Consider the following 144179-nt stretch of genomic DNA (forward strand, 5'->3'; position numbering starts at 1 on the left):
GAAAGTTATGGATTAGCTACTATTCATTTCTTTGAATATTCAATTCCCAATATTCAGTCTTTCAATTCCCACAGTTTCAATTGCCAAATCTGCACATTTTTACAAAAAGGGAGAAGATGTGGTAAAAGATCCCCGGAAAATGGTTCGCAGAGAGGCTTTTATTCGGTCTCCTACATTTCAGTCAAACATCTCAGCACAAGGACAGCCCGGACATCCACTCTTGCTTCCTCGTTGCTGCTCTACCTGAGAGTTCTGCCAGGAAGCAGAGTCCTTTCCTAAAGGACGTTACTCCCGACAGGGCTCTGGAGGGTCTCTGCAGACCTTCAGCAGCGGGTAACGGGATCCCACCCGCCAGCCTGTCCCAGCCTGCCTGCCATTCCACGGGAAAGCCGCCTTCAACGGCACCCACGGGCGCTCGCTCTCCCGGCGCCGGGAAGAAGCCGCTGGGCTTCGGAATCACTTCCCGCTGGCTCCGGGAGCGCTATCCAGCAGGGCGGGAGAGAGTACACGGGGACAGAGGTCTTTAGGCGGCTCCGCAGCGGCTCGGAGCACGCGGGACGGACAGGGCGCTGTCGGAAGGCGCCGGCCGGGCAGGGCCGGGGCTGCGGCGGCCGCGATTACCTCGCACGCGGCACCGCCGTGACACCGGGCCCGCTGCCCCGCGAGCTCCCGGCGGGCCGCGCGAGACGGACGGTGCGTGCCGAGGAACAAACTGCCTCAGAGCGCGGTGCGTTGCTGAGCAACGCCAAAGCGGCCGTTGGAGGGCAGTGCGCGCATGGCCAAGTTCGTGGTGGCGGGTGAGGGGGGACCCGGGCAGGGCAGCCCCGGCGGCGGAGACACCTTGTACCGGGACCCGGGACCCGGGCACGGCAGCCCCGGCGGCGGCGACACCTTGTACCGGGACCCGGGCAGGGCAGGGCAGCCCCGGCGGCGGAGACACCTCTACCGGGGGCTGGGCAGGGCAGCTCGCAGTGCTTGCAGCAGTCGCCCCTCTCTGCGGGCTCATCCCCGTGCCCATCCCTGCGGCTCTCAGGGAGCCGGGTCCGCACGGCGGACATGTGCAGCCTCAGGCGGTCCCGGGTCACAGTTCCCCTCATCCCGTCGGTGAGGCGTCAGTCTCTCTGCTGGCGTCAGTCCCCCCAGGAGTGGCCTCCTCGGCCCTTTGGACGCTGGCTCGGGAGCGTGTTTCACCTGCAGAATTCCCTTCCTTAGCTGGCTCACATTAAACAAGGTTTGGTCTTTAAGCCCTTATCAGTGAATGACAAAATCATCCAATTTTGCTGCTGTTGCTATGTTCACAGGTAAGGCAAACTGCCCTTACTATGCCAAAGCTGAACTCCTGGCTGACTATCTCCAGACTAACTTGCCCAGCTTCAGGGTTCACAAGATTACTCAGCACCCTGACAAGTGGGAGGTAAGGGATAGTAAATCAAGTCGCTGGTAGGTGCCCCAGTGCTCTACAAACCAAGAAATGTGCTTTTCTGTAGTATGTTTCTTCTTCTCTTCTATTAGTGGTTTGTTATGTGGATAGAGGTGCTGCAGAAGCAGCTTTGGCTTTGAGAGCGAGCCAGAGGGAAGGTTACAAGGTTTTGAGCAACTGATATCTCTGAGTTTTACCGGAGAAGATGAGCACAGAGTGTGGACTAACCTAAAGCCGCGTTATGTAAAGAAAAATTCAAGGTGGTTTTGCTTGCTTGGTTGGTTTTCTGGGGGGTTTTGGTTTTGTTGTTTTGTTATTGTTGTTTTGGTTTTTTTTAAAGTATAAATGGCTGTTCAGCCTGTAAATCTTTTGTTCACTGTGATTACATATACTTTCTGAGTTGTTACTTGTCAAGAGCCTTTGTGGCACTCAAGGGCTTTAAATTACAGTGGAAATATGAAGTTAATATGGAAGTTAAATATCACATATTTACAGTGTGGATGGGCCTGTCTGAGTACTTATGCTGTAGATGTGCTGCCTGTAAGGCTCTGAAAAAAACTGCAGGCTTACTCCATGAGATAGAAGTACTATGGTGTTTATTACCTCGTGTATTTTGCTTGGCACCTTCACCAAGTAACTCAAACAGTTAAGTGAAAAGCAATTAACCTCTTTACCTCACTAACCTTCTGTGGATGAATAAGAATACTCAGATAACTTGCTTCTTCACAACATTGTTGTCTTCTGTACCACTAAGACCACTAAGTGAAATCAAGACCTTGAGGTGAGCTATCCCAGTTTATCACTGTACCTTGCTTTGTGTTATTCCCCCATTTTGTACCCACTGGTACATAAATTCTGAAGCACCTTGTAATTATATATTGAGAGGAAATAGTAAGAATGCTTGTAGCTGTAATGTTTAAATGTTATCAAATGTGATGTATTAAAATATCTGGTGGGGATATTTACATCAGCAGTGGCTTCATGACATTTGTGAAACAAATGGATGGGAACACAGACAATGTCCTATCATTTGGAGAGAGCTGTTGGATCGTGGAGGGAAGGGTCAGCTTCTGGGAGGACTTAATGATTTTCTGGAATATGTTCAGGTAATAAGCTGCCTGTAATACTGTAACGTTTTACAACATTGTTGTTCCTTTTTCCTCCTTCAAATGTAAAATAAAAATAAAGCTATTTTTAAAGTTACCTTGATGGGTTTGGGATGCCATTTGATTAGAGATAAGCCTTTTCGTTCTTAGCAGTATTATGGCATCACTTCAATGATGCTGAGTGAGGAAATGTTAGCCATTGCTGAGGAGAACCTGCAGACACACGCTGAAATTGAAAAAGAAGATGAAGAGATTAAAAGTCTTATCAAGCCTATGCAGATCTGGATCACCAGGTGAGAGTAAAGAGAGTATCTGTGAACTTTTGCACTGTTCAGAAAAGTGTACTTTTCCCTATCACATATAACAGCTGTAATCATCTGAAGTTAAACACAAATCCCTGTAATTTGATGATTTCACTTGGGTTCTGCACCCCTCACTATGAGCAATGAGTATATATCTTAGAAATAATTTATTCTTTTGTTACATTTTACACCAGTTCAATGAGGGATGTGAACAGGCATCACCTCAGATCAGTTTAGGGAAAAGCACGTATTTACAAAATAAGCTAGAAATTTTATGGTGCAACCATCTTGCATTAAATGTTGTTGGAAATATTAGAGTAAGTAAAAGTCCCTTGCAGCTTTACCTTTAGAAGTTCCTGTGTTTCTAGTAGTCCTCATAGAGCACCTTAAAAAATTGTGGTTCTATAAAGATCAATTTTTAAGTGACAGCATCAACTGAAATGCACAGCATGCAGAAGCCTTCAGATGAAAGGAGGACCCAACTGTTTTAGTTCTTAACATGTTAAAATAATGAAAAGAGCAGTAAAGGATCCAGGCTAATGGTATCTTTAAATGTAATCAAATACAAAATGAACACCTTTGTGTTTATGTAATACTTCCAAACAAGCAGTGGTTCGTTGTTAACTGCAAATTTTCTATATGCTCTCTTACCAGTGCATCAGTTCCAATCTGTTATCATCTGATCCCTCTGTTGGCAAATGGAGAAGTGTTTGGGATAACCACAGAAATCAGTATCCACTTGCTTGACACTGACCAGTTTAAGGAAATTCTTCATGGTATTGTAATGGAAGCTGAAGACATGGCATTCCCACTTCTCCGCAGTATTTCAGAGCACACAAACATAGATCAGGCTTTTATTGATGCTGATATTATCATTGTTCTTGATGATGTCCTCTTAAACCTTGAAGTCCAATCCCGTGAGAACTACATCAGAGAAGTGAGTGAGATCTGCCAAGTGTATGCTCCCTTGATTGAGAAGAATGCCAAGAGTGAGGTCAAAGTCATTTCATCAGGAAAAACCTTTGCAAACCTTAAGGCAACACTGTTAAGGACATATGGCCCATCCATTAGGCCTGAAAATATCATTGCCATCTCAACATCCTGGGAAAGTGCAGCTAAAGCCATGCTGGCCAGGAAGCTGAATATGAGTACAGCAGGTGAATGTTACTGTAGCTTTTGGGGAATTCAGCACACCTTTGGGAGTACATATTTCTTTCCAGAACACTATTGATGTACATGCATGTGCAGTGAATTTCTTGGCTGTACAGGAAGCCAGTGTCACTTGGTTGCTCTGAGATGTAGCCCTGCCACTCTGGTGTGTATTTCCTGCTGGAAGTATGCTAAGGAAGGCAATTGTTTTGCAGATTGGGAACTAGGACTTCAAGATTGCATTTGCACTATATAGTGCATTGTTATTTTGGAGCTGTGAATAAACATGACAACATACTGCTGTGCAGATTATGAGAGTAAAGTAGAACTGTGTTGTAGTATTTTGAGGTTAATTAACTTTCATTTTCAGGTCAATTTTTATAGCTTCATTATATTTGCACAGTTCTGCACTGGGTAGCAAAGGTGTGCTCTGACAGTCTGCTCAGCATCAGTATTCTGTAAGTGTTGCTTAGCTAGAACTGGTCATTGATGACAAATCTAGATATTTTGGAGCCTAATAAAATAGAAAAGCAAGTTAATAGGCTAAATAGACTATCAGAGGGTTATTTGAGAAAAACCTTTTGCAACAAAGCAGATAGTTTTAATTTTTTTTTTTATTGTTTATACATTTGTTTTTACAAGATTTTAAAAGGAATGTTGCAGTATGTTTGTAATATGATTTGTTACTGGTTTAAGAGTTAAATAGATGCTAGATTTTTGACTATTATTTACAGTGACATGATATAAATTAAAGCTCATTTTTCAGCTTGTGATGAGGTTTCATATGTTACAGAGAACTTGGTTGCATTTTTCAGATCAAATAATTTCTGCTAGCAGGGCAGGGCACAGATTTGAATAATTCATTTTGTAAAGGATTTCTGAAGCCCATTTTTCTGAAAGTATTTGTCTCTTCACTTTCCTTTGTTACAGGAGTTAAAGATGTGATTGTTTGGGGCAATATTTCTGGGTCTAACTACATTGATTTGTCACATGCAAAACTTTATGGATATGACTGTGCTATTTGGGGCCCTCCTAATTTTCAACGTCCTGTGTTGAATATGATTTATGATAGGTACAGTACAGATTTATTTCTTTCAGTAAAATTAAATAACTGCTTTTAATCCATGTTTATCTCAATTGTGTAATAAAACCAAGAAAGGTTTTTGTTTTCAAGATGTGTCTTTACTGAGTGGCATTGTACATAAAGGAAAACACAAGTTGTGGTATTCCATCTGCAAAAGAAGTTGGGTAGTTCCTAGTGCTGTGCATAGTTCTGACTCTTCTGCCAACTCTTTTAATAACTATACTTTTCCTACATTTTAAGTGAGTTTCTCTTATAGCATGAGCAATTTATAAGAAGTAATGGAAGTCCAGGTAGTGACTTAGATGCCTAATTTGCATGAAGGAACTTTGAAATTGTATTAAACAGATATTTGTACCTGAGTTACATGGAATAGGCTTGAGCAGACTAATGTTGTCAGTTTCCCAAAACAGATTATTAATATATGTGAAAAGGATATCTGGCAGCTAGAGAGCTTTCTGTGGAAAGAACAGTAGCAGAGAAAGTGTGGGTGCAGTGAGAGGACAGCAGATGTGACATACACTCAAGCCTGGCTATCTTGAACTCCCACTCTGGTCTAGACTTGGAATTTATTATTGGAGAGCAGATATTTCTATGTTCTAAGTTTGTATTGAGCCTCACACAGGCAGACTGGTTCATGGCTGGGTTCTCACATAAGACAGTAATATATGTATCACTTACAAAATATTAAATTACATATAAAATATGAATTACAATAATAATAGGTGTTATGGCTTGAGTAAATGAGCTAACTTTCATAGGCAAGTAAGGCTTGTTACTTTTTAAGCTAGTTTTTGTTACACCTTTTTTTCTCTGTCTGTAAAAACACCTTGCTTTCACCAGTGAAATTTGAGTAAATTTGGACTATTTTCTTTCCTCAGGTTTAGTTCTTTTTTCCTCTAGGAAACTACTCTTCCTGCAGTCATCTTAGTTTGTCATCCCTTTTTATCTCCTTTTTTTGTTGGTAGTGAATGGATCCATTCCGAACTGCAGTCTGCACAGTGTACACTGAGTTCCCGGGTGTCCCGTTGTGCAGGAATGTTACCTGCTCACGCGGTAGCCACGGTACTGCGATACTGGTACCATGGCTCTCCTTCTGAGGAGATCATTTCTGTGGGAATACTTAGTGAAGGTAAAGCTGGTTTTGCTTCACATATTCTCTTGTAGCTTTGTCCTGCATATAATAACTTTCCCCTATCTATAATGTTATTTTTAATCAACATTTTTCATTTAATATGAACTTGTAAAACAAATCATGTGAGGCTAAGAGTTTGTTTCATCGTAACAACTTCCAAATCTAACAGAGCTTGTGATTATGCTCACTTTTTACAGGCATCTCTTAGGTTAATATTGTCTTTTTGCAGATGATCTCTTAGTCTTTTAGTTTAAATGCATTTCTGATGTATGTGTTTTGTGCAAGAACTCTTTATGGTTCTTAGAGGTTAGGCTATGAAAGTGTGTTCTTCTTGTGTAGTTAAGTATACCAATAAATGGAATATGTCACAGCAGCCATTTAACCCTTAAGAAATAAATAATTTCCCCCCCTTTTTTAAGATGTACAACCAATACAGCAACTGTATTATTACAGCACAGGAAAGACAGCTGTTGGAGGTGGTCCAGAGGAGGGCCACAAAATGATCACAGGGCTGAAGGCCTCTCATATGAAAACAGGCTGAGAGAGTTGAGGCTGTTCAGCCTGGAGAAGAAAAGGCTCTGGAGAGATGCAGCACCTTCCAGTGCTTAAAAGTTCTTATAAGAAAGATGGGGACAAATGTTTTAGCAGGACTTGCTGCAATAGGACAAGGGTAATGGATTTAAAGTGAAGGAGGGTCAATTTAGATTAGATATAATGAAGTTTTTTACAATGAATGTGGTAAGACACTGGAACAGGCTGCCCAGAGAGGTGGGAGACTTCTCAACCATGGAAACATTCAAGGTCAAGTTGGATGGGGCTCAGACGCATTTGAAGATGTCCTTGCCCATGGCAGGAGGGTTGAACTAGAGACCTTTAAAGATCCCTTGCAGCCCAAACCCATCCGATGCTCAGATTCATGCACATCTAACTATAAGTACAAAGTTACAGTAAAAGGGACATTCTTTTTTGAAATTTAGATTGAAAAAGGCAGTCTCCATTTATAATCAGATCTTACAGTTGTAGACTTTTGCAAGTTTGTAGGACTTACTGTTGACACTGGTGAGGATGTAATCAGAAATAACATGTTTTATCATTGTTCCCTCTCTTCTTCAGGTCAGTTTTGCATTCCTGAAGAAATTATCTTCTCTATGCCAGTGAGGTTCCAGAATGGTAACTGGGAAGTCATGACAGAATTAGAAATTAACGAAACGACCCAAGAAGTTCTGGGACGCTTATCCCATGAGCTGGTTCAGGTGAGGATTTCTTGCGTCTCGTGTGTGCCCATTCTGCCACCTATGGGCCCATTGTGATACAGCTTTGAACGCTGAGACCTTTAGGTGTTAGATGTACAAACTGCTCACGTGCACTTATGCATGATAAAGATTGGTATTTATAAGTGTAAGGTAGTATTCGTGTACTGAAAGGAACAGATAACTGTTCTTCTGCCCAAAAAAGAGATGGTAAAATAAGTTTATCTATGTAAGTGTAGAATTCATACTCCAAAGTTCTGCAGGCTCTGTGCAAAACAGAAATATTGCCTTTTGTTTGATGTTTCTACTTTCTATGTTGATTTTGCTTATATGGTATTCAGAGTATTTCTATGCTAGAAGACATATCTTTTGGCATTTTTATGGCTGGGGCTCCTCAAGAATGAAGGCCAGACCTTACTAAAATTAGGTATTTTTCAGAAAATAGAAAATCATTGAACACTATTTTCATCATGAACTTCTTGTCACTTAGTAAGACAAAAAGAATTTATTTGTACTATTGAAATATTTTAAAAGACTGCTCCCAAACTCTATATTCTAGCTTTAATCAGATTTTGTGATCTTCAGTCATACTAGTAATGTGTAAGAATTATTTTCTTTTAACACATTTTAGGTTTGTGCTAGAAATTAGAGCAGATTAAAAGAAGGATAGTATTAAAAGTGCTTTTTCTCCCATTTAGGAAAAGCTCGTTGCACTAAAGGAAATAAATGAAATGCATCCATATGAAGCAGAAGAAAACTCCACATCTTCTCCCAAGTGTTTCTCTGATGCTTCTCCTATTTAATTTGCTTTTCAAATTCAAAAGTCTTTTTCTCTGTCCTCATTCATCAAAACAAGAACAGATGAACACTGAAGCATGTTTTTGTTTTGTTTTTTCACTTTTTTCTCTGTTTTCAGTTTGTGAAATTCCTACACTTTTCCAATGTTCTTGTCATTTCTTTCTAATTTTCATTGCTACAGACCTTTCCCCTAGTTTGTTTTCTTTCTCCCTTCCTTCAGATTCTTTCCAGTACTTTTATATCAGCCCTTTGTGTACTAAGAGCTGTTCTTCTCCATTAAGGGCAGGCTGAAGAATGGGGGAACTATTTGAAATTAGATGCCCAGAGCCTCTACTGAAGCACAAAACCTTTTGGTTATCCATGATTTTTTCTTGGGAAAGGGCTACAGACACAATCGAATATTCTTGATGAATGCAGAATTTAATTATTTGGCTAATCATGACCTTTAACCCAGACAGGGAATTCCCAATTAGATAAGAGTGTCCTTCCCTGTCTGCTCTCTTCTTGTATGGCACTGCTGTTCTGTAGAGCTGTGCTGTTCCTCTTGTGTCAGCATTAAGTGCTAAGCAGAGGCTTTCCCATTGCTAGCAGCAATGGGCTTAGTTATGGTCTTATCTTGTGATACCATATCAAGTGTTCAAGTATTCCCAAAGTGTCCTCCTTTATCTCCTTGCATGTGGAAATATTTTAAGAGGCTAGCAAAAATAGCTCATGTTTTTTGCTTTTTTTTTACAGAAATGGAAACCTTGCCTACTGGGTCACTTTAGCTAGAGTTGTCTGGAGGAAAAAATGCTGGAAATTCGTATATTAAAATAAGGTTTCCATTGCTCAAAAAAGCAAATCAGAAAGAAGGTCTAAGCATTGCTGTAGCTTTTGCAGTATTTTCCTCATTAAACCTCCCCCAGTAAATCTCTAGGTGGAAAAATATTTCAAATATTTCAGTGTGAAAGTAGCAGTTTTAACCTGTAGACCAAAGTAAAGTTCCTACTGATTTTAATAAGTCTAGGATCTAATTTACATCTAACCACGTGTTTCTTCAGACCAATAAACTATTGCAAAAACATAGTTTAATGCCTAAAATGTTCATATGAAAATTTTAGGCAGGACTGTCACATACAGAGTGGAAGTTTTATAATTCCAAATATTTTTTTCCAGAGGTACTGGAACACAGTACTTTTATAATAAAATATCTTCTTAGGCAAAATTGATTTTTAACATAAAAATATGTGTTTATACATCTCCTTCGTGGCAAGTTTATCTTTGTTTCCATGATTTTCCTATTTATTTTATGAGTTTCAAGAGAATACTCACGTGTTTTAAGTCAAACATAATTAAATTCTTGTTTAAATAGAATTGTTGAGGAACCACTTTTACTTGCATCTTTGGTGTCTTAAATGATGGAGACTATGTTAATGAAATGTTACTGTACTTGCACATTTTTTATCAGATATCTTTAAAACAAAATAGAAAGCTTCCTGGTTTTTTGAATCAGCTACATATAGTTGCAATAAACTAATTATTTCTGTTCAAATGGAGGTTCAAGCTTTGAATAAGGGAAGACTTCTTATATGAGGAAACCAAGGGAAGTTACTGGCTGATTAGGACAGGACTGGGAGGGATGTCTCACTGGTCTTAGAAGGAAGAGCTCAGAAAGCTGGGATATCACAAGGGATCTGGAAGAATGTGGGGTTCTATGTAAAGTGTATATGGGAGAAGCAACGTTTAGAGGAACTGAGATATTATTGTAAGTATCTTCGTGGAGGAGTTCACATGGAAATTGTGGAGGTGGGTGTTGGAAAAAGTCTTGAAGAGAGGGGTTAGGAACCATTCAATTCATGAGGAAGTGGTCTCCAGGGAATTAGTTTCCAGCAGTGTATGCACAAAAGATTGGCTGAGTTTCTGAGGAGCATCTGGAGGCAGATGTCTCAAGACAAAATAGCAGGGAGGGATGCTACAAGTAGTCTCTACAAACTACCTGTTTTTTCTATAATTCCTTCTCCAAGATAATGTGCGTTTATGTTTAGGCTTTTGCCATATGACTAGGCTTTAGCAATCTTACTCCTTGAATTCTTTTATTCTGCCCATGGAGATAGTTCAAACAAACTGCAGTTCAAGCACCAACACTGCACAGCTGTTAAGGTGAGGGAAATAACTCTTCCTGTAATATATAAGTAGGCTTATCCTACTTCTGAGTCACCTGCTGAAAACGTTTCTTCTCGGAGGATGGGTGCAGAAAGCAAAAGCTCTTTGGGATGTCTTGTGTATCCTAAATTATTCTAACTGGATTTGTCTAGTGGTCTGCAGGGAAATTCATGTCTTTCCTCATGGAAGCATAAGTGAATGGAAGAGCTTTTTTTCCTAGCTAGAAGAAAAAGAAAGAAAAATAATAATAGGAAAGCTAAAATATGGTAACATATTCAAAGTTGGTTACAGTTGTAAAACAGCAATTGACTTAATCATCAGCAAGTTTGGGTTTTCTGCAAGTAACAAGCAATTTCTGGGACACATTTTTTCACAAGTCTCTAAGTCATCTTATGTATGCAGGATTTTTATGGTATTGAGGACTCCTACTACCTGGATGTTATGGTAACTGTTGAAATATTTATGAAAAAGGGCTTTAAGTTGTATCTTACAAATGTTATATATAGGTTCCTCATAAACCCTAGCATTTGGGTGTACTGAAGGGCTTTGTGATTGGTCCTGAACAACTCTTGTTCCGGGACATTACCACTAGGGCTTACTATTTTTCTTCTTTCTGTAGCTGCCCCAACTCTTTGTTACAGCCCACTGTGCTTTCTGCATTACTATGTCAGCTTCTACCTCATTTTCAATCTCTATAGCAACAGTTTCTCAGCAACTGGGAGATGCTTAGTAAAGGCCTCTCAATTTAGAAATACTGCACTCCAACCATAAAAAAAAAAAAAGGCACTTTGAAACAAAGATCAAAGAAGTTGTATCTTTAATAATTCAGGATATTTATTACTAATTAATTAGTGTTCTCTGTTTGGACTGCTTAGACAATTACCTGGTACTTTGATCTGGGCCTTTGCTAGGCATTTGTTTTGAGCAGCTTTAATTTAAAAGCAAAACCTTTAGAACTGTGTCTTGAAGTCAACTTTTAAGTGCTGTAAAACTACTGGACTTCTCTACCAGTGTCGTCTGACTTCTGGACCTTTAGTAAGTAATGAGAGGAAGGTAAGCACAGTGACTTTATTTAAGAAGAGACAATAATTTTGGCCTTTGAACAAAACATATTTTCACCCGTCATAGGAAACAAAAGTAATTGTAGGTTCTTTTATGCATATTTAAGAGGTTGATCAAATGTTGTCTGATTTCAAAAGAAGAAAAGTCTCTGTGATCAAGTCAATTGATCTGCTGGGAGGTTTCTGTCTTGCTTCATGTGGCTTGTCTTTCTCTGTACTTTAATTATGTAGCATGCTTCAAAATGCATTTTCTTTGCTAAAGTACTTATTCTGAGAACTTGTAAGGCAAGCAAAGTACATATACATAATCAAGTGTTACTTTTCTTTCATGTTTCACTTAAGAGTCATGAAAAAGGCTATCCTTGTTCTGCACATAAGAGTATTTATGTTAATAGGACCAGGATTGTTAACTGTAACAACTTATTTCCTGCACATTTGTATATTGTTTTAATTTTTTTGTTTGTTTTCTTAAGTGTTTCTCACTATTAAACCAATAAGTAACTGAAATATAACACATGGGCTGAAATAGTGTATCAATGGGCAAACTTCAGATTTCATGGGCAGCAGGTACTGCTTCTGCTTTCATATTGTGTTCATGTGCTAACACTAAAGTAGATTCTCCTCATTTCACCCAGGCACTCCTACTGCAGGCAAGATCTGGACTGTCTGCAGAGTTTTGTATATGACAATGTAGACTGTACATACGTTAATAATGTCTTTTGCAACTTTTTGGAGGGAGGGTTTATAGATATGATGCTGTACAATGATGGCCAGTTTGGTAAAACACATAAGCACATGGTTAACTTTGAGACCATGAATACCCTAGTACAAGACTGTAGAGTGTTTTTCCATATGGGTAATTTAAATGCTAGATATTGTGCTGTACTGGATCTGGTCATCTTACAGTAAGTATCAAGCACTCATTGATTATGCATGCTTTATAACTCAGTAAGTCAGTGGATCTGTTCTTATTTAAGTGAGCAAATTCTAATGAGTTCTAATTTAAGTGAGTTTAACCTGGATAATATTACGTTCATCCCATCCACTTTTTTTATTTTCTGTACCTCTTGTACAGAGAAAAAAATAAAGGAGGTAAGGTGTGTGTTTGTAAATCTACCTTCTACATGTAGCTTTCATCAAACACTTATGTTTAATTCATTGCTCTGTGTCTTCTGATTTCATTGATTTCTGTACATGAACTTTTCTGTCAAGCTATGCAGAGGCTCCTACTACTGCAGCTATTTTAGGAACAGTTGTATCATATTTTCATATAAATTGTGTATGAATATATATCTGTAGGCAAACTTATGTGCCTGTGCAAATGCTGGGCAGAGCTGTAGTTTTGCAGAACCCTTAATAAGAAAGAAAATAGAATAGTGGAAAAGAAACACAGTGGTATTTCTTTCAAAGAAGGACTACAGTAAAAACTGTGGCATTATAGTCTTGAATGAAAAAGACTTAAAGCAAATCAGCATTTCAGTATTTTAAGTATCTAAATTTAAGTTATGACTAAAATTTAGGGCTAGAAACACAAAGTTTCAGCTTTCACCAATTAAAATTATGAGAAGCATGTTTATGGTAGACTCAATAATTTTTGATCATTGAATATTTATGCTTCATAACTGGCCAGTGTTCTCTTATGTTTATGACAAATGATCAATGATTCTCACCGAAAAAATGAAAAAAAAGAACATTTGTTGTTTAAGTTCAGAATTAACACCAAATTTATTATTTAAGTTTTAGATAATTTCCAACTAGTTTATTTTTATTTATGTTAGCAAACTTTCCCTTTGTTCTGCACAATAAGCCATATAGATGGCCTTTGGAATCTTGTGTGGCTTAGATCCATTTTACTTACTGTTTTGCAACTGCAGTGTTAGCTGAAAGATAGTTACTACAGTTAATTCATATTTATATTTCTGTGGTTGGAAATATAGTGTACTTTAGAGCTTTAGTGAAATAAATCCTGGGGGGAAACATTCAATTTCCATTATTACAGGGACATAACTACTTTTGCTTTCACGGTTGTTTAAATAAGTAGATTCATGGTTAAGCTTCTTTTGCCTTTCCATATCAGCTCAATAAAAATAATGTCAGCTCAGTCTAAAATTTTAGTTCTCCTTGAAAATTTTAGAAAATATTTTTGACTAATAGCGATCAATGAATCTTGGGAAGAGTCTGGTGTAGATATGCCCTCTATAGTGACGTGATATTGTACACTATGGACGGTGTAGTAATCCTGCATGTAAACATTGAGCTCTTAATAGTGAAGGATCTCATTTCCTGTACTTAAAACTGTTTTGAGGATTGGTTTTGCCCTGCCACGATTTTGCAGTTACTTGAATTACTCCTATTTTATGCTGAGCAGAGAGCTTGCAATTTGCTGGCATTTCTCTGCACGTGGCACCAAAACTCTTTTGTTTAATGTAATTCTGTTTAATTTAATTTCTGAAATGCATCCAGTGAATTGTTCAGATTAAAAGGTTTAATTTGAATGATTCGATACGTCTCTGTCAAGAATATGTGGTTTTACACTTTGGTTTGTTTTGTTATAGAATACCTAATGCCATCTGTTAATTTCAAATGGATCCAGACTTGCAGGGTAAGGATTTTTCTTATTTTTTCCCAACTTTTCTCAAAAGGCATTTCTGTGTCTTTTTGAGCAGAAACTGCTGAATTTTAATGAAATCATGCCACCTTCAGAATCTCGGTGCTGTAGCATGTAAATTACAAATTACACAGTGTGATGTCCTGCTTTTATTGTTGGATCTGTCCTGGCACCTTCCTTTCCATTATCACATTGGCGTGTGGAATGATCAGGCACACAGGGCCATGATCCCTAAATTATAATAGATGCTGGGGTTTTTTTTTCCCATACTTTGGAATAGGCATGAAGGGTGGCCATACACTCCCTTTTTGGGTGCAAAGTCTCAGTCGATGCCTCATCTGCCGCAGAGCAAATAGCTCAAAATACTGAATAGCAGGTAACCAGCTGAAGATGTCAGGAGCCAGCACACTTCTATGTGTGTAGGAGCTCCTTTGTCAGCTGCTCAGCAAAGGGCATATATACTTCTTGAGATGATATTTGACCCACAGCAGAATGAATGCAGAAAACATGCTGGTTTTCTGTCCAGAGGGGAAGTTCCCTTCCTATGAGAAATGAAAGATTTTAATGTCCCTAATAGCCTCTCATCAATAATAATTCTAAAATGCTTTGCTATTTTACTTATGTGTCCTCACAAGTTAATTCTGGAACTGTGCTTGACAGGCACAGAATGCCCTACTTTGAGGCCACATTTTGTCTGTAAGGGGTGACTTGAATTAAGTAGCAGATGGCTACTAAAACAGATTCCCTTCACTTTGAAAATCATCTTGTATATGGAAGGTGTTTGAGTCGAATCGTATATATTTCTAGCATTTGTATTTGAAAAGAAGCATTTGGAACTTAATCCATGTCCTACTGAAAACTGTGGGAGTTGTTCTATTGCTTTCAAAAGGGCTTTGGATCAGCTTATCAAGGAAAGAGAACTGATGATGCGTGGAAGTCAAAACTCATTTTTCCCGTTGTATGACATGCTACACTACATCTCCAAATAATATCACAAAACATAGTATGACAAGAGCAGGACTAAACAGATGGTATAGCAGTTATTGGCATCTTCCTATAGCTTAGACAGCATCTGGGAACCAGCAGAGCCCATAATTTGCTGACTATTAATATTAATCTGGTGCATTTCTTGGAAACCATTGCACACAGATTGGCTCCTTTCCACACTGAACAGGTGAAGTATTTTGTGAGTTATTTCTACTAGTTTATATATATTTACTGCTTATCTTTAACCTCAGTCAACTGTGTATAACTCTCTGAAGTACAGGGAGAAAAGAATCTCTGAGGACAGAGGTACAACTGATTAATCCCTTTCTAGTTTCTGAAGTTTAGTGAACAAGCCTTGTTTTTTGGTCTTGAAGTTCTAGGAATGTGTGTAAAGTATCTGATATAGGTCACGGTCAGCATTTCTTACTTTCCACTCAGAAAAACATCCTTTAGTGAGGAATAAGCTGCAATCACTTAAGGGTGTGTGATTTAGTCAAGCAGATTGAGTGGGTTTCCTAAACAGAGATGTCAAAAGTAATTTGCTCTAGTTTGTCTTCTTCAAGAATCCCACATGTTGATCTTGACGGAAGATTTTTTTACTGCTTGAAACAATATGCATTCAAAACAATAACCCTGCTGTGCAGGCTGATAAACTGTTTTTTGTAAAAAGACATCTCTGATCAAAAAGCCTATTTGCCTGAAAAAATGTTTTTTCATTATGATCTTGGCTAAAAGTATGTGCTGTGCGTAACCCTCATAGGCCTTATCCTGATCTAGGAATAAACTTGATTCCCAAAGAAGCAGCTGTGCTCTCTATGTTAAATTGTCACTGTTTACAAGAAGACTGTTCACCCCACAAAGTTATTTGAAAAAGAAGAAAATGTTTTCTTTTTGTTTTCTTTTCCCCCCACCAAGTTTTTCTTCTGAGTGTTGATCAGCTCAAAACTCCAGATTTGGTTGTTTTGATTTTTAGTTAGTTTTGAATGAACCACTCTATTCTAATGTGTGTTTGTTTTCTTTCACAGGGGCCTTCAATGATGTTCAGAGCTCCGTATACAGAACAGCCCTAAAACTACGCTCAGTACAAAGTCTTTGCCAGTGTTAGTAGCCAAAGACAACCCTGTACTTTTACAGGGAGGAGAATCTGTATAAAATTTGCATTGCTGTCACCATGAGTTATTATGCTAACTTGCTCTCTCATTTTCCACCTTAGAGTTTCAGAATGGATTATGAACACCTAGAAGATCTAGGCAGTGCTGCATATACAAATTGATTTTTTTTCCCTATTGAATGTCAATGGAAATACATTAGTGAAATTCTGAAGTTATGAGAAAATAAAATTATTTTTACAATCTGCAACATTGCTATGTAGACACCAATGACAATTATTAATTTATATCTAGGTATTATTATGCTCATGAAAAGTCAAATTTTAATGTGTTTCTTAGGAGCTGATTTATTGGAAATAATCATGGCTTACTGAAAATGCATTGACTGACTATAAAAAAAGATGAGAGCAAAATAGAATATGATAGACCAGAAAACTCCTGGTTAATATTCATTCTCCCTGTCTGAAGTGAGAGAGAATTCAGTGCAAGCAGAGGGTTGTGCAACATAGTCCTGGTCACCTAGCTCACTTTGAAATTACTGCATATAAATTCTATATTGAGCTAAATTTAGTGGAAATCTTGAATTTTCCATTTGAAACAGTCTATTACTAAAAATGCACAATATTGCAAGTGAGGTCTTCAGGGTAGCACAGAGAAGGTGACTAGTTTGTTGGCCTTGGACATATTTCTTCCATTTGGGGATACTCTTCTCTATTCAGTCTGGTCTCAGCCCTGACATGGTTTATCTGCCTGATGCTCTGTGTCATTGTGGAAGTACCAATTCACACAGGTACTGGTTTCCTTTTATGTGGTGTACTGTTCTAGGCTTCATTTAACAGACTTCTCCTAGCTAGGCATTTCTGATAAAAAATAGTCGTGTTTCCATTCATGAAAAGCAAGGGATCCTCATTCATTTCTTCCTTAATTTTCCCACAGTGGATTTGATTGATGTTTCTCTAATTCAGCACATCTTATTAAGTGAACAAAGCCAGAGGGAAGAGCAGATTTCTCTGAACATGCAGCAAATCTCTACAATGCTGATGAAACTGTTCCAAAGGGCAAGATTAGAAAAACCAGGCCAGATAGATCCAAGAGCTGTTGAATTCACATTGAGCCTGCTGATTGCCATGTATGACAGGTGAGAAGAAGAATAAATGTAGATCCATTGTGAAGTACCAGAGAACCAAAGAATGATTTTTGTACAGGATCTTAAAGATCATATAGCTACCACTCCAAGTATTGCTAAACTAAGTCTGTTTCTACCACTCACAAACCATTTCTGTGTGAAACTCTCACATTTTGATTGGTTTTGCTTTATATAAAAACTAGGAATAGTTCAGTTGTAGGAATATGAGGCATAAAACTGCATCAGAAAAACAGTGGTCAAATGTTCCCAAAATTATCTGTAAATCCAGACTTTTGCCAATCTATGCTGACATTTTCTCTGAATGACTTTAAAGAGTAGCTCTTCTAACTTCCAAGATTTTGATACACCCGTAAAAAAGAATCCATATTTGCCTCTGGAGAGCAGTACCCATGCACAGGTCAGGAATTTGCCAGTCGCTTTTTGTTATTCATTTTTCTCAAGCTTAAAAAGTTCATCTACCAATTGTGAAACAAAATAGATGTCTCATAACTAAGCTGAACAGCTTAGTGAATAGAAATGTTTCTGAAAACAGTAAGGAAATGGGTCACAGAGTGTATATTCTTACGTATTGTTTGTGAATAGTGAGTTAATTCACTAAAGGCAGGATTGCTTTATGATTGTATCTGATTTGAAAGACAAAGACTAAGTTCATTGTACAAGTTATTTACCACAGGTGAAATTTTTCCCTTCTACATCACAGCAACATTTTTACTGAAAGTAAATGAGATGTAAGTGGTCTGCAGGACTTTTTCTTGAATCATTATTCATTGCTCATATGATTACTACTGCTTAAGGTCTCATTTTATCTTGGTCTTTTAGTCTATTTTCTTAGGACTGTAATATTTTTTTGCTGTTATTTCTTGAAAAAAAATCACAGATTTCTTGACATATATATAAGATAGAAAAAGCTTCTTATAATTTTCTAATCATATTTTTCATCTAATCATGTTTTCTCTGTAGAGTGCTATTCTCCACTATTAACACTGGGAAGTATTTCATAGGAGGAGCACATAGGAATTTTCCATGTTTGTGTGGTAGTTTACTTGATAAGCTTACATAAACATCTTAAGGGAGTTTGATTGCGTACTTTAGCTTTAGTCTTGGAGTTTTTACTCTGAAATTTCTGGAAAAACAACAATTTCCCATGCAGTTCATACTTTAGAGACTATATTGCAGCTTTACAGTGTGGGTTTATCTAAAGACTCTTGTAAATTACATTACAACTTTATGTAATGATATTTTGAAGTTTTGCAAAAATAATATTTTAAATATATATTTCCAGATTTTGTGTTTTTTTGATTGTTAGTAAGTACTAAGGATGGTAATTTTTTGCGCCCCCCGATATTTACAGTTCAGACTCTGTGTCAGAAATAAACAGATCAACTCCTACCAAAATACCTTTTTTGTTCATTTATATGTATATGGTGGCTCACAGCATACCCTACTACACAAGAGTCAAATCAGACATCTGTTTCCTAAACAAGCATTAATTAATGCTTGGCGATTAATGCATGATTAATGTCTGCATTGTCTTCACAAAAAAATTAGTGTTTTCATTAGGTGCCTATGCCACAAAATTGGGTTCTAAATTAATCTACATTATTTGTTATCTAACCATCAAAACTAAATGTCCTGCTCCTGCATATATCTTTTTGATTAAATTGAGTTTCAGTGAAATTAAACATAATCACCCCAAGAGAAGCTCAGTGCAGGTCTAGACTCAGATTGTATCCCTTTTTCACTATTGTATTTGGGAAGGCTTTCCACAAAAAAAAAAAAAAAAAAAATTAGGAAATACATTGTAAATGTAAAATTGTATTTTACTTGGAATGTGAAGTCTTTGAAGGAGATGTTGTCTTTTTGTCTTTTTGCTTTATGATTGCATGGTATCTTGGAACAGTTAACTCTGCAGTTATGTTCATTGACAAAGACATAAATTATCACTGAAATAATACTTTGGTTACATTTATACATATAAAAGGATACTTGTTTTTGAGTTTTCTTCCTACATAGTTCCTCCCATTCTATTCTTTAAAGTTTGTCTTTATATTCTCAGTGGATGTAGTGTAACTTATTTAATTTTCCTAGATCTGGAACAGGGTATGTCAAAACTAGATCTGCTGCAGCTGCCTTAATTTCCCTTTCAGGAGACACTCTACTGGCTAAATACAGAGGTGGGGAATGTGTGATTTTCTACATTGTCTGAAATACTGAACATTGAGGAAAATTTCCATTGTAATTTTTTTTTATTTTAAAAGAAAATTCAACTCTGCCATGAAAAAGTCAATTATGTCAAGTGCTTAGTTATAGAGAAAGGCTGATGCAGAATAATGCTTTTCAATCAATATCTGTAGCCATCTTTGCAATAAAGAGCCTCAGAAGAGGTCATAGTAAAGTTTAAATAGAGCTTCTATTGGCCTAACAGAAAAGAACAGAAACCCCACAGTTTTAAACTAGCAATTCACAATTTAAACAGAGCACTTCTTGTGTAAACATATTTAAATATTTCTCCTATTGTTGTAAGAATGAGTTCATTGCTTTCTTCCTTGCTTGCCTTCTCTTTCCCTCACTGTAAGGGAGAATTATGGTCACAGCAGTCACTGAGAGCCTGTTAGGTACATAATAAAGTGAAACTTTCTTGAGGGGTTTATTTGTTGGACTGCAGTTATCATAGCAGCTTGAAGATAGCTTGAAGCCAAGCTGGCTTTGCCAGATTCCAAGGTTTTTTTCTTGTGTTCAGCCTTGTTCCAGTTTTATGCTGTCCCTGATGGGAAGGAGACCTTGATTACCCGTAGTGCCCTGAGAAGCCTGCTAACAGACTTAAATCAGGTAATGCCATTGCAGTGCTGTTAGACAACAGATTTTGTAGGAGTTTTCTAACCTAGGAGAAAAAAAAAAAAAAAAAAAAAAAAAAAAAGCCTTCCTGATTGATACCTTTCACATTTGATTACCTTATGGGACTGAAGTTAATAGGATACTGTGGACATTGGAACCTATCATGCAAAGTAGGTAAAAGAAACAAATTCTGTCCCTTCTCTCAAAATAACCACTTGCATTACTGAATGCCTCTGTGCATTTGTGTTGCCTGAGCTTACAGGTCCTGCAAGCAGCTGGATACAACTGTTCCTAAAGCAACTCCAAAATTCAGATGTCTGTACTCATAGAACAGCTTGCAGGTGCAGCAAGTTGCCTTAGCATACAGGTATTTCCAGCTGAACTAGTGCTGAAAATGGGATCTGAAAATGACCTCTGAGATTTAAACTCAGTGTCCTTCAGTGTTATAGTATGGATACATAATATGTAGATCCATTACAGTAAGTGAGTTGGAAACAAATCATTCTGACACACCCTGAACTGTGAAACTGCATACTGATGGTATGAATATGAACGGGTTTTCTTCAGAGCAGTGTGTAAAATGACATTGCTATAGATACTCCACCATCTGTGTGCTGTCACTATTGCAGCAGAGCATGATGGGAACATCTGTTTTTTATTGAGGTGTTTCTGAGCCTTTCTTCTTGATGTAGATCCCAGCCATTGTGGGAGAAGGCTGCACTCTGTCTTGTGTGGAAATTGCGATTCATGACTGTTTCCATGGGGTGAGTGAAATTCTGATGTCCTGGGAAATTATTCTGAATGTTCCTGATTGATTAAAACTTCAACTGTATCACCACATAACATTCCCAAGTATCTACTTTTCAGAAGCAGGGCTGATGATCAGTCTCACAGAATGGGAGGATTTGTATCTATAGAAAAGATGCTCAGTAAGATACTATTGAGGACTCTTGCATTTATTCCAAAACCTTTGGAACCCAGTAACATATTACAGGAATGGAAAATGTATGCCAGCAAAATCCAATATCAGATCTTTTATTAGAGATTTTAGATAAACCACCAGCGTTTTTCAAGTGAATGTATGGATTTGAGACATATTTTTTCTAGGTTCTGAGTGCAGCTGTTGTTGAAGAAAAATTCCTGTCTTGGCTGAGATCAGAGCCTGCTGTTCTCCTGTGGCTCCCTACATGTTACAGATTATCAGCCACGGAAATGGTTTCTCACCAAGCTAGATGCAGAGTCTGCAGAGTTTTCCCCATTACAGGCATCAGGTGTGTCAATGGTTTTTAGCATCCACATAATTAGTTCTTACCATTGTTTGCATACCTTATAGGTTGTAACTGATGTACTAAGTAACAAACTTTGGATGTAATCTAATATAACCAGGAAAAGAGGATAGAGAGAACCACTGCAGTCTAATGTTCAAGCCTTCATCCTACTTCTCTTTAGCTCACTAGCACAGACATGACTATGAAAACTTGCCAAAGGTAAACTGGCAGTCCAAAGGTAAAGCAAATTAAACCTGTGTATCTCATTTCTTAGTTATTTTTCCTGTAACCAATTGTATTAACTGGCACATTTAATTTTCCATCTTAGCATCTTGGTCATCTAAATAATGTTATAAAGGCTCACCCCATGTTCTGCAGCAGTCACCTGGGGCAGAATTTGTTTTTGTCCTCCAGTAATACAGCATAGTGGTATAAAAAGAACACTATCCATTACATTGTGACCAGAATGCTCAGAAAAGCATTTTACTGTTACTATATTCTCACTGATTGCAAGCTTGCAGGTTTAGTTTGTTGCATTTTTAGGTTTTTGTTTACAAATCCTATATCAATACTACAGTTCCATGGGAGCACCAAATAGAGGTAAGCTGGTGCATAAGTAGCATATGAAGTTGCAACTGCATTCTGAAAAATGGGAAATTATGCTAGAATAATGGTTTCTTCCATGGACTGCATTTCAGTGCAGCAAATAAATAAGATCAAAGCCACTGGTGGGTTCAGAGAAAAGTCCACAATCATTTGGATAAAAGAACTTGAATTTAGAGAATGCTGAGGAAAGTCATTATTCTAAGATGTTTCTTTGCACTTCAGAGCCCAGGGGTCTGGATTTCCAGTAATCAAGCTTACTTACACCAAGTTCTGTCTTGTGGAAGGTAAATAAATCCTTTTGTTTTCCCTCACAGGTATCGCTGTTTAAAGTGCCTCAATTTTGACCTTTGCCAAGCCTGCTTTTTCACTGGCCGTCTCTGCAAACCACATAAGAGATCACATCCTGTTGTGGAACACTGTGTGCAGGTACAGTCCTATTGTCCTGATTCATTTCCCTGTTGAGGTTCTTTGTGTAGACAAGTAGACAGCAGATTCTTGGACTACATGTATTAGAAAGTTATGTGTATATTAGCCATAATGGCCATGACACATTAGTATTATTAGTCTGGGAACAGGTAGTCAGGAAAAGGACAAAACAGGCTTCTAACTTTAGGATGAGTGTTTTGTCCTAAAGTAACGGAATAGAGCTATGAAATACCCCAGTGCAAGTCTTCTTCTTAAGGAATTTTATGGTAAGTTTTCTCTTAGCAGATAATCCTTAAACCTGTGAAAAGTCCCCTCAATGTCCCAATGTTCCTTCATCCCAATCCCAACACAGACTCATCCAGAAATTAATTAATCCTAAAGTTATACAAACTCCTGCATGTCTTGCTATTTCTCTCTTTTCTGAATGTCTTCAGTCTTTCCACTTTATTGTAAACCTTTCTGACTCATTTGTCTCTGTCAGTCAGGGGTACAGCACAAAGAGGCGGCTTGTGCCCAACTAAGATCACATACCTGGACTCTGTTACAGGGGCAGTTTGTGCTATTATCACACTAGTAGCAAAGTACAACACTGGGAATTTGTGTTTGGAAGACCTGATTCTCCTTTGAGCAGGAGATTCCAGATCTTGCATGCAGCAGCAGATGAGTTTTTTTTTGTGGATCCGTATAACAGTATCCTTCTGTTAAAGTAAATGAGCTGAAAAGCGCTTAAGAAAATTTCCCTAGAAATCTGTACCTCCTGGTCTCCCTCCCAGTCCTCTGCAGTTAATGTGCAAGATACCTGGGCAGCCAGAGTCTGCACTAAAACTAAAGACTGTTAGTTCTTACCAAGGGGTGCTTTTGTAGTCACCCTTTGTTTGGGGTAGCATTAAAATCTTGCCACTTCATTGCTCTCTTCCTGAAAACAAAACCCTATTGCTAACATTGTGGAAAACTATATCTGGATACTCAATATCTGTGTCAAAAAATAACAGTTCAGTCCTCCAAATATTCTTCCTCATATTCCATCTGTTAGGAAGTAAGAAAATCAAATGTTAACTGTTCTCCTCATGAAGATATTTATAAGTAGAGACATTAAAATTAGTGTGAATGGAGAGTGAATGGGAGTGTGTGTTTGTGGAAGCACCAGAAGGAAGGGCAAGAGAGATAAAGCAAGGCAGGAGATGTTGCAGCCTGGATTGCAGCGACATTGTTGCTGCGGAACTGCAATTGAGTCACTGAACTTAGGTTTTCTTTATGAAGCCCTACTCTAACACAAACCCTGTAAATATTACTTTATAGGCCAAATATTACAATGCAGGCTAAAATCTATACGAAAATATAAAAGATAAGCTGCTCACTATGACAGATACCATTTTTGTATCTGTTGTGTGGGACATAAAATAATCAGCAGTCAGTTGCTATCCCCATACCTTCCATTCTTTGCAGGTGCTGTTCTTGTCTGGGTAGGTTTCCACACTGTCTTTATCAGGAGTTGAGCTGCTGACTGAGGGTTTAAAATATCAGCAGAGTTTTTCCTTACCATGCTGACACCTTGTGGTAATGTTACTACCACGGTGATAAGCACTAGGAGGCATGTGGTATGTTTTCCTTGGTTTCCCATTCAGTCAGTCAGGGCTCACCACGTGTTCTGCAGGAGTCACCTGAGGCAGAGGTTTTTGTCCTCTAATAATACAGCTGCTAAGCTTAGTTGTTGTACATGAGCCTGACACTCCTATGATAAATGGATGTGTATTTTACTGTATTCTGTGAGAGGAGGATGTGAGCCATAGAAGACTGTACCTACAAATGCTTTATACAAGTATAAAAGTATTTCTTCCTTAGATACTAGTCAGCAGAATTATTGTGACTGTGAGCTTAATCACTGTAACTACCAAAATCCTGTGCTAGGCATTTCCAGGCTGCCTGACTTTGATCCAGGCAGTATTTTGCCTAAAAGAATTGGAGCTGCTCTTGTCTGTAGTCCTGCAACATTTCCCACCTCAGCTCCCCTTTTAGGGTTCAGATAGCAGCCGTGAGCCTCATCAGATGGTGAACAGGTGGACCTTTGCTTTGGAATATGTCTGTTTCTGGGCAGTACCTGTTTGAAAAGTCACTTTCTTCTTTATTATCCCTCATTCCAATAGATGACAGCAAAGGCGAATGCAAAACACTTTATCTGCACCATCAGGAACAACCTGTTTCAAGAGCGCTGTAGAAGAAAAGAGGCTCAGAGAAGGACAGCTCTGGAGTCAGTGGAGGATAGGCACTTCCTTCCTGACAAAAAGACTTTGTGAGTTTCAGATGAATTTATAATCTCTGAATGTCAGGCTGTGGAATATTGCTTGATTATATCCTTTGAGTAAGGAATTTTGTTATGACAGATGCCATGTCATGAGTTTTCTATTAAAAAGAGAAAGAATTGCTGAGAAGTTGCTGCACATTTTTCTGTAGCTTAACTATGATTGCCATGCTGATAAACCTAATGATCAGTTGTCTTATAAAATATAACAAGCTTGTGTCTTGCTTCTGTCCTTCCTTATATTGTCTCTTCCACTCTGTTCCATTTCTTATACTAGCATCAAGCATTGCAAATATTTACTACCTTTACAGCTGCATGGGTTTTTAAGCACCTCTGTGAAAAATCCAGTGGAAATTAACTGTGAATACTTTCCACATGTGATCCACAGTGCATTCAATGGTAGGCATCCTACTCAAGTCCCATTAAATTGCAGGCCTGTGGAATTACTCACAATAGCAAGTAGATGATCTCACCATTCCTCTTCTTTCAGACCAGTTGTTTTGTTTGCTTTGGTTAATATTTAAAGTCATTACTGTATTTCCAGTGATCACAGTGGTTAATAATGACAATTGGAGGTTACGTTGAGATTTTTCTCGATAGCTTCTCCTTCCTTGCTATGAGATTTTGGTTGATATTTAAGTATGGAAACTGAGGGGAATGATTACAGGCGATTAGTGCTAGAAACATACAAAGAGTGAGATTCCTTCCTATTTGTATAAAGATTTAGCAACTATCTTGCATCTCACATATGTTCTCCAAATGAGGCTTCAGTGAGGCTGAAATAGGAAAAAGATGGTCAGTCCTCTCTAAAATAATTAATTTTATCTTTATGTGAAGGAGGAGAAAAATCTGTTTATAAAACTGGATTGTGCTTCTCTGGTAAGTTTTCAAAAAAATTACATACTATAAGACCAATGGATGATAGTTACAGTGATACTCATGGAGAATATTATTTCAGTGTTTGTTTTTTAGAATGTAGTGAAATGCAAAATGCCTTTCATTGCTAATATTTCATCTCTTGTTTTTCGCAACAAAATAATATTTAATCATTTTGAATGTAATCAAATCTTTCTGGAAGCAATTGAGATTTCTCTTTAATCCTGTGGGGGTTTGCTTACCTACTGCTTGGGTAGCAATAAGACAAAGAATTTGAAGTTGCTGTTACAGTTGTCACTGTGGGTCTGATAAATATCTAGGCTTTTCCTAGGATATAATGGACAGAACAGCAGGAAACCTTGCTATTTTTTGTAGTTGAATTTCCGAATATACTTAACTCTTGGCTAAAGGAAGCAAGAAAGAGAAACAGCAAATTGCATTGAGAATAAATGAGTGGAAAGAAGAACCTCTTGCTGAGATTCTGTTGGGAGAGTGGAATTTGTTTTCAGGAATTTCATTTTTTCAACCAGAATATGCCAGCAGGCATAGTAAGTTTTACTTCTTGCTTAGTCAATAGCACATCTGTCTGTCTATTTACACTGCATTGTTCTCTGCATTTGGATCTTCCTGGGCAGCAAAATTGTATGAGTCCTGATCCTTTCCCTACTCATTACTTCCCTGTTGGTATACAGTCCTCCCATGGAATTCAGTGCTTCATCACTGCCTGGTCCTGAAAATATGTCTTTCCCAGTGGACAGTTGTGTCCCAGAGTCACCCAGGTTCATACTTGAAAACAGGACTGTAATGAAGAAGAGTGAGAATAACAAGAAGACATCAGAGCAAGACAAGACAATAGCTCAGGTGAGCAAAACACAAAGCAGTAATAGTTCTAAAGCTGTGAAGAAGACCTAGCAAGTTAATTATCTAATTGCCTTCTAATTCCAATGAAAATGTAATGGGCAGCTTCGCCTTTCTGTTAATTCCTCACTTACAGTGAAAAATGTGGAATCTGAAAACTTAGTGAGGTTTGGATTTGTTATCTTCCCAAGATCAGTGACTAACTCCTCGACTTCCATGACCTTCAGAAGCACCTGGAAGAATATTTGCTTTGGGGTTTTTTGGTTTGTTGTAGAGTAGCACACTAAAGTCTAAATGAGTCTAGAGTCCTCTTGCTATTCTGACAGTAAAATAGGCCATCATGTCTTCCTACTGCAAGCAAATGTCAAAGAGGAATGTCTGAATTCTTACTAGACTCAGGCCATTTTCGTTACCATGGAAATAGCAAGAGGACAGAATGGGCCCTCTTAGGATAAACCCAGAGCAGTGTCCACTCCAACTGAAATAGCTAATTCACAAAAGGCCTCCATTAATCTGTTCCCAGCTTCCCTCCAAAGAAACAATGCTGAAAGAGTGGGTAGGACAGTGTAGATAAAAATAAGTACATAGCAATTTTTTGTTTCTAAATTTTTTGAGAGGTTGGTAGCTCTGAACTTACTCAGAATACAGGGAACACTGGGTTGTGTTCAAACCAGTTTGGTCATCCACTCATCTTGCTCTTCCCAGGAGCCAAGGGGGTGCAGTAACACAGAACTAGCCTCTGTGTGTCAGGTCACTCCTTTGGCTGCTACTCCTGTGCTGCCCTTTGGAAGACCTGTCTTTTAGAACTCTGCTGCCCAGCTCAAGGCATAATGCCAGCTAGCAGATATCTGCAGGAGAAGTTGTGGGCAGACATTGCTTAAATATAGAATTTTGATGGCTGGCATTTGTCATTTTAGAAAACAGCAGGACAGAACTTGCATCACTGTGCTGGGATTCCGGCATTGCTATCTTGTTTATTTTTTTCTCTGGACTGAGAATTCCTTTTGAGCAGTTTTATACTATTTTCTAAAATCTTATAGTGCAGATTATTTCCACTTAGTGAAAAGATGTGGACAGTAAGTCCAACGATTGCTTTTAATAGAATCCATTAATATGGAGGTCGTGGGCAATCAGCTGTTAGTCATAATTTCCTGGCAGCTCTTATTCCTGCCCAACTTATATCATAGCTTAGCTGGAAAGTGTTTGACTCCCTGACTTCTGGGCTACTGTTCTCTGCATGGTTAAAAGAATGCTACTTCCATCTAAAGACTGGGAGTTTCTCTTCTCTCTTATACATACAGTCTCCATCTCCTTGTCTCAAAGCAATTGTGGGACTTGGGAGAGGTTGTTCGCAAATCAGAATATTCAATTTTGAAGAAATTTTTGGGAATGTGGATTTTGTTCTAATTTCCGACAAATTCTTATACACTAAAATTTGTCATAGATCAAAGAATTTGTTCTATAGAATAAATTTTCCGGCCATTATAAATACTTCAATGCACCAGTTGATTGTAATACATTAAATTAAAAATTAACTAGTAAATCTGTAAAACAGACCGAGTCCAAAATTTGACATGCACACCTATAATAAAACTTGCATAGAAGAATGATAATAAAACTTGCATATAAAAACGAAATGCTATTGCTAATAAAGTTATGAACAGATACTTCTTTTTCTTTTAGGCAATAGCCTCTTTTGAAATGGAGGTGTTAAAAATGCAGAAATCCATTAAAAGCATTCACAGTGACAGCAGGTAGGTAAATGCAGTAGTACACAGACTGAAGACTGGCAGGCAGTGCTGCTCCAGCTGGAGGGCTAGAAGACAGATGATTTTTCCATACTTTGGAAATTTTGAGATCTAAAAAAATCCTATCAAATGAGGATGAACAATGAAAACTCAGCAACAAGAATTTTAGATGGAGATCACTGGAAAAACAATGGCAAAGGAAAACATTTTGGTTTGCTTTCATCAGCATTTCTGCAATTGCTAGTTTACATTTCTAAAACTAATTTTTAGCCAAAAAGATGTTCATCCACGTAAAAATGTCAGAATAGCATACTTTTTCAAAATTTTCTCTGATTAAGACTTAATGAAAACAAATTTCATAATTTGCATGAAGCTTTTAAATCAAAGTAGAATTTTTTTCTAAAAAATATACTGTACATCAAATAGAGATTAATAGGCTGATTATAATAACTGTTGGTATAACAGTTTATCACAGAAGTTCCTTCCGATAGTCAAATCTTTGACACTGTAATATATTAATTCCTAAATTAAAAATCTTTCGGGAGGCTTGTTTGCTTGGGTGACATGGTAAGGGGGAAGTTGATGTTTGAACAACAATGCTTACCTTTTACTTGCATTTTTGCCTTCCTCTCCTTCATTTTTGTAGTTGTATATAAATGTATTCTCAATATAACCATGCCTATGATCTCTGGAAGTGATGGAATTACAGTGAAGTATAGAATTTGATTCTGAATCTACTCTCTTTATTTCCCTCAGTGTGTTCAGTTCCTTCTGTTCCTATTCTGTTTCATTCCAAGTACAATTGCTGCTCCAAGTTCACACAAGGGCACTCCAAGATTAGAGCTAAACAATTGCAGTTTCATTCTAAGTCTGTTCTCACTTGGGAAAATAAAGAGATATGGCAAAGATCTTCAGCTTTCTTTTAGATTAGCACTCGTTGAGAGGATATTTGGTATGCCTGCTTCTATAATGCTGCTCTGACCCAGAGCTTATCATAGAACTGGGTGAATGAATCACATTACTCATGGGAAACGCTTTATCCTTTTTTGTGGACAAGCATTCACCTGTCTGTTCAGAGAACTGGGCTCTGAGTTAGCTGAAGGAGGACAGCATTTTACAGTAAAGTGCCATTAAATGTTAGAAGGGTGCATTGTAGTATTAATTTTAATTTTGAATGGTCTGACTTGCTGTCTCATTCAGAGAAATCTTGCATAATTCAAGTGAAACTGATGGGGCTGTTGTCTCTAAGCCAAAGCATAACCAAGAGAAAGTGAATCAGGTGAACTTCTGAATGTAACTAAGCAAGGCTGATAACTATCTCAGATCTGTGATTTGAAGCAGTTGGTTTATTACTGTTGTGTTAACAAATTTTACCGTCTGCACCTCACCTATGAGGAAAGCAAAACTATTGCTACCCTGACTTCTTAGAAAAATCACAACTAGAACAGAATTATGAATAGTATTTCTGTCATACTGTGCTCTGAGTAGGTAATTTCTAAATCTCTGATGTGCATGAGAGGGTGGCACTTCTGATTGCAAAAAACAGAGTGTTTTTTCAAAGACAAGTGGCCTGTGCAGAAGCCATTGATTAAAGAAGCTGCAGAGAATACCACGAGAAAGAAGAAACTCTGTCAAAGGGGTAGAAGCTGCTTTTACTTAGTTGTTTCCCAGGCATATAATGGGAAACATGCATGTTTTGCAGATCAGGGAGGTGCTATAAGTAGTTTGCTTCTATACAGAGGGATTGCTATTGTCTTTCCTGTTGCAGCCACCTTTGTGGGAAAGGTAAAACCCCAGGTGCAAGGTCCAGTCCTGGCCACAGTTCTACTCAGCTCTTGTATTTCCTCATCTGGAATACTCGTGTTCTTGCTAATTCCATGGATACAGTCCAGCTTCTGAAATACTAGCCTCTAACCCCAAAGCTGACAAACATTTCCTGAACTGGTAAAGGGGATAAAGTTTGTGCTAAAGTGTTTGCTCATTTCCATGACTGCGTATATTTGTGTATGTCTGGTCTGGCAAAAATCCCAACCTCCTGTATCTCTGGTAGGTACATGAAGAAGCAGCTCAACAAATGGAAGGACGAAATGCAATTTCTTCATAATTGCCAGGAAGAAAAAAGCTGTAAAATAGAGGCAGAACTCCAGAAACTGAGAGTAAGCCATGAAAACCTGCAAATGACACTGCAGCACATGAAGGAAGATGTAAAGGTATAGTGATATATATATCAAGGGTTGTCACAGCTATGAGGCATTACTGAACACTAACAACTGCTTTTCTGATAGACCAGCACTCTTAATACCATTTCATGCACCTTCCATTTTTATTTTCAGCCACCTTAGGTTATTATCTTCAGAGAAAGCAGATAAGGTCTTTCCAGCAGGGATTTTCTTGTCATTCTGTGTATATCTGGCATCTAGAACAGATATCCATGTTAGCATTTAAATACTACTGCAATGAAAATAATGAATATTCCAATAAGAGTTTCCAACAAAAGTGTTAGATACTTCATTGCAGTCTGTTCTTCTGAAAAGAGTCAAAGGGCTGGCATTGAATAAAAAAAATGTTGTTCCTAATTGCTGTATTTTACTGGGATGTAATACAGACATCTTGTGCAAAATATTTTATTTGTTTTCAATTGCAGTGATTCTTATCATTACAATTATTCCTGAGATTCTTAAAAGGTCCTTTTTTCACAGAAAATGCTTACATATTTTCCCCTACAGCATTTTTGTAGCATTTTCTGCAATGCTGTTTTAGTATTACTGGCAAACTGAAATATCAATTACTTTTACAATGTATTTTCTGTTTTTTCTATTGTAGAACATGCTGCAGTCATCAGAGGATCCTTTTGCACAGTGTCATAATACAATGCCAAGAAATCCACATGTTCTGCCTGAAAGGAGAATGCAGAGTGAATTAAATCCTGCCCAAATAAGGCCTACTTCCAGAGAATATGCAGAATGGAAACCTTTGAATCCCCCGAAGTCTGTAAATAGAATGCAGCTTTTACAGACACCTGAGGATCCCACTGCAGTGGACTTTGTGTTCTCAGACGACCCACTGGAGTCAGTGTTCTTGCAGAGTGACAAACCCTTTATGGGGCAGCATAACAAAGCAAAAGAGAAACAAACATATCCACCTAAACTGACAGAAAACTCTCTTGGTGGAATGGGGAATACTGCTCTTATTCCCACTGCAATGCAGATACCACCTGATGAGAAGGAATTCAGAGAGGAATTGGAACTGCTAATGATGAAACTGAAGGATACACTGTCTCTCCAAACCCAATCAGGTATAAATTCTCCCATCATCTTGACAGTGTCTTCTTACCTTCATTGTGTTTATTCCACAATATTGTTCATATCATGTAACCCTCAAAGGAAATTCAGAATCTTGCTTTAGCCTTTGTAGTATTATTCTATATTGTAAGGTAGAGCATATTCCAAATATAGCCCCTACCATTGGACTGATTTGGAACTGGATGAGTCAAAGCTCCTAAGAGGTAGTCAGTCTTGGCAGTCAATTAAGGAGCAAATTTAAACTGATGAGGGCATGAGAGGTTTTTGCTCTTGCCACTTCTGTGACACTGTAACTATAACTCTAGTCCAAGAAGACTTCCAGCAGTACAAAATCCCACTGTAATCTATGGTCTTACACAGTAGAGGTTTAACACTCAGGATGCCTGACTTTTGGTAATGAGGATGTAATAAGGAATATGAGAGAAAAGGCTGATGTTTCTACAGAGTTATCTTAGAGATTTATAAAGTTTTCTAGTGCTCTGGCAGCATCCAAAAGCTTGGAAAGACTTAAAATCTGTCCTGCTTTTCAGCCCAACAAACTGCTTTGCACCAGGAGTTCTTCTCTGCAGCTGAGCATGTTTGCAGCTCCTTTTCTGACCTCATCAACCATGTAATTTTACCATCTTGTAAATGATGGAAACTACATTCACCTTACAATGTCACTGAACTATTAAGGTAACTAATGCCATGTCTCTTAAAAGAGCTTCTTTAAAGTGTCTCAGATGTTGCCTGTAATAACACAGCATGACAGATTTCTGCATTTACTGACTTCACTAGGAACATTTTGTAGAACTGTGTTCTTTATCTGTTGGTGATTTCCAGCTCCCGTGCTGTGACTTCCTCAGCAGTGCAAAAGATTGCTCATTTCTCTCTCTTTAGCTGTTGATATCCCATGCTCAAGTTACTTCCTTGGAATGGTTCTGTATTTCTTGTTGATGCCAGCAACAAGGAAAAGTTTTTTTTCCTGTAATGTACTGAAGAATTTTAAAGACCTAAGAAATGGAAATTATTCAGTACCACTTCAGAGAGAAAAAAACATACAGTCAGTTATTTACTATCACTCTTTATACAGTCAGTTATTTACTATCACTCTTTAGCAGGAAGTGCTAAATAAGTATGTTCGTATATGCTCAAAACCAGTAATGGTTCAAGAAAATTTGCATACTTTTAAGGATTTTAGTTATGTCACTGAAATGATACCAGCTTTCCAAGAAAGAAAATAGTCTTAGTTTTTACAGATTTTTTTCTGTGATTACAAATAAAATAAATATCACTCATGTGAAAACAAGATATTTTTTTGGAAACTCTGGAAGAAAGGTTAGGTAAATTTTATATTCTGAAGCTTTGTTTCATACATAATCAAACAGTGTTTAAGCTGATGTGATTCAAAAGGCTAATGAAGAGCATACAGATTAAGAAAAGCTTCATAGCAGAACTCTGCATGGATTTTCCATGTAGATTTTCCTTGTGTTGTATTTTCCAGAATGAGTTATAATCATCGAGATAAAGGAATTGGCTGACTCATTAAAGAGGCTAGAAATCTTATTTTTTATTGGCAGCACCCCAGCCATCTACTTGAAAGACCTTACACTGTGGTAGTGAGATTAATGAACATTCTTCATTCTTTCTGCTGGTTTTGGTCAAAGGAGGCCTGAATTACACATACTGCAAACACTCAAGAATTTACAGCAAGAAATAATGGTATGCTACTGGAAGCTAACAAGTGATCAAGTGGTTTGTCTCTAGCAAAGGAAGTGTTAAAAGGGTGAAAATTAAGAAAAGTAACTTATTGAGGGAGGACCCTAGAGAACAAATAATGATGACGTAATTGGAAAGTGGATACACCCATATCATAACACAAATAAATATACTGTGAGATAGAAGCTTAGTAGGTTTTGCAATACGCCAGTACCAAGAGACACACACAACAATCCAAGGATTCTTGATTATGGGAAGATACCCATCAGTTTCTGATGAGGCTTCAAACCTCCTTCTAGTGCATGAGTCTGAATTAAACTTGGTTGGAAACAGAAGCAACTGACAAATGCTGGTTTGGTCTGAAGCAACATTGAACAGACCTGGAGCACAAATTCTTACAGATAGATATTCCTGAACTACCATGAATTCTTCTTTTATGTCAGTATGTAAAGAATAAAGAAACTTTAGGAATTGTTTTTCCATGCTAAGAAGCAGTAGTTTAGTTCACAGATCCCTGTAAGATGAAAGGGACAAAATCACAAGATCTTTATTTTGTTATTCAGTTCAGCTGACAGTGAAGGAACTTCAGTCAGACATGTTCATCCCATCCTTCTTCTGACACACTCTGAAAAACAGTAAGCCAGGAACAGTATCTCAAAAATAATCCTAGCTCACTCAAAGACCTGCCATGAAGTTTATAAGGAACAGTGCTAGGAGGCAATATCCTGTCTTTGAACACAGTGACAGTTTTAAATGTTCCTGTATAGCAGATCTACTTTCATCTCATACTGAGAGCCCATGCTTTTTTTTTAATATAGACACTCTTTTATCACTTGCACTCTATCACTTGCAGGTTTACATGTAGTTAGTTGTATTCCCTTTTTTATTTCAGCACAATTAATAACACAGATTGTCTCTTTACATCAGCAATTTCCAGATGTTCTCCATAGTGTGATCTATCCTAGACATTCATCTGTTTTGTCAGTCTTGCCTCCATGTCCTTTCCTGTTTGTGCCTCAAAGGCTGAATTTTGCTACAGCCTATTAATTAAGAAGCTTATTGAAGCAGAAAAGTATTGCAAATTCATTTAAGCTAAACATCATCTCAGCCCATATTGGTATTTCTGTCTGAAGGGAGGAAGAAAGCTGCCATGAGCCATTTCCTAAGGGATCCTGTTGTTGCAGGTGGGACCTATCTAAAGTGGAAGCACTAACATCTGCCCAAAGGGCTTTGTGGAAAATCATCTCAGTTAAACAGAACCTGTTCAGATAATCTGATTTCACATTTGCTGGAGCTTGGGAGAGTATGGGAACAGGTAGCATCTGCTCTATGCCAATACCAATCCTCCTGGGCTGAGGCATCCAGCCCGTAAACACTCTTCATCAGGTGCTGGTCTTGCTAGCTGTAAGGGACTGTGAGTGAAGACTCTTCTATTGATACAAAGGTGCAACAATGAGGGTTTTTAAAGTTATATTACAATAATGCAAATAATTAACAGCATCAGGAGAGCAGAGAGTAAATCTGTTGTAACAGTGCTCCTACTGCCATCCCATGTAGGTAGCAAACCACTCTCATAGGCTGTGGCTGCAACTGGCTGTTGCTGAGTACAGTAAACTCTGTGTTCCTGTGTTTATCCTGCTTTAGTGTTCTCTCATCTCTTGAACATTTTTTAAATGGTTTGCTGCATGCTTAACTTGAAGCACAAATTCAGAAGCTGCTAGCCAGCCCTCTTACAGTTTTTGTTTGCTTCCTTAAATCAGAATTTCCCTCCATGGGACCATGATTAAACCTTATTTTGTTCAAGCCAGTAGCCATTTCAAGATTTCTTTATATATTTTGTTACTCGAACCTATTTCTGCAAGTTGATGAACAACCAGGAAGTCCATTTTACTGTGGGCATTTGGGAAAAAGAAAGAAACCCCACCAAATACTGCTACATGCTCAATGAAAGAAACTTTGAATGAACAACTAAATATAATAGCCCTGGAAAGATGAAATCCATAGTTTCATCCAGCCAGTCTGGCAATAGAAATCATTTATATTGTAACAGGAATCAAATGTTACCTGCCATAAGTTGTTTTGCATTAATTTAGTGTCACATTGCCTATTAGTGTTATCAATAAGGGTCAGAAGAAATTGATTTTTCTACAAAGAACTTGTGAACTAAAAAAGAAGCAAATGCAAGTTATGTATGAGAAATTCTGTGATTGAACATTTTAGATGTGAAAGCAGAGAAGCTGATAAAATCTATTAACCCTTCTACTGGAAAACTGAAAACATTCTTGGAAGGTATTTTCATGTAGAAATATGTACTATTTTTCTTTAGTAGCACGATGTCTGTGAGCAGGGGTTTCTCTGTACAAGTGTACCACTCTGCATACAACCAAAAATCACCAGCTCTTCTCTAATCCTGCCTTGGAACCAGTGGAGGTTTTTTGACAACTTCCTTCTCTGCTTGTCTGTTTTATTGAAGGATCAATTATTTCCTGTTTTGGCACCCAAAAGACAACAGTTTTAACAGATCACATGTATTACAAGAAGCCTGATGTATACACAGATTAAAGTAGGCAACTGCTTATAAATCATGCAGTTTAGTGGGGAGACTAAATTCAAAGGTAATTAAGAAAACCCATAAATCCAAGTTAATTAGAGGTATAGTGCTCGAAGTTACATGCCTTCTTCCACGACATAAATTGACATCAATGGGGATTGAAATGCAAATAATAAAGGGTAACAGTTAAAAATTATCTACAAATCAAAATCTTAGACTATATATGCCATTTCCTCTTTTTTCCTAGCACTCCAATGATTCTTCCAAGTAATATAGATCTACTCTTATGTATGTGGATACTTATTAAGTCTTCAAATGAGTCTTTCTTCTTCAGAACTGGTGACCTCTGAATATGAGAAAATGTCCCTGAAAAGTGACATAAAAATGCATATAAGTAAATAATTTCAAGACAGCAAAGAGCAGCTGAATACTCAGTTTCCCACATCTGTATTTCCTCTGCCTTTAGCTGGTCCTCATTTTATCAGCATTGGCCCCAAGCCTCTTGCTCTGGTGATAGCCATATCCCTCCATTTGCATGTTGCCTCTCAGTGTCAAGTCACTTTGATCTTTTCCCAGTATGGACCTTTTCCTTTAGTCTTCCTATAAAACTCTTCTATTTGTAATTAGCAGAACCAAAGTGCTTAATTCTGCTGAGAATACTACTAACTCACTGGCCTGTTATCAACCTCTCTGCACAGTAGGTGAGATCTCTCACGCTGTGTAGTAGCACATTTATATTTCCTTGAGGAACTATGGGGTATTTTCTTTGCAATGAGCTCTAAAAGGCAGTGGGTTGGTTTTCTTTCTTTTAGACATATTTGTCTTCTGAAAAATTAACTGATTGACACAGGACTTGCTTATTTACTTGCTCCGTTGTACAATAGCGTTTGCCCCACTACCCCCCTGGCGCCCTGCAGAGTTGGGACAGCAAATTACATGTGTCTTGGGCCAGGTGCAAGGGCTGGTCTGAGCCTTACCACCTGCACCTGTGAGAGAGGTATGCACAGCTGAGGCCACTGAGTGGTAAGGGGCACTGGGACTGCTGGGGCAGGGAGAAAAGACACAGAGGGGGTTTAGCTGTAGCTTTTAGAAGTTTCCAGAAAGGATGTGTTATGTTGCTTCTTGAAGAGGATCTTCTTGTACAACCGCTCGTCAGGAAGATTGCTGTGAGTAGAGAAATTATGTTTTCCTTGTGGTTCTAAAGTCTTTTTTTGGTTAAGGCTTGTTACAACTCTAGTGTAACTGCAGTGTTGTGATAGATTGGAAGTGCATTTATGAAATCTGCTTTTTAATATTGTCTGGATTTTGTTAGGGGAAAGGGTTGAGTTACTAAAGATAGCTTGGCCAGGTAACTGAAAAACTCTCCCTACTTGTCTCTACTTAAAGCTGCTTAACACTTCTCTGCAGAATATCTAGGGAAGTTGAAATGCTGCTGTTAAGTGTGATTTTAGGTGGATTGAGACAGTTTGTCAGATTATTCAACTGTTCCAATTTCGTAGTCAATTTCATGGATTGTGTACAGTTTAAGAGTATCTTTAGGCTGTAAATACAGTCAAAAGCCTGGAGAGACTAGACTGGTCCATAAAAATGTTTAAATCTGTAAGTCTAGAACTAGGCTACTCCTCCTGCTTCTTGGTGCACACTTGAAGAGAATTGTTTCCCAGGTGGACCAAGTATGGGTAACTGTGGAAGTGCCTCTAAGATGTGGCAAAATAGTTTTGTTTGGGGTTTTGGGGGTTTTTTTTGTTTGGTTGGTTTGTTTTGTTTTTGCTTGGAGGACTTTTTTTTTCTCCGTAAAAGTTCCTGATTCTCAATCTTTATGAGTAAGATTTATCCATTAGTTCTGAAATGTAATGCTAATAATAACACCTTAACATCCGCATTTCTGTGCCAAATTCAGGTTTCTGTCTTGCTTTTTCCAATTCAGTGGTATGTTTAAGGAACTACAGTGAATGCAGGTTACAGACTGCTCCTCATTCCTCATATGATCCTGTTTGCAGTTCAATATGTTTGGGATTTGTTTTATTTTTTAGTTTTAACTATTTAAGAGGAATAAGATTAAAACCTTGGGTATGAGGCAATAAAGTTACCAACTGTTGCAAAAGTAACAGTATAAAGCAAAAAAAAATTGTTTTATTTTTGGATTTTTGGAACAAGTCTACTGAAAGCTATTTATACCCACCCATGTAGATGTGAAGTACACAAGGTAATTTAAGTGCTGTTAGTGCTGCTCATGGCGCTGAGAAAACAGGCTTGTACCTCTCTTTATGCATAGCAAGTGGAAATTCTATTCCTCATCATTCACTATGTGATTTCTATCTGCAATTATTACCAGTTGATTTCTACTTTCACTGGTGAAATAAGGCAGTAGGATCACAGGTTACAGAGATTAAAACAGCTGGCTTTGTTAAGAGACTGTGAGGCTTGGATGAGAAGTTAAATAACTCCTCTGAAAAAAAAAAATCTGTCACTGCTGTAAGCTGCTACAGACAGATTGTTGTGTAGAGAAACTAGATTAACTGATTACAATTCACAAAACAAAGAGGGTGTCACTATTTAGTAGTACTTAAAATCTCCTTGTATTAGAGTGAAAAATAGTCAGCATTTATCATAAAACCCTTAATTTGATTCTTCAAAATCCATCAGACTGTTACTCTTTAACCTTGATTGGAACAAAAGCTCTTTGTTTAGGAAAATCACAGTGTGATATAGATATGTTGAGCTAGATGTAAACAAAAGGCTAAGTGGGAGTTTAGACAGTGATATTTGAAGGTGTAATCCCAAACAAAAATTAATCTGGTGCTTTAACCTGGCTGATTATGTCAGTTTTTGACAATTCTACTACCTCATGTGTCTAAAGCTGTGTTCTGTTTGCACCCAAAAGTGCATCAGTCTGGTAACGACTGAGCTACTTGTTGTCTGTGTGATGTCTAAGACCACTTGAAAACCAGAAAGGTGTTCTGTGCTGCATGACAACACAGTAAAGGTCCAGTCAGAACTCAGGCTCTTTGCAGAGCAGGATAGGATGCAGTCCTTGCTTTTAAAATGCAGGTAGTGGTTGTTTGACTCATAGTTTAGAAATTGACCCTGTGTGTGCATTTTTCAATCTGAAGGGATTGATTCAAACTCAACTCCTATCTCAAAGTTTGGGATACTGCTTGTAGGTAATAGGGTAAGGACTTCTCAGTCCTTCCTGTCCCAGAGTCTAGCTTTCAATACTTAAAAGTGTTTTCAGTTTGTGGGCAAGAGGGGGATGATCTGGTGATCTACTGTCCCTGGGATGCAAGAATCCTGAGTTGAAGTCCATTTTTTAGAGACACTCTAATGGGTTCTTGCTCAGAGGGGCTCTTCATTATTCCATGAACGTTCCCCCAAACATGTTAATAACTAAGACACTGCTCTAGGAAGTAGAGATAAGGCTCTCAATCTGTTGAAATGTAAAGGCAGTTCTGCCTTCTCACCGTGGGCCCATGCACTACACTGTTGGTGATGGCAACAGCACCTCTACCTCTCCATCAAATTATAGCACTTACCCCAATGTGAAAGTGGATATTCTGGATATATTTGTTGTAGTTGTAGTGGATGTATTTGTTGGTAGCAGGATCAGAGCTGAAGCCTTGGAAGGGACTGAGATTTAGGAAAAGCTATACTGTATCTCCCTTTTGGAAATGAGGATGGCAATTGACAATATGGAGTAGGGACAGGGAACCTGGAGACTAGGAGTTACAGCATTTAGTGTCACAGGTAGTGGTGTTCTCCCTGGAACTGTAGTTGTCTGAAAGTCTGCATGCATCTAAGTCCTAGGCCTGTTTCCTTTGTGTGTTGGGTGAAGTTACCAGTATGGAAATGGAAAATATCTAGTGGCTGAAAGCTAGATGGCAGGTAGACATATCCTTACCCTTCTGCCAAAAGGCTGCCACTCTCCCCAACAGCCCAGTCCAGTGCATTCCTCTCAGAATGGGGAGTTCAGAACTAGCCTATTCATAGTACAACTGTGGAAGAATGTATTGGTATATTCAGTTGCTGAGCTGCCTTCTTTGTTTGAATCCTTCTGTATTATACTTTCTGCTGCTTTTTCCTGCCCTATCAAACAGAAACTTAAAAGCTGTTGTTAGCGTTTAGATTGTTTAGAGGTCAAATTTTTACTGAGATCACATTGAACATAAACACAGCTCTACACTTCACTGGGAGGAGTAGGGGGTTTTTGCACAGCACTATCCTGTTTCTGTATTGTTACCACACAGCACAATAGGCCTCAATCTCTTTTCTTTCCCACTAAACTCTAATTATTGCCCATTAGATGCATATTAAAGGAGTAGTGACCTTGGTTTCTCCCTGTGAACTGAGAACGTAGAGTAGCTGTCTTCTGTTCAGCTTCTGCCAGCTGCCTTCTCCCCAGGCCATGGGTTCTGGAAAGCACACAGTCCACATAGATATCCCAGAAAAGTTGTGCCAGGTCCCAGAACAAAGCCCCATGTTTCAAGTTCTCTGAGGATTTCAGAAAGATCATGAAGTCCCAAAAGCCACTGACAGTGTCAGAAATGCGAGGCTTCCTCATCTCTAGTAAAACAGCCGAGGAGGATTCCCAGCACTGGGGGTCTGCCCGCCCCAGAGCCAGGGGATCAATTTGACTATGGCAGAGGAAAGGTGTCACACAGAACACTGCCATGAGTAAGAGAGAGCAGGTGAGTCTCATGCTGCAGTGGATTCTTCCTCTGCTTCCAAGATCCATTGTGTCACTGAAATATAAGAAAACCAAGAGAAGCTGAAAAAGTCTCACTCTTAGATGCAGGAATAAAGTCCTGTTACTTTGCATGATATACAAGGCACTCAGATATTGTCTCTGCTCCTTCAAGATTTGTGTATGCTTTTTGCATGTATATCAATACTAGAGGAGTTGCAATGTTCTGTGCAGTAGAAGCATGTGTCAAAATGTTAAATCATCCTCAGATCTGAATGATGAACTGTCCTATCTGGAAGTTCTTAATGTTGAAAGTTTTTTGCCATTTTTGCTTCACAAGTCCCTAATATTTTTCAGTAAAAATCCATCCCTCTTTACATAACTTAAGCTTTTAGGCAGTCTTGCTTTTCTCAAAATTTTATGAGCCCTTTAAAATAGTCTTTAGAATCACAAGGGTCAGTGAAGAGCAGGTGGAAAAATTTTGTTGAAAATGTGTCTTAATGGTTCTAATTATTGCAGGTTTCAGATTCATCCATTGACCAGGAATGGTTTAGGTGCTAAAAGGCAGAACAGTTCTGAAAAGAGGGTATAGCAAAACCATCACATAGCAGCTGTATTGTACAACATGTACCTATGCATACAGAATCGTGGAACAGTTCAGGTTGCAAGGGACTTTTAAAGGTCTCTAGTCCAACCCTTCTGTCATTGGCAGGAACATCTTTGACCACATCAGATTGCCCAGAGTCCTGTCCAATGTGACCTTGACTGTTTTCAGGGATAGGGCATCTTCCATCTCTCTGAACAACCTGTTCTAGTGTCTCACCACCCTCACTGTAAAAGGTTTTTTTCTTTAATCTAAATTGATCCTCCTTCAGTTTGAAACCATCACTCTTTGTCCTCTTGCAACAGGCCCTGTTAAATACCTGTCCCCATCTTTCTTATAGGGCCTCTGTAAGTACTGGAAGACTGCAACAAGATCTCCCTGGAGCCTCCTCTTCTCCAGGTGGATCAGCCCCAACTTTTCAGGCTATCTTTTCAGGACAGATGCTTCACCTCCTCATAAGTTTTGTGGCCCTTCTCTGGACTTGCTCTAGCAGGTCCATGTCTTTCCTGTGCTGAGAGGTATTTATGTATAGAAAGAAAGTACAGATGTGTACTTAAATCACTAAGAATTGACTGTTAAACTGTGAAATTTGCTAAGTAGTATCTATAATGGATGGGTAGATATTCTGAGAATGATAACCTTTTGTGGACAAAAAGGCCAGCTGTCTCCATCAGATTTCATTTCTAGTACATATTTCTGTTGTATTTTCTAACATGCTTCTGTCATTTTTGATATTGAACAAGTTTGGGGAGGTGTTTTAAGTGCAGCTCATGGCTTATGGAGAACTTCCCATTTGTGGAAATCAGCTGCATCTGAGATCAGCATTTAGGATGAAATTCTGTTTAATGTTTGTGCTGATCTGCTGAGTATTCACGCTTGTACATTTTCAGTCTGGTTGCTGGGGGTGGGAAAGCTACTTCTCTTAATGAGCTAGATAAGGCTTTTTGTGTAGAAAGTCTCTTCCATGAGTAATCCAGAAGAAGTGTTCTTTTGCTATGTGAAGAAAATGCCAAAGGCAGGGTATTGATCTGCAGAGGGATTATACGTGAAAAGTAGCCCAGCCACAGCCTGTGTGTGAGACTAGGGAAGTGTAGTCTGCTTTGTGGAATATATTTCATTGTAGAGCTAAAGGACTCTTCAGAGATTTTAGTCCTAGAAATGTTACTCTTACCTAGCCCCGTCTGGCTATCTGGTTGGGTTCTGGAAACATTTTTGAGGTTTTCAGACTTTACTCTTCCGCTTGTGACAGTCGCTTTTTAATCTGAGTTTGGGTGTTGTGAGGAGAGCTGGCTTGACAGCCCTGGACCTGAATATTGTATTTAAGGAATAAAAGAGGGACAGCTTCCTCTCCCACACCACTCTGTTGTGATAGAGAATATCACAACAGTGGTAGTAGTAATAGGGCTGTCCTCCTGCTGCTCCCAAGATCCCCAAGAAACATCATTCTTCTGTACCCTACTCCACAAGGCAGAGTTTGATTGCTTTCTCAGAAGCAAGCCAAAAACATCCTGTGAGTCACTACTTCATTCTTGTTTGTGCATCAGAACCCTTCCACTGGGCACAGACACCTATGTATATATAACATCAAGTATGCATGTCTGTTTACTGAGACTGTTTCAAGGGACATTGTTAACTTTATCAAGTTTCTGGCTTTCAGAGAAATTTAGCAGTCTCAGATGTGACCATGAGGGTGAGGAGACAGAAATGGGACAGTGGGCAGAGAGCCCCAACAACAGATTGTTCAAATAAAGGAATAATACCAGAAGAGGATAATAATACTAAATAACAATACTAAAAGCCTTTAAATGATGGTTCTGTGACTTTGACAGAGCCTTTTGTACGTGTCTCATTTGTACAGGTTAAAAACTGAACTGGTTGATTTGCATTTTCTGCTTCCCAGCACCTATTCTAAACTTTTAAGTTACAAAACTAGCTAAGACAAGGGTTTTGGATTTTTCAAAACAAGGGGACAGCCCTGGGCAGGGAGCTGGTAGGGCATAAATATGAGAATCAGTGCCCTTCAAAGTATGATGTGCATGGCATTAGTAAGGGCCAGTAGCTAAGGCCGCTGGTCCTTATGATCTGGTCAAACTCAGGCAGCACTGTGCTGTTAGTCTTCCACGAGGTTCAAGACTGTATTTTTTTAGATAGTTGAGAGCTGGAGAGGATGCCCAGGAAATGCCTGATTTCATTAATCTCTTACCTGTGCATGTGGTGAATGCTTCCATGCAATTCCTCCCCTATACCCTCCAATCTTGAGGTCTTTCTGTCCATATATTGAAGTTTGTGTGTGTGTATGTGAGTGCTCTTTACACTTCCTGATTCTGACTTTTCCCACTCTCCCCCCTATCCCTGCTTGTCCTTGCAGTTTAGTCTCCTGCTCCACTCCCCGTCATGGATAATGCCTTACAATAATAATTTAAAGTTTATCAGTTAATTTGTTATTATCATTTATCTTGGAGCTCTCGCTTACGGATAGTCCCTCGGCCGTGCGGCTGCGGCAGCCGGTCCCGGGCCGGGTTCCCGCTCCGGCGCGGCATCCCCGGGCAGTCCCGCGCGGCTCCCGAGGCTCCGGGCAGCGCCCGGCTCCGCTCCCGTCCCGCTCCGCCCCGCCCCGGCGCCGCCCGCAGCTCTCAGCGCTTACCTCGGCGCTCCGGCCAGGGCAATACTCTCCGAGCCCGCTGCCGCCGCCGCGCTCCTTAAGAAGCCGGAGCGGGCAGCCCCACTTAGTTTTTACGTCAGGGCTCGGGAGCTGCCCCCACCCCCCGGGCCCGGCCGCTGCTCCCGGGCACCCGGCGCTCCCTCTTTCTCTGTGTGGAGCTGTCCTTGCTGCAAGTCAGCTCCGCTTCTCTGCCCCGCCTGTCTTTCTCTGCTTGCGGACCCCGGCCCTCCCGGGGCAGCCTGGTGGCCATGCTGCCTCTGGCCGAGGGGAAGGGGTGCGCAGCGGGGTGGAAGAGTAACAGACCTGGAAATCTGCAGCCCTCTCCTTGCCCCTCTTTTCCCAGCGCTGTACCGGAAGGGCAGGAGGGGAAGAGTAGAAAGCAAGTTCACCCATGGAGCTCATGTTGTCCAGAGCTGGCTCAGACCTCAGGCATCTTACTTTATGTGCTTGGCTTTTGCAGATCCCTCCACCCCAGAGCAGGAGTCTATGTGGCTCGACTAGAGCTATTTGCTGGCTAGGGCTCAGCCCACATGCTGCAAGTCCAGCTCTCCTGGAAGTTGAAGCAGAGACCCAGAGAAGAGCCGCAGAAGGGCTTCACTTAAAGGCATTAGTTGAAGTAGCTGGACTGAGCTGCTCACTGCAGCTCAAGTTTACACTTTACCTGAAGAAGAGCTAACTTGGAGGGCTGTACATTCGCCAACAGAGGGGGTGGTCTGTGGTCTGGTTATATTTTCCCTCCCAAGAACAATAATGTGGTCTACCGTTGTTGCATTTTCTCTCTGTGAGGTTCTCAGCTGGATTGTGACCTCTGTAGCAGCTGAAAAACCTCTGTGTATTGGAGAAATTAGTTTAGCTAGTAGAGAAGTGAGAGGAAAACATTGATGAAAAGGCTGTCTCCTGTTACATGCAGCAAGGAGAGAAAAGGCTGAGCACAACTCTGCTTGTGCTCACTGTGCCTGCTGTGATCCCCTTGTCTACAGAAGACATACTTCTCAAAGAGCTGGGCTCTGTGACCATGCTGATAGAGAGTGTTGGGCTGAACTTGCTTAACACCAGCTATTTGAAGTAATAGGCAGGTGAGACCATTCTTTTTTCCTCCCTCTGTAGTTTATAGGCCAAATCATGTAGCACCTTGCTGCCTGTCTGAAGCCAGCACAGCTGCACCAGTCCATACCAGCTGGGTGGCAAACTGTTTTTCCAAGGCTTTCACTGGCAGTTCCCTTTTATCTCTCTGTGTGGAGTCATAATCCCTTTTCCAGAAAGCAACTGTGCTTCAGTAGCGTAAGGCTTATCTTGGTTGAAGTCAGTGGGTCCACACTGGTTCACATCAGCTGGAAAGCTGGCTTGAGATACTGATTTCTCTGATGTTCATCAATACCTTTATAATTCGCATTCTTTCTGTGCATTCTGTCCATGTAAATGGAGAAGCAACTTCCTTTCCAAAACCTTGATCTTTATGACAGTAAAGACTGCTTTTCTTTTCTTCTGATGCTTTATCTCCTCAATAAGCAATCCCTGTGAAAGTGTATTTTGTGCAAGTAATGCTACTGTTTAAGAAAAGTGCAAGGAACTTTTTGGGGCTGAGAGAACACTGGCTAGAACCCTTGTAAATAGCTGCACTGTAGGACTTTGGCCAACTTGCAAAGGTTTCATTTATTTGGCTAGAAGTGTGAGTTTGGGAGTGCCAGGAACAGTGGTCACCAACTGCTGAAACAGACTTCAGGATGAACTAAAGGGTGTGATACCTTGCAAGGGACCCTTGCAACGTGTTGGGGGAAACCTCTCATATGTAGGATCTCCAATATTTCTTTATGCAATTGAATATGGGCTATTCCAGTAGACTTCCTTCTCCTGAGTTCTAGGGCAAAAGCGATCCTTAAGGATCAGCTTTTGGTTTTGTTTCTTTTTAAAGTCTGCTCTGTACCTGATTCTGGTCTCATGTATGATCTGGAGCCCCATTGCCAAGTGAGCAGCCAGTGTGCTTCTCCTTGCCTCTGTATTTAGGGATTGAACCAGGCGAAGGAGAGAAGGAAAGTGTGCAGGTAAGACCTGTGTTGTGATGGAACCTGAAGGCAGTTCCTGGGTAGAAAAGGCTCTGGGGCTGCTTGTGTTCTTGGTTGGCCTGGCTGCAGGGGCCAGAGCAGACAAGATTAAAATGCCACAGAAGTGGTTTTTGCTGTTTCTGTATCTGTGGTGTGTCGCTCTAAGGGCTGTGCCTCATGTTGTTAAGGGTAGAGCCAAATGGAAAGGAAATGATAAAATGTTTCTTGTGAGTTGATGAATTTCTGTCAACCTGCAACCTTTGTGGATTCATTGTTAAGAAGCGAGTTTGAGTCTCCTTCTGGGGTGCGCTTTATCTGATTTTGGATCAAGAACTACATTAGTTTCATTCCACTCAGAATCCTGGCAGACCCAAGGGTATTGAACCAGAGGCTCTCACAGACACGAGAGTTGCTGCTCAAGGGAAATACTGCTGCAGATAGAATAGTTGGCTCTACAAATACTTCCTGAGCCTACTACACTCTGCTCCCTCTGAACCAGAGCATTATATTCCATTTCTGGGAAGGAGATTTTTGGTAATTAGATTGATCACCTCAGCCTCCTAGTGGAGAAGAAACATACCAGGATTGGCCATCTCATTCAGGTCCACACATTCCTCAGTAAAGCTTTCTGTGCCCTTCTTAAGCTATCAGTAATCTTTCTTTTGTTGCAGCACATGATATATTCCCCTGGCAGCCAGTGTTCATATCTTAACTTCATAACTTAAGCAGTTCTAACAGTGGAAAAATGTAGTTACCAATACAATTCTTGAGTGCTGTACACTATTGCTGGTGACCTGAAACATTTCCATGGAACTGTCAGACAAGACATGGGACAGGCAGGAGACCAAAGTATTTCTGTTCCAGGAGCTGGAGCCCTGTGGACACCATGGAATATCTCTGGCCTATGCTGAGAAGTGGCCTTCTGCTAGAAGGTTTGAGGAACTGCAGCTCCCCATTAGAAGAAACTTGTCTTTCTTTAATAATGTCCCTCTCTCTCTCTCTATCAGCTGTTGTATGTGAAAGCTCTGTCTCCAGGGTCATATCTGGAGTGTTTCCCTAAGAGTAAATTCAGGTGACATGTCAGAAATGTGAACTGGCTTCATTGTTGAAACCATTTATTTAAATTAATTTGTGGAAGAGGTAACACTTCTCCTGGCAAATGTATTTAATACAAGCTCTGAAAAGATGTGGGGAGCAGGTATTTTTACAAGTGCAAGCTAAGCGATGTTGGTTAAAAAATTAATATATACTTTTGAAAACCATAATCTGGTGATATGTGACACTATAAATGCAAATGACCTTCGTAAAGGATGTGGCCACATTTCTCTCTAGACTAAAACATTCCAAGAAAATAAGAAAGAACCCCAAACTGATAGTATAGTACATTAAAAGTTGTTTGTGCCTTTTGGGCAAGTTGTCTCACATTAACCATTAAGTTAGAAAGCTTTTGATTAATTTTAATGGCATTCTGAATATTTATAGCCAGACAACTATTGGGTTTTGAATTGAGGGATTCATTGCCATTTTGGTGCTGGACTGATATCAGCATGTTCCAGAATAAATTCATTGGTTCTTCCTGATTTAGCTCTCCTGCTTCCTCATGTTCCCACAGATAGCGGAGAAACCCTTCTCACCTTGAGCACTCCAGGCAGACAGGAGATTGGGTACGTCACAATTAGAAGGACAGTTCAGTGAAACATATTTTCATAAAACTGCTACTAACATCTAAGAAAGCAAGACTGTTATGGAATCTGTTTCTCCCGGGGAGTTACAGCCAAATTTTCTGGGGAAGAAAAGCACTTCCACAATGTGTTCTTTCCTGAAGCTGAGCAGGATTCCAGTGTGGAGTCTCCTACCTTTTCTTGCTCTGAGGGTGTTTCTTTCCTGCACATCTTGGGAGAAAAGGGTGTTTGAGCACACTTGCCTCAGGGCAGCTCCTGGGCCATGCCAGTGGGCCACCAAGGAGGAGTGCCAGCCCTGCCACTGTCACAGGCAGCAGCCACAATCTCACGCTGGGAGCCTGCACATTCCCACTAAATGTTGTTTGGGGAAAATAGTCTTCAAGAAGAAATTGGAGGGGGGGATAGCAAATTATTTGGGGCCAAGAAATAGGTCAGAGGAGAATCTGTAACGAGGATGGGTATTCTGTCTTGTGTGAAAGGGAATTGTGGGATCTTTGGCTCTCCTTGGTTGCCAGCTCATTCTCAAACTGTTTGCTGGACTCTGCTCTGTGTCCTGCTATACTAGTTCCTGCTGGGGTTCTTTGGCACTTATAAAGTACTTGCAACTCTTCAAACCACAGATGTGAAGTGTTATAGTACACTACTGCTGTCGTTAGAGAAGAAAATCGGGTTTTTTTGATGTGCAAGATCTGCCATAAATAATTTATCGGGAGAGAAATCTATCTTCTTGAATGAGTGAAGTTGTAGAAGCTCTGTCATTTAGATTACTTAGATGAGACAAAACCCCTACATTATCAGTAAGGAACCATGTGATAAAGGCAGATAGAACATTCGGGTTTTTAAAAAAAGTTGAGTATATATTTTATTTATTCTTAATAGGTCAGGCCACTCAGCCTTTGAAACTCCCATTTTTATTTCACAAGTGTACCCTTTGATACCTATTCTCAAAGGGGAAGTGACAAAGATGATGTTAGAATGGGTTTCTATGTAGTGAGTTTAATTTGAATCTTCTGAAAAAACTAAAGTTTGATTTAATAAGGTCCTTTCTTTCCTATCCTATTACTGATCAGGCATGGCTAAAAAGCTGCATATTTCATGAAGATTATAGGAGTTTTTTTAATAGCTGGGGAGGGAGGTTGTCTCAAACTTATCAGCCAGCCAGCTCTGCCTAAAACCAGGGATCCCTGGCCTAGGTGATAAAAGTCACCTTTGAGTACAACAGTTCCTGTCCTAGAGATCTTGTGTTTGAAGTAAAAAATGCTCAGCCACATCAGAGGAAGGAAAACTGAAGCAAAAATGTAATTTGGATCTGAATCTTTTACCAACCTGCCCAGCCCTCAGATCCAACAGCATTCAGATAGGATTCTGTAATGTACGGGAATTGTTTCTTTATTTCTGCAAGTGAGGCAATTTTCAGTCTTGTGTTTAGGGCCTCCTCATTACACAAAGCAGAAGTTAAAATTAATTTCCTGGAGCTTTTCAGTGAATGCTGGATGGCACTAGACTAGTTCAGTTTCTTGGAACTGCTTTCTCATTGCACAGAAATCCTGGTCAGGCATTCATGGTCTGTAAACTATGTTATTGTTAACAATATCTGTAAGAGTAACTTCATAATAGAGCAAGTCTTGAAATATCAATGCAGAGTTCAGATGTGCCTGAAAGGAAATAGAAGTGACTGACTCCAAAGAAAACAGGCTTGCTTGTGCACTTTGCTGCCATCTGATTTCATTGTTGTGCCACCCTCAGAGCAGGGCACATTGACAAGGGAAAAGGTCTGGGGAAGAAATGGATGGTCAGAATATGTCAAATCCCAACATAAACATATGAATAGAGTATGGAGGTTTAGCCTGTGGTCCTTGTACTTACTTTTAAAAGTAACTTGAACCTTCTCTTTGAAGGAACAGATTGAGACTGCTTAACAAAACCATGAGCACTGCTACTGCAAGTTCTGTACGTTTAGTCTCTAATTATAGTTATTGGTGTGCCTTAGAGCAAACCAGACTGCTATAAACCATGTTTTGGGAAGAGATCCTTAGGGAGATAAACATCTCTATTTACATAAGCTGAAGAGATGAGTGGAAGCATCTTTGTGTGACTGCACTAAGGCTGAAAGTCAGGCTTTTCTATGGACAGGTGGAGCTTGAGGTGTCCCCAGTGCTGCTGCCACAGCTTGGACGACTGACCAGTGGAAAATAGAGGTGTGTTGTGCCAGTAGGGTTTGGGCACTTAACAGCACAAGGTGCTGTTCAGCACAACTCCCATCAAGGGTCCTTAGGACATTTCCAAAGCTTCAGGCTCACAGGAGTATCAGTTGGTGCTGCTGTTGCCATTTTTGTCTGTAACCCTTGAGTACGGAAACTTCTGCCTCAGCTGGTCTGCAGGTCAGTAGCCAGCTGGGAGGGGAAAGGGGAGTTGTTTGTCTAAGCAAATAACTCTGCTGTTACAACTACTGTGAATTATTTGGTTGTGCTCAAGTTCCAAAAGGCAGCCAGGTGCCCCATCACCTGGATTAGAAACTAGGGATAGATCTGTTCAGTTTTCTGCAATACTAAATACTCCTTTCTTGGAACAGTAAAGCTTTTATGTACTCATTAGGAGCGTTCCACTGTGCTGTGAATCCACAGCATTCTGAATGATATGTATGTTGAGAAATCCCCCCTAAAGAGTGGGTAGATAGTAGATAATTAAAACCTCAACCTCAAAATAAACTAATCACCACTTCAGCCAGAGATAAGAAACCAGTCAAAAGTAGTTTGCCTGTGCCATTTTTTAGCTTGACAGTGTTCAGGTTAGACTGCAGTGAAGCAGTGGATGTTATGTGTAGGGACACTTAACTCTGCACAAGAGGCAAACCTGATGCTATCCCACAGCTTGTTATCAGTGTGTAATGTAAGGAGTGTGTCATGCTCATGCCTTTGTCACCACTTAAAATACAGCTGCAATAACCAGCCCTTCTCTCACCACCTCTGTGTAGTGCAGATGCAAACATTGCTTCAAGAGTCTCCAAAGCAAATTCAAAGCCTTCAGTAGTTGGACTGATGGCTGAGGAAATCTGTGCATGTATGACAGACAGTGGTGGAGTATTGTGCTTATGAAGTCTGACAACTGGACTTGGATTGTGTAAAATGCATTTAAGTTGCTCCATGCCATGAGTTACCAGCTTTGATGGGGGAAATTCTTATATTGGCTCAGAAAGTGCCACACTAAAGCATGGCCTGTTACAGTGTTAGTGGCAAAAATGAGGGCTATCCCACGACTTATTACAAAACCAAGCTTTTTTAGAAGAAAATTTTAATAAGAAAAAATCAACTGATGTTTGATTATGGGTTTTCTACAAATTAGAGCATTCATAATTATGCTGTTTGTGGTTGTTCAGAAATAACACGTTAAATGGCTGGTGATGCTGGTCTGACATAGTCCTTGTACTTACCTAGGGATTGTGTTGCCTCTTGTGTTGCCTGTCCCCACTAAATAACTTATTCCACAAACCTACAACAATGTGCTTGCTGAGTTGTGAACAATAAATCACTGAACTGAATTATAGTATGTGTAGCTTTAAGATAAGGGTTTTGTGACCTTTTGCTTTCAATAGTACTGGTTTGAGCATCTCTACTACTAAAATTCTTAGTTATTTTTTTTTTTAAATGTAAGCTTTCTGTGGGCACTTAAATAGTCTCTGTGGTATTACTGATGGGTAAGTTATGTTAAATTATTTAGCTTTTCAGCTCTTGTGGGTAGGAATCTATAGGAAGTGCATTTAGAACAAAACAGGTGGTTTTGGGTTTGTACAACATGGCTTGGTGTTGTGTTGGCTTTGTTCACAGCAGTAAGTGCTCCAGCAAGATTGCACTTCAGTGTTTTGTGCTGGAATTGAGAAAGTTTTCAGAAACAATTTTAAGAATTTTTTCTTGTAAAATCGAAAACAAGTATGCACCTGTGTCTATACTGCTTTTCTATTCATATGCTGCAGAAGACTTGACTCCTATTTTTAGGAATGGCTGTCTGTTCTAATGATAACCAAAATGTTCATGTTTATATTGAGTTTATAGATAAATCCTATATTCAAGTGACAGGAAATGGAAGAGGATAATAGTGGATCCATTAATGAGAGTGTTCCCTCACTCTCTTGTTCTAAATCAGAAACATGCTTTCATACAGAACCTTGGGAGATGACAACAAAGAAGTGTATTTTGTTTCCCTGTCTGAACTGGAGAAAGCAAAACAATATCAGTAGTTATCTGGTAACTGTGACATGCATGCATATAATTTTCCCAGGCTGGCTTCACTAGAGTTAATCTGGCAAAAAAAGAAAAGGGAAAAACTTTTTTTCAGTATTCCATTAAAGAGATGGCCATTGTATCTGATTGTTATGATGTAATATTTAAAGAATACTTCAAGAGCCTTATTTTGGACTTCTTTTAATTATGTAATTCAGATTTTTGAGCTGGAAAAGACTTCCCACAACTAACAAAAGGCTCCAGGTCTCACTGAACTCAGTGTAGCCAGCAGCTGGGACTGAAGCAGGCTGGGCCCATCCTGGGTGCCGAGGCGCTGGTTCCATGCACAGCAGAAAGGCTGCGTGCAATGTCCTCCCACAGACAGAGCTCACTGTGAGATTTGACAGTTTGAGATCTTTCATAAAAAACCCCTCCATTCAATTTCCACTAAACAAAGGTGATGATTCCTTGAACACAGAAATTAAATTAAACTGAGAGAATAAATAAGGAAAAAAAAAATTGAAAATTAAGAACTACTCCATTCCATGTTCAGGACATTTTTAATACTCATCTTGCTAAGATGCAGAACAAGAACTATTGAATTTCCATTCAGTAGCAGCCAACAGGATATGAATGAGTATTAACTTCAAACAAAAACTTGATTTATAACAACATCAAGTTGTGCACTTAAAAAAATAATTACAAATCATTTTTAAAAGGAAGAGTAACAGTGGAAGCAGTAATGAGTATAAAATATGACTGATTAGGCTTAAAACATAACTTCAAGTATTCTGTGGCATTTCCTCAGACATTTGTCTCATCAGTTTGTGCAATACCCATCTTTGCATAGTAAAGAAAAATTGGTTAGACTCCAGCCTTAAGTAATCTGTTTCTTGCACATGCACCTATACAGCTGTTAATTTGCCTGGCAGACATTTCTTTTAGCAGTATCAGATCAAATCAGTGAGATCATGCAGCAGACTGGAATGAGCTATACAATTACCACAGTTTCTTGTCCAGCTGAATAGGTAAATAATGGAACAAATGCAGAGTGGATGAAATGGAGGCAGAGTCAACCTGGTCTTCTTTTGGCGATGCTTTGCAATGAATAAGTTACTGCTAAATGGATATGCACTTCCCAAAGCACAGCAAGGGGGATGCACAAAATCAACACCTAGCAAATGCAGTTTTTTAACTGCCTACCAGCACAGGAAGCACTTCAGCCTGTACCTACTCTGGGCTGTGTTGTCACTTGTGTTGAGTACACACAGGGCAGAAAGTTGTTCTTCCCATACACACAATGGCTGAGAACTGGAGCATAAATTCAGTCAAGAAATCCTAATTGCTATGAAACTGCTGGTGTAAATAAAAAAGTTACTCCAGCACTGAACATATATACATAGTAGTTGGGGACCACTGTGGTCTGACTTAAAACATCACATCACACACTAACAATGTTGTTTGTGAAATGCTTCTCCAAGGTTTATTACACAGGTAGTTTATGTATATTCAGTTGACTTTCCTTATTGTAATTTTGAATACCACTGATGTTTCTGTTGTGGGTTATGCTTGCTTTGGATGCAGAACCTGAAAATAGTTAGACATGTTCCAAATCAAAGTATTTTAAAGAACTGTAATACAGTTGCAGGTATTTTTGGCTTGTCATCAGAGAAATGTCAATAATTTAATTCTGCTTAAAGCCAAGCAGGAATTTTCCAGAATAAGGTTTATAATTTCTATTAATGTCAACTACCTGTGTGCAGCACCTTTAACTTATAATGTAGTAAGTGTGATTATGTTAAAGCTGACTGAAAATATTTAATAATAACTGTGAATCAAAACCAATATATTGAGACTACTTAATTGAACACTATAATAATAAGAAAAATAACTGAAATGAGGTTTTCTAACTCACAGGAAAATGTTTGCAGCATTTTTTTAATGTTTTGGCTCTTAAAGCTGACTTGGGAAATAGATTTCCTCTGAACAAAGATGCAGGAAGTAGAGTAACTGGGCTTCTGTTGTTGCTAAACTACAACTTTTAAATTAGATCCAAAATGACAAAAGCCTTTAATTCCAATTATCAGACACAGCAATTAAATTTTCAGTTACTTCACTTATCAAATGATTAAAGTCAAGACTAAAAGGATGAGCCAGACTGTCCAGCTCTGTACGTTAAGGGAGCCCTAAACTAGACCTGGCCACAAACCTTTGTCAAGGCAGCTGCAGCCAGGTGAGCCTGGTTCCTAGGGACACAGGACTGCTCTGGAAAAGCCTGTGTTTGTACAGAAGGCGTCTCTAAAAGTAATGACAACACAACTGAAATCATCTGGGATCTTGCACATATTGTGATGGTCACTGGCTGCTAGTAGCCAAGGGTCAAAGTATTAATCTTGCAATAAACTTTGAAAATTTACATGCATCAAAGAGATACAGGGAGTGAGTTAAAAAGGTCTGTCACCTTTGCAAGCTGCTTTGAGTGGATGGGCAGAAGGCAAGACAAGAATAACTCATTCCAAGCTTTAACATCTTTTCAGTATTTTAAGGCTTATTTAAGTTTTTCTTTTACAGGATCTAGGCAGGAAAAAAAAGTAGCTTTTTAAAAAAAAAAAAAAAAAAGAGCTTGGCACTTCTGTGATTAGTTTGAGAGTGTGTTACTTATATAATGGAAAAGTCTGTATAACAGCCAAAAAAAGTAATTCAGACTTATAGTCAATACATAGATATGCATTTATACATTTTAATTGTTTTTGGTTTCAAGCATACAAACTTTAGATCACATCTGTTTGGTGTCAGAACTCCCTGCATCTGCATGCTGTTATCTGCCTTTTTTGAGCAAGCCCAGAACATCTGCTGTACAACATGCTACAGAAAAAAAGGGGAGAAGAAATAACCCAAAATCAAACCCAACATCAAAAATAGATTTACATAAAGAATAGAACCTTTTTATATGGAAATTATTTTCTCTCATATATATATTTATATATAATCTGTGAAAATGATACATCAAAATCTTATTTCCATATTTACACTTTTTCCTCCTTGAAGAATTCTGTCCATCACTCACTAGCTTCCATACCCAACAGGCTCCTGTCCAAGGTGGACAGTGAGCTTATGGAGCAGGGAACCTTCAAGTCCAGCAGCAGAATGTACTGCGTGACTGGAAAAGCTATTGAAGCCTGGCACTGGCTTCCCAGGGGTTTCTATTTATCGGGCTGCAGATTCTGCTTGGGGTCAGCTTGCTAACTGGTTGTTTGTATGTGAGCCATGCAGGTTACCCTTTCAAAATCAGCTCCTCATGCCACTGGAGTTTGATAAGAAAAAGGAAGTCATGCGAACTTAAGTGAAGTTAGAGTGCCAGCAGGCTGGGAAGGAATCTTTTGCAATTCCATTGTTTTGGAACAGTTCTCTTATTGCACTTGGTCTGTGTGTCTCCTTCTTAATTTGAGAAAAGGAAAAATACACCTGATTTTTGAAGCAGTTTGCTTGTACCACTTGTCAGTTAATGTTAACAAGAAAAAGGTGAATAGAGGAAGTATTTCCAACTTATCTCCAAAAAGGACAGTGTTCTAGGAACTCAACTCCCAACATCCCATGTGTTTATAGTTACTGTTCTCATGTTCTTCTGTATTGATTTAGTTCCTGGGTAGCTACAGCCAAGACATCATACCCAAAATCCAGTAGTGCAAGAAGCAGTTTTTTGAATGGCATTTCTTCAGATAGGGCCTTGTTGAGTTGGATCGAACCTTCGTTTTTTGACATTTCTTCCAGGTTGCATCAAGAGGAGATGGAAAGAGAAAAATGCAAGACATTAGTTAGATATAACAGGAACAAAGTCAGTGCTAAGGTCATAGTAAAGTAAAAGGCTCACACTGACACAGTTTAACCCCAGTAACTTTTTCAAGGGGTAACTACTTAAGGAATTTGGCTGTATGCTTTTTACGGCATATCATCAAGTACAAGTTTTCTTATGCAGTTTAAAGATCATGCTGGCATACAGAAATCAATTATTTCAGTAGTATTTCAAGTGGTTCTATAAATTTGTAGAACTTTTAAGCTCCCAGCAACACATGTATGCACCAGGCTAAGAATGCACGTTTACCTGAGGAGAATGTGTCACAAGTGCCAGGAATGGCAACTCTTCAGCCCACAAAGGCTTGAGTTCTCAGAGCAAGTGCCCAGCTCTGGCTACACCAGAATTTAGTCTATGTAATCCAGGGTGACAAAAGTGTGTGTGCCTTTGTGAGCTCTTACCACACAACTGACCATACGTGCTGTGAATCCTAGTAAGGTGCAAAAGACAGCTGAGACATTGCATTCGAAGGAGACTGGACAGCTTTGTCAGCTGTGTGATTAGAACTGAATGTTAACTGTGGGCAGCAAGCTGGTGACATCCAATCTCCTGCGATGTCCTATGTCAAACAGCAAGACATTAGGAAGCAACAACAAAAGTTGGGTGCAACCTCCCCAGTATCTGGCTTTATGTGGGGCATCAAGCAAGGGGCTCATGCATTTAGTTTTACCATTGGGCAAACACACCACTACCACCACCAAACCAACATGCAAAAAATACAGAACAGGAATTCATATAGTCTCTAAAGCTAAAGCCAACCCCTGGATTTTCAATCTTATGCAGCCCTTCTAACCTCCACCACTGCTACAATATTTATTCTATATGTAAGGTTTAACTGGTGGTTTGAAACTAATGCAAAGGCAACTTCTTTTTGAGAGGACTTCCAGAGGCTGATGACTCTTGGCCATCCTTGATTTTGGTTTTTTCCTTGGATGCCTGTGATTGAATTTGTGCAAGACAAATGCTTAAGAATTGCTAGTTTCTGAAAGATTACTGTATTCATCTCTCAGTCTCTTCCCCTCCAGGATTATTGTACTAATGCTCCTTTGGAATGAGGCTGACATTACCTCAGTATCTCAATTCCTCATCCCTAAACTACAGCTAAATTTGAGATAAGGAAATCAGTTTTCAGGGTAACTTGCAAAACTGCCACATACAAAGTATGAATATTACAGAACTTGGTTAAATGCGAGTTAAAGGCTGCTGTGCATCTGCTTGTCCTGCCAGTTTCAACGGGAAAAGGACGTCTGCTTCTCTTCCCCCCCCCCCCTCCTCTTTTTAAATACTGTCTAGCATCCTTGAATTCAAGTACTACTGATAAACAACTAATTAGTCAGTCCTTTTAAGTCAACAATGCAGATGAAAAATCCAGGTGCCATAACCTGCCCTTCTAACTATATGGAAGTACCACATTCCCATTTGCTTGAAGAGGTCAAATCCTTAAAACAGACATTGAATTACATTATTACCTGAGCTTATTTTAATTAAAGAAATGGACTTTACAAAGTCTTAAAACATGGTACAGAGGACACATGCTTCCCAGTTCAATCTAACAGAATGCTTTTGACTTTTATCGTACCTGTTCCTTTCTAACCTGATCTTCACTAGTGTAGTGTTCCAGTACAAACCTCATCATGCATTCTGTGATCTGTCTAAACCATATTATTGACTTATTTCCTGGTTTTATTCAGCAGAAATACAGCCTTTGAGGAACAAGATACTGACCAAACCACTGCCTTTCTTCACTTAGGATATTCTGTTAACAATGTTGTATGAGAGAGAGAGAAACATGTGAAAAACTAAAATAAGAGCCTGAAATACAGAACATGAGGTACAGTGTCAATAAGGAAACAGTACACACGTGCAAAGCTTTAACAAGAGCTGCCATCATAGCACTTCAAAGGCAGGCAGGGAGGTGTTACCCTGCAGGAATTGAAATTCTGTTCTGATTACCTGACCTTCTTTAACAACAACATCCTGAATTACCAACCATTATAATAGTAAAATGAAGACTACTAATTGTCTAACTTAAATTGGCAAACAGAAGAGCAAGTCTCCTTCTTCCCCAAGAAAATTACGAGAAAGGAGAGTAGGTGAGTAGCAGGTTCTGGATCTTGCCACCATTTTAAGCTGTAAGTTACAGCAGTACAAGGTTCCTTCTGCTATGCTTCAGTTAAATGGTAAGGGGGCAAAAATGTCCTCTGTGGAAGGACACAAAGGAAAATGATGCTGCTTCCTAATCCTTTGTTGGTTTATGTGGAAGATCTTAGAACAGCATCTTCTTCTTTGCATTTAAAGTTTTAATGCCTCTTTAAATAATGAGGGTCACTCTCTCTGTAATCCAACCAGAAAAAGAGTCTCTTACAAAAAGAAAAGTATAGGTTATTTTTAATCAAAAAAGCACTTAATGCTACAGCACATCAGTGTCTAACATCGTTGTGTTTACAAAAAATATTTCAGAAAAGAAAAACTGGTTTTAAGAAGGGCTGTATGTATTCAAGAAATACCTTGCTGCAATCTGCTGCATTCTTTTAGGAATGTGGTCATAGAGTACACATTACTTGCAAACGTGTGCCCCTGTGTGTGATCATGTAAGTACAAAGCTTTACTGAAGTATTTACAGATTTTGTGCAAACCCAGTATTTTAATCACTTCATCTAGCTAATGTTTTCATAGGCATTCCTAAAGCATGGTTCAAATGCTGAAGAAGAGCTTAAATAAATTAACTTTGCCTACAAAACTGATTAAAATTAACAAAATGAGGGACTAAAAAAACCAACTTAAAGTAAGACACTGACCTCCCATTTATTCCAGTAGTTTGGGGGAAAAAATGAGAAAATACCTCATGTTTGATTCTAGCAGCTGTTTGTGCAGTGATGACTGGATTTTGGTCCACAATTCATGCTTGATGGAAATTCTGGTAATGGACCAAAACATCCTTCCTCATGAAATTGTCACCAGCAGTTCACTGCTTTAACTTGTGGAAACCTTTAGGGTCTAAATGCAACTGCACAGACCAGCTCAACCTCAGCATCTATTTTAGCTGGGTAAGTCTTTGGTTATTCCATTAATCTTCTATTAAAGAAGCAGAAAACCTTGCAGCTCTTTAGCTAAGAACAATTGCTGGAAATAGAATTGTGCCTACAATCAATTCTCTATCTGCCACATTTGTATTCTATAACAAGCAGCAGTTTTTCATGCGCATTTCCACATCACTTTTACTAGTGTTACCTCTTTAGCAATATTTTGTTACCAAAATTGCTGTTAAAGTCAGTAACAAAAACATTAATTGACTTATATTACTGCAGTAGCTTAGCAGGAGTGAATATATGCTAGGGAAAGAAGTGTAGGCCCCTGAACTACTCTAGTGGTAAAAATGTCCTTCCTATATTAAACACTGTATAATGAAACCTTGCACAGACTTGCACCAAAATCAAGGTCTTACTGCTGTCTAAACACCAACAGATTTAAAATTACTATGCAAAGCTCAGCTGAGTAAAATCTACTTCTTAACAAGGTTTCTACCCACAGCCTTTAAGCCACCTGAAATGTCTAATGAGAAGCTATATTCTGTTAAATTTTCAGTTAACATTTTCTTTCCTATTCTGTCCACACAGTAGCTTGACTGAAAATTAACCTTGAATTCATTCTTGAAGCTGGAAGTTGTTTGCTGAGCTGTTTTTACTTTGTTTCTCTGAACTAGCATCAAGCCTTCTTTAACACTTCCCCTCCAACCCCCACCCCCCACCTCAGTTCATGAACAAAGTTTGCTTAGTTGCAGCTTACGTTTGATATGGACTTGACACCACAGTACCGTATGTTCATATGAACATCTGATAACCTGTGAAACAGAAATCACATCTCCCAGTTTGTAAAGCATTAGCTACCTTCTCTCACAGTTGCAGAGACTAAATATATCACTTGCTTAAAAAAGGAAACGTTAAAATCCCTTTATTATCCTCATCTGTCCCTCCAGATCTATTTGAAGCCAAGTATTAAAGGTCTATATGTGCTAGCCCTCTTTGTCTATAAGCTGAAAAGCCTCTTCTGTTCCCCTCTGGCCCCCAGAAGAAACATGCACTTCAAGCTGTGAGCTAGGCCAGGCCAGTGTATTTGAGGTTCTGCTACAGAATAAACAGTTGTATCTTCCTCTTGTGAGAGTAAGAGCTTCAGGAGGCATTTCCAGTGCACATCCTCTGTAAGGATAATGAGCTTTTCCCTTTGGGTAAACAAATGACACCAGGGTGCAAAGCTGACCACTTGTGAGAGCAGGGTGAGAGGTGTGAACCATGAAGAAGAAACAATCAATGACATCCTGTATTGTTTTAGACAGGGAGGGATTGTTCTACTCCTCTCTCGTGCAAATTCTCAAATTCTCTGTGGCTGTTGGAGGCAGGGGCTGCAGTGCTGATGGCAAAGGTGGCCAGGGCACAAAGCAGCTTGAAAAGACTCAGAGGAAGAATTGACTAATTATTTTACATTTTCATGACATATATTTTGTTTTCAGCAAGCTACCTTGTGCAATACAGACCTATCATCTAGGGCTGCACACCCTCTTTCTGCAAAGTCTGTGAATTGCTAGGTAATGGACAAATGTCTCTTATGGTAGAAAACTCATCCAGAAGGGTGAGCTGACTTTTTTTTTCCTCCCAACAGAATCTAGCTTGGTTAATTCCCATAAGCAGCCTCTGAACAAGCACTGAGAGTAAAATGAATGTGGCAGGTTCTGAATCTTTTTCTGATAACACCAACAGTGACAGGCAGTGCAACAGGGAGTAACTGCCTTGTCCAGGAGAAAGGGCAAAGCCTGACTTGCTGCTTTTAGCAGGCCTGAAAGAGACTTTGAAATATTTTGCTTCTATATGCATATTTAATTAAGGTCAGCTGAAACTTCAAGAATATAAGAGTATAACCCAGAAGTAAAACATTTTCAGGTGACCTTTGAAAGTGAATTACAAGATAAATATGACCTTATCACTAGATTCTACTTTGATAACTGCCTTAATCAATTAGGGGGTATATATATATATATTTTTTTTTAATTCTGACATGAAATATGAATAGAGGTCATAGAAAATTTTCTTTGAATTATTATTATTACTACTATTCTTCTTGAAGAGTTATGGCTTATTGTTGTATCATGGTTTAACCTTGATTCATGTTATTGAAAAGAAACAGCAACTTTAAATGCCATAAGAAATCACTTGTATTTAATTACTTCCATGATGTGTTAGGTTACAGACACTGATTCTAAAGGGAGATCTTTGTTACCAAATACAGACCATACATGTGGGCAGAATGGACACTACAAAAAGGGTAGGAATTAAGTACCTTTGTACAAGACTCTCTGTTGAACAGTCCCAAGTGGAATGACTAATCTCTCAGTCCTCACAGTTACAAAATACAACTAGAATTGGGAGAGAAATGCTTTCGTCTTTCAGGAAACAGCTCAAGATTTCAAAATGGTCTCTCTAAACATGAATTTATTTTTTGTTAAATTGTGTATCAATAATAATAAAAAAATCAGTAACCACAAACAAGTTCGGTCTGCTATTCCCGAGGCAACTATGTCAACACAGTTCTTCCTGAAAACTACTCTGCCCCTTCCACCCCTGACCATTTACACAACATCTCTCGTGGTCAAAAAGTTAAGCACTTTGAAAGTACTACTATATTCAAAATAAGATGTAGCTTTTGGGGGCTTTTTAACCAATGTAATCATCTTCTGAGAACAATGCTACTGACTGGAGGTGAAAAAAGGCCTTATTCCTAAAGTGTCAAGATAATTTTCATGAATTCACCCAATTCTTTTATTGTTATTCAACTTTGCACCCTGATAACATTTGCTCTTTTCAAATCCATTTCCTCCACTTGTTTACTGCATGTGTAATTTCTTTTCTTGTTTAAAGCAGCTTCTTAGAGTTTGGGGGATTAAATTGGAACTCTTGTAGCAGGAACTCAAAATTTAGTGATGTAAGCAAGAAATAGAAATGCCAGAGCCACCGAAGAGAAGACATGCGGCATTGCTTACTTAAAGCCCCATCCTGTCCCCCCAAGGACAATAGCTGCTACCAGGATGGCACCAGCGATGGAGCCTATTATAAGATTGGTGGCACTAGGACCTGTGATAAAGGATTAGGGTAAGACACATAAGAACCAATGACTTCATTCACATTACGTGAAGCATCTGAAGGGTAGTCAAACAATTCAGGGAATAGAGACAGCACACAAGGTGATGCCTCTAGACAGTCTCAACAAGCCCAACTTGACTTACTTGTCTTGAACAATAGGAACAAACAAAGCTGTTGGTCTCTGCATTGTGCTATGCTGACTTCTACCATAGATAAAATCCTAGTATTAGACAGTGAATTCCATTGTAACTTACTCCATTATCTGCTGCATGAACAGCCAGCTGAGGACTAAGATAGTTGTGAATAATTCCTTAACTTAGAGGGAAAAATATAAATGCTATATGTTTTAAGACTACAGAAAATGAGAAAGAAATAAAAATCAAAGAGCTCTCTCTTTTTTCATGGAGTTCCTGAAAGGTGTAGATATTTTAATTTGAGCTGAGAGCATCTAGTACCACTTACTTATCAGAGTCCAGACTTCCTACAGTTACATCAATGCTAAATTTACAACTGTTTGACAAAAGCAAAGGATTATATAATAAGGAACAAAAGTTGAAATGAAAGTTTTTTTCCACTAAGCTTTCCAAACATCAAAGCATCTCTTCATCATTCTCAAGAAGCTACTGAACAACAAAGTGGGGAAAGGCAGAGCAGAAAAAAAGAGCAACAAAAAGAAGCAGCACAAAATATGTTCGTGCAATTTTCTGAAGAGGGCAAGAGAACATCTAAATAAGATAATAATAATTGACCCTTAAGTGCTCTGTTTACACAGGACAGAGGAAAACTGACGATAGGCTTGAGTAACAGTTGCTCTGTACAAAAACTTCGTATTGCAGTCTTTGATGTAAAACATTGCATCTGAACTCAAGGCAAAATGAAAGCGATTCAACAGTTCTTCTGTAGCATATCACACACTTTTTGTTTAACCATTTACATATTCAGGAATAGCCTTCAAAAACAGTTCTTACCTCCTAGCCCACTCTCCCCAAACCAAGACTTTACGCAGCAATTGAAATTTCCTAATGAATTGTTCTGAAACTGAGTTTGGAAAACTTCACACAGATAATATGAGGAAAAAACAGGAGCAGCCAGAGAGCAGCAAAAAGAAGGAGCAAGGGCAGCTGCAACAACTGAAAGTTTTAAGCTTTTAGGCTGGTATCACAAAACCTCTTGCCCAGCCCCACACACTACAATAAGCACTTGCCCTAAGTTTTAAAATTTACTGCAGCCACCTAACTTTATTGCCTCCACTACATGTTTCTCACCTCAGCGCTTCTGGAGACTCTGATTAGCTAAAAGAAAACCAAGTTTTAAAAATTGCTTCCTGCAGTTCCCATACAAAGAGTATTCAGGAATATGAACAAAATATGTGGACTGAAGAAAAATATAGTGAGTTTTACAGATGAACAGTGCACAAATTTAACAGCAAAAATCAGAAGGTAATTTTGGAAGAGTATATCTTATTTGGACTCACCTTTAAGTCACACCTGGCTCAAATTAGCATGAGCATGGTGGAGGGTAAGTGCCATGCTGCAGGCAGTGTGGTTCCAATTAAGGCTTGCTTGCAACAGCAGCCTAATGAGCTACCATATCTGACTGAGATCTATGGTTTACTCTGGATTTCATCAAATGATCTCACAGAACAAAAAGACTGAAACCACAGGAAGTGATTTATCTGTAATAAATTTCATTAGCATTTTTCAAGGCTTAAGCAAATTTCTTTGCCATCTTCTTACAAGAGAGGCACAATGATTAATTGATAGTAACACAGTCATAAATTAGATAAAGATGTGCCAAATCACCACTTTTTACATCCCTCTTCTCACTATGTACCCTGGTTGTTAAATGCCCAGGGATGTGTATCCATTTGATAGTGCATATCTAATCACCAAACAGCAGTTTCTTCTTTCAATAAAGCAAATCAGTATTGGTTTTATTTACTATAAATATTTAATATTTCAATCAATTTAAACAGAAGAAGATAATATAGGAAACAATTAGGGTCAGGTAATATAAAAGTATAAATACAAAAAAATCAAGCTTGTAGAACAGGTAATATGACTAAACAGCAACCACTTATTTTTGAGACTGGAGTACTCCAACTGTTGAATTCCAGTTTCAAAATACAGAGATCTAAGTGGATCACTCATAAGTCATTTTAAGATAGACTGTGCACATAAAAGCACTTAAAATGAGATTACTTTTATGTCTTATATCTTACTGTAAGGATCTATGACTTATGTTTTATTAAGCATTTCCAAATAAATTGTATTATTAATAAACCAGAATTTTGCAACCAGTAAAGGGGCATTTATGAAGAAAAATAAAAATCCATATGTTTCAACTCAATAAGCCTCTCTAGTCACTAAACTCAGACGCTTGACAAACCAGAAGTAAGAGGAAGGCTTTAATAACCACCATACTGTGGGATCATTTTCCATCCAGACTATCACAAGAGGTACACTTTGGTACATTTGTTCTTTCCATCTCACTACTGCTATAACCTGCAGACAGATTTATCAGGAGGCAACTCCTGCAGAAAACTGCCTGGAACACCTTTTCCTGCAAGGACACTGCTCTGGCATGGCTATTGTACCATCCCTGGCCATCCTTTAGGACCCTGATACAAATTCTACTGAAGGTGTTAAAGCAGAATACACCTGTAACTTCAGTAGACTTTAGACTACTACCTAAATCTTCATCCTCAAATAGAGTCAACTAATACACATAATTTGAAATTCTGCCAGTATTAGAAAAGGCAAGTTTACTGCAGACTGTCCTACAGGTAAGAACAACTCTGGTGATCTGATGTCTTTTCTTGCCTCTCACTTTGCCAGTCAAATCCTCTGGTTTAAGTTAAGTTTTAAGTTAAGTCAAAGCTAAGTATCCATTTTGGTAGGAAATCTGGAAAAAAAAACTACTGCACCATTTTGTCTCCCATGATTCCTGAAGTAAGTTCATAAAGCATTAAGTAATTAAAGTTATTTCAGCACTTTGAACAAGCATTTACAACTTGCACATGAAGTGGCGAGGAAGGAGGAAGGACAGGTCCTGGCATGAGGTTGTGATGATCACACCCTCCCCTGAAGCCACACACAGTAACACCAGCAGGGCCTGAAGGGCATTAGGAACATGGAGGGAATTTGCATTCCCTGCTTGCTTTCTATAAACCAGCTAAAAGTAGTAGCGGCTTGCCTTGATGCGCACTTGTATCTGAAGAAATCAGAGGACAGAGAAATATTGATGGGATGCAGGAAAAAAGGATTAATATAAACAAAAAGAGTGAGTCAGATAGTGAGTGATAAAAGCAGAGGAGAGAGGAAGAAAAGCTGGCATTGGTACAGAAGGATACAGGAGCAAGAACAAATGTTCAGGGACACTGGTCTTGACAGCAGGTGAGGGAAGAGACAAACAGAAGGGAACAAGGCAGAATGTAGCAAAAGGCAAGTGGTCCTCAACTTGTAGGTAAATTTTGTGCTCCAGAATCTGACCCCCAAACCTCTACAACTTTCACAATCTTCAGTTTTTAGCAGTTGTACAAGCTACCAGTAAAACACAGATCTGATCTTCCTTAAGGAAATGACCTACTACGTTCTTCCTTCTATTTATCTTCTAATAATTGTCCTTTATGACCCAAAGGTCTCTCCTCTTCTGAGGATCTTGGATTGGTTTCATGTATGGACAGGTTCTTAGGGTTGCAGACTCAGACACATGAAGTGCTGCCTGTCTGGACTAGACCTGTGTGTGAATGCCTTTGCACTCAGCCTGATTGGAAATCACAGACTGTCCTGCTAATGAGTCCCCTTCAGAGAGGTGCCACTGTCACCTGCCAGATGTCATATATAGTACTAGAAACATGGAGAAGCTGGAAATCTCAGAGCAGCAAAATAGCAATCATCATCTGTACTTTTCACAGTGAATGCAGAATGAAGACAGCTCTTAAACAGGTTGTTTTATATGTGTACATATCCATGAACACAAATTTATATAAATCACAGCCATTGTTAAAATTGAGGTAGTGGAATAACACTTAAAATTACCATTTCCTAGAACTATGAAAAGACAATAAAAATTGCTCACACATATTCTTTATACAAGAATACTACACTACAGCACTGTGCCATCTTGAGGTAACAGAATCCTAGCAACAGAATCTTCAGAAGCTTTCCTGTAAAACTACCTCTCTGTATGACTATCATCAGATTTCATCTACCTAGCTTAATCATTAGACTGAAAGCCCTGCATGTAATGAAACAGTTCAGCCTATTTTGTAAAATAATTGAGAAATTCCATTTCTCTCTCTCTTTTTTTTTTTTTTAATTTGTTTTATTTTTTTTTTTTTGGTGTAATGGAAACATTTAGACATTTAATTTTATGGTGACAATGTAAAAATTCACAAAGTTATTGTTTTATGCCCCACATTACCCCAGACAGGAGAAGGTTCAACACTGCATGAGCAAACCACATGACACAGACACAGTCAAATCACACGACAAATACGGTCACCACAGGACAAAGCTAAGGGGCAACACAGAGGGCTCAGGTGCATACGGTTACCTCACACACTAAGGCACCAGACAGAGAACTCAAACTAAGAAAAGTGCTTACTCTATTCCCCACCCTGTGCCTCCAAAAATCACCCCCAAGGCCAGAATGGTCCCTGCCACTGCACCTATTAGCCTGTTAGCGGCCATGCTCACTGTGTGGAGGGAAAAGGGAAGAATTTTTCAGGAAATCATCACATATATGTCTGAAATGAAAACATGAAATAATTCCTCAAAGGAATACTTTATGATATAGTCCACTGTTGGATAAACAATTCAAATCTCCTCACAAACCTTTGTTTACCAAATAACATAGCTTTAAAAATTCTGAAATGACGTCTGTTTGGTTTTCTTTGAATGCTTGCAAATATTTCAATGAGAAGTTTTCCTGTAAATTCCTTTCAGCTTGTGATTCTATTATTTACTCTAAAAGGGAACATTCTTGGCCTACTGCTTGTTTAAAAGAGCCAAAATGTAAATAAATTGCCAATAGAAATTTTGATCACCAGAAACTTACTGTATCCATAGTATAATTAAGAAAATGAAAACTGTTTGGAAACAATTCCACCTCAGGAAAAACGAGAAAACCCCCAACTTTAAATTAATTCCTTTACTAATTATTAATATTTTTATTTGTTACTGCATTTATCAATAGGACTCTCTGTTTATCTATATGACCTAAAAACAGGTAATACCTTTTAAAAGCAAAAACCTATCCCAGAAACATGCTTCAGGTAAGACCCTAGAAATTTTGATATGTTCAGATAATCTCTCAAGACATCGAGGCCTTATTTTTAATGCTTAAGAGAACTCTTCTGAGGAAAAAATTCTATAAATCTCCTATGTTAGAGATTAAAAGTTGTATAGATTCATTGAGTCACAATAGACCACAAGCAAGCAGCTGAATTCCCTGTCAAACAGGAACTTAGGGACAAAGATTTTATAGACTCCATGCTGAGTGAAGTATGTTTTAAAATAATTTGGATTTTTTTTCCTGTTTCATAAATATACGCACACAAACACACACACACTTGAGACATAAGCTCTATATTAAAATAAATGAACACTACTCCACTTGTCAAATAAAGGCCTAATTCTGCAAATTAAATTGTAAACAAGAATCTCATGTGTTTATGGAGTCCCACTGATTTCAAAAGTGCTAACCCACACTCTAAAGTAATTCAGTTTCTGCAGTAACCAAAAACTAACAGCAAGAACTCTGTCTTCCCCAAACTGCTAAATGCAATGTACATCTGCTAGTACAGGATACAGTAGGTTGCTGAGTTTAGAGTAATTCAAGAGTCAGGTATTAATAGCAGCATAATTAAGGACCACTATTTTTTTTTTATCCTGAAATAGAGAATGGACCCAAAAAGCAATTGATGGATGATGGAAAAGTCTGAAAAGTGCAGCAGAATAGCAGTCAATTATCACAACAATACATAAAACATAGCAACACTCCCTACCTATACATGTTCTAATTGTAGCAAGAAAAATGCTTGGAGTTTTGGTGTGAAAAATCTTAAACCTATTAGATGAATTTTCTCATTGTCAGTGTTTCACGTCATTCAACCCTATGGCTAAGGAAAAACACTTATTTTGGTTTCTGTCTTAGATTTGTAAACTTGCATATGACATAGGGAGCAATAAGGGATAAAAACTTAATGGAAGCTACTCTTGAGTAAATGGGGTTGTTACAACAAAGGAAACTATTACTGTACTCTTCTGCAATCTTCTCACAAAGGAATTCCTCTATAAGCACACAGAAAGAGATCAGTGTTCAGTCTCCCAAATTCATTTCTATGTGATTGAACATCAGTAAGTTATTGTAACACTGTAAGAAAAATAATCCATCTTTTGAGATCATTGAGCCACCTCTAACAAAAGCACAGTCTGCCATTTTGCAGGGGACTCCACTGACAAATGCAGTCTAAACTTTGCCTGTAGCTGCTGGCAGAAACCCATGCACATACTATTAATTTAAGGCTTTTTCCTAAAATATTTCAACATTGATGTATTAATTTTCACAAAGGTATTTCCATTCTGAACTAGATAAGTTAATCTTACAGTAATTTATAAAAGATAAGTGTACCTTCTGTGTTACCCTTCCTATATGGAAATGAACAAAGTAAAATTCATGTGTCACATGTGTAAAATTTCAGTGTCACAGCTGTAAATTGTGCTCTCCTTATCCACATACACAAAGAACTGAACAGCTTTGTTGATTTTTTTGGGGGGGGGGGGATGTTTAAGACTCTCTAAGCAGCATTCCTCTTGTCAAGAAGGTTTTTAAAAGGAAATGGAATGATAAGTGGCTTGTAAGGCAGAGTACAAACCAGGCAGCTCTACACTGAACGGTGTTGGGATTGGGAGTCCAGGAAGCACCTGTACAGATTCCATATACAAATCTGGACTGGTCTACAGAGCTTCCTTCACAACAGCAACTTGTTTCAAGATGATCTCTTCAAACAGTTCTTGGCAAAGTCTACTGGAACTATTCTGCTAAGGGGTAACAGAAGAAGGCACACAAGACAGATGTAGAGCCATTCCAGAGGGACATAACAAAATCCTGCCCTTCCTTGAAATCTTGGTACTTCTAGAGTAATCAATTAGAGTCTGAGTTCTCAGGACTACACTTTTGAAATAACTCTTTTCTCCATCTGCCTCGCAAATGGAGCAGAATAACCTGGAACTGGGAACTTTGTCTGTAAATATATAAGACTAGATAAATATAGTCTGATGTTGAACAGTACCCTGATGACAGGAAAGACATTAAAAAAAAAATGAACAGCACAAGTCCAAAGATATCCAAAGAAATTCTTTGGCAGAGGAGTCAGAGAGAAACTCAAATACTTTCCTTACTCTTCGAAAAAACTTTTGGATTATTTCCTCAATCCCTCCTCTTTATATTTGTACTTCATACGTAACTGAAATATGTACCAAGTACATAAGAACAAGCAACAATGATTGTAAGAACAGTTTAAGTTCTCAAATACCTTAATTTCTTTTTTCTTTCATTGCAATATGATTTCAAGGAATCTGATTTTACCAGGGACATTCCACTTTCCCCCTTTTTATGCTACAGCTCTCTGAATTAGTTGACTAAGAAAATGTCCTGTAAATGCCTAGTAAAATGTAAATATTCAATTATCATATAAAAAATAGGAGCTACACAAAGTCAGATTCAAATCACAACAAAAACAATCATTAAAAATAGAGAGTGAGGAACAAAGGGAAAAAAACATTACCTGTTGAAATCTTCCCCAAATTTATGTTAAGAAAGTAAAAGTTTTATCAATTCACAAAGTAGAAAAACCTACTTCTTCTACAAGAAGCAGAACTTAACTGTCTGGGTCTAAATACAGCTGTACAATAGCATTTGCCTTTTATATGCTAATTCTGCTACCATGTATCAACAGAAAAACATCATAAATACTGAAAAGAACATAAAAACTGAAACAAAACACAAACCCTTGGGTCCTTCATCTTTCTTGCCACCAGTATCCCTGACAGGATCATCAATGCTGCAGTCTGTCCCAGCCCAGGAGAAATTACAAATGCAAGTGGCTTCATTACTACAAACCTGGAAAAAACCCATAAGTGACAGTAGTTAGTTTTTAACTGCATTTTATTAACATGTCACATTGCATTTAATTAACATGTAATTAGACATTTAATTCATGGTATAAAACTTACCTATTTATATATTGTTACGATAGCACTGAGTGTTTGGAATGATGCAACACATCTGGAAATTTGCCTTATCCCTCCTAATACTCCCACATGCTAGGAGAACCACATATATTTATGAGCTAGTGAAAAACCTATCCAGTGGACAAAACCTAAACTATCAAATCAATAGTAAGAGCTAGTAGCTATAAACTTGCCATATGAAAAAGAACATGGAATGGTGCTGCCAGAAGAGGTTACTGTGGAAAAAAGCATGACACAAGAAACAGACGAAGAATGACAATTTCTTTACAGAACTAGAAATGAACTTGATCATTAGACAAACAGCTAATAATGTCTTTTGGACACTGGAACATAATGTGAAAAAACCCACAAAACAACTTATCCACAAATGTTTTAAGTAGCACATGTGATGCTTTTAATTCAACTTATTTTATGCTCTGCTTTTAAGAAGCACCTAGTGGAGAATCTTACCTAAAAATTTGAAGATAAATCCATTTTATGGCAGGTTTGATGAACTGAAATACCCTTTAAAATTAGGAATTGTAATAATCCAAAACAGAACAGATAAGATAGGTCACTCACCCATCATATTTTAAAATGTACCAAGATGATTTCTAATCTCCTAGACACTTTACTTTCCAATTTTAAAATTTTTCTTCTTGATTTTGAACCTAACTCTCTACCTTGAAAGACTCAATTTCATATTCAAGTATAGACAACAAGAAGAACTAACCCCCTTCTTGTACAAAGCCTAGTCCTTTAGGCAAGTATTTGTATCACTGAATCCCACAGCAGAAAGGCTTTATTGGTATTTAAAACAGTCATCTGTGCATCAAAACAGACCTAACATCTTAGACAAATGAACTTATGAGTAGAGTAACAGAACATAATGTGCCTGGATGTAGAATGATCCACTTTGGATCTCTTCAAGGGCTCTGTCTCTGCTGAGGACTGACAGTTTGGAATTTTAATTATTTAAATCATAGGCTATAAATCTATGAACACAAGATCAACTTTATAAAGGTGTTAGTGTGCAGGAGAAAGTTTAATTGAAGATGGCAAGTAGCTTGAAATATGGGTAGTATATTACATAAGTCCCTACAATAATGTCAAAGGTCTTTCTTGCTACTAACAAACCCAACTCTTTGGATATGATTGCAGAAACAAATTCCTTTCGAAAATTTTTTTTATGCATCACAAAATGGCAGTCTTCCCCTGAATCCAACATTCATTGTTTCAGATCAAAAGGTCTTAGAAGACTTTCAACTGTTAGGATCAGGTAGAGCAGAGAGAGCCAGGAAAGCTGAGCTGCTCACTCCCAGTACAGACTCACCCCATGACCAGAACAGACTTTTCCATTGGAACCAATGGGACAGCTGCTTATGTTCAAGGACTGAATTGGCAGGCACTTTTTGTCCAGACACATCATCTGAGGTCCACATGGAGCTCCATCCTCCACATAACCTAAATCCGTATCATCATCTAAAAGAACATGAGCACCACTAGGAGAAATAAGTTTTGAGACAGTATTAGTACAATGACAGGAATCTTTTGAAAATATTAAAAGCAAGTCAGCGTAGACATCTTTCTTTCATTTAAGCATTCAGACAGACAGACTGAGTAGAACTGCAGTTTTTCTGTCCATCCACAGCAATGATAACGTGTTCCAGTTGTCAATATAAAAATAAGTCTAGATTAGGACTTAAAAACTCAATAAGGGCACCTTAGGCTTTGGGGTTTTTTAGGTCACTGACTGAGCACTTTTTTTTTTTTCCCCTTCTTTTTTTTTACTATTGCTAGAAAAAATACTAAAAAATTAACTTCCCACGTGATTTAAATAAAAACACTAGTGGAATAATGGAAGAATTAAGAACCACTGTTCATTCAGGACCCAGCTATGTAAGAGAGTGTCCTTAGGGTGACAGCAATGTCACCAATGTCTTCAAAATACAAACCCAGTATTGTGTACAGACTCAGTACTGCAGCAGACTGAAACTCATTTCCCTGTTCTTTAATTGAACTGTAGCTGAGCATCTTATCCTGCCATAACTCTGCAGCTTCCTCCGTCTCGGCCTTCACTTCACTATAGCTGTTTCTTTGGGCATTTAATACTCAAAATCATTATATTTAAAATACGTGTCTTCAGCAATCACAGACTTTCTCCACCCCTAGAAAATCATAATGCTGAGCATTAAGCTCTGACTGTAAGTTCTGCTATTGGAGGGATCAAGCAGAAGATTCAGGAGTATAACCCACATTTTACGCTCTTTAAATGTGGAATATTAGCCTTTTTATGGTTTGGGGATTTATTTTTTTTTTTAAATCAAAAGAAATACCACTCAGAATAATGATTTTGCTGCAATTACCTAAAATTCACAGAATTTCACATTTATGTCTATCTTAATTCAACTAGGTCTGACAGAGATAAATCATGTTGGAAAACTGCATTATCTTTTACCTGCAGTCCACTATGCGTCCTTGATGATAAAAAGAATTTGGGATAATTTCTCCTTGAACTTGACCAACTCGTGGAACTCTAGTAAGATTAGTACAGAGCAAAAAGCCACAGAAAACATCACTGGAAAATGAAAACATAAATCAAAATATTACTGGAATAATATGAGGTAAACTTACAAAAAAGAAAGTCTGGCAATGGTGCTGCTGATCACAGTAATATAGTACCATAAGCCACATGATAGACTTTCAGACTGCAAGCCTGGAAATAAAATATTATTTCATTTAAATGACAAGAGGCAGAAACAAGTCATTGTTCATTCCAATGTACCAGTGAGTGCTCACATGAGCACAGAACGTATCTGTGCTCTGAGAACAATCCAGTACAAGTAAGAGAGGCCAGACTGTAGAAAGTTTTGTCATGTTAGGCTGAATTGCTTTTCCCTCTCTCTGGCAGCTCACACACCATACGTTAATGTCAAGTTTGAAATTTTCATTGCATTTTATTTCCCTTGCAGGACAACAGAACCGTAACAACAATTTTTAATGTGCAGTTGTGTGTGCCCAAGTTTTGGTAAAGAATTTGCTTTTAAAAATGTTATTTTTCATAATATATACAACATATATTTTATATCTTCAATAGAAGGTTATCAGCTACTACTGATTGTCCTAAGTCACAGAAGCAGCTGGATAAATGCCAGAAATTGCCTTTGTTAAAACTGAAAAAAGCCATAAATAGCCCTGCAGCCAGATCATTGTCCTGAATCCCCCTACCAACAAACTACAGCTTTCATGAGGGGTTTAACATAGACATTGGAAGACACTCTCCTCATCTAAATATAAAAAAATTCATTAAACAACTCCTTTCTTTATGATCCTATCTGAAAACTAATAATAAAAAAGCCACTATACAAGCATCAAATAGTCAAAGAAGGAAAATGCTATTCCAAAACTAAAATTTGTACATACATCATTAAAAATTACAAAACAGAAGTAAATCAGGACAAATATAAGTCTATCTACTAATGGTCATTAACTTGAAAAGTAAATTTATTAAATATTCATGGAATAATGATCACATGGAAATGAGTCAGGCATTTTCTCTAGAGCATCCAAATGCCTGATGGTCCTCTCTGGTCAAAATAAAAGTTGGAAGAATCTTGAAACAGCATTATCTGGTGTCAGTCCCAGAGTAAGTGAACAGAGTGTGTGTATTTGCAGTCTAATTTATCCCTGCCAAGGCTGAGGTGTTTTTATGTTATGAACTTGTGACTTTTTGCTGTCTTGTCCCTCAGCTCCTCTGAAATAATTGAAGTCACAGTATATTCTTCTGGGAATCTAGAATTCTTTACAAGTGTATTGCTGGGTCACTCACAGATTTGTCAGAGTGCAACTTTTTCAAGGTGCAAATCTCATGAGGGAAAGAAGATTCAATATAATGCAAAACAAGTTGCTGAAGCATGCATGAAAAAGTAGAAAAAGTAGAAAGTATTAAACTATTATCAATCTATTTAAATGACATAATCTCTACCAAACTGACTTACTGTTTGCTGCACTGAATCCATCGGTCTCCATCCTTTCCACAGTTTCCTTTTGTTGTGCCTTCTGTATTAAGCTTTTCATAACAAAATTTGTCAGATCCTGAAGACTCTGTTGATGAAGAAAAAAGAAATGTGCTTTCCACTAGCAACATGACAGCTCTGAAATTTGCATAATTTATTACAGCCATTCTCTAATTTTTTTAATATGAAATATTAATTTGAATACACGTGTATGTGCACAATGGCATTTTCCAGTGACTAAAAGGGAGAACAGGCTAAACTGAAATACCTACCGATTTGTTCAAGATTTGCTCTGAACCTCTAAAAGTAGCCTCCACAGGGTCTGTATTGTATTCTGCACATGAAATCTATCTGTGGTCTAATTTTGTTCACTTCATAACAGTTGCACATAGATTTAATCTAGTTATTTTTCACTGCAATTTTTCCTGATCTGCATTTCAGACGATTTTATATAGGACATTTATGATAAGCATATCTTCTGACATCAACACAATGTTGATTTTATTCTAATTTTCAAATGTTCACAGGAAACCAAACTTGAACTAATTGTAATTTTTACTTATTTTTAGGAGTAAAATTCTGAACTAATAGGTTTTAAACCCATAATTATTTACTGACGAGCTCATTTGTTTTTTCTAAACATAAATCTAAAAAAAGAAAATAGAAAAGCACAACAATTATATAGAGGAAGATAAAATAAGACAAGAGTGGCCTCAGTGGCAGTTATGATTACGCAAAATGCACAAGAACACGCTAAATGCCAGAGCACAGGATGTCCTGGTAGTTCTACTCTGCTGAATTGTCTCAAAGTCATTACACAGAACATTCAGCCTCTCTCTGCTGCAAGCAAAGCCCATTGCAATTGCGATTCTCTTTAACTCAACACCTCTGGACTCAAATCCATACTATGTGTATTTAAGTTCACACCAATGTTCGAATCCTCCTGACTTGGAGGATAGTACAGAAAGGAGAGGCAAGGTGGAGCAACTTTGGCATGAGTCACTGATGGGATAATGGAACTGGTAACTGTCATTAAGAAAAACCTCAACACATCTGTTTTTGAACTATACCCAAAAAATCCTCAACTCCCTTCCCTCAGCAGCATTTGCTGCCCTACCCAGATCTGCAGCCACATCATGCCAGAACTCTCTCACTGATGCCACTCCCAGATGCAGAATTCCACTTAGCAATCAAGTCATTCTCCCATTGCAGTCTACTCACTACTGATCAAAAAACTTTAACTTGGAGGGACAAGAACAAACAAACAATAAAAACCCACAAACAAAAAATCCAAAAGAAAGGCATGAATGAACTAGAAACAAAATACATTTAAGGCAGTTAAAGTCAACCTACTAGATCCCCAGATATATTTGCATTGATTATCTCTTGTCTTGCATTCACCATTATAGCAACGACCCTAAACAAAACACAACATGTTAGGCATAAGAACTGAAAACAACTTCATCTCCTTCCCCTCCCACAATAAATGTCTCATTTTCATTCTTCACACACATGTTGGGATGTAAATTCCATGAATTTGGGTAGATGAAGTACACATTTTGGCCCAGATTCCCAAAGCCAGTCTGTGTCCAATACATACTGACATTTAAGCAGTTGCTTTATACTTCTACATAGTTGTAAAGAACTTATTAACATGGAGCGTAGTAAAATATCTACATATCAAATGTAGAGATACCAAGTAGATTTCACTCAAAGTAGAAATTATTACTGTTGATAGAGTGCATAAAGCACAAACAACATTGATGTTTAAAGGATAAAATTTAAGAAGAAATATGGAATACAGGTTTTTAAAAAAATCAACACCAAAACAAAACAAGAATGTGTATTTGGTTGATTTCTATTTGCTGATGTGCAGGGATTTTAAGACATTGCATACCTGATTAGAATCACAGGCATAGCCATCTTGTTTATGAAGATTTGGTGGACACTGAAAAAAATTAAGAATAGTTTTTGTCATAAGTAGTGTAATAATACATCAGAGTATCACATACTGAATTTTCCTGCTTTTAAAAAACTGCATAACATATAAAGAGGTTTGAAAACATATTTAGTGCAATAATATTTATAGCTACAAATAGAAATGAAAAAATCAACATCTTGAGCCATGAAATACAAGGTTTAAATTATAGATCAGGCAAAGAATAAAGAAGGATGCCTGACATAAATATTATACGCAAAACCCCAAGAGTTATAAAAATCAAATAAACCTAGAGAAGTCATCTTTTGAGTCCACTTAGATTATTGTTTTCATAAGTTTAAAATAGTTTATACTCCATTATTACATCATCATTTTGGGCACATGACTGTGTAGTTTGTTAATACAATTTTCCTGTTAAATGAATTTTTTAAAAAAGTGCAGACAAACATCAGTAGTGCAAGCAGTGCACATTTCTGCACACATACCTGTCCAGAATCCCCAGTGCAGAACTCTGCAATGTCACACTCATTCACTGCATATCGACAGTCATAACCTCGTGGGAAAAACTAGAAAATGAAAAACATAGTTCAGCACTAAGAATACATCTACATAAGCTGCTCCTTTTCCTTCTACCTAAAACACACTTTGAACTTTAACAGGCTGCACATGACTGCCACGGACAACTGAAAAGAACAATTGATATATGGCAGCAACACTCACAAGACATGATGTATTACAGCAGGGTCCATCACTACAGTGAGCTCCGTTAGAAAGAGAGCACTTCTTACAACAGTCTGCATAGCATTCCTGAAGAAAAAAATTAACAAAAAGTTTAGTTTTCTATTTTAAGAAAGTTTTTCTTCTTCACAATCTTTCCAACAATGAACTATCACGTACCAGCAGACAAAAGATTCAGTTTAGCACTGATGATTTGAAATGATCTGCTGGAAGAAGCCTTTGCAATACTCAAATACTAAAGGGAAAACAATGACATACAATGCTATGGCAACTCAGAGATTCACATCTTCTGAAGCCTGTGCCAAATTTATGCTGCTTAGTTCAATAGTATTCAATGGAGGAAAAAACCCCCAACCTAATTACAGGTGCAATTATAATTAAATACTAGAATGAGGACTCAAATCTAGATGGCAGATTTTTGCAAACATTACTGGAGTATTTCTGCAATAGTGAAGAAATCAACAGTTTACTTATTCTGTCTGAACACAGGCACCAGTCTCCAAAGTATCAGTAAGGAGTCTCTCACTCCAGTTAAGCTATCCAGGAAAAGCAAAGGGATAAGCCCTTCTCCAGTGCAACTCAGAAACTGCTGGGAAACAGCTGTATCTTGTCATTGATTTAACAGGAACTGTTCAGAGGACACTGGCTTTGCACTCATTGTCAATTGAAAAAATATTTTAACACAGGCCTTTAACAAAATTGCTCCCAAACAACAGGCAAAACAAATTAATTTCCATAACTTTTCCCCCCTCTCTTATCAATCACTTAATTTATCTTAATAAATTTTGTAAGGCAGACTTGTGGAATAATATATAACTCTACTTACCATTCGGAAACCACAATCACATTCTTCTCCTGCTTCTACATATCCATTTCCACACTCAGTGGTTTCAAAGAGCTGAAAGAAAAAAGCCCCCACCCCAAAGTAAGAATAAAACCAGTGTCCAGTGACTTCTGTGTCACACACAACCCATTTCTGCAAGGCTACACAAATGTGCTGTCCCAGACAATGCAGGTGCTGTGCCTTGGGGATGGTGAGGCAGCGTGGTTTCCAAGTGCTGCTCATCAGAATGTTTCAGACATGAAAGGCATACAGCTAAATCACAGGAATGCTGGTCCTCTTTAGGAGAATACTGAGCTCAGAAAACCATGATAAATAGAGACACACTACAATAACATTTAAGGGGATGACATTTGAACTTCATTCCTGTTCCATGGACTCCCAGTTTTCTGACAATTCCTTCAAGAAACTGGTCCACAATATCATTCTTGGGATTTGCTCAGGTACCCACACTTGCTCATGCAATGAGCTACTGTTTGTTCCTGTGCAGTGTTTGTGCATGAAAATAATAAATAAAAAGAAATACTGCCAAAAGGAAGTCCTATGTGCCTTATTAGTAAGTTATACACAACCACATACAACCAGGACTAAACAGCTAGTCCTAGAACCAGATACACACAATGCAAATGAATTCTGCAGTTCAGGATGATGCAGATTCTATAGCGGTTTCATCATAATTTTGATTAAAGATACTTTTCAGTCTTGCCACAGAAAAAAATCTGCAAGAAGCTTTTCGGTTATCAACATAATTCTGCTTTAAAACCATATAAGAATATCAGGAATCTCCAATTTAACTAGAATATTAGCAGCCGAAACACATTCACTGGAACATGGTTGAAATGAGAAGTTAGAAGTTAAAAAGTTGAAAGGTTTACAGATAAATTTAAGGATGAAAGATGTAAGTCTTTCTGCATGGGCTTAGAGGAAGTAAAGCTGTGGAGACCCATCAAGATATGAAACAGAACATATAATACAATACAAGCTATATATAAACTTGTATGGAATTCTTCTTTGGTAGTTTGGTTGGGGCAGGGGGGAGTCATAATGCCAAATAGAAAAGAAATACATTTCACTTTTGTTGTACAGACCACATAGGTAATCATTTTGGGTGCCAGAAGCAAGACAATAGTGAAGAAATATCTGTATGTGCTCTTCTGCACCAGTAATGTCGACAGGATTTAAAACCCCACTTTTCTTTTTTACCCCCCTCTGTAAGCCCCTGTTTCTACTACACTTTGGTGCAAAGTACAGTATCTCTTACTCTGAAATTGAAATTCATTTTTCTATCAAACAAGAAAATGACAGAAAACGGGCAGGCACACACAAATTTCCTATGGCAATCAGGAACCATTTAATGTTCATACACATGTCAGAGCATAACTCAGGATATAATTTTAAAAATGACATCATGGTGACTGCTGAACAACTCTGTATTACTTACCTAAGGATTAAACACAGAATTTTCTAGCTTGCTTCCTGACCTCCAAATAACAGCATTTAAAAATTGTATGATTATTTTCCCCTCCAAAAGTACTTCAAAGCTGTGAAGCACTGGCACAGATATTATAGAAAGATAATTCAACCTTTTCCCCGGGAGCTTTTTCCCCAAAATAAATCAGGTTTTTATTCTGTGAGATTGAGTCAAATAGACAACTTCTTCACATTACTTTGCCTTACTACCATCACTAAAAACTGAAGCTGTGTTTTTCTATTTTCCTACTTATTCCTTTATGTAAGAATTCTTGCATTTTTATTCTATAAGCAAAGACTGCTACCCTGGGAAAAGATTCAAAACCACTCAAACAAGCAAAATTTTTTTTAGTTAATTGTGCAAGGTGATGCTCCACCAAAGGGTATAGCACAGTAAACAGAACAGCCTAATAGCCTCATGTGGTATTAAATTCTACAAGGACAGCAGTTTGACACTATGATTAAATAGAGTATTAATGCTTTGGATTGCTCTTACTTGGCAAAAAGGGCCACATGGAATATTTTTATACTGCTCAGCTTTAGAGGGATGTCAGGCTAACATTGTCTTAGAAAAAAGTATGACCTTGGTAAATTTTTAGGCAAAAGAAGCAATGGTACAAGGAAACAGCTATGAATGATAGAGTTTGCTAGATGTACATTTGAAATGAAATGAAGCTAACTTTTAGAACAACCAAATATCAACTGAAATAATCTTCGGATTTCTATTGCCTAACGTGGTAAAGTTTGCCTTCTTTTTAACAACCTCAGACACAAAGTCCAAGAATTGAGTGTAGGTGCAGCATACACTACTCTGGATTTATTCTGCACTACTGCCAGCTTAATAAGTAGTATATTTATGCTGAATGTGATACTTATCATTATTTGAGTGTGAAGAACTATAGAAAACAAATTGCATTCTTCTGAATATTATTTTAAAATGCTGTGGGGCTGAACACCTAATTACAACTTCAAAAATATAGCCACATAGATATCTGAATAAATTTGAGAACAGATGATGTCAGCGAAATTTTTACATTTTCATTACAATGTGTAGCAGATGTCCTGACTATCAAACTTATTTATTACCTTTGTTGGCCTGTTAAAAAGACAGGCACCTCCCCCACGAAGTAAAAACTCTTTGTATTCGGCAATGCTGCATTTGGAGAATTTCCTGGAATGGTATACCCTAAAATGGCAAAGAATTAGGTGAGTAAATGCCTTGAAACACCACCAGCTACTGGAAAGAGGAAAAGGGGTCAAAACATTTTTTAAATACTGTAAATCCCAGTTTCTTACAACCACTGTGTGCAACAGCATGACAGCTCAGTCTTATTCTCAAACAATGAAATCAGAACAAAAGAAAAAGTTTAAAACATTTTGCCTTTTTTATATTTCTATTTTATGAATGTACACGATATAAAACTGTAGCTTTTAAACATCTTGATATGGTAAACCCACATTATCATAGTAGCTGCTATTCAACCTTTCTACTGCATGCATAATCCAGTATCCTCTCAGGTTTGTTTTTAGCACCCAGAAGATGCTACAGCAAGACATTTCACAGCTTAATACAGACTGGTAGAAGAACAATTTCATCCCATTTTGTTCTGTCATATTTGCCAATCTCATTTCATGTCTCTCCACTTCCTATACTGGAAGAAAGGATATTCGTTTGTTCATGATGTTACAGACTTCTCTCACATTTCCGCAATTCAATCTTTTTCCCAGACTACTGAAAATGTACTTCATTAGTAATTTCTCACTCAGAAATTGTCTGATATGTTTATTTGTCATGTCTTGAGATCTGGGAATGAGACCTATTCACACTATTAAAGATTGGGTTAACAATGCCATAAGGTGGTTCTCCATTCCTTTCCTAACGTCTCCTGACACTGATGGAGAAAAGGCTTTCAAGTGCAGCTAATTTTTCACTCATTTCATTAGTCAGTCCTTTTTAGCTTCTACATGACCATCTATTCCTGGCTTTTGTTGACTGTTTACCTTTTCTACAGAAGAGGCTTATTCCACAGCCTCTTCTGATACTTCCATCCAAGACCAATACTTCGATGAGTTCACCATACAAAGGAAGCCAGTATCTATTCTGATCAATGCCTTACCTTAGATTCCAGAAGCAGATTTATGGAATGATTTTCTGCTGCATTCATATGGTGGCTGACAATTACAAGTCTACAGGGCAGCCACAAAGCATCTCTACTGAAGAGCTGATTTCCAAATATCATACAAAGAAACAAAGCTCCTTCTGTCTTATTTGTAACTAATTTTCTCCATGAGTTTTGTGATCAAGCTTCCACAGTGAGCAAGATACTGACAGGAAGCGATTTTTAAGACTCAAACCTCTATATTTCAGAAGTTATCCTTTTCTAATCAGTTGCTTACAATATAGAGAAAAGAACCTTTGGCAGTGTGTGAAGGTGGAGGGCAATGAAATTCCTCCCATACAGATGTGCTTCCCCTTCAGAGTTCACTAACCATTTATTTAGCTAAGGATTGAGTTCCAATTGTTTCTAGCTTTTCATTTATTAGCACTAAAACACATGGATAAAACTCAATGCATAAATATTTCTGACACAATGTAAACGATGAACTCATTCCAGAGCCCTCAATTACTGATATTTATGACATACCCTGTTTCCTCCATGATGCAACCACCCCAGGATTCAGTGCAGTCACACTCTTCTCAGACAAGACCAAAATACAACAGAAAAGGAGAGAAGTTATAAATATGCTTACGATAAATATAAAGTACTCACTATACAAATGGAGCTTGACTCATTATACAAAGATTTGATGGTTGCTTAGCTGTAACAAGCTCTAGCCCCAAAAGGGAAACCAACCCACTTGAAGACATACTAATACATTAAATAAATATGGTACTTTCAGATTACCATATCTGCAGGTTCTTAAGTCTCAACACAAAATTTCAGGCAGTACACAAAGCTAAAAATAGTTGGCAAGGTTCTTCCTTGCATCCTCTCAAAACAAGCTGCACAAGGCTGCGTGCAGTACATGCAACACTGATGGTTTTAACTGTTCACATTTTCTCCTCACTAAAAATACAGAATACCTTAAAGAGGATTGTTACTGGACAGGCCAGGCTTTTTCCCTTTTGCATAAAATTATTAACAGTAATATGTGAATCAGCCAATCAAACATTCACTTGAAAAAGTAGTTGAATGAAAATGGATTTACAGTTTACTTACAGCTATAGCATGTAAGTCAACAGAGACCAAATTCATAACATAAAAATCAAAGATCAGCACCTTATGGTTGGTAAAACAAGGTTCAAACTGCCCATAAAAATGATCTACCAAAGACAGATGTACTATAGTTACTACTGGAAATCCAGAGTTTCTCCATGGAAAATACTGAGAGATTATTTATATGGCTATTTCTACTCTCCTCAGGTCTTTCATTAATCTTTCTCTATATAGGGCATCCAAATAAGGACACTAAGTTATCATACAAAAAACCCTGTATCTTTCAGTTAAAAACATTCTGATTTCCAAATTGTATGAACTCTGTTTTACCTGCAACCAAAAAAAGTCATAGGAAATATTTTAGCTATTTTCTAGTTTACACAATTCATAAGCAATACTTTACAAAACAACATTCCTAAGCATAGTTTCCTAATTCACAGATTTTTGAAGTGATTCCACAATAAAGTCAATATTATCATTCATTTTTTAAAGAGGAAAAGGTAGCCAAATTGCTTACAAAATGCAAGTGAAAACCAAACAATTTTCTTTAGCTCTGAAAAGAGCTTTGCAGCAGTTTTTGTACCATCACTCTACATGTTAAGGCCACACAAATCTGGTCTGGCTGTGAAGCAGCAAGTCAACAAGTTGAGCAAATGTCACACTGGACTAGGATACAATTCCTTACCATTTCTTCAATTGTAAATCAGGTATTTTTGCATTTCAAGAAGTCAGTAATTGTTCTATTGGATTTACAGACTTCATTATGATAGAAAAGGAGTTCTAAATTAAATTAGAACACCATTATAATGGTGTTTTTACCAATATACCTTTGAATATTGGTTATGAATCTAACCTCTTGACACAGGACATCACTGAGGTCATTGAAAATGTTGCTAAACTAAGGGTTCTTATTTTGCTGAAGCTGATATTTCACTATATTTCCAAAAGCAGCAATTCTTGTTCAACAGTTACAGCAATGTTAGCATTACTTTCAAACACAGGAAAGGAAGTGTTTAGTGTTTATGTATTTATCTAAGGAAGACAAAAGACTCCATGTACATACTCGGTTTCCTGGCAGCTGGCTCCCATTGTATTCCAAGATTCTGAGCAAGACTCTGTGCTAGTTCCTGTGCCATGGGCAAAGGGAGGCCATACTGCATTCCAAGAGGAGCACAATTACAAAAAACCCCAAACCATTAGTTATTGCAATGAACACTACACCAGCTCATTCTGGCTTACCACATGCCTACTACGTCAATAATTCAGTGCAGTCAATTACAATTCTGTGTGCTTATAAGGAAAATAAACTCAGTAAACTTTATAACAGATAAAATATTCCTCTCCTAGTCTCAGGCAATCTCTCCCCACTGGTTAATCTAAAGAAAGAAGTCAATTTGACTTATATGCAATAGAGTTATGTAATAGTAGGATTTAACCCATGTAAAAAGAGGAGAATTTTATTATCAATTTAACACTACACTGAGGAAAACAAATAACAGTAGTAAAAAAATCAATACACAGGGACAATTTGTTTTCTAATTTCAATGTTTAAAAATTTCAGGAAGAATTACAAGCCATTGGTACCTCAGAAGATCAAGTGTCTTACAGTGGTAAGACAAAGATATTCACTGCTGTGTTTCAACTCCTGTCTGAGATTTTTTGGGTCTAAATTTCTGTCAAATATAATAAGAGTCAATTTAAGTTCTTTATAAGAGAATAATGCAGACAGGAGAAATACCTTCTAAAAAGAAAAGCACTCTAAGCAGTAGTTTGATGATGATCAAGAAGGCTGACTGAGAATTCTAGCGTTTCAATATGTAAGTTATCTTTAAAGCCCTGAGTTCTGAAACATATAAACTCTTGAGATCATAATGTAGAGATTCTACTTTATTTCACTTTAGTCATGAAAAAAAAAATTACCTCATTCACTCCTACTCCTCTGGCCACAGAGCAAACACCTCCAAAGTAACTTAAGCTGCTCCTTTTGTAATGAAATGTCACATTCCTTACAAACAAATAAAAATGAAGAAACTATAACACATTGACATTGGGCACCAAGAGCTTACTGAAAGACCATACTCTCACACATACTATGATAGATTGCATATACATTCATCTATTTCTAGCATAAAAAGCAACTGCAAGTTTAGAAACAGAACACCAACACTGAAAGAGGTGGTTTTATATAAGCTTTGACAAAAAAACTGCTTTTCTCTTATAAGTCTTAACCCACCAACAAACCAAGCACAGAAAGCTTGAGTGCCAGACTCCTAAGACAACAGTGTGATAACATTTCTTTTAAATGTTAACAATATATTCCAATTTATGATCAGTCAGGAAGGAATTCTGTTCTGAAATGTACCAGTACTGAGAACTATTTAAATTGTTATCTTAATCCAAACCAATTAATTTCTGGTTTCAAATCCAAATGAAAAGACTGAGAAGTATACCTAAAGGGAAAGTAATTTAATACTGCTCTTCAGCCTTGCCTCCTTTCGTGTATTGCCCCAAATAATTCAGTTAGGTAATGTAATCTGGAACATCTAAATTATTCAATAAAATGCCTATGAATTACTATCATTCACATCTATTTTAAGTTCATAGTCATAATAATAAACCTACACAACCTACAAACAACCTACAGTGATCCTGCATGATGTACAAATGACCTAATCTTTGAAAACTAATTTTTAAAAAAATTACAGGTTACTCCATACAGGTATGTATTTATTTTTCAGAACATTCTAACAGCCAACAGAACTTTCTGACTGCAGCTTAACTAAACACTTACACCCAGGGGCTTTACAACAGACAGGACTGCAGTAGGGCTGAGCTTGACAGGCACTTCTGGAAATGTTCATCTCCCCCCAGCTCCAAAGAGGCTCAGATGGAGCATGCCCTGTTCCATTAACTTTGGAAAACCTCCAAGCATGGGAGACCATAGTCTCCCTGTGCAGCCTGTTCCAGCATCTGATCACCTTCACAGTGAAAGGGGGTTTTTGCCCTAAGTTTAAATGGAATTTCTTGTATTTCAGGTTGGATTTGGTACCTTTCACCATGAGAAGAGCCTGTTGCTGGCAAACTCTTCAGCAGGTGACACAAAACATGCATGGCAGTCACTACAAGTGCATGCCAGCAGCACTGTGCCTATATTATGAAGAACAAAATCAGTGTTGTATTGCAATGCCTGTATTAAGCAAATCTGGAGGAAATTCTTCATTCCCTATTTTTATCTTCTTCTGCAGAAGTTGAACTACAGGAGAATCCCACGGAAGACATTAGTTGCTCCATCCTCACAGTATGCCATGCTGCTGGGAGACAGCTTAAGATCTTTACACTGCACAGGGGAACACACATTTCTTTCTCTGCTTACAATGCCATGAAGAAAAATAATCCTTGCTCAAGGCTGAAGTCGTGCCTAGTGATGCAAGTGGAAATTCCCCACAAAATGCATTGTGGCTCAGAACAATTCATTACAGCTCTAAAGAAGACCTACCATTAACATATCATCACTGCAGCTACACGTGTGAATAAATTTACTAACTGGAACACTCTCGTGGCAACACATAATCCTGCCAGCTCTGCCCTCTCCGATTGTAACCAGAAAACCAGCACATTACACACCTGATTAGCAAAGCTAAGTGCCCTTAAGGGCTCATCAAAAGACACTTCACATGTGACACTGTCTCCAGGTTGCAAAGACATTCAAATATCATTATAGATATATATCAACATGACCGTGGTATATACTACACCTATTAAAAACAGGTGTTAAATATCAATTAGGCTTCCTAAGGAAGACAGTTGTTGATTGATACAGAGATACCAAGCAAGAAGAGTAAGAAAGAAGAGACAAGTAGGAAAAAAAAAAAAGCAGTAGACAGGAAATAACATTCTAAGCCACTGCCAAGGGTACATACGAGAGCAGGTGCACAGCATCAGCGTGCTGCTTGATGTAGTGCTGCCGGTACTTGGAGAAATCGTGGAGCATCTGCAGAGGGTCAGGGTGGATATTAATGCGATCTCTGTCTGTCCAAGTCTCCACAGCAACGAGAACCACCCTGGTGTTCAGCTGCTCCTTGTATATCTGAGGGCAGAGACAGGACAGGCACAGGAGTAGAACACTGGGTCAAACATGCACAGTTAGCCAGTAAGAGTAAAGCGGAAGGACAAGAGGGATAAAGCAGGAGGAAAACATGGGGAAATAGTTAGCTGGTAATGCCTTGCATTTCCTAAAAGCTAAAGCTGATATTCTGATCAACTTAAATTTTATGTTTTAGAAGGAAAAAAACCACCTCTTGTTGCTCTTTTTTTGAGACACTCAATTTTCTTTAAAATTCTCATGGCAAATAACGTTGCCACTGAGTTTTACAGAAATCCTGTGCAAAAATCAGCAAAGAAACATAAAGCTACACTGGGTGATCTCAAAGAAAGAGAGAAGAATGATCTCAAATAGCAGCCAAAGAAAATTTTAAAACTGAGATTAAATAATTTCTCAGTTTTCCAATAAATTCAGATTTTATTTAAAGCTTGATTTCCATTTATATAGTATGATCGTTTAATTCTCACATTGCTTGAGTGGAATTAAGGAAAAATACTGATTTTTGTATAAATTTAGTATTACTGTAGCAATAGACAAGGAAACAACAATCAGGCACTAATAATACCAAAACAGTTTTAAAATATGGATTTTAAGATAGTGCATGATACTTGGTTCTGACATAAAACTGCTGCTGTCTTTAGGTTCAGTTCAAAAAAGGTCAAATTTTGTTAACTAAAGTTATGCAGAACTTGCACATCTACAAAAGACACATTCCTTATTCACCCTGACCAGAAATCCAGTTTTGTATCAGGGTGGCATTATCCTTATTAAAAAGTCAATGTATGACACTCAGCTTAGAAAAAATAAGAGAAATAAAAACAAGAGACAGGAACCAGCCAAGCTCAGTTTTGTCCAAGACCTTTGAAGGAAAAGAGTATTAGCATGCTTCAGTCTCAGGGAGACAGGCTGAGAACATACACAGAAAACAGTTTACAACATGAGAAAACCAAATGAAATTAAACTGCCTGAAATGACATGGGGGTGGATCAATAAAGATTTTACTTCTGTTTGCTGAGAAGAAAACTCTATTTCCTGAAGCAAACAGCAACAAAAGAATGGAAGAGGGGGCAGAGAACCTGAAGGTCTCTGAAAACAAATATCCTTTTCCCAACAATAAATCAGTAAGAAACACAGCTCTCACCCTATGGACACAAGGAAATAACATGGCAGAAAATACTGCTCTTTTTCATGCTTTATTTAAAGAAAAAGCCATTAGGATGTCATTTTCTAAGATCTCTATGAAGGGACTGAATTCTACACAAGAATGAAGCTTGATGTTTCTCAATATACACAAATAAAAATGGGAAAAACAGACATAATAGAGAAAGAAAAGATGGATGAAATAACTTTCATTAAATTGCAGAGGAACGAGAGTAATAATTATCAGATGAGGAAAAAATACAGATGCCACCTTTTTTTGGGTATGTCCAATATAAATTGCACAAATATTACAATTATGTACATTTTTATGTGCTCTAGTAACTTTTCTTTAGGCTACTGGCATTTTCAGATCATTACAGAAAAATATTCCAAAACACTTCTGGTATTTCATGTATTGTAAATATATTGACCTAAATTTTCAACATACATCCAGTACACTTTATATGTAAGAACAAACTCCATTGTTTCCTCCGAGCCAAACAAACTGTTGATAATGTTTGGCACTGAATCATATCCCACAGTTCCACTGGTATCAATAATGCCACATGGAAAAGGGACCCAGAGTCAGAATTTGGTAGCCTTTGTATTCATCCCTACTAGAAAATCTACCTGTTTTCACTACAGACAGAGCTCCGAAATGTGCGTGATCATTACAAAAAGAGGGAAAAAAAACCCCAAAATTAATTTTACCACAAATATTACTCCTAGTTGATATGCTGTATGCAAAATTGTTTTAAATTTAGCACAGATACAAGTATGGTATCTGTGTCTGTTCACCCATGTATAATGTACTACAGTGTCATTTTGTTTGTTTTTAAGCTATAGAGATTTACAAAGTAGATTTTTTTACTCACACTCACTTTTTCTCCTAATAGATACATGTATCTCTTGTGAGCTATACTTGCAGTTTCACTCACTTGCAGTTAGATTCATTTCACAAATCTAAATTTGATTAAATCTCATTCTTAATTGGTAACAGATAGTGAAATCACCCCTGCCAAGGGCAAACTCTGACAGCTGCAAGCTTTAAGAAAAATGCCACAGACAATCTGGTGGTTTCTTATATATTCACCCCAGGCTATTCTTCTGCAGAGGAACTAGAAGTGCACTTTACAGTGTCACTGAAATTTGGTAACTGAAAATGGTAACATTTTTAATACAGTGCTGAAGTAGAAGTCAGTGAATCAGTTTTCAGAAAAAACATTGATACTTACAGCATCTACAAGGTTTACCACAGACTTTGCAAAATTGTTTGTGTATGCAGTTAAAGAACGGTGCCTTTTGAACTAAAAGAAGAGAAAGTAGAACACAGTGAGAACTTAAATATTTATTACTAATTCTTTATTTTTACAGCATGAAAATAAAATTATTATTTTATGAAAGAGTAAGGGAAAGACTCAAAACACTTTTCAGATCACAGTCTATATCTCATATTCAAGAATCCCTTGAAGATAAAGGAAGCCATGTATGTTATGCAGCCTTTCCCAACTGTAAAAGGAGCATTTAACCACAAGAAATACTATATTTAGAATCGGAGTTCAAATGTTGAGACAAAAGTACAGGTAAATATGAACATAAACACCAACTCAAAATCGAGAGGATGCTTTAACCATTAAAATTGCTTAACCTGATGAGTTACATATCAGACTGTAGCAGCCAGGTTCCACCACTTTAATTATAAGACAGGAGGATGAAGCATTTACCACTTATCCTGACCACAGCTCTTTGCAAAGGCCTCCTTTTCTACAATAGCACCATACTTTTGTGACATGTAGCAGTAGTTACAGGAAAAGCAAAATGGAAGAGGGAGCACATGGTAAATGTAAATATGTGTTTGAAAAGAGTTAAGCTGAGTATCTTAAATTCTAATTTCAATTTTTTTTAATAGACCTAGATGAGCTGTATTGTAAGTTCTGCTTCATAATACCTGTGCATTTCATTAAAATGGTTTCATATCTTTCTTCATCCTACTTCACAAGCTCCTTCTGTTTCAAGTGAAATTTTTTAAAGATGCAGCAATGGTATCTGAACATGAATCCATATGAATTTCAAGAAACTACAAAATTATAAACTAATATTACATTACACAGTATGATCTGCAGAGAGGAAAAATAGGTCTTCAAAATCTCAAAGAAAATGAACATGAAATGACTTAGAACAGGGGAAAAAAGCCTTTATCAAATAACTTACTAATTGCAACTACTGGTTAAAAGCAACAAGTCTCATTGCCTCACAGTGTTCCATGAAAGTGTCGTTTATTCTCTCTATGAAACACACTACTTAAAAGAGGCCTTGGAAGAAGAGACTCTTCTCTGAGCAACTGAGTAGCTGCTCTCAGGTATGGTGCTAGTAGGTGTGTAGGATGCACACTGAGAGGAGCATTGTACCATGGATGGCTCCCCAAAGAACAATGGCAATGGGGAAGGGTGGCTTGGGCTTTTTGTTTTGAGCCAATCCCAAACCTTTCCAGAAGTGGAAAGGTAAAATAATACGCTTCACATAATGATCCTGGTTTTCACGAAAGGATTAAAATGCTAAAATCAATAGCAATATACCACATAATGTGGTTAAACACAGATCCTAAAAGAAATTAACTAAACCAGTAAAAAACCACAACAACTTAATTAAATGTGTTGCGATACCTTTATTGCTAGAGGAAAGGAAATGTTGTGAAAATACACAGTATTAACCATTTAACAGAATGATCAAGGAGGTTTAAGATACTTCTTCCAATGAAGACCTGTGCTGCAGGGGAAACCTGCCCTCTCCTGGTACGCAGAGAATCTTGAAAGCACATTTAGTGAGCTCCTAGACCAACAGGCTGAGACTCCTAACTGTGAACACTTCCCTAAGTACATCCATTTTATTCTTTGAACAGAATTATTATCTGCTTCTAAGCCACTGATAACTATGAAGCAAAAAATCTTGTGCTCTAAAGTTCTAACAAATAAAGCATGAGAGGAGACAACAGTGTCTATAAATAAGTGAAGTGAACACCTTCAAGCACGTCTGTAATACAAGAGGCTGGAGAAAGAGACAGACATAGGACAGACACAGGAATATTTTCTCTTCATAAGGAACGCCAAGCACAGACATCAAACAAGACAACAAAATGCCCATAACTTCAGTTACTGTGCACTACTGCTAAATAACCAACACCTGAACACTAGAATAGTTTCCTCGCAGGTGGCTTTACAAATGAAAACAGCTAAAGAACTTTCTGTCCTACTTTTTCCACCCATTCAAATTCTCTCTATGGTGCTAAATTAACACGGATAAAATATAGGTTATATTTGTCCAGGCTACTTCTATGATTTATTAGAGAGGTGAGGGGAGGGTACATTATCTGTCTATTCAGCACCACAACAAGTATGAATTACTGCATCCTGTTCTGATACCTTCTTTTTTTTGCTCTTGGGTATCGTCCTTCAGTGTTGACAACAGAGCCCACAACTCCATGAAGCACTGGGAAACTTGCAGTGGGGTGAGAGATATAAAAAGCTCTTGCAAATAGAATAACAAAAACTATTGTACCAGCAGAATTTGATTTTAAAAAAAAAGGTCTTGCTTACAACAAATGTCACTTAGTCTGACTTTTTCCAGTCATCCCTCAAGACAAAAAGGGGAAAAAATGTGGCTTTTCTCCCCAACAAATTTTGAGGTTTTTTTAAAGACAAACACTTCCTGAATCAAACAACTTACCTTTCATTCCATTATCACTCCTGTTTATAAGTACAGAATAACCATGAAGGACAATCAGACTTTTGTCTACATGTTTTGCTGCATTCAAATTTAGGTTAGTAAAACTAAACTCAAAGTAACAAATTATGACCTCTTTCTATACAACTTCAAAGATAGGATGTAATTTTAGAACATTTAAGTGTGTTCAGGACAAAAATGTTTTGTTGCTTTCCTTTGTTGGTAATGGGCATATTAATTATACCAAAGTGTTCCAGATTCATTTTGAATATATAATTGCCTCAGGAAATTTTAGGTAATATTAAGCTTCATTAGGTATTATGTGTAAAACACAGTGTGTTTTACAGTACAAATATTAATAGCTGCTGATAAATAAAATCCCGGGCCCAAAAGTAGCTGATGCAGCACAGTGCTGTACATCAACCTACAAACAGAAGACACAAAAGGAAGTCAGTCACCAAAAGGAAGATTACCACTGAATTGATATACTTACCATTTTATGGTCATTGACTATCATGAGCTCCAAATATTTCATTTCTTCAAACACACCACGAGATAACTAATGAATTAAAGAAATTCTTTAAGAAATCATGTAGTGATTTTTCAAAAATAACTGAAGCTGATTTTTATTATGTATACATATTTAATATATATTATTTAGGGTATGTAAACCAGGTGACAACTGGGTGAGAAATGCAAGTAGGGTAAAGAACCATAGCTCCAGTAACTTAGACAATGGCTGAGAATCTGAGCCACATCACTAAAAAAATTCAGGGTCTACCCTTTTTGCTTCAGTTCAGACACCAGCACTACTTCCCTCCTCCTTTCATTATGTAGCACTCATCACAAATTTAATGAGGAAGAAAGTTACTAAAAACATAAGCACCCTCAAAAATATGGTGTAGATTGCTCGACTCAGTAAAGAAATACAGAATAATCTCCTTTAACTCAATTATTCCCCTGATACATATGCATGTGAAGATCAGGAGAACTGCCCACTTATGTTCTCACAGTAACCCAGTTCTGGGTGGCCTCATTTGGGTATTTGATTTAATCATGCTACTTAATGAGCCAAGTGACAATAAAGTCAGATACCTACAAAGTAGCAAGAGTTCATTCAAAATTGTTCTTTATTCTCAATCAGACAAAACCCCTAAAATTCTAAAGTAATTTCCACTACTAAGTTTTAATTCAATTGATGCATATGATTGCTGTCACTTTAGAAAATGTATCAACTTTCTTCCAAATTTTCTATTTTTGAAGAAAAGTCTTGTTTTCTCATTTGATAATTGTATTATGTGACAATATTAAGTTTCTAAAAATACTTGTTTCCTGAAGCCTATGTTCTCTTGACATTAAAAAAATATATTACAAAATACAGAAATCAGCGAGTTTAGGTTTTTAAATGGTCTTAGCTCAGGGTCACAATTCTACTTACTGCTCTCTTTCTTCTTCTTCTCCTCAGCCACTGCAGTTCAGACAGAAATGGCCATTCAGAACTAGAGTCAGTCTCTGTAAAAATTACAATTTAATAATTTTATGGCATTATTTTAAGCTACTTGTGTACACTGTCCAAACCAAAAGTAGATTAAGATCACCAAAATTAGAACCAGCCTTGCTATTCAAAAGATCATTTTAAAAAACACTTAAAATATGTCAAAACTCAAGTCATTCAGAAATCTTAAAGCATGCAAGGACAGGTGAAGAAATTATAACCTGGGCTTAGAATATACATTTTCTTCCATCTCATTGCCTCAGTCACATTAATGTCACTGATTAAATTCAGTGATTTTCAGAGGAAAGCTAAATACAGGTCTGTGGATGAAAATCTTACAGCTGCCTTTTGAAAAATCTATATTGCATTGCAATGATTGTGAAAAAAGGCAGGTAAAAATCTATCTTTCAAGATTCAGCAATTTTATAAACACTGCTAGCCCAATATTCAAATTTTCCAAGTTACACATACAATTATTTCCAACATTTAAAAACTCATAAGCAAAAACACACCAAGGTCCCGCAACTGCTTGGAGGCTTGTGTTCCGTAAGTTCTTTGGATGATGTGTGGCCTACTTTTACTTTCCTAAAAAGAAAAATATGTGAAATTTTCTTCTAAGTGATAGCATCAGTGAAAAATGTGGCACTTATTTCAGTATTTATAATTTCTATTCTTTTTTCTACGAAATGCAAGCCAATTTGGTAGTAATTGCCAATTTTAGTACCAATTTGGGATAGTACTAATTTGAAGAAATCTATTTGCAATCCTGAGCAAATCATAGAGCCTCTCTGCTTCAGCAAATTGGCCAGTCTACAAAAAGAAAAGGTGTCACAGATGTCTTTGAGCTTACCTTAAAAAAGTCCTTCAAAAGTCTTAATTTTAGAGAACACAGATTCCTTATTCTAATTAATCAATCTAGAATGTCTGTATCTGGTTGAAATCTTCCTTCCATAGATGAAAAGGGGAAAACTATTACTATCTAATCCTATCTATTATGTCTAAAATCCTATCTGACTGCAGCAAATTGCAAGAAACCAATCAATATACTATCCTAAAGATGATCCTTTCACCCTGCTTTATTGGTGTATTCCACACTTAAAAAGGGCAAGATTTTTAATGCATATTTTCTTTAGAAGTCTGACATACCCCAAATTATCACATTTGAGTATCAACTCTAGAAAACAACTCCCTTCATCTGTAACACCTCATCTGCAGAGCCTGCCAACACAAGCAATTCTTTTCAAAGGGTAGGTTGCTACTTTTCTTTAACTTCCATAAGAAATACTGACCACACTGAAGGACAATACTACATATATTTGCTAGATTTTGGGGGGAAACAGAAGGAGTTTTACACAGTATCTACTATAGTTAAGATTACTCAAGCTGAATAAAGTGCATGCTGAAGGCTGTGTTCAAAATATCTCACATACCACAATTAAAAAATGAGCCTCTGAAAGCTCTCAATAGCTGTATTATTTTCAGTCATTTTGGGAAAATTATGCATCTCATCGTTTTCTTATTTAGACTCAACTTGAAACCTTGAGTTGGCAAATAGTATCTCACTTTTATAACCAGAACTTTTGCTCTACTTAGTTTTTACTGAAATACCACTCAGAGAGATATTTTGGTTTCCTTTGTTCACCCAAGCAAGACAACAGTTTAATCAAATTTTCTTCTTCCTTGTATAAACATAATCTCCATGAATTTACTGTGTCTGTGCTGTCAGTCTTTGGAATTGCAACATTTATGAACATGTGCTTCATCACAGACACACAGCATGTACTGTTGATCCTGGGAAGACTGATTCATTTAGATGTCACATTTTCCCATGTCTCTAAAGTTTCATTTATAGCCCAATAATTGACTGTCCAAATGTTGATCCAGTTTCTTTGACAGTATCAGCCAATGATTTTGCAGATCTTTATTCAGACTCTGATTTCAGCTTTCCAATCACTAAAACATGTTGGTTCTGCAGCATTAGTTACTTGTCATATACTATACATACACTGCCATATAGATACTAGAGGGAGACAAGCCTGAGAACTCTGGCACAGCATCTGCAATATATCCTACAAACCAAGCAGGACACAAACCTTAAGAATTCTCTATCTCAGTGTTGCAAAATTATTTCCCTGAAAATCACTCAAATACTTGAATCACTCAGAAATACACCTGTTTTACTACTGGCTGTGAAATTGTGTCAGTTGTATTAACAGTTTTAGAAACAGTTGTACACATGAAACATGAAATACAAAAGTAATGATCACAGAATACTTGCCCTAATGCAGTCCTATATGCTGATCCAGCATAATCTTGTATTTAAATATGCTGGATCACAATCATTTAAGCTATACAGTGATCACTGACATAAGACATACAAAATTTAAGACACCCAGATGTAATTATGCTTTTTGTGGAATCATGGCAGGCCAAGAGCAATCTGATGCAACTGTTTAGAGAGGAATGTATAAATGACTTCCAGAGATTCTTCCAGTGAATTTATAAACATTTTAGTTTGAGTACTGGAGCAAATCAGTGAACACTTTTTGACAGTCCATAGCCATGTGCTATGGTAAACAGTTTTATTTGGCTATTTCCAGCATCTAAACGATCAACAGCAAGTAGGAAACAAAAGATAAAGAAAAGCAGAGAAAAATTGTAGGTAAATCATAATTACACATTTGCCATCTTAAAACAATTCAAATCAAGTGTTTTAAAGTACTTTTCATTTTCATATCAATGCATGAGACATATCACTCATTGATTTATTCTAAAACTTTTATTTGCTATTTCTTGAGCACTCTCCCAAGCCAAATAAATTAGACAAAAAAACTTACTGCAGTGTGGGTAAGATCCATCGGTTCTATCAAGTACAAATAAGTACTATCTTCAAACATGCCACTAGAACATGGACAAAAAGAAGTGATATTTACGATTACAAGGTAATTGGTTTGACTCCAGGACATGAGTTTTGGAAAGACAAAACCAAATGCAGGGCTGAAAAGCTGACCAATATTAAATTTACATTCATTACTACCACGTGTAGCTAAAGCCAAGATTGGGGGAATTTTTAAGCATCTGGCACATTTTAACGGGCTAACACTAAATGTAAATGATAAAGTTCCAAAAGGGGTAAAAATTTGACCTTGGAAAAAGGAAGTCCTATGACACACCCTGAGCATGCAAAATATAATCAACAGCTGAATTGCATTGAGCAGTAACTAATGCTAATTTCTTGCATTTTTCCCTTGTACAATCTAACAAAAAGATCTATTTTTCTATGACAGAATCATACATGAATAATGGGCATACAAGCTGCTGAAATGTAATTATTTTTATCCTTTACCATGGTAAGTCATCTGGGGAAATATTTACCTGCAATTACTGTATTCAAAGGTTTCATGAGACAGTATCAAATGACTAATTCAAATGATACTAAGAAAAATTTCAAAAACATAAAAAAACCCCTTTGAGCCTGCAGTGTTTCAGTCCCTCCTATATTAAGAGATAATATTCAAGAATAATAATTAGTTATACCTTTGTTTTAAAAATGAGAACATGCACTTACTGAAGTCCATTACAAGTTGAAAGAGCAACTTTGGAATCCTTCACACCCCTGATATTTCCATGGTAGTAGCAATGCTCTCCGCCCTATAATTTTTAAAAACAAACCATCACACACATGAAATGATCCTGATTTATTTGTTGCTTAAAACAAATGCAAAAAAACCCCAAAACACCACAAAACAAACAAACAAACAAAACCTCCCCAAAAACCAAAACCACAAAATCTAACAGTAATAATAGACATTTACACTCATGTACTTGTCTTTACTGTCTATCAGCAATATGCTCAGATAAACTAAAAACAAAAAGTATTCTCAAAAAATGTTATTAAAACCCCGTGAGTGTGGTTGTCTCTCAGCCACTGTTTGAAAAATCTACTATTCATCATAGAAGTATTTTTAATTGTTGTGTCATGTTGTCTGAACTCCAATGTGCATATTAAACCCCTTCTTTATGCAACTATTATACTTTGAGAAGGTACAAAAAAAGTAAATGCTCTTTGTCTATGACAGCATTATTTCAATTTTGCACCTTATTTAATGAGTTATTCAGATTCTGATTTAAATTCCTTACAGGTTATTGTGTATAATTAAATCAAAGTATTTCATAGATAGTAATCATTCTGTTTTTACCCTTCCATCAGTGAGAATACATAAACATGCTTTTTAACAGCTAAATTTGATTATGTTTCTCACACAAAGCTTTTCAATTTTTTTTTTAAAGATGATCATCTGAGTAAAGAAATTGCTGTTTGTTCTTCAGTCATTTCTGTAATTAACTACCTCATTCTAGAAAATACAATACTTTTCACTGAGATCTCACTTCTTTAGACGAGGAAACAAAACAACCTTTTGTTTTGTTAGGCCTAAAAAGTATTACACTGCAAAAGACCAGGAAGCAGTCCTTATTTGACCTCCTACACAAATTGTGTGGGGTTTGGGATCTTTTTATTATCTATAATGAAGGCTTTTACAGATTAACATGACTTCAGGAGCTCTATTATTGCTTCTAAATAAAGCAATTCAGAAAACATCCCCTAGGAAGTTTGGATCAAGTTACTGCAGCGTGCAAAGGTAGCCCATTTGCTGAGTCTGAAGTTCTAATATAATTTCCCAGTCAGATTCATGATTCAGCAACCGCAGTGCTCAATGCTAGTGCTGCAGCTGACAATTGCATGAGCTTTTCTAAATGCCAGAGGGAATTGTTTTCTTGCATCATTTAGCATTTTTGCCTGTTCTGCAGAATACCGAGTCTTTTAATGGAACAACTTCCTTTGTATGTAACATGAAACTATTTTTCTTCTTCAGTGGAAGAAAACAAAACAGCATATTTCAGTGATTATATTGCAATGGAATTGCTTAATTCTGCCCTAATCTGTCATGTATTAATTTATTTGAGATTCTCTACAGCAAGGGCAAAACAACAAACCAGACATCTAATATTTGGACAAACAACAGGCCGGACTTTCTGAAGACATGAATACAACTGGAATACTTGCTTGATTCTATTGTAAATACAGATATTATTCACACATAAAAAAATTGCAAGAAATATTTTGGCATTTCTACCAAATACAAAAAAAGTAATTCCCTGCAAATGCAGTTTATAACTTTCCTAGGAACCTTCCAGTCCTCATTTTGTTATTACAAACAAACAAAAAGACTGATCTGATTCCCCTAGCGCTGAACTACCTTGCAGAACTTTAATCTGGCTTTGGATCAGCAGCCTACTGCACTGAATTAAATTTGGGAGCTAGAATGACAAACAAAATTAATTGGATGTTTAGCAATATGCTGATTTTGTAATAACTCCAGAGGTTAAGGGGTCAGTTAAATCTTTCATTTTCTGTTTTACAACTGTATAATTCTTGCAAACAAAAGTCTCTGCAAGACATTTGAGTTCGTTTAAGTGTTTTACATTACCGTTATTCTTTCTCCTTGCACTTTGTGCTAAAGACACGTAAATAATTAATGAAGACTAATCTGATGGTGACTTCAACCCCTCCACCTCCTATATTTTACATGAAGTAATTGTCCTGGCAGTAATGGATCATCTTCACCCCACTTGGATCATCTTCACTACTCATACTCACCCCAAAACAGAGCTTTTGTTTTTGTACAGTTCCTCTTGTATTACTGAGATATATGTACAGGATGAGACCACAGTTACCTTCTATGTGTGGAAAAACACTTCTGAAGTTTTTAAGTCTTGCAAAACATTTTCTCTCTCTTTTTGTGGTTTTTTTTTTGGGGGGGGGGGTTTGTTTGGGGTTTTTTGTGTTTGTTTGTTTGTTGGTTTTTTTACATTTTATTGGCATTGTTCACTCAAGAAAACAATTTAAGAACACAATACCTTAGAAAATTTTGGTTTTCCATCTTCATAGTGAATCTCCACATAATTGGAAGATAACAAATCACTGTCAAAGAAAGGAAAAATAAAGATAAGAAAAATCCGAGTACTCTTGCTACTGCTATGGGTCGGTTTGGGGATTTTTGTTAGCATTTTCAAACGATTTTTATTTTCCTTGTACATTAGTTTAAAAAAATTCAAGCAGTTTGTGTTCAGGAAATGGTTTGATGGTACACTGGAAATCACAGTGCAGTACAGAAGAGGGAATTTCATTCTGCAATCTAATCTTCTGTATTTTAGTTTTACAATTAGATTACCAGCCTTCTAAATACGCAAAAGATACCCCTTGGCTTTAGAACTTTCCTTGCTGACAGTAAACACATTTTAGTTCATCACCACTTTCAAGTAGGTTTTACATTTTATCTAGAACTGTAAATAGAATGTATGTAGGGCTGAACAAATAAATACACCATTGTTATGAAGACAAGAGTGTATCACTTTCACAAACTGCAAATGCTTTGGGTTTTTTCCAAAAGCAGTAATGTGACTTAAAAGAAAACACACAATGCAGAACCCAAAACATCCTCCCATACTACCCTTTTTCTAACTTTCACTTTTTATTTTCAGGTACCTTTCTCATTCTTATTTTCTTCCTAACTTTGGCAAGAACAATTATGAAGCATAAAAATTTTCTGAAAAATATTTTGAAGCATAATGTGCAATTTACAGGTGCGGATTTTTGTTTTTCATTTTGGCGTCTTTTTGTGCTATTTGTTTGTTTGGGCTTTTCGGGGATTTTTGTTTGGTTTTTTGTTTTTTTTTACTAAAATTAGCCAGCCTGTACACATCCTGCAATAACCTCAGTGCCTCATTCATATCTCACCCAGTTACAATCAGGGTTGCAGCATAATGCCCAGGGAGAGCGAAGCAATTAAAGATGTTAACTGGCCCCACCAAATATGCAAGACAAGCATTTTACTTAATGCAATTGAGAATTCTTTGCATTTTTAAAGCCTCTAATGTACACTTGCAAGTAAAAAAAAAAATTAAAAATCATTAAAGGGTCTGATTCTGGTACATATATCAAAACAAAAATATCATTGCTACAAATAAAAAACATCATTATGGAAGGCTGGTGTGGCAGAATGACTCTGATGGGAATTCATGACTAAAAACAACCTATGATAATGGGTATCTCAAACTCAGATTAGGCTGTTAGCAGTCCTGATAACACTAACTTGGGGACTCTGGGCTCAACAAATCAATTCTTCATGCCATATTTATCAGGCCCTGCACTCCTTAGAGAGCTTCCTGCACAAGTCAGTTACCAGTGGTTCTCTTAGAAGTCCTTTCTCATGAAACCAACAGAGCGCACTCTGGGCCTGCAAAATCAATGCTAATAGCCCCAAATAATTACTTAAGTCTAGTAATTTGCCTTAAACATCACTGTGAAGGCATTATTGAAAATATTTTTTTTTAAGTGCAAATTTAAAAGTAAATTCAGTTGCGTGATATAATTTTAACTTTCTCTATTTGTGTCATAGTAAACTATAAACTTTCTGCAGAAAATACAAATGCTGTATAAATAGTGTAAATACTTGACTACAGTGCAAATATTCATTTCTTCATTGTGGCAAGATTAAAGCTTCTAAAAAGGCATACACACACAAAACAAAGTTTAGGGTGTTGATAATGTCATTTTATTATTTGCATTTTTCATGCTTATGAATCATAAGGACTACTGTTCTCAATAGGGGATGGTACAGACAAGGCTACAGGTAACTGACATAAGTAAGAAAACTGAAAACTGTAATTACGATACAAATATTTTAGAAATTACTGAGAATGTTTAAACACAGAAATTGTGCTCAACATGACTGGGGCCTGACCAGATTCCAACTTTGACAGACACATCTGCTTCAATTCATGAAGACCATTTGGTTTCCTCAAACTAATTCCTGGATCAGCACTTATCCACCTGTTGCCAAATCAAGCTCACACTTTCACATCACCTTTTTTACTCTCTTCTAGTAACCTGATATGGCTGATCTCAGAACTTCTTACTATGCTATCTAGTGCTTTTTGCATCTCGTAAGACTTGCAGTAAGTGATTTCCCACTGTGTGAACTGACTCACAGCTAACTATATCTGAATTACAGCATTTCTCTCAGATTTATCCTATTTTGTGCAACATAAGAGCTGCTCAAAATTTCTTTAGTCTACCCTTTGTAGAATCTTTCCAGAGTTTAGTATTCTCTTCTTGGATTTTGGTTGAGCTTCTGCTGTAACCCAGTTGGTTCCCTGATCTGTCAACCTTTTCCAGTCTTTAGCTTCTCATTACTTCCAACTGCCAAGGAATTCCCAGTTTGGGTAATGTCCAAATACAGTGTTACACATTAGGATACCCTAACATGGAATACTTATGATGGAAAACTCCTATATGTACGTACACAAATATAACAAGTACAAAGCAAGGATGCAGACGGAGTTTTCCAGTAGACTCTACGCTTTTCTCATCCCCGACTTTCCGACAGGTATTGGGCCTGTGTGGCAAAGTTTTGGCAGTGGGGGAAGGGGGGTGCTATAGGAGTGGCTCTCTGAGAAGCTTCCCCCACATCCAACAGAGCCAGTGCCAGCCAGCTCCAAGATGGATCTTTGGGATCTGCGGGACACAAGGCATGTCAATGAAATTCTCCATGCTTAATGAACTCCCTCCAAAGAAAATTAAGGCCTGCTGTTTGTGATGTACTTCTCAAATTCCATGCTATTAAAAAAATGCAACTTAAATTTGCAAAGCACCCTTTTGGCAAATGTAACACAGTATTGAGCACCTAGAAGGGGGAGTAGAAGATCTTTTGTAAGACTTTTGGATTTCACAAAATCATTTCTTATGCAAGGCTGGACCAGGGTGTTTATCACCAGTTTCTCGTCATTATTATGTTTTTAAGCTTGCCACACATAACCACCAAGGTCACACAGGGGCATTTTTCTCTTAATATTTCCCTCAGGAGAGCAAGAAATGTGAATATTCCATTGGAAAAAGAAATCAGTCAGCTGCTCCTAAAGCTATATGCCTCTACCTCGGCAAGTACCTGATTTTTGTCAGGTACTTTGTATCACTTTTTCTTATTTCAAGTATCTGCCTACACTAGCAAAAAATCCAAAAGAACACCTAGTTTGCAGCCATTGAGAAAGACAGAAGGGGTAAGGAAGCTTGCTCTACATTTTCCTAAAACTCTGGGAATAACAGATGTAAAAATATACATAAAACTGCAACTGCAATTCTTCCCTGTGACAATTTTACCTGTTATTAATACTGACAAATCTGACAAAAGACAAAGTATTTAAAGAAAAGAAAAAGAAGGGGAAAAAAGAATGCTTAACCAAAATAACTTTCAAACATTTTTCCCCACACAAAAGACATACACAGAAGAGCACTGTAATTTCACAGGAGGTGTGATGGGGTTCTTTATGTAAGTGGCATCAAGAAGAAAGGCCTAGAATGCACTGATTAAGAGCCCATGTAGAAATGCAATTGTCTGTGGAGTGAGGCACAGAACTCATGCATAAAGTAGAGGTCCCAACAGAACAAAATAACTCTTCTTCCTTCATTATCACTTCAAGACTACCTAAATTTACCTCTGACAGGCAGACCTGAGTTTTAGAAAATACATTTGCATCTCATCTTCACTGGACTCTGTTTTACCACCTTTGATCCATTTTGAGCCATTCACATTTTGCTTAGGGCAGAAATGCATCTAGCACAGCAAATTTGATTTTCAACATGACAAGCACCAGAAACAGTACAAGCTTTAACTGAAACGAGTGTCCGCCATGATCACATCAAAGTCTGTTTAGGTAGTGACACATTAGTATGATCCTTTACAATGAACACATCAAGTTGCAACATGCTGAATGAACTCACGACACAATAATTTGTCTGCTGTGTCCTTTTCTACAGTTGCTTCCACCCTGCCTTGTTTATCTTAGATAATTGTTCTTATTAAGCTGTCTTGCTCCCTGGCCCTCCTATCTGAGCTACTCTGAGAAATGCAAAATAAGCAGCAAAGGGATATGCCATTCCCTGTAGCTGCTGTCTTTGAAGGTATAGGCCAGCTGTTAAAGCAAGCAGCAGATGCTTTTAGAACTCACATCCACTTCCCTGGCACATACTTCACTGCTAACGTTTTCATTAGCAGGAGAGTTGCAGAGTAAAAAGTGGTTTACCTCAGCTGGCATCTAACTATCCTGATGAAGAGAATTGATTTGGGTAGGAAAAGGCCATGAAATGACTAAAAGATATCTCATATACAAGTAAGCAAATTAGCTTCCAGCAACCTAGTAGACAGTCTGATAGAAAATCAGAGTACAGCAAGAATTACTTTTCTTGCATTCTTCTTAAATTATCTTTATACTAACCTATTACCAGGCAATAATTTATTAACTATTTTGAAATGTTTCAAGCTCAGTATCAGTGTCTGAGCAACCTAGTTTAATTATTTAACAGAACAACCATCAGATGTTTTTGTCCATTTGATAGATATAGTTTAGTAGCACAGAAAGGTGAGGAAAACAGAGACCTTCTCGCAGTATTTTTTAAGACAATCAAGGCACTGTCATCTAATGCAATGCTCATCTACAGCCTTGTTTATATTAACAGTTTCAATTATATTCAAAAGCTTTGTTGAACCTACTGTTCTTATGGGAATTTATTAAATTTCTAGCATGCATTTACATTAGTCTTTACTTAGCTGTTGTCTTTGAAGCTGCTCTAACAAGAGTGTCTCCAAGGAATAAATATACTCCTAATATTAATTATTTTTTAAAAACACAGCAAGACTTTACTACTTTTTCTTATATTACCTTGAAGGAGCTTAAAAAGTCAGAACATGATACAGTGGATCAAGTAAATGTGTTTACAAGTAATTAGCAGAAACAACTGATGAGGAAAATGTATAGGTTAACTTCTTTATAACTATGGAATCAAACGAAGTCATCACTCCCTTTTGCTATTAATAGCATAATGATTCTGTAACAGTAAACAGTACACTTATTTTAAAATCACTCCTTGCATGGTCTTGCTATTGTTGCTTGGTTTAGCTTCAATTGTCTTTGAGGCAAAAGAAAGAATTACCTAACCACAAATTTACAAACTGAAATTACCTAGGTGATCCTCAAACGGGGAATAGGTCACCAAAAAAGAATGACATGAAAGCATGTAATAGAATGGTTTGGGAATACTCATATAGAATGGTACAGAAAATGCTGCATATTTTTTTCTGGATCAGTCTGCCTCTCTCAGTGCAAGAAACCCTGAGTCAGTTCAACGAGTGCAGGAAACAAATTCATGATTCTTTCTCTAGCTATGTCCTGAAGCTCTCCCTCTGAGAATGGAACATGCTGTATTTTATTGGCTATTTCAGCAAGCATTTTGAAGGCAGCAGTTTGAAGAATTTTTCAGAATATTAACAGTATGTTGGTCAGTTTCCACCATATTTTTGTTTACCACCATGCTGAAGATGAACTACCACTTTAAAAAGTGCTATGCACAAGGATATGAAGACACAAACAACTAAACAATTCCCCAGAACATGTATTCTATGCCATTCTATTCCAATTTTTTCATTTCTGTAAATAGCTTAATATGCACAGCATCCTGCAACAAAATTTACCTTTTCATTATTTTTGTGAGAAGCTCCTTCTTTCAAACCTCTCCCCACATTTGATACCAGAAATTGTTACATGAGAGGGAGAAGGCAACATCCTTATCCTGCCACATGGAATTTTACAGCATTGTTGTATCCCTACAGATGTGTATTTGTTTTCCCAAGCCTTGTTGACCCTAACAATCCACCAAACCAATAGCTATGGTGGCATCTCAGCTGACAGATATTCAAAAAACTGTTCAGATGGATGAAAGATCCACACTTAATTAAATCTGGGATCAGGAGTGCACAGAATGAAGTTTTCACTCCCCAATCAAGTGGTTTGACAAGTGGTACTTTATACAAGGACATGTGGCAACAGGACAAGTGGGAATGGCTTTAAACTGAAAAAAAAAAAATAGATTTATATACAAGGAAGCCCTTCTTTACTGTGAGGGTGATGAGAAGTTTTCACATCAGCCTCTAAGACTTCGCACCTGAAATGCCCACTGAGATAAATAATAATTTTTCACAGGTTGCCTCCAGCTCTAGGAGTAAAGCTCTGTTATCTACAGCTGAGAAACTCAAGACTGCACTTACAGGAGGGCACACACATGGCTGTAAAATCCTAACAGTGAGTTCCTTGCATTTCATCTGTAACAAACTTTTTAAAGCAAACTAGAGTTTAACTTTTCACAATATTATTATTGCATTTAATTTAGCTTACGTATCTTATAGGATCCATTTAATACCCTAATTGTTTAAGTGTTTATTTAAGAGAATGTCATAAATACTCAAGGTTTCCTTCTGAAAAACTGTGACTAACTTGCCCATTTTCATTAAAAAAGAATTATGAAAAAAAACCCCAAGAATCAAGTAGTTTCTCAAATAATTCAGTTACTGCCCTACTGTTTTTTAAATTAGGCTAACACTATAACCTCCTCTGGGACAATTCTCAGGTTAATTCAGTCCTACAGAAACATACACCACAAAGAATAAATGCCAATTATAAGGTTCAAACTATTAGATAAAATTTGCTGTTATGTTGACTGCACTTCACGAAAGAAACTGACTTTCTGCCACAGTCATATTTTAATGTCTCAAATTGTTAAGTCATGTTATGGTCAAATGCAGTGGGGTTGGGTTTTTTCAGTTCATGTCAAAGATGCCAAATATTTTTTCTATGATATCTTCATTGAAAAGAAATCTATTTTCCCGGAAACAGAGTCTCCTGGAAAGATTAACTTCTACAGAGAAAAGAAGGAAAAGCTAAAAAATACAGATTGATTTCAGTGATTTGTTTTTCCTCCCTTTCCCTGAGAATCCTAAATCTTGAGGCAAGTTATCAGTAGGAAGGAAGGGAATTTTTTGTCTTTAGATTTTACCTTCTGTCTCTGTCCATATCAGTCAAGTAATTCCCTATTCTTGGACTTGTCTCAGCCACCACAGTCTCAGTGGGTGAAGGTTCCAGTACAGCCTCAACTCCCTGTGCTGGTGAAGACCTCTTTATTTAGAGGCTGGTACTAGACCATGGCTGCAAACTGCCAGATAATACAGCCAACTTCTCTCCTCACTAAAAAAGCAGCAAGTAGACATTTGTAATTCACAGCTTTTGGTAGCACTGCTCTTTAACGTGTTTTAGTACTCCACCACAACATAAAGCCTGTTAGCTTTAAACAGGACATTAAGAGTTACCTGTAAAAACTCTTCTCTTTCAGCAGAAGACCAGCAAGTTAAAAGCCTTTTACACGTTGCTGGAAATGAGATCATTAAAAACTAATTTGCTATACCTTGCAAACATTTGTTTACGTAAATAGTGCATCAATATAAAGTAAGAAACTCAGATATACTAGGATCATTGATGACCCAAATACAATGTTACAACAGTGTCGTTTGAGAACAAAAGTGACCTTACTGAAATAACTGAACACTTTTAAAGGCTTTTTATATAAATTGTGTTTTATGACAATACTGCACATTACTCATTGCATAGGAAATTTACTGAGTTTGGGCAGACAATCATAGCTAAATTTTAAGTCTAACTTTTCAAATGGGATTATTATCCCACTACCGCACTACAATCTTTTCATGCTAAGAGTATAAACTAAAACCATTATTTAATCCATTAGAGATTATAAAAACTATTACTTTTTACATCAAGTTATTTCCACAATCAACATACCTGCAATTATTATGCATCATCATAACTGGCATCACACTGAGAGCCTGCAACTGGTCAAACATTTGCATGTAGCAAGGGGCAAGATATCTAAAATTTCAGAGTAACTCACCTTGCTCAGTTCAAAACTGAGTTCTTTTTCCCTGAGTCTTCTAGTCAGAAAAAGCTACTAAAAATCATCTTTAGGATAACAAATTATATTTCATCTGGTTTGGACCTTGTGCAACCACAGAGTGGGTTACCCATTCAATCTCTGTACAAATCTTACATATTAATTGCCTCTGCACACTGGACAAAGGCTTGAGGAGCTTGCATTTCTTTCAAGCTGTTTGTGCCATTGCATCATGGCAAGATGGAAAACAAAATTTTTAAGTAACATGCTTCATAAACTTTCAGACTGCCACGACTTCTTACAAAATCTCAACAGTTATAAATGAAATGGAATATACAATTTTCTTCACTTAATTGTCAAGTTATAATATTTGCTGTGAAAAAAAGAGCATCTGCAACATAGAAGGTAAGCAATCACACAGGTTCCAACAGAGGTAAAGAAAACTAAAAACTAGAACCTGTTTGTATTTAACAACCATCCTTGATTTTAGCTTTAATTACTTGTAGAACATTCAAAAAAGCCACAGGAACAAAACCAAAATGCACAGAATACATACAGTGTTGGTGGCATTAACCCACCTTAGAGCAACTGATACAAAAATATATTCATCATACAAGGGTATTCCCAATTGTTCTGCCTTTGCTTCTGACTAGACATTAGCAGTACCAGTACGCCAACTCAAACCCAATATAGCAAAATGCTGCTTTTTCTGAGCACATAAACATAGACACATTCTTGTGTTTTGGTTTTTTCAAAGGTCATTTACAATTTATGTTACACGTTTTATGACTTACAGTTTTAGAGTACTATGTCCAGTCAAAAAGGACAGGTTTTTGAAGCAATTTTCTGGAGCAGAACCAGATAGAGTCAAATGTTTATGAGTCAAAAACCACTAAGGAAGCCAGGAGAAAACCTAATGTATAAAGAGGCAAGCAGTGGGGATATCAGTAAGGCACCTGAACAACCTGTATCTTATATATAAGCAGTAAGAGCATTCCTGATATCACAAGAGCAGAACTTCTTCAGCTAAGGTGCACAGCAAGTAAGCTGCCTCTCTCTTTCTGAAGTGACAGGCACTGCATTTCTTGGTCGCTAAGAAAGCGGCAAAAATTAGAAAAATTCTGTACATTTACTTACAAACTGTTTGTTGTTAAAAATAAGCAAGGACAAACAGGACTAGACAAAGGGTAACATTGCCAGGATATGGGGAATGTCAATGGGTTTGTGATTTTACTTGGATAATAGCCATTTACCATGAGATTCGGACAGGAAATGCAACAAACCCCAAATCCTAATGAACAGGAGATAAGAGTTCTGGTCTTCATTGAGTCTCTTAGGCCATTGACCAACAGGCCATGGAAGAAGCCACGCAGGCATGATCTTGAAGAGGTTCAGCCAGAACTTTAGAAGAGATAAGAAGTGGTAAACAGCATAATTTGTCTCCTGGGAAGGAACAAACTTATCTCAGGATGTCTGCCTAGACTTGTGGATATGTGCAATCATTTTTATGGAACATTCAGGGAATGTGCCAAGGGAAGACAAGGTGAATCAGGACAGAACGCGCTGGAAAACGGACAGGAGGTGGCCTAAAAACGAGTCACCAGTGTAAGCTGCAAGACAGTCAGCCAGTTTGGCACAGCCCTGCACCTGATCACTGCTGTCTGTCCTATGTTAAGTCCTACTTGTAATGAATGCTCCCTTTGTGACCTTACTCTCTATTCTGCATAGGCGTGATCGGCAAGAACACTTGTGAGTCAGTCAACAACTATATGGAGACCTGTACCTGAAAGACTAAAGCCCAAGACAGTGACCACATAAGAGGCCTCAAGCCTAGGCATCAATATCAAATAAACTTAAAGCCTGTGTTAACATTTGCATCAGTGAATGCTGGCCTGCCCGTGGATCAGGAGAGGGCTGGCATACCTTTGACCAGTAAACTTTAAATTCTCATCAGCTGAGGTTGAAGTTTATGAGCCTGTTTTCCTCTTATTCACCTAACTGCTGTCAGCATGTTTACGTGGTGCCAGTGAAGGCAATGTTTTTTCTTTGCAACTGTCTGTGTGACCAGCCATACCCTACACAGAGTGCCATTTGGGAATGTGTGCTCACTCTCACTGCTTGCTGGATGTGCAGACAGAAGCAGTGGAAAGCAGACCAAGAGGAGGAATTCCCTGTAGCTTAAAGGGCACTAAATATCGATTCCCTTCATAAATGTCACGATAATCCACTGGAATTACTATGCACAAGACCAACCCTCATAAAATAAGTCTTGCACTACACTATAATTTTTCTAGAGCCTAGAGAATGTTCACCCAGTTATCTTCAAGCTCTCTTCGTCCTTCAATTTTGTGTGACATTCCCAGCCTTCACACTAATTATCTTTTGCCAAACACTCAAGACTTCACATAACATTTTGAAAGATGAAAATGCAAGAGCAGCCTAACTTCAAAATTATGCATGGATGAAGGAAAATGTTTCCAGTTCACCTTTACAGCAAAATATCTGATAATTAGCAGCCAAGAAGCAAAATATGCAAACATAAGTCCTACAAATTTTATAAAGCTGTAACTTGCAGCATTTAGAAGCTATTAGATTTAATAAGTTTGCATCTTTATACCTAAGAAAACTTCCCTTGTAAGACAGTTTAAGACCAAAAAGAGACCTCATATGAACACTTTTTAAATCCAGCATGCAATTGTTTCTGTAAACTTGTTTTTCCTTTTTTTAAGCATGCTCAGTCTCAAGGGCCATAGAAGGGGCAAATGCACTTTTGAGCATTACATTTTACATGTCCAGTATTTAGTATGAATTTTATACTTTTACCTTATTCTTAAACTTTCAGTGGCGAAAAAAAAGGTCATTAACAGTGATATAAAAGCATGTGGGATATAAACAACTAAACCACCACTGCCCTATTGTAGAAGTCAGTTCTTCTAGACCAAACAGTTAGGTAAAACTGTCTGTCCTACAGGCAAACAGAGCCTAGCTGCACCTTTCAGTGCAGCCACACCATTAAGATTACCATCTCATTAGGAAGTTCATGACTGTAATGACAATAGTATGATATCCAGATCATTAAAGGTGAGCCATTCATACAAGTATTTACAGTATTCCTACACAGAGACTTGGGCAACTAAAACATCTCATAATAATTCATCAATTAGTTAAATAAAACACAAGAAAATTCACACTTTGCAAACACTACCAGTACTGGAATTTCTCCATTTATCATAATTTATTTTACCACAAACAATAAAATTTTAAGGGCATCTACTTTATGAGTGTCAGCAAGGGTTACTGATACCTTACATGAAAAAAATCTTAAATGTTGTTTTGCATTAATAAACTTGGATAACAGCATCTTTTTTCAACAGATCTTGAAATATTACATGCCCTGACCTTGTACCATAAGATGATAAGAGGAGAAACGAAAGAAACCTCAAATCATGCACTTACTTATTCAATGTGAGGTCAAGGATGAATTTAGAGCCAAAGGCCTCAATCTGGAAACTTGCCTGGGCCAGATGTACAGCCTGTAAACAGAAGCACACAGTTGAGAAAATATTCACTGAGTTTTATATATAATAAACGTGACTGTGAAAAACAAAGTTACGGAAAACACGCTTATTTTCAGCAACCTCATGGTCATATGAAAATTTTTGCCCATGTACCAAATTCTGATTCAAAAGCATTTTCCTTTTTAGAGGGAAGCAAATGGTATCTGAAAAGCTTTCAAATACACACTCATCTCTCTCAAAAAGAAAACAAAAAGGAAAAAAGTTTCACACAAATGTCTGTATTTTGCCATAACCAGATGGCTATGTAACAAAGGCATAAGTAATGTAGTATACTGTTCTTTTAATGAAGTTATTGCAATCATTCCCTTTAAAAGGCCGAAATAACTAAAGCATTTGTAATACACACTTTCGAATATGAAAATCATGGCAAGACTCATAAAATACATTATGAAAAACTCCTTCAAAATAATCCCTTCAAAATTAATGGCTTTATACTTGGCACTGTAGCTAAACCGGTATAAAGAATACTGACATTGGTCAACATACAACAAATCAATGTTGCCTTGCTTGTGAGGATATCCAGTACTTGTAAGATAAATTGTATTCTTTATTCTTTTCTATACTGTAATAACTGTAGCAAAAGATATTTAAAACATGCTTATCTGTTTTAAATGAAAAATAGGCAGATGATAAGAGATGATCCAAGAACTTCTTTTTGTGAAGACGCCGTTCCAGCAGGGTGGAAGAGATTAGATCTGAATTTCATAGCATCTTTCCTGACAATGTTCTAATCAAATCATGCTTACTTATACACTAATTTGATACAGTATTAATAATTACACGAAGTTGGAATATTACAGCTAAGCCTGTTAGTAAAAAGACAAAAATATTCCCTATTTTTTATTAAACACCACAATTAATCTTCAGGTATGCCACAGAAAATATATCAAATTCCAGCTGATTTACAGCATAACTTAAATTATATGAAGGTTAGCTTTTATGCCACATAGTTCTGTTCTCCTTTGGAAATTTCTCCACAAAGGAAAAGCCCTTCACGTTTCTCTTCCAATTTTCCCTGTACTACACAAAGAAGCACCAGTATTCATCTTCTTTCTCAGCAAAGTTATTCATCATCTTTCAGAAAATTCCTCAATATAATTTTTTTAAGTCGCTATTGTGATTAAAATCAACTGTGACATTTCCTGTATTACTTTATCATTCTTTGCTGCCAGAATTATCACTTCCCTTTCAATAGAGTCACAGAGCTTTGTTGTCAAGCTTCTTTTTTTAAAAATGAAAGTCATGTACTTAGAAAATATTTTAAATACCTTTAATGCCATTAAACAATCTTAGCTAAAGCCTAGTTTTGGTTATTAAAAAATGCAGCAACTCTAAATGAGAATTTAAAAAAAAATATTCATAGCTGATATCTAATATCATGTAGAAGCAAACCAATACTAAGCTTTCTCTCTGTTCTATTTTTTGGTAAATGTATATTGTTGTCTCACCAATTTGCTAATATCAGCCTAGCAGAACTGAGTTTACAGCTGCTCTGAGTCAGCAGAGCAAAACAGTTTAAGTATAAACACAAATAGGTGGCATGATCAGAGAGACTCTGCTAGCATATGCATTAAGAAAAAAAAAAAAAAAAAAGGTATGTCAGGTTAAATACATGCCTAGCAGGAGAGGCTTTTCAGCCCCAAATCCATTTTATTTTAAAGTGAAATCAAGGAACAAGTATCACAAGGAGCTTTCCAAGGACCTGCTCATGACAAAAACCTTATTATGTTTTCAAAACATGCAGGTATTAATTTAATTTTTTAGAACACGAAAATTTGTTACAGGAAAAGGGCTCAAATTAGTTTTATGCCATTAAGATTCCACTTATGAGTTACACAAGCTACTGCTTTGAATCTCCTTCACATATAACATTTACCTAAAAGGATGTGTCTTCATTCATATGCCACAAACAAGATGTCAGGGTTAAGTATCTGCAAAATTTACAAGAGCATGAACTATTCCATTAAGATCATTCTGAAACATGAGAAATCTCTCCCTAGGCATCAGCTACTGATTTTAGTGACAGGTAGATGGATGACTAGTCTGATCTACTATAGCTTTTCTATTGTCCAGTCAAACCTGTTAAGTTATACTGATGTATCCCCCTTCAATTTTCTAAGCTATGAATCATGAATTCGTTATCTTTCTGCAATTTCAAATTGTTAAAGTTATTTTTTCTTGGTTTGCAAAAAAGCCCTTCCTCTTGTAGAATTACATACAGCAACATTGCTATTTCTGAAAACAACTACTTCTGTGTTTAAAAACGCTCCTTGCTATCTAACAGATGCAGCCTGTACACAAAAGCAATTGATGCAAAGCAGCTGACACTAATTTGATGACCTGTAACAGGGCATGTTCTCCACCAAGATCAACTCAAACCACTGGTTACAAAAAGATTTTAAACGCCTGCAGTTTAGCAAAAGCACTGTTTTAAATTCAGGTGAATGCAATACACTGCTCCTGCAACGAAGACAAATTCTCTTAAGCCAGTTCAACAATGGATAACCATCTCCAAAAGCCAGAAGCCAGCTGAACGTAATGAGACTAAATATCTAATCCTGAAACTGACTATTTTCCTGCAGTAAGTTAAGCACAGAACGCTACCAGTGAATTATCACCAGGTGTTTTAAGCATTACAATCATCATGTACCACAATGATGGGAGGAAACACTGCAGAAAAGTATCTGCAATTCTGTTAACCACCTTATAATTTCACTGTATTCTCTCATCGGCTACTGTGTAATACAAATATCCAAAGTATAATCTGAAATACTGTGTTCTTCTCATTGGCATAGAAGTATAAATTCAAATAAGAATATAATGTAGACCAGCATGTATTTTGAAGACTATACATATTTTTGCAGGAAAAATATTAAACATCTTCTTGTATGTCTTGCACACATGCAAAGGCTCACACCTGCATATTTACATAAAGAGGAGACCAAGTTCCTTTGTCTGTGCTTGCTTCTCACCCAAAAACTTGTGCAGAGGTTCCTGCTTTGACAGCTATAGCCTATTCCAATGGCAAAGCTCCAAAACTATATAAAGTTTTTCTTCAGCAAAGACTTGCTGATGATGTATAGAGATGTGGGTTGAAAAAAGGTCTGAGTCTTTCAAATTATTCCTGTCCTCATACCCAAATTTTAGGAGGGAAAGAAAAAAGTTGTGGGTTTTTTTTTTTTCCCCTGTTCTGGAAGCTCAAATTACTGTGTAGTCATTGTAATAAGAGATTCTTCATACTAAGGACATTCTAAGAGTGCTATAGCTGCTTATGCAAAGTAGTAGCTCTCTGAGTTTTTTTCCAAGCTATAAATCCCTATATACAAAGAATTCCAGTTTCTTTCAAATCAGTCTTTCAAATTAGGTTACAGCATGCTTCAATATAAAAATGGCTGTAACAGGAATCTCAGTTCTACTGATCTATGTCACAACTTGAATCCTTTCATTGTTTTCATTATCCTATTTGGGCATCATTTGTGGATAATTTACTTTTTTCAGACTTTCAGGAAATTTACAATCATCACCAAAAAACTACTATATTGGTTTTACTTTCTTCACACTAAAACTATGCCCAATGCAATAATGTATTACTCCTTCAAAAATACAAAGTTATGTCACAAGTCTTTAAACAAAAGTAACAGCATTATTTAATTGACTGATGGAGCTGTGAGTCTTTTCCTCTATTCATACAGACAAAATCTCAAAAGGACAAGTTCATTGCCTTTAGAAATCTATTTTTGCATACAGTTCTGCTGACTAAAATAATGGCCAAAAGCTACCTCTCTCAGTTTAGAAGCTGAGCAAGGGGTTTCATCCCTGTCATTATGGAAATAGAAATGTAAGTCAGATTTAGATGGATTTTACACCACCAAAACAGCTTTTTGCTCTAGACCCTCATTCTAATAATAGCCTAAGTTTGGTCACAAGTCAGCATGACTTACTCAATGTTAGTTCATAATCCTGCTTTTAGCTTGTTGGCTTATCCTCAGACCCCATACAGAAACCATTCCCTCTTCTAGCATTTGGTTACATTCTGCTGCATGGCACATCCACCAAAACAACCTTCTACTACTCCCTGGAAATAAGGCATTTCATATAGAAACAGAATACGTAAATATCCCAGCAGCACATGAAAACTGATGTTCAAAACACACAGCATTTCAGAAAACCTCCTGTTAATGATTTGTCTCTGGACTTTAAGAATAGAGGAGTTACTTTGATGCACTTGAACTCCAAGCCTTGAAGACTGTTCTTTGAAAGAAAGGCTGCGGGCATGTGAAAAAAGACCCAGGCCTGCCTCTGGAAGCAATCCTACTGGCCCTGGGGGCCAGAAATCATCATTCTCCCCCAGCATGGCAATACTTAGATACCCTTCTGTAGTAACACTGGCCTCCAAAGCCATATCCCTCTCGAGGATTTTTTTAATAAGACTCCACAAAGGAGTGCATCCCTACCTTGGGCCACTTTTCTGCAGTACCCAGCTTCCCACAGATACTAGAAAACCGATAAACTTAATTCATTTCTATTTCAGAGCAAGGCATAACAAGTACAAGTGTTCTGCTACCTAACACTTAGGAAATTAAACCTTTTATAGGTTATTGTGTGAAACTCATGAGAGGACCCAGAAATACATCTTTTAAAAAAAAGATTTAAAAAGTTGTAGAAATAACATGACCCATATTTCAGCTAAGAAACAAAGATCTAGATGTAGCTGAAGTTGGTATAAGGAAAATCTCCTACTCCCAGAAAGCAAAGAAAGAAAGACCAATTTCAATCCTCCTGTTAGTAACTACTGAAGACAGACAAGATGAGCCTTCTGCATTAATACAAATTCAATATAGAACAGAGAAAAAATACGAAGTACACACAATCTTCCATTTACAAGTCAAACTGAAGCTGCACCAGAGAAAGATCAGGAAAGAAGGAAAAAAAAAGGCAAAGTCAGCTGAAATACTACAAAGATTCTACAACAATCTAATACATATAAGCCACATGGACTTCATTCATTATTTTGACAAGTTCTCATTACATGGGGATTAAAAGTGAAACCATGGCCTATAATAGGCCTCTAAAGGGAAGATTAACCAGTGCATAGGATTTTTATCTGGATTTTAGTAAAAATTCACATGATGCCACCTCTTAAGAGTTTACCAATTGTGACCTTTGATCTTTTGCAAAAAAAAAAGAAAATCTGCTTTTTCTGCAACACCACTTCCTTTTAAATGGAAAAGAATTATTTTCCTTCATCTTAAGAATGCTTTCCTGCTCAACTTTCATATGCTGCATACTAAAATAACTGAGATGGCACTGTATCTTTAAAGCAAGGCAATATAGCAAAAATTATTGCATTCACCTGGCAGGAGTATTTTCTTTATGTAAATGGCAAACTGCTGACATGATCAGAAACACCTGGAGTTCCACCCCATGAAAAATAGCTCAAAAGAAATCAAACTTTTTGGGGGAATGTGGAACATCTTCATAGTTAAAAGTACTCTTCCTTATTTTTTCTGCTTTATGATCTGCAAAACAGTTTTCCTAATACCTCTCTCCTCCCCAAAATTATATTACAAGCTTATAATTATGTATGAAGAGACAGCTTCTTTACAGCTCCTAAAAACTTATGATTCAGAAACTGTCCAGCAGATACAGTCTGCCTTCATATGCATCCAGTTTGAGCTATTTGCCACTCAAAATTTGCTAAGGTTGCCCTCAGCTGAGTTTGTCCAGCAATCCTATTTATGTTCAAACATCTTGCATTGCAGGATTTTTCCTTCTGCTGGCCACTGTAAGGACTTGCTCCAAGCCTTCTGTGACAAGTTGTGCTCCATGCAGTCTTCCTGCTAGCTCTTAAAAATTATGTGTATGAAGCCTGTGAATATGAACCAAAGCAGTTATCCGGTTCAATAAAGAGACTACCTTCAAAACACTACCTCCACCTGCAGAAGTTTAAAAAAGACAGAACACAGGTGACTCAGACCTCTTCATCAAGTTTAAGGATACCTGTGAGCTTCTTCAGTGTGTTTTTATAAATAGATGCTCATTTTTGAGCATTTTGCACTAAAAATAACTTCAGAAGAACTCAAAACCAGCTAGCCTCAATTCAACTATGAGGAAACAGGTAGACAGAATTTAGAGTTTTCAAGCATCAAGTACTTAAAATCTGCCTTTTTAAGAGCATAAAGCTAAAATAAAGTATATACTAAAACTCTGTCCCCCTTGGAGATAGATCACTTTGTCAAAACTGTGGTGAACATTTCTTTCTTTTAATAGTGATAAAAAGCTTTTGCCAAGAAGAAGGAATGAGAGAGGGTCTTGATCACATACACCTTCTCAATATGATGACATTTCACCAAAAGTGGATAGAGAGAACCAGTGCTAAGAAAGTAACTTATTATTGATGGGGTTTTTAATTCTCAGATACACTGTTTTCTCTCCAGTGTTTAATTTCTACCAAGATTTTGTGAAGAATGTTGCAGATCCTTTTGGGACATGACGTTTAAAATACATTTTAAATAATTTTACATAATTATATTTCTCCAACTTCGCCTCTTTCTTCCCACATGCACACCACTTCCTCTAGTCTCAACCTCTCCTGGTAGTGACTCAGCATTTCTGAGGCATTCAGGCCTAATCCCACAAACTGGCCATATTACATTATTCTGATCACTATAGAGAAATTCCACAGAAAGGAGTCTACTGAACCTTATCCATAGCTAGAGACTGTTTCCACACCATATGCCTATAAATGGCATATTAAGGTTGACAAGAAAATACAAGGTTAGAAGGTATGGTCCCAAGAACAGTAAAAGAACAACAAAAACATTTTTCCTCAACATTTTCCACTCTATACACATATAAGGCTGTTTTAACTTTTTTCACATGGTGTTAAAAAATCTAAATACAGATGTCTCTCTTTACCTAACTATAAAGGTATTTTGGTTACTTTTCTTCATTACCAATGTAAGAGACATCAAAATCTCACGAGTAGGATTTATTACATTATAGCATTTCTTTTAATTCTGAGGAAGGATAAAAGCCATTAATGAAAAGTCAAAAGTCAAAAATTAAGTCAAAACCAACCCCTGGGTATATTTCACAGTCAACTGCATTGTTTTGTTTATGAGTTGTTTGGGTTATTTTCCTCTTACACCTTCCAGACTTCCCCCAAGTCCCAATCATTGCTCTATAGAAAAGATTATAGCAAACATTGAACAGAAGAAAATAATATAATAACAAATATTTTACTTGTTGTAAAGTACATGAAAGGACAAAGAATTTACATAATGCAAGGAAAGGCACAAGATGCAAGTTGGGGTGAATATGACAGGTATGACGATCTGGAAGCAAGACATACAAAAATTCATCCAGACAATGAACATAATCAGTTCTTTCCTTCAATTACATACAAACAATAAATATAAAACAACAGAAATTTCATTCCAGAAGAATGAAGTCAACATAATGTCACTCTCCATGATGGCCCAGGATTAAGGAACTCTTCTGTGGGAAAAACTGCAGCATTAGCATTCCCTGCACTTAAAAGGGACACAGTGAGTAGAAAGAAGATCCACTTTACACTATAGTCAGCAGCAAGCATGCCCAAGGAAATCAATACCAATTCTGTCAGCACTGATTTCTGCAGAGCTTTACTCTAACATGGAGATACAAAGTAGGGCATGTGAAGGAACAGCAATGTTCTCATGGACAGTGCTGGGTAAGCGTAGAGATTGGTGGACTGGATTGTCCCCTATGGATTTCAAAAAAACCCCACATACAGCAACATGGAGCGAGTATCATTCCCAAAGGCAAGTCTGCAAGCACTTGTAAATCCCTTTCTTCCCAAGAGGGTAACTGCAAGACCTTAGCGTTTTAAGTGTATTTAAAAGAGTGGTCTAACTTGAAAGAGTATAAAGTCTGAATGTGATTTTCCCTTAAGTAGCCCCAACAAACAAAAAGCTTTTCTGTGCCAACTATAACATATTGGTGTATTGAGATGCATCCAAAGGCACACACCAGTATCCCTATTCAATAAGCCAGAGAGCAATCTTTCTTCCTGTTAAAACCTAAAACCTATAGAGCTATCTCAACTTTTTTTTTCAAAGATTATTCAGTACCTTCTTATTAATTCCACATCCAAAATGGCACATAATCAATATCAATATAAGCACGTAGAACATATTAAATTCACTGTCTAAAGTTTCAAGAGAAATGCTATTCAATAGGTATAAGCTCCATTATAGCTAAATCCTTCAGTAACATCATACACACTGATTTGCTTTGTTGTCTTTTTCCTACCATTGTAATCTCTTTATATTCAAACCCTCTTTATCTTCACTTTATCTTTTACCCTGCAGGAAGAAATAATTATTTAAATAACGATTTATAAAAATAGGATTAAATAAATTCAAAAGGTACTAAGTGATATAGACAGGCTTATTTCTTTACAGTTTCTTTAAAGTTATTCCACAAAACCAAAGTTTGTTCAACTCCATACAATTTCAGGGAAAAGAGAAAAGAAACCAAACAAACAAACACCCCCCCACCACTGACTAGCTGCATCCATACAAAATAGATCTAATATTCTATTAAAAATGAAGCATGCAAGTACAGTTTGACAAAAAAATTGGTAACACTTTACAGTGGTCTTCACTGGCCATACAGTGGCAGGAAATGAATGCTAATTTATTAGGCAGTGCCTGGCACACTCAAAGCTAAGTAACTCAATGCTGCAAGTTTAGGATTCCAAAGAAGCTCCCTATGCAGACACTTTTGCAGAGCTATTTTGGAAGAAACATTTTGTTGACTGTGGTGTACCAAAAGTGGAGACATCAGAATCTGTGTTGATTAGCCAAGTCAACTTCACCTAATTCTCATTTTTATCTACAGTTCAGTTTCTGAACCATTCTGAAAGTCAAAATAATTATTTTTAAGTTAACACAAGGGAAATTACATTCTTGTTTAATTACATGTACTCCTTTAACTCCTAAAAATTGTGGTAGGGACCACCATTAAGTCCTGAATATCTACAGATTAAAACAAACACAGTTTCACAATACATATCACTGTTTTGAAAAAATCTGCAGATAATCCTATCTTTACCCTACCTTGTCATGTTTCTGCTGGTGCCTTGTCCTGGTGTCCAGGATGTGGTAAGGGGTCTCAGAGTCTCTGTTGATGTAATAGATTAGTCTTGAAGGCAGTGTGATTTCTTTCTGGATTGCATTGCTGTAGCTATTATTTTTACTGTTACTGCTGTTACTCTGTTGAAATGTATTCTCTTCATCTGCCAGTACTTCCTCTATCCCGCCTGCTGTTTCATTCCAGTGCAGGCCTGGGGAAGAAAGATATGCCAGCCATAAATTCCATGGCAGAATGTGTTTGTTTCCATGAAAAAGCTACATATTTTCTTGCAGTTTTCTAACATTTTACTAATCACTCAAGCAAACAAAAAGATAGCTTACTCATTGAGCTAAATTTAATTCATTATTCACACATCAAATGGTTTCAGAAATAACGTTATTTATTTAATTGCATATACATTTTCATATGCAGCCATAGATTATAAATATTTTAATACCTCTCAACCTTCAGGAAGAAAAAAAAAACAGCTTAATGGATATGTAGTTACCTCCTGTCCCCTCTTGGATAGCTACATGCTTTCACAAAAAAAAAAAAAACAACCCAAAAAAATCTTCAAAAAGCTAAGAATGCTCCCCGTGTTGCTAACATACACTGAATTCAAAGTCCATGTGCACTGAATGCTAAACTTCCTATTATATAAAGGGAATTGATTACTTCTTGTAACTTTGACAAGAGCCCGTTTCTTCAGTAGCAGCTTTTGAAATGAAATCCTGTATCTTTCCTCATTAAAATTTCAAGCTAGTCAATCAACGCGATGTAACAACATCATAATATTACAACGTAACGGCAATGCACTAACAATAATAACACGATGCACAGACAGACTGCATTCAGAACATTCCACATATCACCTATAGGCAACCAAGAGCAAATAAACAACAAAGCACACACAAAAATCCGACCCCAAGATAACGAATCAGCGGATCGCCGTCCACACGCACCGTGACACATACAAAGCCCACCGAAGCTTTTTGCGTCGCATCCCTCAGCGGCGTCTTTCCACGCACAGCATCCCTACCCAACACACTGCAGCACCGGCACCGCACGTACCTCTCTTTTGTGCAAGCAAGCAAGCCAAGGAAATGTTAACGGAGCCGCGGGGTGACACACGCCGACACAGACACGTACACAGAGCCGGGAGAGGGAAGGGAGGAGGGAACGGCTGAGGGGAAATGGATGTTGCCGGGGTCTATCGCGGGGGACAGCAGACACCTCAGGCACCCGCACCCCCGCCATACCCACCGGCGGCCGCTGCAGCCGCGCGGGCCCGGGGGCAGGAGGAGCCATGGAGGAGCAGGAGCAGCGAGACGAGGCGGCCGAGGAGCGGCAGGAGCGCGGGGCGGCGGCGGCCGCCGCAGCCAGGCTGCCGCAGGGAGTTGCTGCCGGGCGGCTTCATGGCTCATAGCGCCCCGGGGCGGGGGGGCAGCGCGGCACAGCGCTCACGGTCGGCGGGCTGCGCCCGGGGGGCGCGGGCGGAGCGGCGCGGACGGGTCCCCGCAGCGGCACCGCCCGTGCGGCTCCCGCCGCCGCCGCCGCGAGGGACACAGCGGCACCTCAGCGCGGGGGCGGGCGGGTCCCCGCAGCGGCACCGCCCGTGCGGCTCCCGCCGCCGCCGCCGTGAGGGACACACCGGCACCGCCTCGACACCTCAGCGCGGGGGCGGCCGGGCGGCGGCGCGCGCGCACCTTCCGCGCCCGCCCCCAGTGGCGCGGCCCCGCGCACGCGCGCTCGGGCCGGGCGGGGCGGCGGCCGCTGTCCGATGTGCTGCTGCTGCTGCCCGCGGCACCGGCGGGACGCGGCTCTCGGGCGCCTGTCGCGGTGCCGCCGCCCGCCCTGCAGCCCAGAGCGGGGTGCTGCCTGCCCGCGGGGTGACCGCCGTCAGCTGCGCGCACAGCTGCGCCGGGCCGCGGCCGAACGGGCTGAGGCGGCAGCTGGGAGCCGGTGCGCGACTGCCCGCGGCGCGGCCCACGCACCTCTCCCCTGACGTGGGCACAGCTGCAACCAGCTGGGTTTAGGAATTATTTCAAAGAACTTTCACGCAGAGCGAAATTACTTTGAAATCCGTCAGCCCTGAGCAAAGTTCGGAAGTCTCCGGAGACGCTGAACAGCAGCAGGGGCAGCTTGTTCTCCTGAGAGCAGGGCGGGCCGGTCTTCGCGCCCCGGGCAGCTCTGCAGGTTGAGCTGGTTCAGGGCTGGCAGTCCCCAGCTACCGCAGGGGGATGCATGAGCAGCCCCTGCTCCCGAGGGTTGTGCGGAGCTTCAGGCTTCCCCCTTTCCTCCCTCCCAAGGCCTCCAGCTAACAGCTCTGTTTCTTGCATCCCCCCAGCGTTCTCTTGGCTCCCTGGGACCCGCTGATCCTTACTGACTGCAGCTAACCCCTGCAATGAAAGGGGGTGGAGGCGAGAACCAAATGTTACCGAAAAAAGGTGTACATATATTACAAAGAAAATGGATATGTGTACAATAAACCAAGAGGAGGACTGCAGAGAGGTGCGTGGCCAGGTTCTGACCTGGTGTAAATCCACTCTGCTATGCTGTGTTCAGCAGCAGACAGTCTGGACTGCAAACAGAAGGATCAGTGCATTTCTGTGCAGTGAAAATACCTCTCATACTTCCAGTCCAGTATGCCTGGGGTGAACCACCAACATGTAGAATAGTTGCAAAGATAAAAATAACTTCAAAGAGACATGAGGAGATGAATCTGCTGTTTTGTATTCATTCCGTGTCTTCAGGAGTCAGAAAACCTGAGTTCAGAGACAAGTTTAGATATGGAGTTCTTAGCAAACATTTTGCCCAGCAGACTTCTAATACCCAAGAACAGATATGTTTTATTTTGGTGCAAGTCTTGCTGCTGAGGAAATAAAGATGTTTCTCTCTCTCTCTCTCTTTTTTTTTTTTTTTTTTTTTTTTTTTTTTTTCTCTCTCTGGATATTGCTTTTTATTTGTCAGTTTATGCCTTCTAATCTGAGTCTGCATACCACCTGGATTTCCAGAAAGATAGGTCGTGTTCTGTTTCACATAATTTTCTCTACATTCTAGCCTGACTTCATTATCATTGTTAATTTAGCAAATATGAGCAGTTTTACAGGTCATTACCATGCAGACTACATTATAACAGTAAAATTACTAGGGTTTTTTAAAAATAATTCTGAATTCTCATGCTGGTTAAATAGATGCTGCTTATGGAAACTCAAAATCTAGGTGTGTAGCAGCAGACAAACACTTTGAAAAGAAAGATCTATGGAATTGCCAGGGGTAAGAAAAAAGTATAAAATGTGCTTAGGATTTCACTGTTGTATAGGTCTAATGAGAAAGCTATACCAGTTTTCTACATAAAATGGTCTTCCTCAATCTCACATTTTCAGGCATTTTCCATGCAGCCCACCCAGTCCAGCTGTTCCTCATCATTAGATATCACTAGAATATTTCAAACAACAGCAGCTCATATTTCTTCCCAGAAATATATAAACAGAACAAAGGATCAGTTATGTCAGTACAGTCAGATCTAAAATAAATACTATTAAAATATTTTAGGAGCAAAGAGAAAAAGAGTAGAATGACCATGACAATTAAAAAAAAAAAAAAAAAAACACAAAAAAACCAAAAAAAACCCCAGAAACTTTCACCACACACAAGAAACAAGTCTAGCAACAATGAATACTAGAAACACCTGCTCTCTGAAACTACTAGGTCTTGAATTGTGGTGGCCAGATTTTGAGGATAGAAAATAATAATTGCTTTTTGTAAAAAGGTGGTCTAGGGCAATGGTTTTCTGAATTTTTTTTAACTCATGTACAAGCCTGCAGCAGAAATAAGCAGCTGAAGAACCATCTAAAGCAGACACGCTTAGTCTCCAAAGCCCTGATGGGCATGTAGCTCAAGCTGTGCCTCATAAACGTGCTAGAAACCTTCAGATGGTCATATACAGTTCACAGAGCATAATCAGCTGAAGATGTATTGTCCTACTACGAATGACAGCTGCTTTCTCTTTTCATTTATTTTTTTTAAACTTCCTTTCAACTTTGAAAGACACTATGATAATCCCAGATAGACTGCACTGCAGATGTCTGAAAACAAAATACCAGAAGCATGGGTTATTGTAGCATCTGTATCCAGTAAAAGAAATTGAAGCATCTAAGTCAGAAGCACACAGGAAACAGCTGACAGCTGGAACTTCAAGACTGGCTGGGGAGCAAATGTGTACCATGCAAGGTATACACATACTTTCCATCAGGGTGTTAAACAGACTTTACATCACAACTTCAGGTGATTGCCCAGAGCTTTCTAATTTCCTCCTCCTTTATCAGGGTGGGGGGCAGTGAGCACAAGGGATGAAATTTCAGTGTCACAACTCAAAAAAGGCTTCACATGCAGAACTGCTGATTATAATCTTGGCTGTTCATATTGATACTGGGTTGTAAGATGTTGGTCCACACTCTGTTAACCCAGCCATAAAGAAGCCAGACTTCCAACACAATCAAATGCCTTTTCTCATGTCACCCGAAAAAAGTCATCACATCCTTGTCCTGGGAAAATCTCTATGTAAAATATGGGCTTAAAGGACTTGTTCCTTACAAAGCATAAATAGTATTGATCCTTCTGAGTGAGCAAAGTAAGACTGTATCTTACTAGAAAATAAAGATAATTTCTAGATTTCAACAGTAGTGTCTTACCTAATATTTATTTCGAGAATCCATGTGACAACTCCTCTAACAAATACGCAAGTGGGATACTCCTGGATATTCCCCACAGACAAAAACTGGTTTTCATTTTAACAGAAAGAGGAACATTTCTGTTGCAGATGAAATATGAAGGAGACAAGTTCAGGAGATGCAAACATGGGTGACTGATTTATCAAAAAGTCTTTGCAAGGATGCCATAAGAACAGATCAAATCTACAACAGTGATGATCATTACAGAGGAGTAAAGCACTAGCATAACCTGTCACTTTGGTAATAACTGGTGATTCCCGCTGGGAAGCTCCAGACTCACCCCGGCTGATGAAAGGTATAAACACCACGGGCTACAGGCAGCACAAACAGCACGGCAGAAGCAGCTATTGCTGAACTCTGCTCCCAGAGAAGGGCAGTAGTCGAATCTGATTCTGATTTACTCACATTACTGCAGCACTAGCAGGCTCAGCTAGGGTCCTGCTGTGCTCTGTGCTGTACACACAGGACAAAATGACAGAGCCCTGTTAAGAGAAATTTCCTTTTAATTTACAGTAGCAAATAGCCCAGCCAATGCTGTAAATAAGAGAAGAAATCTAACAGCTCTAGGAGGGGTACCAAGCATGCTGCAAGTCTAAAAAGTAGTAATTACGCTGGGGACTTTTAACAATAGAAACTCATTAGCTGGCATGTAACTAATGCACACAACCTGTAATCTGCATGCAAAAGAGGGCGGTAGCCATTCTCTGTTTCTCAACAGGGGGCTCACAGTGAAGCTAAAACTGTACTGAAACTTCACGCCACCTATATTTCCTTACTTTGTATCATATGCAATATAAGTATGGATAATTTATACTGAGAAGAAACCTGGTAATTGCAATGAACAATGCATTCCATTAGCATAACTGGTTTTAATCATTCATGTTTGAATACTCACCAATTCTACATGTTCAGCTATTCTTAAAGAGCTACTCAGTAAGTAGAGTAAAAGAAAATATAGCTGTTAGGATTTTTTGTAATTATATGACCATCTCTTGCTACACTTCCCACCACCTAACAGTGCAGCAGCAGCACAGCATTTACTCAGAAAAATCAGTACTTTTCATTTATTCTGTTTATTTTAGCCTCTTTAAATACTTTTCGGTAACTGAGGGGGCAGGAAATGTGAGAAATACATAAGACAGATTCAGGAAGCAGAGCACTGACTCTAGATGGTTCAGAAGCAGACATCACTTTCCAAACTGTGGATCTAACAGAACTGGGTTTCCATTACCCTTCACTTTTCCACTTTTATTTCAACCTCATATACTTTAAAGGAAGAGTTTTCTTCTACTTCATGGTTCAACAGAGCCCTAAAAACAGTTTTCCCATCCATGTACAATAGTGGAACTATGTACAATATTGGACACAACAGTATTTTAAACACAGTAATACTATAGAATAAAATACAGTAAAAAAATTCACTTTTCTCTCAGAACTGTCACTCATTTACTGAGATCTGTGTGCACATCTTCATTAATAACTCTGCTCAGTAGTGGTACTGCACAAATGAACTCTTTTGTGAGTACTGCATGTTCCACCACTCCAGGGTAGAATACACACAGTAATTAGGATATACTTGCCAGCCCTCTCCCCTTAACACTGTGAAATGTTAATGTTAAGGTCAAGTGAAAAAAGTAAAATGATAAAAGAATATATCTTACCAGTGTTCAGCAGGGAAGGAAAGGGAACACAGCTGTGCTGCTAATAGCAAATGGGTCAGAGGGTTTATTAATTGCAGTTCAAATTGCATCCAGGTGAAACTTAAAATCAATCGTTTCATTCTGGATGCAGGAAAAATTATTTTGAAAAACATGCAGACTAATTTCAGAATTAATTCACTGTGTCCTCCTGTATAATTAACTAAGCCTTCATAGCCAAAGGATTTTACAAGGTGTTTAGTAGGATTCCTCAGCAGCATTTAAGCAATTGCATGGAAGAAATTGTACACAAGACACTGCAGTGAGAGGTTATGCTATCAATGGAAATATTCTCACACTAAAAACTCCAGTTATTCACCATATTATCCAAATTATTAATGAGAAAGAGAGCAGCAGCAGAAACATGCTGGTCAATGAGGCTACTTAGAACACATTTGTCAATGGTTCTGATACAGATATACTTAGCAAGTAAAACACATGCTACCAGCAGGGGAAAAAGGGCTGTTCTTCAAACAAGCGAGCACTTCTACCTCTGGCTGTGGCAGCACCCTGCTCCTTGCTAGTTTGTTTCACTCTTGTGAGGTAAAAAGTAAAAATAGTGTCAAGCAAGTAAGATGGGGTGGCAGGGGAAATCTTACTTAGATATGTACTTTGATTTATTTATTCTTCAAAACAAATACATGGAGTTTACATCCCAAGCATTTGCCACAGCTGATCAAACGTTTCTGAGTGGTAGGTTCTAAAACAGCCAAATTGCAGCTATTCCAGTGCAGCCTTGGAACGGGGAGGGATGATGTCATCACTCATTCCCTGACACACTTGCACAGGGGAGAAGGGGACTGCAAGAGATTTCTGGAATCAAGTCCAGCCTGTGGCTATTCCACTGCACAGTTCAGTCCATACATTGCCTTCAAGAGTAACTGGGGAGTTAGTCCTACTACCATTGGAAGGCTGTTTCAGAAGCTCATGGTTAGAATCACTAAGCAATCCTCCTCCTTTCCAGACTGAATTCATTCATGCCCAACAGGAACCCATTTGATCTGGTGCCCCCCTTTTGTTCCTACAGCAACACTAGCACTAATAGCTCATTCCCTCTACTGGTAGAAAGGACCAGGCTCTCAAAGCCTACAGCATGTAAGCCCAAGTGATAGGTGAAAATTTCATGAGACTGAAGTTGAAAATATCTCTCAGCAGAGAGAGGCCCCGAAGAGTAAAGGCTGCATTAGCCTGAGAAACTGAAGGAATATGGCCATGCCAGTACAACACGTGCTTGAGCTACTAAACCTCACTGGGAAAAGGAGCTTACTATCTATAGCTACTACTGCTTGGAGGATGGTTCACTGGGTGTGGACACACAGAATTTAAAGGTGTTACAGTTGCTTTTCTAATGTTCACCCCACAGTAGAAACATTCTTCCTTCAATAATTGGCAGGTGCTGAGGTGCTGCTCAGGTATGCAGTCTTGCATTCAAGAGAGACACCTCTGCTGCTGCTGTCCTCACTGCTCTCATATTATGCTATAAAAGGTAGGTAAAAATGCTAAGAAGTGGCAATGCTCATCACATGAGGAAAATCCTGGTGTTTCCAAAAAATGCAGCTCTATGAAACAGGCAGAAAACCCCCCAAAACCTGTTATATCAAATTAGGCATCCTGCCTTTTCTTCATAGACAAATTTGGACCAGTTTCCCTGCTCTTTCCCTAATTAGGCATAGAGATGAATCAGACATGAAACCTGCTACCCTAAAAGATTCTTATTTGATGCTGTATCTAGGCTTTGGCACTGATTCCCCTGAATAGCCTAAAACATTTAACCATCATTTCTCTAGGGAGATGGTCTGAATTTTTCAGAAAAATCAGTGCAAAGTATTATCAAATTGTTGCACTAAAGCCTTAGGGTGTCCCCAACACCCCAAATGAGTTATATATGAGTTACTAAAATACATTTTTTATCACAAAAGTATCTTGCAATATGGGACATGGATTACAGATTGGTTTCTCCACACCAAAGATCTTCTAAACATTCTAATTTCCTTATAAGTTTTATATACAACCAAAGAAAGTCCTCTTTCAGCTTCTCCCTGCCAGTCATTCTGGACCTATGGATTCCCAAATCTTAGAGGTTAGTTACAGATCTGGTCATTCTCATGGCCCATCTGTCAAAGAGAGCATCAATGTAGTTGTTTTGTAACATTACATTAAAATTATGCACAGACCCCAGTGAATGTTTTGCATAATTCCTCCTATTAATTTCTTGCTTCCTAAGGAAGCTCAAGTAAATTTTCAATCTCCCAAAGCACAGAAAGGATCATGACACAACAATATTTTACTGCTTTACCAGACTGGAGCTGCCAGTGCCATAATGCAGCAGATAATTCAGGGGGTTACTTCTTCTGCTTTATCATTGCTGCACAAATGCAAATAAGATCCAAAAAGTCTCTCCCCAATGGAGTATGCACCCCTCAGGCTTCATGTTAATTTTCTGGACAAAAATCTCAGCCACAAATTTTTAGAGCACAAAAAACCTGAAGTCCTCACCAGCATGAAAAAGGGTACTCCTCTTTCACACCCACAGGAGCCACACACAGCTCTCCTGTGTGGATTGTCATGTCAAGAACCCACTCCTGGGGGATGTGAAATTATGTCCTTTACCCTGCTGCTTTCATTTTTCCTTTCACCCACATGAACTCACACTTAGTCACCCTTCAAAGATCTTATTATTTCTCTATAAGCATATGTTCCCGATGGTTTTCTGGAATTGCTTATCCCACTAGTTAACCACAAGTTTAAACACACATTATTATTTGTTGTTACTATGGAAATGCAGCATGTTTTTTAAGTCACCCTTGGAAATTAAAGAAGCACAATTTTATTCTCCACAGAGTACCTTTGTAGCACACATGATTGAAAAACTGCTACTTTTCCTAAATCCCCCACTGCCAAAAACCACGTTTATTATTCAAAACCCATAGTTCAAAAATAATTTTTCTATTATTTCTTATAAAACTGCTTCTTATGAGGAATTAATTAACTTGCTTTTCTCTCTTAAATTCCATCCGTATCTTATGACTAAGAAATGTTCCAACATTAATCACCTTTCAGTTTCTCATCTCTTCATCCCGTTTTTTACATGTGGACACCAGAAGCGCCATAAATAAAGAAGAAGGCAGCTTCTTTTCTTAAGCTTTTTGCCTTGAGAAACCAAAGGCAAAAATGTTTAATGATGGCAGAACAATTTCTTGGTGCAGATAAGCACAAGGGGCATCGCACAGTTGTCTGTGCACACAGGTGCCAGCTTCTGCTCGAAGAGAAGACATCACCAAAAGCAGTCCATATCTATAATTCAGGTTTAGTTGCACCATCTACAGTACCACAGTTAAAGAATTTCACATAAATAATAAGAAAACCATAGGAATGCATTAACTTGCAGCAGAAAATGTTTGCTTACTGCAAGCAACTCCAGAAAATTAGCTGTTCCTACTTGTAGCTGAAAAGGACTGGTTTGCTGATAATCAAAACACTCCAAGCATCAAGTACCTAAACAAGAACCAAATTTTTTTTTAAAATCTCACCACTAATGAAATGGGATTTCAGACCAAATAGTATTCCTATATCAAATACATACACAAAACTTGGATCATGGGGTTGCAAAATAAAGTATTTACTCAGAGAAACTTGAATTATCCTTAATTTTTATTACAGTTCTCATGTGCTGATAATGCATGCGGAGCTTGGATTGCAAAAGAATTTCTTAAATACATAAACAAATATGCTTCAGATGGCAGAGCTTGGTGGATAAGAACATTAAACAGCAGGGGAACATGCCCAAAGGTACCAAACAGATCAACTACACAGTCTAAAGGAAAGTCTGACCTCTGCTGGCCAAGGGCATTTCAAGGCCCTTCTCACTCGACAGTGTTTTCCCTCCTGTTTGGGTTTTTTTAAAAACATTATTTTAGCCGCATCCCAAAATTTATGGTGCTCTCCAACATAGTTGCATAATCCATGAAACTTCCAAAGAGAGGTTTACCAAAGAGATACTTCTGAGAACAAAATATCTCTTTTTGCTCATTCTGCTTACAGATAAATTGACTTTTCCTGTAGAAGAGAAAACTGCTCTTAAACAGCCTTTAGCATCCATTGATTCAGGCTCTGCTTAAGCAATACAACAGTATATCACAACATTATACCACCTCCAAACTCTAAGAGGGAAATAACAGTAGCTGAACAGATGCAGACAAGGAGCATCACTGTAATACAATAATAAAATAATTCCTAGATCAAAACCCATGTGATCAGAATTGTAGTATTTCTTTCCCATTATTTTGTTAAGTAACAATCACAAGAAAGCCATGCAATTCTATTTCTGCTTCAGGAAGTCTGGCCTCTCAATAGTTCAATTCAAAACGTCAGCCTGTGTTATGCTGGCTAAAAATGACCTTATTTTCTTGAGCCTAATTGTTTTAAACCTGACCTTCCCAATCTATACTGCAACCGAGCACCCAGATCAGTGTAAAAAAGGAGACTGGTTACCTCCTAGGAGGTACCACACTTGAAACCTCCCTCTCTCTGGTTTTCAAGTGAATTTAGTTATTTCTATTTTGAGAACAGCCCTTACAGATATGGGCATATGGTAACAGCCCTCAGTCTGGGCTTAGATAAGATACAAATAGTCTTCCAGTGACATTTAAATGCAGGTTTCTGGAACCCTTTTTGGTCACAGACAAATGTGTTAAGGCAACCAGTTGTAGAGCCAAAACTAGAATCTGTACTGGAAGCACTTACGTGCTTATCCAGTCAGGGTAGAAAATGTTATTTGGCTGATATGAGCTGTCATGCAGCTGAACTGAGAGCTCAAATTTAAAATATTCATCATCATCCTAGCAATCTTTTCATCCCCTCCCTTCTCCAAGAGAGCAATGAAGAAACAGCCTTACATTTTCAGAGGTAACTGTTTTACAGAGGGAACATCTTTTGTTGCCAAGCCTGAGTCATCCCTACGGACTCATTTCTCGAAGAAGCATGCACATAGAACTGACAGCAGATCACAAACCATCTCCCAACTTCCATAAAATCTTATCGGTTTTAAAGCAACCTAGTAAAATTAAGACACAGTAACCTTTTCTTTATAGCGGCAAATATTAATAAAACTCTCTGTTACAGTAGTTATGAAGAGGGAAGACTTTTTTATTCATAAAACTAGGTCACTGAGTAAATAACATGCTCACATAACAGGGGTGTGCAGATAGCAAATTTGCCAGCTTGTTACCACAGCTTGGACTGCCCCATTTGCCTCTCAGCTGCTCCCAGTGCAGTTCTGGCACTGGACCTTACAGGGCTCCAGCAGCAGAAACACAGACCAGGAGCAATGACCCCGAGCCTGACAACTTACCCAGGCATTGCTGTGAGCAGAAATGAGACCTTGAGGGGAAAGTGAAAACAGTCAGCACAGAGGCTTTAGCAGCTGGTATGTTAGAGTATTAAGGTGGTAAATAGCAGGTGGTAACAACTTTAACTTCTAAAAAGCACAGATATTGGATAAATAACAATCTTCCTTTGAAGTTTCTTTTGGCCGATGCCACCATATCAGCCAGACCATGTCAGTATTGCCCACATAAAGTGTGAGCAGGGGTGATTCTCCCAGCTGGCTTATGGCCAGAGAAGAACTCCAGGTGCCATCAACCCTCTGGGGACAGGGTTGGGCAGGGGGGCTTATTTGGTGAGAATCTGTTTGGCAGAGTAAATTCCTGGGTAAAAGACTGAGGATGCACAGGGAAAATTGCTAAACACCACACCCAAGACCTGCATGCTTTGGGTCTGAAGGCCTTTGTTGGAAAAACAAAAAGACAAAGGAGTCCCTTGGGTGATTGGTTCCCCCTCCCAGCCCAGAAGGCTCCCACCGCACACTCACAGGTAGGTACGTGAGTCAGGCACTGAGCTCCTTCTCTGGCCCATGGCCATATTCAGGCTCTTCTTTGGAGGAAATCTCATCACCAGTGAAGACGCCGGTCAGCACCTCTGAATTTCCCTGCTCCGGCCAGATCAGGCAGGAGCAGCCCCACAGTAGAATCGCTGTTGCAGCCAGGTCACCTTTGACACTCACTGCCATGTTGAGTGGTTGGGGCAGGGGCAGATAAGGGCTCAGTAAAGGCAGGAGCTGGGCAAGGACAGCCAGGTCTCAGCAGGAGCTAGGACAAGCACTGTCTCCTTTTGTCTTTCTCATCCCTTGGCTTGCTGACATGTCGCTGTTGGAAATGAGGCAGCTGCGAACAAGGAGCTTGGATCAACACTAGGGGTGCCTTCCGTATTTGTACAGCCCTGGAAGGACCTGAGCTCTCTGGGTTACTTTCATGGTAGAAGGTCTCAGGTTTCATTGAGTGATTCTCCCATGTCGGGCAAGCCGGTTTTTCTGACCTCTTTCTGGCTCCTTTACTGCAATGCTTCACTGTCAATTCAATGAAACTGCAATAATGAGACAAGAAGTGCCAAATGCTTATTTGGTAACCCTCCTACCACATCTTTCACAGGTCTCAGATGGCTGTGTCAGGAGGAGACAGAGATAGCCTTTGCTGCCTTTCCTGAAAACTGATTCTGTTTTGATCAAAGCAGTTGTAATCTCTTCCCACTTATCCTGCCAAACCCAAGCTCCACCCAGCATGAATCCTTGGTATGATCTGCATTAGGCTGCCAGCAAGGCCTGTTACTTTTCCAACTGACATTTGGAGATAGTAGAGATTTCTTACCTTTTTTTTTTTTTTTTACATTTTTACTGTAAAGATGTCCTCAAGGAATTTACTCGGCGATCTTTCCATTACATTCTCCAGCAGACATTTCTGCCCCAACAGGAAAGGCAGCTGAATATCTAGAAGGCTCTTTGCTCAAGGCATATAGTAATTAGCATTCCTTGTGCCAGGAGGGAGAGGATTAGACTTTCCCCAGCCATCTGCCGAATATGCATTGCCAATGTCAGAAGAGCATTTTGCTATATAAACAGCACAAAGCATATATCCATATCCAATTTTGAAATTTAGTAATTTTCCATTGAAAATAAAATCTGTTTTTGCACAGAGCAAAGAGGAAAACGGAAATACAACACGGCATATAATAAGACACTGAAAGTGATGTTATTGAATCTTAAATTTTAATTTTGGGCACACTGGCACTAGTTAAAAATGGCCACGTAATGCAAGTTCTCAGAGATTTCACAAACCACCTTCATGACATCCATACTTGTTCAGCATACTTTCAAAAACCTGCTGAATAGGGAAATTGGAACAGTCATGTGAAATGTAAAACATGGATGTCTAAGTTTATTTGGAAAAAGTAAAGCTGTAGGGCCTTGGAGGAAGAGACACCCAAGTTCTCCCAACTCTAATTCTCCCAACACCATTCTTCACCATTTTCAGTTACAACAGACAAGTTGCACTCTGCAGAAAGGTAATTCCATTTTCTGGTGGATTTTGATACACTCTTGCATTATGTTCCATTGCAGTTTGGAGCAAAACAGACTTGTTTTGTTTTCAGTTGGCTAGCAAAGAGGATGGAGCTACAGCTCTGGAAGCCTATGTGTCTTTCCTGTCAGGAAGCTAAGCTGCTCAGGATCTGGCAGACATCATTACAGAGCCTTGTCCATGCTTGACCACACTCCACTAGCCCAGGATTTGGAATTTATGGATAACAAATACATTGGTATCCTCCAGGAAAATCATGGGGAACTTAGGAGGAAGGATTTCCAAATATTTAGTTGACAGTAATCCACTTAGCTATTTCCCTACAGCTGGACTTATCTCCTGTCAGGCCTTCAAGCAAAACAAGATCTCAGTGCTTCTCTACCTGCAGCCCCTATTGGAAGTGATAGAAAAGCAGAAGAGAAAGGTGACATACAGCCTACTGCCAACCCATGTCTTGTGTCAAGGCAGAACATACTTATCAGTAAATTAAAATTTAAATATCTGTTTTCCCCTTGCTTCAATATTCACAGCCTACTAGCTCTATCCTGAAATATAATACAAACTTACCAAGAGCTGCTATGCAGCCTCAACATCCACTGGCTTCAGAAGCAGAATATCAAATACACTGCAAGCACCAAACCTGGATGGAGTTCTATGCCTAAAAAGAATGTTTTCTATCTCTAATTTTTGTAATTCCTTTAAAATCTGTACAACAGTTCTGTTAGGCTTCATGAGCCTTGTCACAAGTACAAGCCTTCACACTGGCACATTTTAAAAATAACCAGTGAGTAAGATCCTGCTCTCATTTCTATAAAAACTCCCCTACTGATGATAAAAACTGGTTAATAATTTAACAAAGTAATCCAAGTGTTCTAAAAGTGGTACAGAGCAGTTTATATTTAAAAGAAAATGCTTAGTTATAGGAGATGAATCTCTGAGAGAAGTCTATTATTTAATGCAGAAAACCCTCCCAAAAGCATTTGCATAGACTCCTAAGATCACCTACCCATGGGTAACTGTAGTTTACTGGCTCCTCATGCTGTCTTACTCTCACATTCAGAGAATGGCTCTGCAGAGAAAAGGCTGGCTGCTTACAGACTAAAATATTATCCACAGGCCTTAGTGTAGCTCACCCTATGTAATCCAGATCCACAACTTTACCCAGGCCCCTACAAAGTAAGAGAAGTTGACTCCTTCCAATGCTGACATATTGATCTATAAATCAGAAAGAATTGGAGGGTTTGCATTTCTTTTGTGGATTTGGGAAGATTGCTTGACCCCACATGATCAAGGATCTCCATTTGTGTTGAGTGCCATTTTATTGATGTTCATTTCAGGTTACCTAGCGCCTGATCCTCAAAAATATCAAGCAAATACTTGGACCAGCATCCAAATCATTCAAACTTCTAGCATTAGTCAGCATGGATTTTGATTTGAAACGGAAGGAGGTTAAAACTAGTGAGTACATTTAAAATATTTCTCTCAAGCATTTTACCTTATCTCATTTTTCTAGCCTTTAGAACAAGATAATACCAGTTTCTTACTAAGAAATACTTTCAAGATAAACAACAAATTGGAAATAGAAAAAATAAATATGAATAATTGCATTAGTGCATCCCCACATCCTGTACGATTCATCTTACGGGTAAAGTATAAAAATACTTTTCAGTGGTTTTGACTTACACCTCTATTCCAAAATTTTATAATTTAACAAGGTCGTGTGTTTTGTTTTTGTTTTAATGTATTATTTTTTATTTTTGAGACAAGTTCAAATTTTATAGCCAAATCTATGTATATGGAATACTGAGTTTCTGGATAGCTGAAAGTGAAGCCTGAAAGAAAAATTACAGTTCCAAGGCATTTTCTAATTTGGTTTATAAATAGATGGCTTTGACATGCCACTCACAAAAACAAAGCTATAGTTAGCTTGCCTGGAGCAGCTGCACAGCTGGGAGGAGAACATAGGCTGGCAGCCCGGCTGTGCAGTCGCCTGTGTTGTGATACATACTATCAAAGCACCAGTTAAGAACACAGGAAGAATTAGCATTTTGGCTCGAGGCAGAGAAATAGGAAATGGTCTTTGATTCTACACCGTCCAACACGTAAGCCACTGAAGAAAAGCAAGCTAAATAGATCCTTCATTGGAAGCAGCAGGTAAGAAAATGTAACACAACTCAACTTCTTGGGTTAGGCGGGTAGACTCATGGTGAAATGACTGTGTGCTATAGTTGTAAAGCTTTTCCTCTACTGATAACTGCATATCAAAAAAATTCATATATTTAAGTGAAATGAACAGATATTCTTGGAGTAGGAATAGTGGACTGGATACCTCAGGGAATGGCACATCATGCTTGGGACCTGACCCAGGCTCCTTCCTCGCACTGAAGGTCTTTGCGTTGCCACCAGTGATTTCAGCCCAACCGCATGGATGGATATTCTGCTTTACCTGCAGCGCTCTGGCTCTGAATCAGCACAAAATGTTACAGATTTCAGATACAGCTCAGAAGTAGGTCCCCTTGAACTGACAGAACCTTGCTGATGACAGAAGTTAGCTCTCAGATGATCTGGGCTGTAACTTACTGAATTAATGTCCTATTGCCCTCCGTCAACTGGAACAGATACAGCAACACTAAAGTGTCTTCTGTATTTATTACATTCACATATTCAAACTGCAAAATTAAGAGCCACATCCAAACTTACAGAAATCTCAGTTACTCCAACATAATTTGTTTCAGATCCATCTTTCAATTAGATTTCTCCTAACTGACAAATAAGCTCAATACATGCACAAATATGAATGGATAAAACCTTGTGATGTGACATCATATAGTGAATGCCACCATAAAGGCCTTTCATACCATATGCAACAAATTTTTTTTAATCAAGAAGAGTGTTTCCAGCCTCTCAGTACTTCTTCCAACATTAATTTTCAGGGTAGTAGATGTGTATTTTGCAATTGCAAGAGAAATTCTATGTGCCTTAAGTGACATAATACCAAGAGGCTGAAAAAGAGCAAGTATCCTCCTATGGCCTGCATACAAAAATGATATCTGAGATGCTACATGACCTTCGTTTACACCAAGTCCATTATGTCTAAATATTTACTCTAAAAAAAAAAAAAAAAAAACCACAAAAAACCCTACCACAACGTTTTCTCAACAGAGCAGCCATTCTTAGCATACAAATACCTTCATAATTCATCATTTAGAAAGAAAATTTTTCTTCCTTGAGAGTACAAAGCTGGTACTGTGATACAAATAGTAGTCCACTTCTAAGTGTTAAAAACATGAAAATGAAAGTCAAAGTCAAGTCAACTTGTGCTTGAATTTTACTACTGAGTCCTTCCAAATCCACTTACAGACTGAGAATTTTGACTGTCAAAACATTGCTAAAAGCACAAAGTAGCTCTTTAAAACAATGGTGAAGAAAGGGAAAGCAGAAAAAGAACTCAATCTCATCACAGCTTAAGTATTTCACATAAAATTTCAGAGTGAGTTGCAGACTCATGCCTTCCCCACCCCTTCAGATGTAATTAAAGAATTTTCCAAGTTTCACACAAACTGATGATGGGGAGCTCAGATTTACAAGTCCCTTTTTGGTGACTGTTACTTATTTCCCCCTAAAAACTTAAGAGAAATAAGTATACAAACAAAGAAAAGATACAGCACTCTCATTCTATCTAAGATAGACTAAGACAAGGAACTTAGGCTGATGACAGAGACATGCCACAGTATGCAAACAAAAAGAAAATTAAAACAAAATGTCCTCTTAAAGATAAATTTAGGCATAAAGGGAGGGACAAACATAGCAGGCTCTTATACTGGGAATGTTTGTAATTTCATCTCTCTGATATCTGACACAAATTTATCAAGGTTTTGTTCACAGCAAATTTAAGAGAGAGTGCAGTGGCAAAATGTGCTAATCTAATGTTACTATTCTAACTGTTCTACAAGATTTTTGATCTACATACCTCTATTTTTACAGAGTTGACATCCCTTATCCTTAAGAAAGGAGATAAAGTGACAAAGTAATGAAAGCCTGGGTTTTTGCACAATGCCACTAGCCTGCTTTGGAGAAGGCAATGGCAGCACAAGTCAGCAAAGAGAGCTCTTTTAACTCCCATTCCTCCAGCCCTCCTCATTAAAAGCTATTTAATCGAATTATCAGCAGTGGGACACCAAACAGAGGCTCTTTATGAACACAGGCAAGAAAGTCCATACAAAAAAAGAAGCAAAACAAACAATAAGAAATTTATAGTGCAAAAAAGCTATAAGAAAATAAGTCACAGCAAGTTACCCTGAATGCCATGTTTGTAAACTATTTCTCAAACCAAATTAATACTAAGCGAGTTAGAGCAAAATCTTGGTCTCAATGTAAACCAATACAGAAGTCTCAATCAAGAACAAATGGAGCTAAAAGCAAAAAGAAAAAAAATAAAAGTCATTAAGAGAGCACACCTCAGAAGTATAGACTTGTAACAAAACTATAATTGTAGCACATAAGTATGAAGTTTTTTAGATTTGCAGTCAGCAAACTCACGTAACTACAAATATTCAAGAGAACAATGGAAAAATCTAGTTGGCAGAAAGAAAAAGCAACAAAAATGCAAACAACCCAACTCCTGTTGGATAAAAAGAAGGATCAAGCCTTAGAAAGTTGGCTTAAAGGACTCAATTTGCCACAGAAGCCAGGTAAAACCAGGAAAACCAAACCTCACACAGGTCCTCACTGGCACCTTCACCTTTATGAGCTGGGCTCCCCACTTGAAGAAAACCTCCCCTGGAACAGCTGGGCAATGGTGTCAGTGCCAGCTGCTCCCCACAGCCCCTGTGGACAGCGCCAGCACACCAAGGGACACGTGGCTCGAGCACTGGTCCAGCTGCCACCCAGGGAACAAACGAGCAGAGCATGGTGAAAGGACAAGACGTAGTGAGCACAAACTGAAACACAGGAAACTGTTTAAACATAGAGATAAAAACCTTTTTAACTATGAGGGTGTGGGTTGCCAGGTGCTGGAACTGGTTGCCCACGAAGGCTGTGAAATGTCTGTGCTTGGAGATGCTCAGAATCTGTGGGATGTGGCTGGCCCTGAGCAGCCTGCTCCAGCTGAGCCTGCTGTGAGCAGGGGATTGGAGCAGATGGTCACCAGAGGTGCCTGCCAACCTCAGCCCTTACTGCGCTTCTGTGAGCTTAGGGGAGATGGTGGGAACACAAGGCTTGCCAAAATATAAGTCAGATTGTTGTTGTTTCCCCACACATGCACTAGAATGTGAGTGTCTTACAGGAAAAACTGGTTGAAAATGGTTTCAACTAATTTTTTCCTGTGAATTCAAAATGGTTGTTTTCCAACATACTGTAGAACTCAATGAAACAAAGTAAAAGAGGAGATGACCCACTGGCTTCACAGAGAGCTTGAGAAGGACAGTGTGAGCAAGAAAACAAGACAAAAGGACGAGGGCCGGGCAGAGATGCTTGGCTCCCCTTTACAGTTTCCATGAAAAGGCAGAGGTAGTTATGAAGGCATACGCAATAACTACATAATTACATAAAACCATCTTTGTGATACAGTCAAATGACACTCATCACACCCTACTCTGAGAAAATAAAGATGGAGAACTCTGCATTGCAGATGAATTCCTATTTTAAAATGGTGGTGTGTGAGGGAGGAAAAATAGAAATTTGCTAAGCAGAGAAGTGAGTAGTCTCTGTATAATTCGAAATAAAAATACGTAAAATACTTTTTCATTAGTGGTCTCCTTTGAGCTCTAAAAATAAAAAATATTATGCTTATCAATGAAAAATACACATTTATATTCACAAAAATATAAATGTATCCATGCATTTTTAAAAATATTTTAACACTAATGTCTAAAATAAGAATAATACAGAAGATAATTCTTGGTAATATTAAACACTTAAGAGTTCTTTACATCCACAGAAAGTGCTGTATGAACAGTAACTAATGTGGTAGGTAAAAATATGCTGACTTTGACTCCATTATTACCGACTCCAGATTCAATCAGAACTAGAGTATGTTGGCAATAACTCAGGAAATGACAATTTGCTAAAACAGATCGAAAAATTAAAGCACTAGACACATTTAGAAATCCATAAAATTACTGTCACCAAAAAGTCAGTATGTTTATTTTTAATTATATGCAGATTCCATCTAATGCCAATAAAATGAAAAGTGTTTCTATCATCATTTGGGCAACTCATCATTAGACCTGAATTTCAATAGAGCTCCTATGGCATATGGAGAAATCTGCTGGTAGCCATGTACTAACTTACAACTTTTCTCTTTAGCCTTCAAAAGGATGTACATGCACAATCTTTGTTATAAACATTTCTCCCCTCTTACCAATGGCTGAAAGTATGAAGCAAGCAGCAGTGAAGAGAAGTATTATCCATATACTAAGCAAATAAAAGTAACATACCAGAAGAATGAGTGACGGACTCTGAGCTGCACCACTAGAGGAGTAGATGAATTTTGACAACTGTTTGCCAAGGTTCAGATAAAATAAACACTCAAAAAAACCTCAAAAAACCTTCTCCCAAGCTGAAATTAATTGATCTAGTTCCAATCTAAAACACATATTTAAGTCTTGTGCATCACTTCTACCTCCCTCTTCATCTTAAACCTTCAGTGTAATAAAAAACAAGTCATACACATGCCTTGCATCCACAAGGGATGGAACATGTATGCCAAGGACTCTGCCTTCAGCTTCTCTGTTCATTCTTACAGCACAATCTTCAGGCCAGCACAGTATTTAAGCTCTCTGCATGAGCTAGGAAGGGTGTATTTGGATTCTACAACTTTTTTGCACAATATTAATTGTCACTCAGTAAGCTATAACCAACACTTTTAGATGCACCAGTGCCAAAATTAATGCAGTATGACACAGCAAATACAAGAAGCTGACCAGCTTTAAAATATTGAGGAACAATTCTATTTGAGGACATGTGATACTGAAAAACCTGTTTATGAATCTCAGTATTTGGGAAAAGCTGTTTTTCAGTTTTCCTTAAGGGTAGAACACTGACAAAAAATAACCTAAGTTTAGAAATGCTGAAACTGTTAAATCACAAACTGCAATAATGATATGTTCCTATGTTTCATAAGAAATGCTTCTGCACTCCAAGAAAATAATTATGACTTCCAGAACCATCACAACACAATAATTATAACACTAATTACTCCAGTGAATCCCAAGCCAACTAAAACTGTGCTAGTAATTCCATCATAACTCTCAAAAGCACCAATTTGGACTTGATCTCCCTTATACACTCTATAAGCATATTGTTAATTACTTTTATTTCCCATGAAACTTTGGTTATAGTATCATGTTTGTAATTCCATGTTTAGATGGTTGAACGATTATTTCTTTAGTTTATCATTATTTGATAGCACAATATTAAGTTCATTCAGCCAAATACATAATACACAGCTATTTTCAAGTATGGACTGAAAACTGCAAAGTGTGTCCTGAAATTTTAAGACTTACTTTAGCCTCAGGAACCACATGCCTCTGCCTCTCAGCCATTTACTGTTCTGTGTGCATTGCTCCTGCAAAAGATCACACTGGTTTAAACAGGCACTCCTACAAACAGCAAATCACTACCAACTTTATAGAAGAAGGTATTATACTGTTGAAGGCATTCCAGTAATCTGTTTACCATACTCTTACAAGTATTGTTGCACACAGTCTTGAAGAGAGATCTGCCTGCATTAATTTGGTCTAAGATTACAGAAGCTAAGCCGTTTTGCAGAAAGTAGAAAGCTGCTTAAGACTCTAACACTTCCAGCCCCTGCCCTCATATAGTATGTGCACATTCTCAAAAAACTCTTAATGAGTAAGCTCTGCAGGGATCTGGCTTGCCATGTGGTTGGGGCTTCTTGGTTTCATGCTGCCAAAATGAAGTCAGACGTTTTAAATGTATCTGTCATCTTTTCAATGCCATCCTAGGGTGTCATTGCTTCAGCTGGCACAGAACAGGATGAATCTTGCCTTCACTGAGTTAAGATATCACACCATTATGAACAGTTGTTTAAATTACAACTGTCTGCCTTCATAGTAGTAGCTTATTCCAAAGCACTCTGTAGTGTTCTTTCCACAACAAATTACAGCAAATAGCCTCAAGGTAAATTCCACTTCAAGAATAAAGAAACTCCAAAAGTACATAGTCAGTCTTTATTTTATTAAAACAAGATTTGTTCTGCTGAAGGAATGAATGAATTTATAATTGCAAAACAAACAAGGAAACAAAACCTTTGCTTCTGGGCATGCTCAGAACTATGCTATTACAATTTTTTCTGAAAAATACTATCAGGAATGCTGTAATTCAGCAGATAGAACATTAAAGGCAAAAATTCAGTGATTTTAGTTACATTAGTGAGAGAGATACATTTTACTTTTCCTATCTGTCCCCCAAACAGCAAAAGCTGAAAAACCTTTATTTCCAGTATGAATTCAGATTACTTTGTTCTCAGGCAGAGTGACCCTAGGGGAAAAAGAAAGGAAGACCGGCAAAGGAATTAAGAATCATCATCCCATTCCTGTTTCACACTATTCTGTGAAGTAAAGCAGACTCCCAAGCACACCTGTGCCAACCTGCCCTCTGCACTTCAGACTGGGACATCATCTTCTGTCACCTGTCACTGATTTACTTCCAAACAGAACATACTGCCCTGAAATTTAGCTCTATACAACATAAAAAAAGAAATTCAAATACATGACTGAGAAAAACAATGAAAACAATAAATCTGAAATAAAATGAAGATACAGAGAAGGAGCATCCAGCAACAGCACTGGAGGAATCTGTAGTATCACTGTATCCTTACTAAACCACATTGTGTCAAATGACCACAGGCAGAAGAGATAGAGAAGGAGACAAAAAAGTTACATCAAGCAAAATTATTGCAAAATACACTATCAATAATAAGAAAATGAAAGCTACAAAACATATTCTCATTTGGGCACAAATTTAACATAAAGCTTGAAGCCATAGGCTCCTTATAAACAGAAATACTTCATTTATCTGAGCCCCAGAGAGAACAGTAGATACAAACCCATCAGAAAGGAGAGAAAAAATCCTATCAGAAAATTAATTGAAGGATTGCAAGGTGCAAGTGTCAGATATCTAGAGTTTTGGGGCACTGCTATTTTATGTTTGGTTAGCACACAATATGACTGGGTCACACTCATAGTTCACAATACTAGTCAATAATAAAAATCTATCTGCTTAGGTTAAGATTGTTTTGAAAGGTTGAATGAGTACTTTAAGTGGAGAGAGACTTTTTAAAAATTATGAAATGTATAATAAAACTATGAAATTACAGGTCAAAATTGCATATGTATTGAAGAAGACATGGTAACATTTTTCTCAGCTATTAAAGGTACTGGTTCTAACTGCTGCCTACTTAATTCAAAAAGCATGACTTTATTCTTCTCTACTCCAGCTCTTTTCTTACTTTTCTATATTAAGACATGCAAACATAATGACAAAACATCTTTGTCCACTAACATTAAAAGAACCCAGTCCCTCTCAAAAAAACAAAACAAAACAAAACAAAAACACGAAAGGAAAAAAGAAACACAAACAAAAACAGAAACAAGAAATAGCACTCAAAAAACTCCCAACCTACCACCAATTTCAGAAAGTATTTCAGTTCTCAAGTTTGCCATTTGTGTGGACTTCACAATCACATTTTGAAGTATCAGCCATGCTGCTATTGAAACAATGTTCTATTCCCCAAGGGCAGAAACTGTATTACTCATCTAACAGGAAAGTGCTTGCCTATTTGTCAAGACCTCAGAATTTTCTCTTTCTTGCACATGATATTGAGTATCTCTGCAATGTTTTGTTTTGCAAGTATGTCCATCATTCTCTTTCCAAAGCAGTTGCTGCATTTACTTCTCATATCACAGTCTTTCCTCTTTCTCCTAGTGGCCAATGAGCATGCACAGAAGAGGTTTCTGAACACTCAGAAGCGAGGCACAGATTAACATCCAAGCCTACAGTAAACCTTATTTTGACAATGTCAACCACAGAAATGTTTCCAGACTTGTACCTCAATCTTATTCTTCTAACAAATTCTTACATTTCATACGTTTTTTTTTCATTTTTCTTTTTTTAAAGGAAAATATATAGCTACTTACACTTTTATTTAAATATAACATTTTTCTTCTAAAAACCTCACCCTGATAAGAGGGTCTATTATCAAAACAAAAAAAAAAGACATTACAGTCTAAAAATATTAGTCATTTTATAGTCCTCAACACATTTTTATTACTCAAGATTTCAAGGAAAAGTTGTGCACTGGAGTAGAACAAATGTACAATGAATGATTATGGAGAACAGTATTTTGACTCTAAATACATACTAGTGTTTTTAAAGTACAATGTGCATTAAAACTTATTCACACACAAAATAATTCATGCTCTTCACGTGTGAAATACTGTGAAAAATAAAATGGAAGAAGTTAGGAAAACATTCTTGTATCATAAAAATATGTTAGAATGGGACTTATCTATAGTTAAAGCTTTGCTTTAAAACAAACTATTTAAAAATCTTCTTTTGCTTTATCTAAAAATCATCCTTTCTATAAAAACCATTCCTTTAAAACTTTGCTTTAAAAACATCAGTTTTATATTAGACAAAATATTAAATTATACAGGCACGATTAGCTGAGGGCTATAAGAATTTATATTATAGCCCTTCATTTTCCAGTGACTTGCAATACAGTCATAAGATTCTGTGTCTACTGACAACCATAGGAAAATTCATCCATAGAAATCAACTTTTATATAAAAAATAAAATAAATTAAAACAAAACTAATAAAAAAAATCTGCCAGACCATATTTGACTTGTAAAGGAACCTACTTTCCAGCTGACCATGCACATCTTTTATTTATCTTGAGAAATATGCATATGCATTAAAACGATCCCTCGAATATTCTCTGAACATGTGGTTTATGATGACAGGTTTTATATCTTCTTCAGATACTGTATATTAAAATAAACCATTTCCAAGTCCACTTTTATTTCAGTCCAAATCTGTGACCCTTGACACTTCAGAAAGAAGTGAATGAAGAATCAAGAATGGTTTCGTATTCTGAGGGGAAAATGCTCAGGTATGTTCAATGCCAGAGACAGCTGGGTCTGGTCTTTTCCATGTTTTTCTTGTGTTCTGAAAAATGCATTGTACCACTAGAGAATTTATTAAGACCTTCAAGGT

The 144179-nt window shown here is 37.9% G+C and overlaps 6 protein-coding genes across 11 annotated transcripts in view; 2 read left to right on the forward strand and 4 right to left on the reverse strand.

The window, feature by feature from the left end:
* Positions 1–285, reverse strand: part of FASTKD2 (FAST kinase domains 2) — a 10767-nt gene extending 10482 nt beyond the window's left edge. Inside the window, 1 exon segment of the mRNA XM_066322637.1 lies at positions 1–285. This exon segment is cut by the window's left edge and continues 782 nt beyond it. The gene's annotated coding sequence lies outside the window, so the exon portion shown is untranslated.
* Positions 286–775: 490 nt separating this feature from the next.
* Positions 776–8246, forward strand: MDH1B (malate dehydrogenase 1B). Its single transcript, XM_066323288.1, has 9 exons — positions 776–797; positions 1302–1414; positions 2392–2526; positions 2677–2819; positions 3483–3985; positions 4908–5049; positions 6027–6190; positions 7307–7446; positions 8142–8246. Exons 1-9 carry the CDS (start codon positions 776–778, stop codon positions 8244–8246), a joined length of 1467 nt encoding a protein of 488 aa, XP_066179385.1.
* A 5751-nt stretch (positions 8247–13997) lies between these two features.
* Positions 13998–32534, forward strand: DYTN (dystrotelin). The gene is made up of 14 exons (XM_066323303.1): positions 13998–14046; positions 16065–16139; positions 17085–17286; positions 19384–19469; positions 20036–20124; positions 20823–20894; positions 21238–21401; positions 22319–22430; positions 24575–24720; positions 26298–26466; positions 28147–28217; positions 30262–30421; positions 31035–31506; positions 32044–32534. Exons 1-14 carry the CDS (start codon positions 14028–14030, stop codon positions 32145–32147), a joined length of 1941 nt encoding a protein of 646 aa, XP_066179400.1. The 5' UTR covers positions 13998–14027; the 3' UTR covers positions 32148–32534.
* A 3181-nt stretch (positions 32535–35715) lies between these two features.
* Positions 35716–40502, reverse strand: FAM237A (family with sequence similarity 237 member A). The gene is made up of 2 exons (XM_066323304.1): positions 40086–40502; positions 35716–36128 (listed from the first exon to the last, which is right to left on the reverse strand). Exons 1-2 carry the CDS (start codon positions 40492–40494, stop codon positions 35980–35982), a joined length of 558 nt encoding a protein of 185 aa, XP_066179401.1. The 5' UTR covers positions 40495–40502; the 3' UTR covers positions 35716–35979.
* An 11689-nt stretch (positions 40503–52191) lies between these two features.
* On the reverse strand, positions 52192–120576 carry ADAM23 (ADAM metallopeptidase domain 23). 6 transcript variants are annotated; one of them, XM_066322643.1, is made up of 27 exons: positions 120364–120574; positions 119085–119311; positions 109859–109935; positions 98470–98533; positions 96119–96201; positions 95388–95451; positions 93063–93135; positions 92494–92567; positions 91549–91614; positions 88571–88642; positions 86014–86180; positions 84014–84098; positions 83157–83247; positions 81521–81569; positions 79962–80061; positions 77391–77462; positions 76547–76633; positions 76312–76392; positions 75785–75835; positions 75241–75304; positions 73870–73975; positions 72330–72449; positions 71205–71373; positions 69650–69761; positions 61535–61625; positions 59290–59344; positions 52192–55414 (listed from the first exon to the last, which is right to left on the reverse strand). In XM_066322643.1, exons 1-27 carry the CDS (start codon positions 120515–120517, stop codon positions 55301–55303), a joined length of 2568 nt encoding a protein of 855 aa, XP_066178740.1. In that variant the 5' UTR covers positions 120518–120574; the 3' UTR covers positions 52192–55300. The 6 variants fall into 6 exon arrangements, with proteins under 6 accessions (XP_066178740.1, XP_066178735.1, XP_066178737.1 ...); XM_066322640.1 differs by lacking the exons at positions 59290–59344; positions 61535–61625 and adding an exon at positions 66243–66333 and having other exon boundaries at positions 55274–55414; positions 120364–120575; XM_066322639.1 differs by lacking the exon at positions 59290–59344 and having other exon boundaries at positions 55274–55414; positions 120364–120573.
* Positions 120577–143341: 22765 nt separating this feature from the next.
* The window catches only part of ZDBF2 (zinc finger DBF-type containing 2), an 11129-nt gene continuing 10291 nt past the window's right edge, over positions 143342–144179 (reverse strand). Inside the window, exon 7 of the mRNA XM_066322645.1 lies at positions 143342–144179. This exon is cut by the window's right edge and continues 1389 nt beyond it. The gene's annotated coding sequence lies outside the window, so the exon portion shown is untranslated.

This window comes from Sylvia atricapilla, chromosome 7 (genome assembly GCF_009819655.1).
Source record: "Sylvia atricapilla isolate bSylAtr1 chromosome 7, bSylAtr1.pri, whole genome shotgun sequence".
Classification (NCBI taxonomy): Eukaryota; Metazoa; Chordata; class Aves; order Passeriformes; family Sylviidae; genus Sylvia; species Sylvia atricapilla.

Coding starts and splice junctions, on each gene's coding strand:
- MDH1B (XM_066323288.1), top strand. CDS start 776: ATGGCCAAGTTCGTGGTGGCGG. Junction 1,415..2,391: donor AGCACCCTGACAAGTGGGAG/GTAAGGGATAGT, acceptor TATTTACATCAG/CAGTGGCTTCATGACATTTG. Junction 3,986..4,907: donor GCTGAATATGAGTACAGCAG/GTGAATGTTACT, acceptor CCTTTGTTACAG/GAGTTAAAGATGTGATTGTT.
- DYTN (XM_066323303.1), top strand. Junction 19,470..20,035: donor TCTACTGGCTAAATACAGAG/GTGGGGAATGTG, acceptor TCTTGTGTTCAG/CCTTGTTCCAGTTTTATGCT. Junction 28,218..30,261: donor AGCATTCACAGTGACAGCAG/GTAGGTAAATGC, acceptor TATCTCTGGTAG/GTACATGAAGAAGCAGCTCA.
- FAM237A (XM_066323304.1), bottom strand. CDS start 40,494: ATGGATCTTGGAAGCAGAGGAAGAATCCACTGCAGCATGAGACTCACC. Junction 36,129..40,085: donor GTTCACAGGGAGAAACCAAG/GTCACTACTCCT, acceptor GTCACTTTTCAG/GGACATTTTCTCATATTCAG.
- ADAM23 (XM_066322643.1), bottom strand. CDS start 120,517: ATGAAGCCGCCCGGCAGCAACTCCCTGCGGCAGCCTGGCTGCGGCGGC. Junction 83,248..84,013: donor GAGGAGTAGGAGTGAATGAG/GTAATTTTTTTT, acceptor CTTGGAATGCAG/TATGGCCTCCCTTTGCCCAT. Junction 80,062..81,520: donor TGCATCATGGAGGAAACAGG/GTATGTCATAAA, acceptor TTGCCATTTTAG/GGTATACCATTCCAGGAAAT.